Source organism: Carex rostrata, chromosome 4, assembly GCF_964058835.1.
Source record: "Carex rostrata chromosome 4, lpCarRost1.2, whole genome shotgun sequence".
NCBI lineage: Eukaryota > Viridiplantae > Streptophyta > Magnoliopsida > Poales > Cyperaceae > Carex > Carex rostrata.
In genome coordinates, this window is record NC_135921.1 from 12,972,897 (window position 1) to 13,077,800 (window position 104,904).

The 104,904-nt window shown below is 33.9% G+C and overlaps 9 protein-coding genes, 1 non-coding gene and 1 pseudogene across 17 annotated transcripts; 6 read left to right on the forward strand and 5 right to left on the reverse strand.

Moving 5' to 3' along the window:
* The first annotated feature begins 2,763 nt into the window (after positions 1-2,763).
* LOC144552757 (pathogenesis-related protein PRB1-3 pseudogene) lies at positions 2,764-3,414 on the forward strand (annotated as a pseudogene). Its single transcript, XR_013511217.1, has one exon. The product of XR_013511217.1 is annotated as a pathogenesis-related protein PRB1-3 pseudogene (transcript).
* Positions 3,415-9,982: 6,568 nt separating this feature from the next.
* Positions 9,983-10,656, reverse strand: LOC144553270 (U-box domain-containing protein 51-like). The gene is made up of 3 exons (XM_078301367.1): positions 10,467-10,656; positions 10,246-10,337; positions 9,983-10,105 (listed from the first exon to the last, which is right to left on the reverse strand). Exons 1-3 carry the CDS (start codon positions 10,654-10,656, stop codon positions 9,983-9,985), a joined length of 405 nt encoding a protein of 134 aa, XP_078157493.1.
* A 190-nt stretch (positions 10,657-10,846) lies between these two features.
* Positions 10,847-18,989, reverse strand: LOC144553271 (uncharacterized). Its single transcript, XM_078301368.1, has 6 exons — positions 18,507-18,989; positions 13,121-13,176; positions 12,710-12,762; positions 12,470-12,587; positions 12,344-12,384; positions 10,847-10,903 (listed from the first exon to the last, which is right to left on the reverse strand). The coding sequence occupies exons 1-6, from the start codon at positions 18,536-18,538 to the stop codon at positions 10,847-10,849; spliced, it is 357 nt and encodes a 118-aa protein (XP_078157494.1). The 5' UTR covers positions 18,539-18,989.
* A 280-nt stretch (positions 18,990-19,269) lies between these two features.
* On the forward strand, positions 19,270-22,586 carry LOC144553451 (lipid droplet phospholipase 1-like). Of its 2 annotated transcripts, XM_078301621.1 has the most exons (10): positions 19,270-19,603; positions 19,702-19,769; positions 19,847-19,917; positions 20,201-20,425; positions 20,855-21,018; positions 21,241-21,296; positions 21,686-21,738; positions 21,861-21,978; positions 22,067-22,164; positions 22,411-22,586. In XM_078301621.1, the coding sequence occupies exons 1-10, from the start codon at positions 19,332-19,334 to the stop codon at positions 22,480-22,482; spliced, it is 1,197 nt and encodes a 398-aa protein (XP_078157747.1). In that variant the 5' UTR covers positions 19,270-19,331; the 3' UTR covers positions 22,483-22,586. The 2 variants fall into 2 exon arrangements, with proteins under 2 accessions (XP_078157747.1, XP_078157748.1); XM_078301622.1 differs by lacking the exon at positions 22,411-22,586 and having other exon boundaries at positions 19,310-19,603; positions 21,861-21,988.
* A 979-nt stretch (positions 22,587-23,565) lies between these two features.
* Positions 23,566-27,754, forward strand: LOC144553621 (U-box domain-containing protein 52-like). 4 transcript variants are annotated; one of them, XM_078301867.1, is made up of 11 exons: positions 23,566-23,983; positions 24,111-24,202; positions 24,344-24,462; positions 24,551-24,768; positions 24,862-24,907; positions 25,155-25,422; positions 25,522-25,623; positions 25,725-26,153; positions 26,430-26,841; positions 26,932-27,223; positions 27,448-27,754. In XM_078301867.1, exons 1-11 carry the CDS (start codon positions 23,794-23,796, stop codon positions 27,452-27,454), a joined length of 2,175 nt encoding a protein of 724 aa, XP_078157993.1. In that variant the 5' UTR covers positions 23,566-23,793; the 3' UTR covers positions 27,455-27,754. The 4 variants fall into 4 exon arrangements, with proteins under 4 accessions (XP_078157993.1, XP_078157997.1, XP_078157994.1 ...); XM_078301871.1 differs by having other exon boundaries at positions 27,451-27,754; XM_078301868.1 differs by having other exon boundaries at positions 24,865-24,907.
* Positions 27,755-40,983: 13,229 nt separating this feature from the next.
* Positions 40,984-42,718, forward strand: LOC144553452 (mitogen-activated protein kinase kinase 5-like). The gene is made up of 2 exons (XM_078301623.1): positions 40,984-41,706; positions 41,805-42,718. Exons 1-2 carry the CDS (start codon positions 41,182-41,184, stop codon positions 42,306-42,308), a joined length of 1,029 nt encoding a protein of 342 aa, XP_078157749.1. The 5' UTR covers positions 40,984-41,181; the 3' UTR covers positions 42,309-42,718.
* A 7,264-nt stretch (positions 42,719-49,982) lies between these two features.
* Positions 49,983-52,427, reverse strand: LOC144553453 (zinc ion binding protein). The gene is made up of 4 exons (XM_078301625.1): positions 52,117-52,427; positions 51,808-52,003; positions 50,892-51,398; positions 49,983-50,453 (listed from the first exon to the last, which is right to left on the reverse strand). The coding sequence occupies exons 1-4, from the start codon at positions 52,269-52,271 to the stop codon at positions 50,262-50,264; spliced, it is 1,050 nt and encodes a 349-aa protein (XP_078157751.1). The 5' UTR covers positions 52,272-52,427; the 3' UTR covers positions 49,983-50,261.
* Positions 52,428-52,540: 113 nt separating this feature from the next.
* TRNAK-UUU (transfer RNA lysine (anticodon UUU)) lies at positions 52,541-52,613 on the forward strand. Its single transcript has one exon. It is a non-coding gene; the product is annotated as a tRNA-Lys (tRNA).
* Positions 52,614-56,721: 4,108 nt separating this feature from the next.
* On the forward strand, positions 56,722-69,666 carry LOC144553456 (glutamate receptor 2.7-like). The gene is made up of 5 exons (XM_078301628.1): positions 56,722-57,006; positions 66,263-67,578; positions 67,923-68,238; positions 68,550-68,959; positions 69,099-69,666. The coding sequence occupies exons 1-5, from the start codon at positions 56,871-56,873 to the stop codon at positions 69,603-69,605; spliced, it is 2,685 nt and encodes an 894-aa protein (XP_078157754.1). The 5' UTR covers positions 56,722-56,870; the 3' UTR covers positions 69,606-69,666.
* Positions 69,667-70,265: 599 nt separating this feature from the next.
* Positions 70,266-75,078, reverse strand: LOC144552847 (uncharacterized). Of its 3 annotated transcripts, none has more exons than XM_078300856.1 (7): positions 74,891-75,078; positions 74,125-74,404; positions 73,148-73,345; positions 72,745-73,049; positions 72,263-72,649; positions 71,309-71,569; positions 70,266-71,225 (listed from the first exon to the last, which is right to left on the reverse strand). In XM_078300856.1, exons 2-4 carry the CDS (start codon positions 74,320-74,322, stop codon positions 72,756-72,758), a joined length of 690 nt encoding a protein of 229 aa, XP_078156982.1. In that variant the 5' UTR covers positions 74,323-74,404; positions 74,891-75,078; the 3' UTR covers positions 70,266-71,225; positions 71,309-71,569; positions 72,263-72,649; positions 72,745-72,755. The 3 variants fall into 2 exon arrangements, with proteins under 3 accessions (XP_078156981.1, XP_078156982.1, XP_078156983.1); XM_078300855.1 differs by having other exon boundaries at positions 72,792-73,049.
* Positions 75,079-84,967: 9,889 nt separating this feature from the next.
* On the reverse strand, positions 84,968-93,927 carry LOC144553454 (glutamate receptor 2.8-like). The gene is made up of 5 exons (XM_078301626.1): positions 93,611-93,927; positions 87,454-88,769; positions 86,818-87,130; positions 85,754-86,163; positions 84,968-85,619 (listed from the first exon to the last, which is right to left on the reverse strand). Exons 1-5 carry the CDS (start codon positions 93,909-93,911, stop codon positions 85,023-85,025), a joined length of 2,937 nt encoding a protein of 978 aa, XP_078157752.1. The 5' UTR covers positions 93,912-93,927; the 3' UTR covers positions 84,968-85,022.
* Positions 93,928-104,904: the final 10,977 nt, after the last annotated feature.

Here is a 104,904-nt window from a genome sequence, read left to right on the forward strand (position 1 = left end):
TACATATGACACTGAAAGTATTAATATCTAAATACTGAAAGTATTTATATTTACGCATTAAAATATTTATTCCTATGAAGTCAACTATTTTTATTAGAGAAAAGTTGATACAAGAACGAATGTGGGGATTGTAAAAGGGAAACTATATAATTAGTGGGGATCATAAAGAAATGATACTGCTGGAATTTAAGAATAAAAATTAGTTGAGACTATAAAATTAGTGGGGAACATAATACATTATTTCTCTAAGTGTGAGTACTGTAGCACAAGTACGGTAGAGCAGGTACTGTTACTAAAATAATTATTCTATAAATATATATAAAAAAAATACAGACCTGAGAAAGAAAGAGATGAATTTTACATCCTCTTCATTACCTAAAAAGGGAATCTTTTACAATTAGTGCATCTGGACTGTTCCTTTTAATTTGGCACGAATCTCAAAGCCCAATAATATTGTCCTCTACTGTGTTAGTTCGAATATCAAACAGATTGAGATTTAATCTCAAACCATAAAATAAAGGGATCCTCTACAGTACTTGGAATAATATGAATCCGAAAGAGATGGGGGCTAACGGGTGGGACCCGCCCCCATTAATTAGATTTTTTTTTCTTTTCAGCTCATTTTAATGGTGAAATTAATTATCAACGGTTCAGATTTTAGTTAGAAACTTGATTAGAACTACATATTTGAGTAAAAATTAAAATTTAGAAACATGAAAGTAATTCGAATACTTATGGGATTTCGATTCTCTGCCTGATATAATAATATTTTCTAAATTCACGCATTGTATAAAATTTCGTATTTTTATTTACAATAATTTTTCAAAATGCAATAAATGTCACAGAAAAGTAACCTCTCCAATACTATCTTCTTTTCATTAGCATTTAGCAAACATTTTAAGAATAGAACTAGGGTGTTCGTAAGTTCACCCAGCTTCGTTGTGAACTCAACTCTAAAATCTATCAGATTAGCTTTAGATGACGAATTCAAACCAATGAAATTCTTCTACTTTACGAGTGATGCATTTTCATGCAAAAATTTTAAAATTTTAAATTAATTTTGTATAGAGTCAATTGATCAAAAGACGTTCAAAAAATAAATGCATTAAAATTAATTTATAAACCTTTTAAATTTGACCATTTAACTCTGTACAAAATTTTAAAACTTTTGCATGTAAACGCATCACTCATAAGAATGAAGGATTTCAACAGCTTAGATTTGTCGTTTGAAGTCAATCCAATAAATTTTAAAATTGAGTTCACAAAAAAGCTTGATGAACTTAGGAACACCTAGTTCTACTAAACATATTAAATATATAGTATGAATAGTATTTTTCCATCACTTCTAAACAGTCACTTTTCTATATAAATCATACGAGTAAAGCTAATATAAACTTAAGTGTACCAAGTGTACTATACACTTAACCTTAGGGCCATCAGATTCCTTTAAAAGTCGTGCTACCACGACTTTTAAAGAAATCTGACGGTCATAAATTTAAGTGTACGGTACACTTAAGTGCATATTAGCTTTACTCTAAATCATACTCTCATGCCACTTTTCTGGCACTGCTATTTTTTTTTTTTTCAAATTATCTCTTATATGACTTTCCAATGTGGCCATTTTTTCCTTAATTAAAACTAATTAAACCCTTAAAGTTAGTTTCCAGTAAGATTTTAGATAGAAAATTCATTGAATTGATACATAGATTATTTGGGAAAGGCTCCAAGTCTCCAAGTATAAATTAAGGAAATTATATACAGTTCTTGATCTTCACAAAATGTTACTTGAAACATATACATACTCATATTAATGTATTTGTGAAGAAAAAAATATAAGATAAAATTGAGTTATATATTCATTCATTACCAATATCACCCCAAAATAAAATAGTGATGTATGATAACAAATATGTTCGGCGGCAAACAAATCAAACCAAATCAAATTTACTCTAGTTTGAGTTTGAATTTGAATAAGATTTGAACCGAACTAGTTTGATTTGTTTCAAAATAAATTTCAATCGAGCGAGTTAATTGCAATTTCTTTTTTCGAATCAAAATCAATTGAATCACAAACTTCGATTTTTTTTTTGGTAGCCCTACCGCCCTTAGTTTTTTTTTTTTTAATTAGATAATTTAAATTAAGCATTGCATTAAATTTTGTCTGATCATATCATATACCTATTTGTACATATTTGAAATGAAACTTTGATTTTGCACTGAGCCACTAGCATTGCTCTAATTTGAACGGTACATGTTAATTTGACATTTGAACCTAAATAATCCGCAAACTAATTTTGAACGAACTATATTCAGTTTGAGTTTGAATAAGATTTGAACCAAACTTGTTTGATTTGTTTCAGAACAAATTTCAATCGAACGAATTAATTGTGAATTTTTTTTCGAATCAAAATCAATCGAATCGCGAACTGCAAGCTTTTTTGGCAGCCCTATGTGTGACAATAGATATGGAATCCGTATCACCCCAGGTACTTGAGGTGCAAGTGTTAAATCCGGCTCGTTCATTTCACTTGGCACGAATCTTAAATTAGATCCCTACAGTCTCAACAGACACCGAATTGAATTTGATTCGGCTGGAATTAATCTGGGTCGTCTATTTATTTCAATTACACCTCAGGTACCTGGTGAAACACGGACTAACAGATATGTTAATGCGCCTCTCTCAAAAATCCAAAATTCTTGTCACGGGACTAATAAGATTTTGGAACCTCCTTACCTGTGAAACTAAACCAGAGCTCCATGCCATCTCGTGACAACCCTCAAATCATGATCCCAATATCGCATTCTCTCCTCCTCTCAACATTTCTCCTCTTCCTCATGCCACAGTGCTATTCATCTTCACCCAACAATTATTATACACCTCAATCAACAAACCAAACAATCTACGACCTGTCAAAATTCCTCTGCTTCAGCTGCTTATCTAACGCTTTAGAATTCCTCTACACGCATAATCTGATCCGCCTTGCACACTGGCAACTCCCGCTCGTGTGGGACCCACAGCTAGAGACTTACGCCTCTTGGTGGGCCAGCCAGAGGAAATCTGACTGTCGTCTCCAGCATTCGTTCCCTGAAGGGGGTTTCCAGCTAGGCGAGAACATATATTGGGGTGGTGGATCAGATTGGCGACCAAGAGATGCGGTCTCGGCTTGGGCCAGTGAAGAGAAGGACTATTCGTACGACACTAACACGTGTCGGTCGGGTAGAGTCTGCGGACATTACACACAGATCGTGTGGAGGAGCACGAGGCGGGTCGGATGCGCTCGGGTTGTTTGTGACGATGGGAATGTGTTCATGACTTGTAACTATGACCCTCCAGGAAATGTTGTGGGGGAAAGACCATATTAGAATGTTCTAGTGTGTATTATGACTCTGTTGTGGTCATGATCATAATTATCAATATTAATTGGAAATATTATTCTCCAACCTAACATGATGAGCATAGATTTCACATTCATAATCCAAAGCTTTGAAATTATAAATGTTAATGAAATAAAAGAATACAGTATGTACCAATATATCAGTGTTAATTTTGTATATTGATAAGTGATTATATGTGCCTCAATATGTGTTTCTGTTTCTTCTATCTGTCGTGTATTAAATGTATCATATTTTAACTTTTTAAGGTGTTGATGTTGAATTGTATATTAGATATTTTTTTGTAGCGATCTAGATGATAATTATGTTAAACTTCGTCAGTATATGAATTGAATGTACAATTTTAAAACTTAAGAAAACATTATAGAGATTTAAACAAGTATTAAGATTTTGAAAGGTAATGGAACCTGCAAAGCAATTAATTGCTTGGTCAACTGAGAAAGAACATGCATGCTCCAAAAGAATGGTGGCCTTGGTATAATGAACCTCCAAACACAGAATGATGCACTGCTTGTCAAATGGATATGGATCCTCCAGACTAACGAACGAAGCATTTGGGCTCAGACAGTCCAGCTGCTCTACAATTCCTCAAGCATGGAGCAGTTGCGATCGACTAATGACACATCTTTCTTCATTAAAGATCTTCAAAGACTTGTCCCGTTCTATAATGCCTCGGTAATTCGGGATACCACTGCGGCCACTACTACTTGGAGGTGGGAGGCATCTGCATTTTTCTCAACCTCTTCAGCAAACAAAGCTCTACAAAATAGTGGAGTCACGTGCCCCTTCTACACCAGATTATGGAAGATCAAGGCCCCGTCCAAGGTCAAAGTGTTCCTCTGGGTAATGTTACAAAATAAGCTTTTGACGAGAGAGATTTTATTTAAGCGAGGTGGCATATTCATCTCGGGTTGTGCTCTATGTGGACGAGATATTATGGAGACTGCGGATCATCTCATATGGGAGTGCCCTTACGCTCAGGCCCTCTGGTGGACTTTATTTCTGTTGGTCTAGCTCGGACCCATTCCCCCCGTCGCATTAAATCACATTCAAATATGACACTTGTGGTCTCATAATACACCAAAACAGTGGGACACTGCTTGGGCAGCGGGCCTTTGGGCCTTATGGCGCGAACGAAACATAATGATATTTTTCCAACAATCCAAGCCGACATCGATACTGGCTCGAGAAACTGTTGGCGAAGTTCACCAATGGTATAAAAATTGTTGAAGACGAGATGTAAATTTATAACAGTAGACCACTGAGGTGTAAATAAATTCCACTTTTTCTTTTTGATATTTGAACTGCCTCCTTTGGCTTGTAAATATTTTTTTATCAATGAAAATCCGTAAGATAGCAAGTTGCTACCTTACCCTAAAAAAAAAAAAATTAATATTTTCAATCATACGGTTTCGGGCAATGTCTATATGAAGATGTCATTTATGTCAAGATAGAAAACGAAGAAATGTTGTTGGTGACTTTATATGTTAATGATTTAATATGTATAGACAACAATAATAAGATGATTGAGAATATCAAGAGGGTCATGATGCGAGATTTTTAGATAAACGATTTATTTTATGTCGTATTTTCTTAGTATTAAGGTGAAGCAAGTTAATAATGATATTATATATCTAACAGAGGCATAAGTGTTTATCTTGTTCGTTTAAAAATAGAAATTAAAATATTATTGGGCTTTAATATTAAATAGTTTCAGGATAATTGTTAGTATATGAGGTTCTTTTATTTCTTTCATTTAATATTTATGATATTTTAAGATGTTCAAAAGGGAAAGGCAACGATTTAATTATCAACGGATTAAATTCGATCTTATTTTTTGTGAGAGTTGTTCGTTAAATTAAAATTTGTGCGTTTGATTTAGATTCACACGACAAATTGTAATGTAAATCATTTACACACAGATTTTAATACAATTAAATAACTTCAACTATAATATTGAACCGGATTTAATTTATGCCCATCATAAAAATGATAGTTTTTCAGAAAAAAAAAACAAAAAAAAAACAACCAAATGCAAATGAATCCATCACGTTAGAATAAAGAAAATTCTAAATGTTCTACAGGCATAGAAGTAGGGGTGTAAACCATCGGATACGGATTGGATATTGGACAAACTGTATCCTTATTCGTTATAATTTTTCGAATACGGATACAAATACATATAATCTTGGATATGGATACTGATCGGATATTAAATGGATACTGATCGGATATTAAATGGATACTTATCGGATATCGGACGGATGCGAATACAAATATGAATATAATTCGAATAATTAAAAATAAATTACTAATGTACATTATAGTAAAAAATAATATCTAAATATTTTTTTTTACTTATAAATTAGATTCAGTATTTTTATAATAAGTTTCTTGGTTACAAAATATATATCATATTATCAAAACATTAGTCACTAATCATGTCATAGTGTTATATTGTTCATCATAATATATATATATATATATATATATATATACATTTTAATAAATCATTGGTATGTATATATGCAATTTAATAAAGCAATTTAAGAACGTAGAGTACATTTGTTATGGTTTAGGGGTGTAAACGGTCGGATATGGATAGTTACGGATAATTAAAATCCTTACTGTGTCTTTATTCGTTATAATTTTTCGGATACAGATATGGATAGTCTCAGATACAGATGTGGATCGGATAATTTAAGTAATTTTTTTGATACAAATCTGGATGAAATCGGATAATATCTTATCTGTTTACACCCCTAATCGAGAATCTATCCCTTCATATATTCTCTGGATTGAACCGAAGAAGAAGCATCCAGGGACGAATCCAGCATTTCTGTCAAGGTAGGGCACTAATCGGATTCAAATAGCTAATCGGGTCCAAAACTATTAACTGTTGGTCCCAAAGGCACTTAGAGGTAGGGGGGGGGGGGGGGGAGGGTGAATAGGGTCTTTTTAGATTTTTGTCTAATTAATAAAGTTCTAACATGTCTATAAGTTATTCTTGACAGAAACTAAAATAACTTTGTTCTAAACTAAAAGGTAAAGTAAATAATAGAGTTTAGAGACACTTGATACGAGGGCTATTTATGGAGTTCAGCACTAACGCCTACGTCTCCAGGGCCCGCGACCTTTGAGATGGCGTGCCTTTCTTTACCCAATGAGAAATGATTATAAGGTGGAACTGGTGAGCCCTTACAATCTTCTGAGAAGTCACACGGCCCGAACAGGAGCACTAAAGGCTCAAAGGAAGACAATCCGATTCGCGAGGATTCAAGGATTGCTAGGTGAGCACAAGACTCGAAGTAGTAATTGATTTGATCACGCATAATCACTCTAGGAGTTATTGAATTGATTGAATAAGCTAGAGATTGATTGTGCATATTGAAGTTTAAGTGCATAAGCAACAACGGCTTTCTCTAGATCTATAAATATGAAATATTGAAGTTGGGAGCGGCTAGAGTGATACTCCAAACCTTGGTATAGCTTCTATTTATAGAGAGCTAATAAAAAGGAAGTAATTGGTGCTGACCGTTGCAACGGTACAGGAGACCATTACAACAGTAGAGTAATCTGAGTGGTTTAGAGTGCAACGGTTTCGCCAACGGTAATCCTCTGGAAGGTTTAGCGTTCTATGATGCTAAATCCTATTTTATGCATCACGGGATTTACATATGATTTATTTATTTTGTTGCAATGATTCCTAGACCGTTGCAATGGTAGGCCTCACTTAGGTCAATCTCAAGCTTATTTTACCAATTTTACATATTAATTATTCTTAATCTTGAGTTAATGCTTTTGCTATCCAATGTCTTGTGCTTCATGACTACATCCTTGATGTTGTATTACAGTTCATTTATTCATCCTTGATGTGTATTTATTGAACCTTCAGTTGTCATGAATATGCACAAATCCTCAAGAAGGAAAACTGTAAAATGCAATTATGTATGTTTTGCAAATCCAGTCAAACGGATAAGTCGAGGGCTCCCAAAGCAAATATTAACTTGTCAGGTATACAATTGCAACTCAATTTCTATAACTATGTTTATTTATAAATCTGTTATAATCATAAAATCGTTTGGCACAACATTGAAATATGTTTCCTAATTTAATAAAAATTTGTTCGGCACAATTTAAAGTGGATATGTTCTTAGCCAATTAGCAAATCAAAGTCAAAACTTAGATAAAAGATTTATTGTCAGGCATTTCTTGTTCTCTTTCATTCTATTTATGAAATATAGTATCGCAGATCTAAAAAAAAATGAAATACACAGAATTAATCAAAACTCAAAAGGATTCGGTTCAAAAATTGAACTAACTCTGATTAGGAGTAGGCACTACATCGAATCAGAAGTAGATACACTAAACAATTAGTACTAAATCGAAATAAAAAATTCAAATTTCAGACAAGTGCCTACTCCAATCACTGTGTGGATCCGCCAGTGGAAGCATCTACTCCCCCACCAAACCTCTTCTACAAACTCGATACTAACTAAAATAAATAACAATATAAATATTATGCTTCTCATTTTATATCTCAAATAGAATGACTTAAAAACGAAAAGACATTAGGCATTTGAACTCTCTTCATATAAGACATATTGAGGCACAAATCGGTGAGGCGTACGCATCATTTCAAAACTATGCTCAAGATTGCTCTCTGACCCATTCGAAAGTCTTGATTGAACAAACAAAAGATATCTTTTAGATTAAGTATATAATATCTCAAAAAAATTAAGATTGCTAAATGGCAAAGGCTTTGCTAGATACTGCTATATGCTCCAAGTTGTATTCCATATAAGAACAAGCATAATTTTATATACATTATGTGTGAATTAGATAATCAACTATGAGCTAAGATGTAACAAAAGAGATGTCAACTATTTGATTTAACTGGACCAGTAATAATTACTGGATTAAAACTTACTTAATGGAGTTATCGCATGGGAGACCAGGGTCTGAAAAATTATCTGCTGTTATAATAAGATAAAAATCTGTTATTCAAGACTCAATAAAGTTAACACATTAACAATAATTCTGGTAGTGTGTGTTCACCAAAGACTAACCTTTAGAGGCCATCCATTTTGGTGGGGCGGTAGCACTGGCTGATTCGAATTTGGGCACAGTAGGATTGCCCATTTGCGGGCGCAATGGTGACACGGTGGGGGCTGCACGGATTGCAAATTTCTGATGCGAAATTTTTTCCTTCCCAATAATGTAGACAGTGCAGAAGTCAGGGGCTCCTATGGCAACGATTTGGGGCACATCTGAGCTCTTAAATATTCTGGTAAAAAGCATTCATGAAATTTACAGCAACACACAAGTATTAAAATATCAGATGGATAGGAACTAATGGGAATCAAATTTGCTACCTTAGCATTCCTTTTGGAGGGGATCCCAGTACAATTATTTCAATTGAGGCCGATTGAGCAAATACTATGAGTGCCCTTGCCACATCCATCTCATCTAATACCACATCCTTGCAATTTATCTAAACAAGACAAACGAAATTACTGATCATTTTTTGTTAGAAGTAATTTATAGATCAATAAAATGAGACTATCCTTAAAAATTTTCAATCCAAATTTCAGGTGCTTTATTAGAGAGGGAGAAAATAAAAAGGTTAAGTACATCTTGGCGGTTGCAGAAACATCGGTACGGAAGGAAGAGCTCCCTCAATTGTGCATCAGGTTGCTTATAACCAGAAGAATCCAATGGACCAGCTATATCTCACCCGATAAACCCAACAAAAAAAAAGGGCAAATCAATCATAAAACACATTGTTAATGCCTGAGCCAATCTTGAACAATAAATTATCAAGTAAACTAGAGAATTTTGACTGAGACTTACTTGAGGTACCCTTGGTATTGACATGGACGAGCACAAGTGTCTGGCCCCTTTTTAAAAGGTGTTCCGCAGCCCATTTCAAGGCACCATGACTAGTCTTGTTGTTATTATCAATTGCCACAGCCACCAGAGGATACACTGCTTCAGTCCCCGTTACTGACATCCCTGTTCCTGGATCAGAGTACTTCCTATATACCTTTTGTGTGAATTAGATAATCAACTATGAGCTAAGATGTATCAAAAGAGATGTCAACTATTTGATTTAACTGGACTATTAATTATTACTGGATTAAAACTTACTTAATTGAATTATCGCATGGGAGACCAGGCTCTGAAAAATTATCTGCTGTTATAATAAGATAAAAATATGTTATTCAAGACTCAATAAAGTTAACACATTAACAATAATTCAATATTTGTGTTCACCAAAGACTAACCTTTAGAGGCCATCCATTTTGGTGGGGCGGTAGCACCAGCTGATTCGAATTTGGGCACATAATGATTGCCCATTTGCGGGCGCAATGGTGACACGGTGGGGGCTGCACGGATTGCAAATTTCTGATGCGAAATTTTTTCCTTCCCAATAATGTAGACAGTGCAGAAGTCAGGGGCTCCTATGGCAACGATTTGGGGCACGTCTGAGCTCTTAAATATTCTGGTAAAAAGCATTCATGAAATTTACAGCAACACACAAGTATTAAAATATCAGATGGAGAGGAACTAATGGCAATCAAATTTGCTACCTTAGCATTCCTTTTGGAGGGGATCCCAGTACAATTATTTCAATTGAGGCCGATTGAGCAAATACTATGAGTGCCCTTGCCACATCCATCTCATCTAATACCACATCCTTGCAATTTATCTAAACAAGACAAACGAAATTACTGATCATTTTTTGTTAGAAGTAATTTATAGACCAATAAAATGATACTATCCTTAACAATTTTCAATCCAAATTTCAGGTTCTTTATTAGACAGGGAGAAAAAAAAAAGGTTAAGTACATCTTGGCAGTTGCAGAAACATCGGTACCGAAGGAAGAGCTCCCTCAATTGTGCATCAGGTTGCTTATAACCAGAAGAATCCAATGGACCAGCTATATATCACCCGATAAAAACCCAACAAAAAATAAGGGCAAATAAATCATAAAACACATTGTTAATGCCTGAGCCAATCTTGAACAATAAATTATCAAGTAAACTAGAGAATTTTGAGTGAGACTTACTTGAGGTACCCTTGGTATTGACATGGACAAGCACCACTGTCTGGCCCCTCTTTAAAAGGTGTTCCACAGCCCATTTCAAGGCACCATGACTTGTCTTGTTGTTATTATCAATTGCAACAGCCACCAGAGGATACACTGTTTCAGTCCCCGTTACTGACATCCCTGTTCCCGGATCAGAGTACTTCCCCATTGCCAAATTTTTTACACTCGCGCTTCAAATCAACGTCCTTTTAGTTTTTCAAAATTCTTCTTTTTTCTTTTCACTTTTTGATTTTTATATGAGAGGTCAAATATTTTGGCTTACCAATTTTTGATCGTTTTTGAGGAGAGAGCAGCATTTGTGACTGATCAATCTCTTTTCTTTATAGGAAAGTTTATATCTATTGGTTTTGGTTGTCAGGCAAATCATCTTTGTGGCCATGATCCTCATGCAGGATCTATATTTGGGGTGTTAGTTAAAAATAGATAATCTTAATCAGTTCTCTTGTGGCGTTGACATGCGTGACAATCTATGTCATCACCCGACTTCAACATTAATAATTGCTTTGCTAACATATAAACAGTTGTATATTAATTTATCTTCTTATTTTTTCTAGTTAATACATGTATTTATGGAAAAAATGATTCCAAAACAATCTAGGCTAAGGAATAAGGATGGTCTTAAATTCAGAGATGCAGAAAAAGCTGCATGGGAAATAACTGCATGAGAACCAAGCTGATCAGCTGATAGAACCTGGTCTGAAATGGATGTTTGGCAATGACAGGTTAATTACTTAAATTAAGAACCTTAACCCGTGTACCTCGTAAGTGCCTTAAAGTTTTGAAAAGTCTTTGGGTGTCGATCCAAATATTGTTGTGAAATCAGTGTTAATAGACAAAATCCATTTCAGTTATGAATTTTGTTAGAAATTCTTTTTGGTAATTTATATGGCCTCATAAAATTATGATAATTGTGGCGATTATAGTATTATTTTTAGAAAATATGATTAATGAAAACACAGAAAGAAAGAAAATATGAAGTTCACAGAGAAGAAAATAAAGAAAGCTAGTTCACAGAGAAGAAAATATGAAGTTCTTGAGTTGTATTGAATTAACTAAATAAATGCAACACGATTTTGAACTTATAAGACAACTTCTATTATTATGATTTCTTAAAATAGTTCTCTTTTACAAGTAAAACAAAAACATTATATAAGTAGATTGTTTTGTCATATACACTTAGTTCAAAACTAGGGTATCAAGCAGGGTTCAGGTCATTTTTTATCTTTTGAAGAGAGAACATGGCTCCATACCAATCGGCATTTCCATCCAAGAACAACATGCTCAGCAACCATTCCACAACAATACAACAAACCAGAGAAAACATAAAAATGAAAGCAGCATGAGATCGAAGACAATCTGTCTTTATATTGAACAAAATTAAATTGCTATACATTATAGTCAATCAACTATTGTAATTACATAATTAAGAAAGTAATCAGATCACCTAGACTACAAAGTTGTCAATCATATGAAAAATAACATCGGCTCCATCCGAGCTCCAAAAATATTTCCTCACCTGATGGAATACAAGGTATATCTATTAGTACAATTCCAATTATACTTCTAATTTGGCATAATTTTGTGAGGAAAGATTGCATTGGTGAATTAGAGATCTGCATGTTCTCCTTCTTCACAATTTTTTTTTTTGGCGTATACAAAAAGGGCTTAGGAAGCACTCTCAACGAATTTTACCATTCACAATGAAACATGTTAAAAACAGGGCTAAGCCCAATCTCCAGTTGAATGGAATTCATTGGATGGTTCTGCCAGATTTGGGCTGTTAATTTCAGATTAGACAGACTCATTCCGGACTGTCCGATTAGAAATAGACAAACCAGCTCCCAACATACTTGAGTAAGACCCCTTATCATTTTCTCTGTAAAAAAAAAAATAGCAAAATCAGTAAGTGCACCAAATGTGTGAGTATATTTTCTTTTAAAAAAAAATATACCGTGACTAACCTTCGAATTCATCAGTTTGAGTAACAACTGCATTATCAAGTTTCTCACCATTATCTAAATTTCCATTTTCGACATGTACAATATTTGGGTACTTGTCATCATATGGGCATCTCAGTTCCTTGTATAATGAAAATAAAAGTATAATTTGGTGAGAAAAATGGCAGAAAGAAATTAACGGAGAATACTATTGTTATTTCAAACAGCATAACAATTCTACTATAAAGTAACTTATAAGCATACTTTTGGCAACTCATGCAGCCGCCTAAATGACGATGTTCGCCATCCTACAATATCTTTTCACTTAGTCAAGGCTAGATACTTCATATTTGTATGTTTATAAAAATGTCAAGAGACTCAAAATCAAGATCTACTGCACAAAGCTGCCTAGATCGCTTACCATCATGAAATATCAGCTACCAGTTAGATATCACATATGTAATCTCGTGAGGATATTATACTGACAAGAATGTCTTGATTGAGGGCATTTCCTGCTGGTACTGTTACTAAACCATACAACTCGGACAAGAACTGGTACAAATGGCCCAATCCTGGAACAGGCTAAGCAACAAGTATGGCACAGTGTGATAAGATAATGAAGGTACTTTGATCATCTTATCAGTTCATTTTGTGAACAAAAACTTTATAGGATACGGTCATAACTTGAATTTGCATATGCAACACGCCTCTTGAAAGCACGCAATGCCGAACTACATTAGAAAATAAAACCACAAATTGATATTAAACAAACTGTGAGAGTTTTATGTTTCATACTAAACTTAATAGCCAACTGTGCTGCACCTTAGAAACAGGTAAATTGGAACAGAACCCTAGATTAAAGTCATGACGTAGAAAACTGTTGGATATTGTATTGATAAATATGGGTATTTAGGTAAAAGTATGAATATAATAGTTATAGGGACTAAAGTGTAAGATTGTAAAGTCTATATGTAAACAGATTCTCTGTTAATGAAATTACTGCAGTTTCTAAATACCGAAACCTTTATGGTATCAGAGCGGGAGAGTGTCGCGTGAGCTCGCCGCTGTCGTCCGCCTCTTTGTGCGTTCATCCAGAGCAAGTCCGGCGCCCCATCCACCGTAGTCGCCAGCGCGTAGTCGCTAGAGTGTAGTCGCAGCACCGTCGCCAGTGCGTCGAGCACACTGCCTCCAGATCTCGCGCCGCCGCCACCAGGTCACGCGCCGCCTCGGCCAGATCTCGCGCCAGATACGTCTCCGTGTGTCTAAACCCTAAACCCGTGTGTCTTCCTCGCTCTCTCTCTATCGGACCTGTGTCTCCGTATTTCTCTTCTCACCTGTGTTATCAAACCTTGCTCTCTCTATCTGGATTCGCCTAATTTAAGTAACTGATCGTTGCTGTTTTAAAAAAAAAAAAAAATTAAATAAAAAAAATGGCAGAAGAGAGAAGCTTCTCTAAGTCGTCTCAAGTCATCTCAATGAGATTGAATGGGGTTGAGAACTATCTGTTGTGGTCAAGACAAATGCTTATGCACTTGAAGGGTCAGAGACTAACCGGGTATGTTACCGGTACAACAAATTAAGAAACCCGTAGCTGTGGGAGAGGAGAAGATAGAGGAAAAACCTGAGTTTCAGAAGTGGGAGGCAGACGATGGGCAAGTTATGTCATGGCTGGTCAACTTAATGGAGGTTAGACTGCAAAATCAGTTTATGATGTTGAACACCGCCCGACAAGTGTGGGATCGGGCGGCCGAGATGTACTCTCTCAAAAGGGTAACCATGGGCAGATCTATCACCTCCAGTCTAAGTCAAACAGTCTGATACAGGGAGAAATGAGTGTGACTGAGTATTTCTCAGAGTTGAACAATATGTGGGAGCAAATGCATTTCTTTGATCCTTTGGCGATGAAATGCTCAGCAGATGCACTAGCCTTCACAAACTGGTTGGAGAAAAGAAGGACATTTCGTTTCCTTGCTGGCCTCAACTCTGAGTTTGAGCAGATCCGATAGAGTCTCTGACAGAGGAATCCTCTACCTGCTCTTCGTGATGCCTTTGCAGTAGCAGTTCAAGAGGAAAGCAGGAGGAAGGCAATGGTATCTTTGCCAGTGCAGGAGGGTTCGACTATGTTCAGCCTGCCACACACAGTATCCTCCCAGGGTGACAAAGTCTGTGATCACTACCATAGGAAGAATCACACTCAGGAGACTTGCTGGGATTTACACGGAAGACCAGTTAGAGGTCGAGGTCGTGATGGTGGCCATGGCAGAGAACAAGGTAGAAGTCGTGGACTAGGACGTGGTGGAGGATACCAAAAGGCGCATATGGCTGACAGCACTAGTACACCAGGTTCAGGCACTGAGGATACCAAAAGGCGCATATGGCTGACAGCACTAGAAGTTCTTGTCCGCTACCCCAGCTAGCAGTGCCTCATCTACTACTGCTCCATCTGGGGCTGACGATTACACTCTCTCCTCTCATCTTACCACTGTAGTTAGAACTGTTGGCACTGTTATAAAAGCCCTAATAGCCGAGTCTAGTCCTGATCGCTCCTGAATCGTAGACTCTAGGGCATCTAAGCATATGACCCCTGACCCTACAATGTTCAAAACCTATAAGCCTATGTCTGGGAGAGAAAAGGTACAAACAGCCAATGGCTCGCTTTGTTCGATAGAAGGAGTTGGGGATGTAACATGTACTCCAAACCTCCAGCTATCGTCGATCTTTCATGTTCCTAACTTCACCAATAACCTCCTGTCAGTTAGTCAACTGCGGGATGATCTTAATTGTGTTGTTTCTCTGTCTCCTACCCATGTTGTGTTGCAGGAGCTGAAGACAGGAAGAGTGATTGGTATTGGCAAGAGGAGTGAAGGCCTGTACCGACTCAAGTAAGGAGGGGAGTTTTTGGATCCACGAGCCTGTTTGGCAGAGACTCCAGAGTTGGAGATGATTTTGCTACATAGCCGTTTAGGGCATATATCTTTTACTGTGCTTGGAAGGTTGTATCCCAAGTTGTACTCTAAGTATAGCAAGACTAAACTAGTATGTGATGCGTTTGAGTTTGCTAAGCACACTAGAACAATGTATCCCTCTTTTGGTAATAGAAGTTTTTCTTGCTTTGATATTGTTCATTCTGATGTTTGGGGGCCCTCGAGAGTTACTGCTTTATCGGGTTCAAGGTGGCTTGTCACCTTTATTGATTGTTATAGCCGAATGACTTGGCTGTACCTGTTGAGGAGTAAAGAGGGAGTTCTGGAGTGCTTCAAGACTTTTCACAAGATGGTGGAAACCCAATTTGAGAAAAAAGTGAAAGTGTTACGCTCAGATAATGGCACAGAATACACCAACGGGGCAATGCAAGACTTCTTGCGAAATAATGGTATTATACATCAAACTACATGTGTGAATACACCTGAACAAAATGGTGTTGCAGAAAAGAAGAATAGGCACATCTTGGAAGTGACAAGGTGCCTTCTGTTTGCCATGAATGTTTCGAGGTACCTTTGGGGAAAGCAACGCAGACTGCTACATATTTGATCAACATAATGCCTTTGAGAGCGGTGGACTTCAGTACACCACTTGAAATGCTCACAGAGACCACCTCATTTAAGGTACCTCCCAAAAAGTTTGGTTGTGTGTGTTTTGTTCATAACACAACTCCAGGTATTAGTAAACTTGATGCGAAGGCCCAAAAATGTGTGTTTGTTGGGTACTCCAGTGAAAAAAATGGGTATAGATGTTATGACCCTGTGAAAAAAAGGATGTTGGAAAGCTTGGATGTGACATTCCGAGAAACAGAACCCTATTTACTCTCTCCGATGCACAATCCAATACATCTTCAGTCCTATTTCATGATCTTCTTGAGGTGGTTGTCACCCATTCCTCAGACCAAGTTGGTCAATAGGGGGAGAGTAAGGAATCTAACAACAGTATAGCCGATGATACTATGATCGGCCTGAGTCCAACTACAGAAACAGATTTGGACTCAAGCATGAACTAAAGCCTACCACCTCCTAATAGGCAGATCAACAAGGTTTACACTCGAAAACCTCACCATGAGAATGTTGAGCAACATCCGGTTCAAGACTAATACCAATTACATGCTCCTGTCGACGGCTCGCTCACACCACAGCCTTCAGGTAACTCAGAGTTACCCTTAGGTACTCCTATTTTCTCTGATCTCGATCTTCCTATTGCCTTGCGCAAAGGAGTTCGGTCAATTGTCTTGAAGCAAGGGGAAGATGCCTCAACATCGCATCCTATCTCTCACTATGTCTCATTTGAGACACTTTCCCCGACTTACAAAGCTTTTGTAACCTCCTTACACTCTAACTTTGTTCCATGTGATTGGAGGAAAGCAATGCAGGACCCAAAGTGGAAGAAGGCAATGTTCGAGGAGATGAGAGCACTAGTCAAAAATGACACATGGGATATGGTCCCTAGACCGTCCAACAAGAGCACTGTAGGATGCAAGTGGGTATACTCGACAAAATATACTCCAGAGGGAAAGGTGGACAAATTCAAGGCCAGATTGGTGGCCAAAGGCTACACACAAACATATGGTGTGGACTATGAGGAGACCTTTGCTCCAGTGGCTAAAATGAATACTGTTAGAACCCTCATCTCGTGTGCGATAAACTTCGGGTGGGATTTATGCTAGCTGGATGTTAAAAATGTCTTTCTTCATAGTGACTTAAAGGAAGAGGTATATATGGAGATCCCACCTGGGTTTGAAAATGAACAACTGAAGGGTAAAGTGTGTCGTCTAAAGCGCTCCCTGTATGGGTTGAAGCAGTCACCATGAGTCTGGTTTGACAGGTTTTCTATGGCAATGAAGAAACTAGGCTATCAGCAAAGCAGTGCCGATCACAATATGTTCATCCAAAGAAAAGGAGAGAAGATTTGCATTCTGGTTATGTATGTGGATGATATAGTGTTAACAGGTAATGATCCTATTGAGATGAAGAGGCTTAAGGCCAGCTTAGCCACAGAGTTTGAGATGAAAGACCTGGGTGAATTGCGCTACTTTCTAGGCATTGAGGTTACTCGTTCAACAAAAGGGGTAGTTCTCTCACAGCAAAAGTATGTTCTAGATCTGCTGAGAGACACTGTGATGCTTGGGTGTCGACCTGTCAATACACCCATAGACCCTAATAATAAGCTGAAGGGAGGAATAGGTGATCAAGTAGATAGAGGATAGTATCAGGGCCTAGTAGGCAGACTAATCTATTTGGAACATACTCGACCCAACATTGCATACGCTGTGAGCGTAGTGAGTAGATATATGCACGACCCTAGAGTTCCACATCATGAGGCCGTGTATTAGATCCTGAGGTATCTCAAGAGCTGTCCGGGAAAAGGTGTGCTATTCAGTAAAAATGAGCATACTAGGATTGACGTATATACAGATGCCGATTAGGTAGGGTGTTTAGATGATAGAAAGTCAACTTCAGGCTACTGTTCATTTGTTGGGGGTAATCTGATTTCCTGGCGAAGCAAGAAGCAGAATGTAGTAGCAAGGTCCACTGCAGAGGCTGAGTATAGAGCCATGGCCCAAGGCCCAAGGTGTGAGTGAAGGGTTGTGATTACGAAGATTGCTATCGGAATTGGGGTTGTTGGAGAACAAACCCATAATGTTGTACTATGACAAGGCGGCTATAAACATAGCAAACAACTCAGTACAACATGATAGAACTAAACATGTGGAGATTGACCGACATTTTATCAAGGATAAACTTGACGAGAGCATTATTGTATGCCTTTCGTTCGAACCAAGGAGCAAATTGCTGATATCTTCACAAAAGGGTTGAGTGTCACAGACTTCTCCAATGTAATAGGCAAGATGAGCATGATTAATATTTATGCATCATCTTGAGGGGGAGTGTTAGATATTGTATTGATAAATAAGGGTATTTAGGTAAAAATATGAATATAATAGTTATAGGGACTAAAGTGTAAGATTATAAAGTCTATATGTAAACAGATTCTCCGTTAATAAAATTACTGCAGTTTCTAAATACCGAAACCTTTAAAAACAATAAGAGAAATGTAGTTTAAAAATACAAACATGAATTTTAGATCGTCTTGGTCTTCGGTCATTCATACAAAAAGAGGAGGCTTGCCATCATCTCGATCTGTAAGGAAGAGATGCTTTCCGGTTCGACCGGTTATGAGATGTGCCGTCTCCACTGCCGTTCTTTCCAAAAGGGAAATCCCAAATAGAAAAGGAAGCTAGTGAAAGTTAAGGTAGAGTCAAGTCAGCCACTAGCTGCATTTTTCTTTTCTTTTTTGTTTGAATTGTATTTGTCTGAAGTTTTCTAATTTCATTAGAGTAAATAGTCCTACTTTAATCAGAATACAATTCAATTTTAAAATAAAATGGTCAAGGCGTCAAGCTTAGTGAAAGAAATTTTTTTTTAAACTAATAATTCTTTTTGTTTGAACTGTTCTACAATGTCCTGGTAAAATAATAATAATTATGCATTTCCTGCTGTTTCATTTCCTGGCTCTACTTCATCAAAGTGTTGGTACACAGTATGTACTGTTCTACTTCTTAAAGGCGTACATTAATTTTTGGCTGGAAATGTCTACAGAGAATCCACAAACTTTACCCTTTTTCGTGATTCGTCGACGCTCAACACTCGTCTAGAAATCCCGTCTCGCTTCTACAACTCGACCGATTCTCATTGAGTCCGGAATCCGTTTCCTCTGAAGTAATCTAAATTTTGCCTTTTTATAAGGACCGTCTGATCAGAATTTGGATCTGATCAGACGGTTTAGATCCAAAAACAAAAATTGAGATACTATAGGTGAAATGATTTCTTCTTATTGGCTCTTGAAATATAAAGTAAGAAGATGATTAATAAAAATTAATCAATACACGGTGCAGGCGATGCTTTGCCCAACGAGCTTGGGCACAGGCAGCTCCTTGCACCAGCCACACAAACGGGTTATGTCGGGCTTTCAAAGGAGCGAACGACGAAACATGGACTTGATCCACTGGGTGGGAGATTTGCAAAGACGCTGGTCGACATGGCGGTCCAGCTCAGCAACGTCACTTTCTACCCAGGTCGAGACGGAGTCTTCTGGCACTGGTCAGGATATGTTGAGCTTGGGTCATTTCCCCGAACACCTTGTGATCATGGTTAATGGACTGGGTGGAAGGTCAATTTTTTTGTTGATTATGTATCAAATGGTAGTTTTGGGTGCTTTTCTGTAGTGATCTACTGTGTTAATTTCTATTGTCTGTTTTGTTGTAGCAGTCCGAATGACTGGAAGTTTGCGGACGAGGAGCTTGTCAAGAGGTTTCCTGATAAAGTAGTCGTGCACCGTGAGCATGCTATGTTTTTTCTATTGATTATTACTGTTGTTTAATTACTGTATATCTGATGTTACTTTTGTAAATAGGTAGCCAATGCAATACTGCTAAGCTAACCTATGACGGAGTTGATAGAATGGGTGAGAGACTAGCTGACGAGGTAATTTTTTAGATACCTATTTCAGTATGTAATAGTACCATACTATAATTGGCGCTTACCTAGATAGGTGAAAATACCTAAATTTGATATGAGGAACCCGGTAAGTGGAGAAAATTATGCATTTTTTGTCCCCATGGATCAGGGACGAATCTACATGGAGTGAATGGGGGTCAATTGATCCCCATTCATTTTCAAAATATAACCCCAATGTGTGTTTGATTCCCATAGCTTGAAAGTCTGGCTCCGCCCTTGCCATGTATAAAGCATGAAATGTGTAATGTAGGTCAGATCAGTTGTTGAGAAGAGAAGGGGAGTGACCAAAATATCCTTTGTGGCCCATTCGCTCGGTGGATTAATCGCAAGATATGCAATAGGAATATTATATTCACACGAAACAGTATCTGACGGAAGTTTAGATGAGGAGTTGAAAGGTAGAATAGCAGGGCTAGAGCCTATCAATTTCATTACATCTGCAACACCGCATTTAGGCTCAAGAGGCCATAAACAGGTGTTTCACACTTCCCTTTACTCTTTAGCAGATTATTTACAATTCTATTACTTTTTTGTATAATTTGGTATGATAGATAGCTTAGGATTCTAGCAGAGACTAATACTGGAATATAATTGTATTTCAGTACATTGTAGAAGTAGAACAGTACATACTGTGTGCCAGCACTTTAATGAAGTAATGCCAGGAAATGAAACAGCAGGAAATGCATAATTATTATTATTTTTCAAACAAAAAGAATTATTAGTTTAAAAAAATTTCTCTTTCACTAAGCTTGACCATTTTATTTTAAAATTGAATTGTATTCGGATTAAAGTAGGACTATTTACTCTAATGAAAGTAGAAAACTTCAGACAAATACAATTCAAACAAAAAAGAAAAGAAAAATGCAGCTAGTGGCTGACTTGACTCTACCTTAACGTTTACTAGCTTCCTTTTCTATTTGGGATTTCCATTTTGGAAAGAACGGCAGTGGAGACTGCACATCTCATAATCGGTCGAACCGGAAAGCATCTCTTCCTTACAGATCAAGATGATGGCAAGCCTCCTCTTCTTGTACGAATGACGGAAGACCAAGACGATATAAAATTCATGTTTGTATTTTAAACTACATTTCTCTTAATGTTTTCTACGGTATTCTCTTTCACGACTCTAATCTAGGGTTCTGTTCCAATTTACCTGTTTCTAAGGTGCAGCGCAGTTGGCTATTAAATAAAACAGAGTTTAGTATGAAACATCCTCAAAAGAAAAAAAAATCTCTCACAGTTTGCTTGTTAATTTTTAACATCAATTTGTGGTTTTATTTTCTATTGTAGTTCGGCATTGCGTGCTTTTAAGAGGCGTGTTGCATATGCAAATTCAAGTTATGACCGTATCCTATAAAGTTTTTGTTCACAATATGAACTTTTTTTTTTTTTTTGAGAAAAACAAAATGAACTGATACAATGATCAAAGTACCTTCATTATCTTATCACACTGTGCCATACTCGTCGCTTAGCCTGTTCCAGGATTGGGCCATTCATACCAGTTCTTGTCCGAGTTGTATGGTTTAGTAACGGTACCAGTTGGAAATGCCCTCAGTCAAGACATTCTTGTCAGTATAATCCTCACGAGATTACATATGTGATATCTAACTGGTACCTGATATTGCATAATGGTAAGTGATCTAGGCAGCTATGTGCAGTAGATCTTGATTTTGAGTTTCTTGACATTTCTATAAACATACAAATATGAAGTATCTAGCCTTGACTAAGTGAAAAGATATTGTAGGATGGCGAACATCGTCATTTAGGAGGCCGCATGAGTTGCCAAAAGTATGCTTATAAGTTACTTTATAGTAGAATTGTTATGCTGTTTGAAATAACAATAGTATTCTCCTTTAATTTCTTTCTGCCATTTTTCTCACCAAATTATACTTTTGTTTTCATTGTACGAGGAACTGAGATGCCCATATGATGACAAGTACCCAAACATTGTACATGTCGAAAATGGAAATTTAGATAATGGTGAGAAACTTGATAATGCAGTTGTTACTCAAACTGATGACTTCGAAGGTTAGTCACGGTATATTTTTTTAGAAAAGAAAATATACTATCACATTTGGTGCACTTACTGATTTTGCTTTTTTTTTTTTTTATGCAGAGAAAATGATAAGGGGTCTTACTCAAGTCTGTTGGGAGCGTGTGGATGTCAGAATTAAAAAAAGCCTGCTAAAATACAATGCCCATAATACCATCCAGGCAAGTCTTGTGCTTTTTTAGATTCCATTCAACTGGAGATGGGCCGAGCCCTGTTTTTAATAGTTGCGTTCTATATGTTTCATTGAGAGTGCTTCCTAAGCCCTTTTTGTATATGCCAAAACAAAAATGTGAAGAACGAGAACATGCAGATCTCTAATTCACCAATGCAATCTTTCCTCACAAAATTATGCCAAATTAGAAGTATGATTGGAATTGTACTAATAGATATATCTTGTAATCCATCAGGTGAGGAAATATTTTTGGAACTCGGATGGAGCAGATGTTATTTTTCATATGATTGACAACTTTGTAGTCTAGGTGATCCGATTATTTCCTTAATTATGTAATTACAATAGTTGATTGACTATAATGTATAGCAATTTAATTTTGTTCAATATAAAGACAGATTGACTTCGATCTCATGCTGGTTTCATTTTTATGTTTTATCTGGTTTGTTGTATTGTTGTGAAATGGTTGCTGTGCATGTTGTTCTTGATTGGAAATGCCGATTGGTATGGAGCCATGTTCTCTCTTCAAAGATTAAAAATAATAAATGCCCTGAACCCTGCTTGATACCCTAGTTTTGAACTAAGTGTATATGACAAAACAATCTACTTTATATAATGTTTTTTGTTTTACTTGTAAAAAAAGAACTATTTAAAGAAATCATAATAATAGAAGTTGTCTTATAGATAAGTTCAAAATCGTGTTGCATTTAGTTAATTAATTCAATACAACTCAAGAACTTCATATTTTCTTCTCTGTGAAATAGCTTTCTTTGTTTTTTCTTTCTTAAAACCGTAGATTCATGGTTTTCATTAATCATATTTTCTAATTCTATAATCGCCACAATTATCATAATTTTATGAGGCCATATAAATTACCAAAAAGAATGGGTCTTAGAAATGCACACCTCTGTTTTCTAACAAAGTTCATAACTGAAATGGATTTTTGTCTATTAACACTGATTTCACACCAATATTTTGATGCTTCTAGATGAAACACATTATAAAACGTAGTTGTCGGTCGACACCCGAAGACTTTTCAAAACTTTAAGGCGCTTACGAGGCACACGGGGTAAGGTTCTTAATTTAAGTAATTAACCTGTCATTGCCAAACATCCATTTCAGACCAGGTTCTATCAGCTGATCAGCTTGGTTCTCATGCAGTTATTTTCCATGCAGCTTTTCCTGCATCTCTGGATTTAAGACCATCCTTATTCCTTAGCCTAGTTTGTTCTGGAATCATTTTTCCATAAATACATGTATTTAACTAAAAATAAGAAGAAGATAAATATACAACTGTTTAAGATTGTCACACATGTCAACGCCACAAGAGAACTGATTAAGATTATCTATTTTTAACTAACACCCCAAATATAGATCCTGCATGAGGATCATGGCCACAAAGATGATTTGCCTGACAACCAAAACCAATAGAAATAAACTTTCCTATAAAGAAAAGATATTGATCAGTCACCAATGCTGCTCTCACCTCAAAAAAGATCAAAAATTGGTAAGCCAAAATATTTGACCTCTCGTATCAAAATCAAAAAGTGAAAAGAAAAAAGAAGAATTTCGAAAAACTAAAAGGACGTTGATTTGAGGCGAGAGTGTGAAAAATTTGGCAATGGGGAAGTACTCTGATCCGGGAACAGGGATGTCAGTAACGGGGACTGAATCAGTGTATCCTCTGGTGGCTGTTGCAATTGATAATAACAACAAGACTAGTCAAGGTGCCTTGAAATGGGCTGTCGAACACCTTTTAAAGAGGGGCCAGACAGTGGTGCTTGTCCATGTCAATACCAAGGGTACCTCAAGTAAGTCTCAGTCAAAATTCTCTAGTTTACTTGATAATTTATTGTTCAAGATTGGCTCAGGCATTAACAATGTGTTTTATGATTGATTTGCTTTTTTTTTGTTGGGTTTTTATCGGGTGATATATAGCTGGTCTAGTGGATTCTTCTGGTTTTAAGCAACCTGATGCACAATTGAGGGAGCTCTTCCTTCCATATCGATGTTTCTGCACCCGCAAAGATGTACTTAACCCTTTTTTCTTTTCTCCCTCTAATAAAGATCCTGAAATTTGGATTGAAAAATTGTAAAGGATAGTCTCATTTTATTGATCTATAAATTACTTCTAACAAAAAATGATCAGTAATTTCGTTTGTGTTGTTTAGATAAATTGCAAGGATGTGGTATTAGATGAGATGGATGTGGCAAGGGCACTCATAGAATTTGCTCAATCAGCCTCAATTGAAATAATTGTACTGGGATCCCCTCCAAAAGGAATGCTAAGGTAGCAAATTTGATTCCCATTAGTCCCTCTCCATTTGATATTTTAATACTTGTGTGTTCCTGTAACTTTCATGAATGCTTTTTACCAGAAGATTTAAGAGCTCAGATGTGCCCCAAATCGTTGCCAAAGGAGCCCCCGACTTCTGCACTGTCTACATTATTGGGAAGGAAAAAGTTTCGCATCAGAAATTTGCAATCCGTGCAGCCCCCACCGTGTCACCATTGCGCCCGCAAATGGGCAATCCTTCTGTGCCCAAATTCGAATCAGCCGGTGCAACCGCCCCACCAAAATGGATGGCCTCTAAAGGTTAGTCTTTGGTGAACACAAATATTGAATTATTATTGTTAATGTGTTAACTTTATTGAGTCTTGAATAACAGATTTTTATCTTATTATAAAGCAGATAATTTTTCAGATCCTGGTCTCCCAAGCGATAACTCAATTAAGTAAGTTTTAATCCAGTAATAATTACTAGTCCAGTTAAATCAAATAGTTGACATCTCTTTGTTACATCTTAGCTCATAGTTGATTATCTAATTCACACATAATGTATATAAAATTATGCTTGTGCTTATATGGAATACAACTTGGAGCATATAGCAGTATCTAGCAAAGCCTTAGCCATTTAGCAATCTTAATTTTTTTGAGATATTATATAGTGAATCTAAAAGATATCTTTTGTTCGTTCAATAGATCACCATTCACACGGGAAAGCTCCAACTGCTCTTCAAGGAACTCATATGGTGATTTTTCAGCATTCTCAGACTCGACAGATATATCATTCATCAGCTCAGGTAGGCCGAGCGTGGATCGGTACGGATTTCAACCAAGACTTTCGAATGGGTCAGAGAGCAATCCTGAGCATAGTTTTGAGATGCGTACACCTCACCGATTCTCCAACAGTAACGAGTATTCAAACTTCTCCCAAAGTAGCAATGCTTCTTATTCATCCCAGAACATGGTAAGTCTCCATTAATTTCAATCTCCCTGAAATTCAAAAATATAATGTGATATCAATAATATTTTTACCTCTCCATCATTTGTTGCAATAATTGTATAGGACGATGTGGAATCCGAGATAAGGAGGCTGAGGATGGAGTTAAAGCAAACGATGGATATGTACAGCACAGCATGCCGAGAAGCAATTGATGCTAAACAAAAGGTATCAAAACCTCCATTCTTAACATCAATAGACCATAATGTGTATCAGCTAATTGGTATTATAAACAAAATGAATTTATTATTATTTTTTTTCAAATTCAGTTGACAGATCTAGAGAGGCGCAAGATTGAAGAGCAGCAAAAGTTATACGAGGCACGCTCACATGAAGAAACCGCAAAGCAGATGATCGAGGAAGAAAGAGCCAAAGCAAGAGCAGCAGTTGAGGCAGCCGAGAAATCAAATAGGCTCGCTGAGCTGGAGGCTAAGAAGAGGCTTAGTGCCGAGATGTTGGCACTGAAAGAGGCTGAGGAAAAGAAGAAATTTATGTTAGAATCATCGCATAACGACATCAGGTACCGCAAGTATACAATCGAGGAGATTGAGTTGGCCACTGATAAATTCAACGTAAACCGCAAAGTCGGTGAAGGTGGCTATGGTCCTGTGTTCAAGGGTTACTTGGATCATACTCTGGTGGCAATCAAAGTTCTACGTCCGGATGCTGCACAGGGGAGATCTCAGTTTCAACAAGAGGTAATGAAATTGCGGACACGAAGATCGAAACAATTCTCTAGATCTGGTTTTGAATTCTTTGAGACTAGTAGTATTGTACCAAACTGAATAATAGCATTAGTAAAAGTTGCTAGGATGATTTTCAATTGTCAAGGAATTTTTTTCTATCATTCCAAAAAAAACATGTTAGGACTAACTTGAAAAAGATAGAAAAGAAAAGGAAATTAACTCATAGAGGCTTTAATATCTTTAAAAAAATAAATAATATGACATATATTTGAATTTTATTTCTCCTAGGTGGAAGTGCTAAGCTGCATTCGCCACCCAAACATGGTTATCCTTATGGGTGCATGCCCCGAGTACGGTTGTCTTGTCTATGAGTACATGGCAAGTGGAAGCCTTGACGACCGCCTATTTTGCCGTGGAGGAACACCCACAATCCCTTGGCAGCATCGTTTTCGCATTGCTGCTGAGGTGGCAACAGGACTGCTGTTCCTGCACCAGACAAAGCCTGAGCCACTTGTGCACCGTGACCTCAAACCTGCTAACATACTTCTTGATGGCAACTTAGTAAGCAAGATATCAGATGTCGGTCTTGCACGCCTCATTCCCCCATCTGTTGCTGATGACGTCACTCAGTATCGCATGACCTCCACTGCCGGCACCTTCTGCTACATTGACCCTGAGTACCAGCAGACTGGCATGCTTGGTAATAAAACTAGACTTGAACAAATTTTCAGAAAGAAAACATGTTAGTGACATTTCTAACTTGTAGATCAATCCTCTGGTGATTGAACAGGTGTGAAGTCTGATATCTACTCTCTTGGTGTGTTGCTTCTCCAAGTTATAACCGCTCGGTCACCAATGGGCCTAACCCACAGTGTTTCTCGTGCCATTGAAAATGGCAGGTTTGCGGATGTGTTAGACCCAGAGGTGCGAGACTGGCCAGTAGAGGCGGCACAGCGTTTGGCAGAGGTAGCCTTGAGGTGTGCCGAACTAAGGAGGAAGGACCGGCCTGACCTTGCCACAGTTGTTTTGCCAGAACTTCATAAATTAAGGTTATTAGGCGAAGAGAGCTTGTGCTCCATCAGGTTAGTTTGAAAAACTGTACCTGATGCTGGCATTGATATATTCTAATTATTTGTCTTATTAATATACCTCATTATAAAAGGCATGATTAAAAATCTGGGTTCAATTGCATGTTTTATATATACTTCTAGTGCAATGAATGTTCTGTTCACTGAATAAGGGTTCCGTTCAAAGCATTTTAAAGTTACTAATTAATTTTGTTTCAATTTGTGACTCCTTTCTTTAGGAGATGAGAAGCAACCTGATATTAGGCCAAACTGAACTTGGCTCAGAAACTCACTACAGTGGCACTAAGGAGATCATCAGATGATTCATGAAATGTTTACACAAAGAACATGCCAGTAATACCACACTGCTGCTCTTCGAGTGAAATTTCCTTAGTTCCAACATATCGTTTTACTATGTAATATATAATTTTGAATGAAAACTGTACTAAGTAAACTGAGCAATGTTTTGGTATAGTTACCAGATGTGTACTGGTCTGAAGTTATTTGCAATAATAAGCCATCGAATACAAGAAGTGCTATCAGTACCGACCCATCAAACAATTTGCCTATTATTCTAATACGCAGGAATTATGTACAATATAATGACATTATTACTACGTTTAATTACAAAAATGAAGCGCAAGTAGGCGAAGTATGAATTCTTCCTACTATAATTATATACTGTATAGTCTCTCCTGGCATGGAGAGAGATGTGAACATCCACATAAACAATTCATAGCAGAGGCCAGAGGGTTTCAGATAAAGTAACTGGTACGCCTGTAATTAGGGTTTCAGATAAAGTAACTGGTACGCCTGTAATTTCTTATTTGTGGTACATGCTTTGTGGAGTTGATAAGTATGTATGTGTTCATGACCTTGTGCTATTGATAAATCAATCAATCGTGCTAAACCGATATATAAAATTTGCTTTTTGCGAGATGGCCTCGTTAGCTTCAATCCCATTTTGTATGTTAATTTGATATGTTAAAATTTACTTTCACTAGGTTAAGCAAGATAAAACAGCGAACTATACTTGAGATCATAATATTCTTCAACAATTGAAAGATTGTTTTTTATCATAACCGGATTTCCCTTTTAACAGAACCTTAAGCTATCACTATATTAGCAGTTGTCAAAATTTACCAGTATCAAAGTAATTCATCTCAAAATAACAGAACAGTCTTAGAACATCCAAACTTAACAAGCCACAAGAATATATATTGTTCTTGGAATAAAACCCTCTTAAAAAATCGATCAATTAACTAGGTTTGATAATTGTATTATCCAGGTTTGCAATATCGCGCTTGTGCAGCTGATCATCTGTGCGGGTATGCTAATTGTCAAACAACTTAAAAAAAAATCTGAGACGTCATAAAAGCTGTCAGTGCAGCGGACCTGTTCTAAGCCGGAGAGAGGAGGGATACTATGAAAACAGAGAACTTTACATCCTAAATTTTGTGTTATCAGTTAGAAGATCTGATGCAGGAAATACGGAGATGGAAGTACTTTGATATATGCAATTGTTTAAAATTAATTTTATCTGTATTTTATTTTTATCCGTAAGTGTTAGACTTAATTTTATTTTATTTTTATCTGTTAAAATTAACAGATAACGACGTATATGGCATAAATACAGAATAATAATTTCTATAATTTAATCCAAAAATATAGCAACCGAATAATATATTATCTTAAACACATTAATACATTATGTACATAAAGATAATATCGTAAATATACAAAAATTATAATTATTAGTCTTATTAATTTTGAAATAATATTAATTAATAATTAATAAAATTATATAAACTATAGCATATATCCATCACATTATAAATTACTAATAAATAAAACTATACAAAAAGTTATATATAAACCAATCAAACATAGTAATATATTGTTTAGTTAAATGTATGGATATAGGAATTTGTATAAATCAATTACCGATGGGAATAATGAATGTGAAATAGCTAAACTGTTACACATTTTGTAATGAATACGAAAAATTAATCAATATAAAATATTGTTACCGATGCAATAATGAATATTTATTATTTTTTTATCTTTGATAAAAGGCATTTAGCCCGTTTCATTAAAAAAACCAAGTCTGCATTACAATCAAACATCCAAACTAACAAAGCAAAAGTTCAAAGTACTACATCCAAAATAACAACCAACATCTAAAACCATGTTCTTTGATCAGCATAGTAGCTGAGACATAGAACAAAATGCAACAAAATATTTAGTGTAAGGTTGATGCTAAATAACAGAAAGCGGGCATTTAGTTAGTGCTGCTAGATGCATCGTCATCATCCTCTTCAAGGGGCTGATACAACACCATTTGGGTGTCTTCTGGATCCCAGATCCTCAGTGGGATTTCTTCAATAGAATTCGGCATCCAGCATAGAATTAGAACTCCCTTGATTGTCTTTTGATCGATCGTATAATTGATCTAAAAGATTTCTTATTAGTGTGTTGAAAGCAAGATTCACTTCTCAATTTCCATAAAGTCTAACAAAATACACTAAAGACTACTAGAAAAGCAATCTGAGAGTGTTTGTTTAAGCTTCTGTCATGGTATTTCAAAAAAAAAAAAGAGTGTTTGTTTAAAGTAAAAAAGAATTCAATGATATCTGCAATAGAATGCCATTTAAGGAAATGTCTTTGGCTGAGGCCCATCCAGAACCAAAGATGTTGTGCTAATTGACAGTTCAAGAACAAATGGTTCACTGTTTCATCATCAGGACAGAATTGGCAAGTTCTACTACCTGATCATCCTTTGGTTCTAAGTCTATCTTTGGTCAGAATTTTGTTATTACCAAGTAATTAACCATATGGAAATTTTAATCTTATGAGGAAGGGGTAAATGCCACCATAACAAAGGTCTGGGGAGTTGAATGTCATCAAAATTGAGCAACCTGTACAAATATTTAACTGAGAAATTACCAAAAGATTCCCATCTCCTGAATATTTTGTCATATTGTGAGTAAATGAGATGGTACTAATTGTATGGAAAATGTGTGTCCATTCCTCAAGCATAAAGGAATCTTAACTGTCTTTTGAACTCAAACCCAACCCCCTTATGTTTGTATAACCTCTTGAATGCTAATATTGGGATTGCAACAAATTAAAAACAATTCAGGATGTAGGGTAGCTAGAGAATGGGGTTGATTATTCCACACCTTTATTCAGAATTCAAATTGGATTGAATGCCAGGCTGGTATATCTACATTGACCTAGATTAGATAGAGAATTCACATGATTGGGTTGAATGCCAGGCTGGTAGGTCTACATTGACCTAGATTTTCTAATTTGATAATTTCTTTCCAAAACACAGAGTGTTGTATAGGAGTGGAATAATGAATATGAAAAATTGTAATAATTTTTTTTTCTTATCTATATTTTAACTAATAAGCTAGCGAACAAAATCTTACACATATCTAACTTAATAAAAAGCATTTTATTGACACCTCTAAAATTTCGGTGCTCTTAGATTTTAATAAAGAATAATATATATATATATATATATATAGAGAGAGATAGTAAAGCTACCATACATTGCAATGCATAGGCATTTTTGTACATTGAACTATAAAGTATCGGATTCAAAGTCTAAATAACAGATCCAATCCGTTCATCTTATTCTCCATATTAATATGTGTTTGGAGACTAAATTTTATATTTTTTTTGGAAATTTTTTACTATTTTTGTAGATTTATTGAAAATCGCTGTTTTTTATGGTCCAGATTTGTCTGAAAAACAATGATTTTCAATAAATCTAAAAAATAGTAAAAAAATTTCAAAAAATGTAAAATTTGGTCTCTTAACACATATTAATATGGAGAATAAGATGAACTGTTTGGATCGGTTATAGGAACTTTAAATATGGTGATTTATAGTCCAATGTACAAAAATGCCTATGCATTGCAATATATGGTAACCTTACTATATATATATATATATAAGAGAGAGAGAGAGAGAGAGATGGGCTATGGTGCATTGCAATGCATAGGCATCATTGTGCATTGGACCATAAATCACTGATTCAAAGTCCAAATGACCGATCCAAACCGTTCATCTTGTTCTCCATATTAATATGTACTTGGAGACCAAATTTTACATTTTTTGGAATTTTTTTATTATTTATTAAGCCACTTTGAAAATCTGAAAATCCGGGTGAACAGTAAAAAAAAAGTAAAATTTTCTGGACCACCGGATCGGCGATTTTTAAAGTGGCTTAATAAATAGTAAAAAAAATTCCAAAAAATGTAAAATTTGGTCTCCAAGTACATATTAATATAGAGAACAAGAGGACGGTTTGGTTCGGTCATTTGGACTTTGAATCGGTGATTTATGGTCCAATGCATAAGGATGCCTATGCATAAGGATGCCTATGCATTGCAATGCACCATAGCCCATCTCTCTCTATATATATAGAGAGAGAGGAGGGATCCAATTACCCCCATTTTTGGTGACACTGGATTACACCCTATATTTTCAAAGTCCAAATAGTCGATCCAAACTATTTAATATGATGAATATGTTAAAATGTACTTGCAAATTAAATTTTATATTTTTCATAAATTTTGTACTATTTGTTAAGATGAGTACAAAAATTAAATGGTCTGAAAACAACGATTTTGTAAAATACTTAATAAATAGTAAAAAAAATTCAAAAAAATATAAAATTTGACCTGCAAGCATATTTTAATATATCCATCATGTTGAACGGTTTAGATCGATTGTTTGGAATTCAAAAACTTTGAAAATAGAGTGTAATTCGGTGTCACCAAAAAAGGATGTAATTGGATCCCTCCTCATATATATATATATATGAGATGGGCTACGGTGAGTTGCGAAGTAAAGCGACTATTTTACTTCACGCTCATATTTTGCGATTTTAAAGTTCAAAACGTCAATCCGAACCGTTCATCTGTTCTCCATATTGAAATGTGCTTGGAGACCAAATTTTACAATTTTTGGAATTTTTTTACTATTTATTAAGCAATTTTGAAAGTCGCTGATCTGATGGTCCAGAAAATTTTACTGTTTTTCACTGTTCACAGCAAAACAGCAATTTTCAAAAATACTTAATAAATAGTAAAAAAAATCCAAAAAATATAAAATTTGGTCTCCAAGCACATTTCAATATGGATTAAATATCTAACGGTTCAGATCAGTCGTTTGGACTTTCAAAATAAAAATACGGCGTGAAGTAGAAACGCATTTTACTTCGCAACTCACCATAGCCCATCTCTCTATATATATATATATATATATATATATATATACTAGTATCATACCCGTGCGTTGCAACGGGAACATATTATAAGAAAAAAAAATATCAATGAAAATAATAATTATCTACAATTAAGACACATGTTAATAGAAAATTTATATGATTCTGTATTTTTAATAAATCGTAAACTCTGATAACAATTTGATGATGTGATGATTCTTTATTTTTAAGTACCAATGATATCAAATAATAGCTCGATTCGAATCTAATATCAAATATCATACAACAATTCAATATCGACATATAATGATATCAAAAAACATAAATAAAAAGTATTATCGTGTGTATGTATAGGATATATATATATACACACACATATTATAAGAGAAATATATATTCACACACACGTTCCAATTTATATTTTTCTTCTTCTTTGTTTCTAATTTAGAATATACACATACACACACACATTGATATATTATATATTGGAAATATATTCTAAATTGCCCACAACAATATGTATAGAAACAAAGAAAGAGAAAGAAGAAAATAAAAAAAAAAATAGTTTCTATTGTGATCCATATAGAAACGAATAAGAAATAAGGAAACAAAGAAATAAAAAAAATGGAATGTAGAGTCTTCTTAATTGAAGAGGAGAAATATGGAAACAAAGAAATAAGAAAATAGATAAATATATCGCTAAATTTCATATTTGTTCAATTTTAATTGTAGCGTATTGTGTGGCAACACATGTAGTGAGTATGTTTTTAACTAAATTTAGACTTTTATACATAAATCAGATGTATTTAATCAAAAGAAGATAAATTATGTAATTGGAGGGCTGAGATCAAATCCGAAGTTTCATCTTTCAATCGTAGCCGTTGGCGGATCGGACACCCAACGTGCTTTAATAATAGAATGGAGATAGAGAGAGAGAGAGAGAGAGAGAGAGATGGGCTATGGTACATTGCAATGTATAGCATTTTTTGTACATCGACTATAAATCACGTGATTCAAAATCCATATAACCGATTCAAACTATTTATCTTGTTGTCCATATTAATATGTGTTTGGAGACCAAATTTTACATTTTTTTGGAATTTTTTTACTATTTTTTTAGATTTATTGAAAATCGTTGTTTTTTATGGTCCAGATTTGTCTAAAAACAGCGATTTCCAATAAATCTAAAAAAATAGTAAACAAATTCCAAAAAAAATGTAAAATTTGGTCTCCAAACACATATTAATATGGACAACAGATGAACGGTTTGGATTGGTTATTTGGACTTTGAATCACGTAATTTATAGTCCAATGTACAAAGATGGCTATACATTGCAATGTACCGTAGCCCATCTCATATATATATATATATATATAGAGTACGGCTAACGCGCTTCCTCTAGCATATGGGCCGAAATGCTTCCGGTGGAAATTTGAAATTTCAAAATCCAAAAAGTCGATCTGAACCGTTCATCTTCTTCTCCATATTAATATCTGCTTGGAGACCAAAGTTTACATTTTTCTGAAATTTTTTACTATTTATTAAGCCACTTTGAAAATCGCTGATCCAATGGTTTTACTGTTTTGTTAAGCCACCGTTGGATCAGCGATTTTCAAAGTGGCTTAATAAATAGTAAAAAAATTCAGAAAAATGTAAAATTTGGTCTCCAAGCAGATATTAATATGGAGAAGGAGATGAACGGTTCAGATCGACTTTTTGGATTTTGAAATTTCAAATTTCCACCGGAAGCATTTCGGCCCATATGCTAGAGGAAGCGCGTTAGCCGTACTCTATATATATATATATATATATATAGGCTGTGGCTAATTTGCTGCCGGCAGCATTTCTGCCGACGGTGCTGCCACTGTTTTTTCTATTTTTTGTTGTTCAAACGACAAATCTAAACCGTTAGATGTTTAATCTATATTATAATCTACTTGGAGACCAAATTTTACATTTTTTGGAATTTGTTTACTATATATTAAGCTGGTTTGAAAACCGCTGATTTCAATGCTGCAGAAATTTACTAAAATCAGCGGTTTTCAAACCAGCTTAATATATAGTAAAAAAATTCAAAAAAATGTAAAATTTGGTCTCCAAGTAGATTATAATATAGATTAAACATCTAACGGTTTGGATTTGTTGTTTGGACATCACACGGCTAAATATAGCCCCGGCAGCACCTCTGCCGAAATGCTGCCAGCAGCAATTTAGACAGACCCTATATATATATATATATATATAGAGTATGGCTAACGCGCTTCCTCTAGCATATGGGACGAAATGCTTCCGGTGGAAATTTGAAATTTCAAAATTCAAAAAGTCGATCTGAATCGTTCATCTCCTTCTCCATATTAATATCTGCTTGGAGACCAAATTTTACATTTTTCTGAAATTTTTTACTATTTATTAAGCCACATTGAAAATCGCTGATCCAACGGTGGCTTAACAAAACAGTAAAACCATTGGATCAGCGATTTTCAAAGTGGCTTAATAAATAGTAAAAAATTTCAGAAAAATGTAAAATTTGGTCTCCAAGCAGATATTAATATGGAGAAGAAGATGAACGGTTCAGATCGACTTTTTGGATTTTGAAATTTTAAATTTCCACCGGAAGCATTTCGGCTCATATGCTAGAGGAAGCGCGTTAGCCGTACTCTATATATATATATATATATATATGTATATGTATGTATGTATATATGTATGTGAGGAGGGATCCAATTACATCATTTTTTTGTGACACCGAATTACACTCTCAATTTTCAAAGTTCAAATAGCCGACCCAAATCGATTCAAACCGATCCAAACCGTTCAACATAATATATATATTAAAATGTGCTTGCATATCAAATTTTACATTTTTTGGAATTTTTATTATTTATTAAGTATTTAACAAAATCACTATATTCAGATTATTGAATTTTTGTACCCATTTTAATAAATAGTAAAAAATTAAAAAAAAAAATGTAAAATTTGATCTGCAAGCATATTTTAACATATCCATCATGTTAAACGGTTTGGATCGACTGTTTGAACTTGAAAATATAGAGTGTAATTCGGTGTCACCAAAAAATGGTGTAATTGGATCCCTCCTATGTATATATATATATATTTTGCAAGAAGCCCGTAGGCAAAAAGAATAATAATTTCGCTTGTCCGGAGAAAATCATCTGCATTTCGTCTAATACACGATTCACCTTTTTTTCTGCTAAAGAAAACGAATATACACATTTTAAAATAATTTATGTATGAATTTTAAGGTTAAAAAGGGATGAAACTTGTACTGAATAAAGGCTAAATTTGATTTTGCTATAATTAGCATGTCAACATTGACTTGCGAGTTGCGAAAGGAAAAGGAAATTTTGAGTAGGTGGACTAGTTAGTTCAACTTGGTCCTGTGAAAACCGAGTTGAATTTCTGAATCATTTAATCGATGTGTTGAAGAATTCTTGAAGAAGCGGGTCCCAGAGAAAAGGAATATATTAGCCATTAGGTGTCTCTTTCAATTTCTTTCAACTTTCAACTTTGGTTGTTTATTGATGCCCAAAATCCCCGTTGGTACAAAAGGTACATATTCATTTAGATTGGAGAGATGGAATGAATTAATGTCATATAATTTTATTTTATGAGGAGGCTAATAATAAATTCTGCAAAAAATAAAAAATTATATAATTTTTTAATAAAACTTTTTATGTAATTTTATTTTAGCCTCCTTATCCTCTCTATCTCTTTTCGTCTTAACCGAAGTTCTAAATAGCGCGCTATAGTATTTTCGGATCAAAAAGCTAAAGCACTATAGCGCACTATTTCGTGCTATAGCGATGCTATATCAGCATAGCGTTATTTTTTAGCTGTTCCACTATGACGTGATAAACGCTATTTAAACATTTGATTCCATCTAATGCATTGGAACCTGTATAGACTTGAATGCGGAAATCTAATTGGTTGTTCATATATATAATATTCTTGATATTTAATGTGAATTTGATTGGGGAGGCATCACTAATTTGATATAATTTTTGGAAGCGTCTAATTATCCACAGTCTTTTATCCACCATTTGTCCACAGCTTTGACTTGCGCGAATACTGTAAAATTACTTCTACATGCTGTATAATTATACAATATATCACATAAAATATATCAGTTAATCACAAAACATCCAGCAACTATTTGAAGTGGTCCCATGATAGTTAGAAAAAGATTGCAACTTGCACAACATCACAAAATAAATGTACTTTCAAACTGTACTTTCAGAAATTACAGTTATAGGAAGTTATTGGCAGTTAGAGTTAGTTATTAGCGGTTATTAGAGTTAGAGTTAATTATTACCATCCGCACTGGGTTGAATCTTGTATACTGTAAAATTGAATCTTGTATACAGTAAATTTCCAATTGAATCTTGTATACTGTAAAATTGGATCTTCTACACAGTAAAATTTACAATTGAATCTTGTATACTGTAAAATTGAATCAACAGAACTGTAAAATTAAATCTTGTATACAGTAGAATTTTCAATTGAATCTTGCATACTGTAAAATTGAATCTTTTATACTGTAAAATTTTCAAATAATACTGTAAATTTTCAATTGAATCTTGTATACTGTAAAATTTTCACATAATACTGTAAATTTTCAATTGAATCTTGTATACTGTAAAATTTCTAAAACTAAACCATAAAATAATACCATCTATACTGTAAGATAAAATGTAACAAATGCTACATTTCAGTTTAAACTACAACCTACAAAGAATCATGTATACTGTAAAATTGCAAAATATAAACCATAAAATAATACCATGTATACTCTAAAATGACTAAATCTATACATACATCCATCATCACACAAAAAATCTGTTCACCACAAAACAACATATGTTCACCACAAACAACATTTGTTCAACACAAGATAAAAATATTCACCGCAACATTCAGAATAGCAACAAAAAAACTATGGACAAATAACTTTTATATTAAAAACCTCTTGTGTTCATTGTTCGGATGAGTAAGAAGCCTCTTTATCATCTATTTCCTTCAGATTTTCACAAGATGAAAACTGTAAAATTACAAGATGAATACTGTAAAATTTCAAGATAAATACTGTAAAATTAACAAATCAATACTCCATATCGCCTTTCTATCATCTTTTTTCTCCAGATTTTCACAAGATGAATACTGTAAAATGACAAGATGAATACTGTAAAATTAACGAGGCAATACTATAAAATTAACAGATCAATACTCCATATCGCCTCTCTATCATCTCTTTCTTCCAGATTTCTACAAGATGAATACTGTAAAATGACAAGATGAATACTGTAAATTTAACAAGGCAATACTGTAAAATTAACAGATTAATACTCCATATCGCCTCTCTATCATCTATTTCCTCCAGATTTTCACAAGATGAATATTGTAAAATGACAAGATGAATACTGTAAAATTAACGGGGCAATACAGTAAAATTAACATATCAATACTCCATATCTCATCCCTATCATCTCTTTCCTCCAGATTTCATTTGAAATGCTAGATCTGTTACTGCATACAACGAAAACAACAAATTCAACAGAAATAACTTACTAGATTTGAATTTTGCCGTGCTCTTCAACAAAAACACCTTCTATTCGATCGCGCTCCACGATTGAAGGTTCCATTGCGATCATGTATAAAAAACGAGATCGAGTCAGTAATCTCAATTAAAATCGACATTGCAAAGGAAAAATGAATCAGAGAAGGTAAATACAAAAAAACAACAATTACGATTTCGTTGCCGTCGCGGCCGATCCAGATTATTTTTCCGATCCGATCCGATCAAAGATGAAAAATGTCATAAGCAAATTATATAAGAAAAAAAAAGTTACAAATTGAAGAAAGCGGACAAATTGAAAATTCGGAGCAAATATTAGTTTTCTTCACCCATCCAAATCGATTTCTTGAAAATTAAAGTCAAGAAGAACTTCTTAGGAGGAAGAGCGAGCAGCTGATCTCACTTTGACTACGATTCGATCTCTCTCAGACTTCATAAAAGGGGACTGACTCTTCCACTGCTACATGAACAATAAAGCATCGGTCGAATAAATCAATCGGACCAATCCTTTTTTGAGTAAAGAATAAGAGATCGGAGAAAAAAGTTACCGATTGAAGAAAGCGACAAATTGAAAAATCGAAATTTAAGATATCGGAGAAGAAATCACCTCAAAAATTTGTATCTGCTTTACGGAGAAGAAATCGCCTCAGAAGATATCGGAGAAGAAATCCTTTTTCAGATATCGATCGATTTTTAGATTCAGAAATTTTTATCTCCGTAAAGCAAAAAAGTAATATCGGAAAGAAATCGCCTCAGAAAGGAAACAAGTTGATCGAAGAAGAAATATTTTGAAAATGAGATTCACAAAAGGGAATAGAGGCACGGAAGGAAGGTTAAATAGGCGGAGTAAGTGGTTAGAAGTGGAGACTGGTGTCCGTTAAAATTAGTTAAACACGGGGTGGATAGCGCTGTGGACAAATGGTGGACAGAAGACTGTGGACAAAAACCTTTTCTCATAATTTTTTTCAAACTTTTTGCGCGAAAAATCATTCCTCATGTATGTACGTTTGGTGATTATCGTTGCTAACTACGATTGATTTTTATTCAATATTTTATTTTATTTATACTTTTACTAATTTGCATATCAAAATTTATTCATGAGTCTAGTTAGTATAATATCAGTGTCATTTCAACTTATATAACACCAACTCCAAAATCTATCGAATCGACTTCAAACGATAAATCCAAACCGTTTAAACCGATCAACTTCATTAGTTGTGCGTTTACATGCAAAATTTAAAATTTTCAAATTTATTTAGTATCAAGTCAAACGGTCAAATGTGTGAGTTTTTAAGTTAATTTTAATACATTCAATTTTCAACATTTTTACCGCTTGATTTGATACTAAAATAACTCGAAAATATAAAAAATTTACATGTAAATGCATCACTCATAAAGTAAATCGGTTTGAACGGTTTAAATTAGTCGTTTCAAATCTATTCAATCAATTTTGAAGTTAATGTCATATAACACTAATATCATACTAGCCAGACTCTTTATTCATGACTAGATTTGTCTAATATCAGTTGTAATTAATATGGGAATGGAGATATTAAAAGTCATATTTACTTGGTAATTATGACAAGTTGACAACTAACAAAATATATAGTTTTTAATTGGAAAGTAAATTTTAATATATTCTTCATATAATTGAGATGAATCGATCGGTTACCGACAAGTTTTGCTAATCTGTTAACTTATGTATATCGAAATTAAATTGATTATTTTTAAGTTTTTACTCATTCAGTTTCTCTTATAAAATGTTAAATAGGTACTTAGAATTCATTTGTTATAATTTCACTTTGTAATGGTGAAAACTAGTTCAAATTTCGAATTGCCATTCATACATTTTACGTTTAAACTCTCTAATTTAAATTTTCTAATTTTACCTCTTATATATATAACTGTTTTTATAAGTTTTACGGTTTTGAAGCCCACAGCCTACAATATAAAGAAAGTTCTTTTTTTTTGTAATTAAACCGAATCCTCTTTAATTACTTTTTTAAATACATCTTTCGGTAAATATATCGCTTTTTATAGTTCCGTGAATATATGATTCTTGAATCTTTGTCCAATTAGAAACTTATTCTTACGTCTAGATACCCATATCACATAAAGTAGTTCATATCAACCAAATAAATTCAATTGGAATGATCACATAGAATATTAATATTCTGTCTTGGTCGGTATACCCTCTATATTTATTCGTTTGTATGAATGTACAACTTGAAAAAATAATAATAACCAAATTAATAAACCTAAAACAATGCAGACGAATAATTAAGGGTATGTTTTGAACTTTTAAATAAATGTGATTATATTTATATTATGATGTTTAATCTTGACTTGGTAAATAGTAATACTAAATAGAGAGGTCGACTAAAATCTAACTTTTGATCCACGCTGTGAACTTTTTCAGAGGATGGACTTGGTACGGGATTCGTCGATACGAATTGGTCAGAGGCTCAGAGCTCAGAGTTTAAACGTAACGGAACGGAACGGAACGGAACGGAACGGAACGGAACGGAACGGAACGGAACGGAACGGAACGGAACGGAACGGAACGGAACGGAACGGAACGGAACGGAACGGAACGGAACGGAACGGAACGGAACTATATATGTTGAATCAGTCAGAGGCTCAGAGCCCATAATTTAACCCTACAAAATGGCCCAATTTAATCTTACAATTTACAATACTGGACCTTCTAGACCTGTTCATCCCCAACCAAGATCAAATCACAAAATTCTCCACCCCCAAGATCAAACAATACGGCGATCCGATGATCGCTCGGATCCGTCCATTTGCATTAAGATTCGTGCGAACTTGGAATCTTAAAGCTGTATGCATGCGGATCGCAATTCGCAGCAGTCTAAACTCTAAAATCCCCTAATCGCTTTATTTATTTATTCATTCTTTCCCTTCTCTCTCTCATTACTCATTAGTCTCGTATAAAAAACTATGTCCGCTCACTTTCATTAACCACTCCTTTTTCTTTCTTCTCTCTCTGTCTCTTCTCTATCTACCCCACCCCGATTCCCACTCATCATTTCCAAATTTCACAACCATCAATACCACTGACCTTCCCAAAAAAAATCCCATAAAAGAAAAGAAAAGAAAAGCAAGAACCACAACCAATCATGAGACCCGGCGCCAACAGTACAGCTCCAGGCAACTTCCGACCCGGTCAACCCGCTACACCTAACCGTGCCCGACGTCGGCCGGATTTAACCCTCCCCCTCCCCGAACGCGACCTCACCTCTATCGCTGTCCCTCTACCTCTCCCTCCTCCTCCCTCCACCGCTCCCTCTACCACCACCACCACCACCACTGGCCCGATCGTCACACCTCCAATCTCTGACCTGGAGCGCTTGCGCCGCATCGGTAGCGGTACCGGAGGCACCGTCTGGCTTGTGCGCCAGCGCTCCACCAACCGGATCTATGCCTTGAAGGTGATTTATGGCAACCATGAAGAAACTGTTCGACGGCAGATAGCCCGTGAGATCGAGATCCTTCACACCTCGGATAACCCCTTTGTGGTGCAGTGCCACGGCATGTATGTCCAAGGTGGTGAGATCCAGATCCTTTTAGAATACATGGATGGTGGGTCCCTCGAGGGTCGCCGCATCCCCAATGAAGCCTCCCTCTCTGATGTGGCTCGCCAGGTACAATTTCAAATCTTTTTCTTCTATTTAGTTATCTGTATGTTGTTCTTTTATTAGATATAGTGCCTAAAATCGGATTATGGATTTATTCTCATCAGGTACTAGGAGGATTGGCCTATCTGCACCGGCGTCACATAGTGCACCGTGACATCAAGCCGTCGAATCTGTTGATCAATTCAGAGAGGCGGGTGAAGATAGCGGATTTTGGAGTCGGGCGGATCCTAGCACAGACCATGGACCCATGTAATTCGGCAGTGGGGACAATAGCCTACATGAGCCCAGAGAGGATCAACACGGATCTGAACCATGGGAGATATGATGGGTATGCGGGTGATATTTGGAGTTTCGGCTTGAGCATCCTTGAGTTCTACCTGGGGAGGTTCCCCATTGGAGAGAACTTGGGAAAGCAAGGAGATTGGGCTTCACTGATGTGTGCGATTTGCTACTCGGACCCGCCTCAGGTTCCTATCAGTGCTTCAGCTGAGTTTAGGGATTTTATTAGAATGTGCTTACAAAGAGACCCGGCGAGAAGGCTTACCGCCCCACAACTCCTTCAGCATCCGTTTATCATGCAGCATGCCGGGATGCCGCCTCCGTCATAGGAGCGGATTGAAGAATGATCAGGGTTGTTGTTGCAAATTTGAGGAGTGAGCAAAGAGATGGATGTGTGTTCTCCTTTTCTTCTTATTTAAATTGGCCTTTTTTTAAAACTTCTTATCTTTTTCTTTATTTTTCATGGGATTATATTGGTGGTCTTAATTAAACCTTTTAAATTGGTTTATCTCAAGCTAGCATGAATGATAAGAGGTGGAAATAGAGATAATATCAGGCCTATTAATCTTATTTTTTATTATTGTTTCTTTTTTCATGTAATGCTCTTTCTTTGAGGTGGATGTAGATTACAAGTGCAAATCAATTGCTTAAATTCGGATATTTCCCCATTAATGTGGCATCTGTTTTGTTTTTAGTTGGCAGTAAAAATAATGAGGGAATGATGGGCTTAAAAGTTAAATCCTTTGTTTGTTTTTTGTATCTTCTTTTCTTGCTATCATAATCTCTGGTCTTTTTAAACTTTCTTTTTACGGGTTCATTGATTTGGGTGTTTTGGTCTTTCAAATCTGTGTCTTTGTAAGCCGATTTGGACATTTTTGCTTGAATACACAGTACCTTTAGAAAGAGAAAGAGAAAGAGACTAGAGATAGAAAGAAGAGAATCCAAGCCACCATTAATGGGATGCATGTGATGTAAACGTAGAATTGTACAAAGTGATCTCTGCAACTGCAATTGCAGAGCTCTGTGGTGTGAAAGTAAGAAAGAGAAAAAAAAAAAAAAAAAAGTCTCCTCTGGCCTCTGGGGAATAAATGGTACGCTAAAGAGAAATTTAGGAGATGACATGTCAGTGGTGGCCTATTTAAAGACATGCATGCGTGATGAATTTTTTTTTTTTTTTTTGAAACACTCTAGCAGAGGCTGCCAGATGCGTGATGAATTGTTGTGGGGTGTTTTGGAGAAATGCAATTGAATCATCCCTGAAAAAGGAGAGAGTGGGGTTGTGGTGCTGCTATTGTTGGCAATTTTGTTGACAAGTTTTCTGAGCCCTTTATAAGGGATAGGGATTAGAGATGATATAATTTGGATCTATTTAACCTTGTAAAGAGAGAAATGTCTGATCTAATTTATTGATGGATGTTGTGCAAGTGCAACCAATAATAAGAAATTTATTTGGAGTTTTAGGGTCCCCACCAAGGGATTGTATTCTCATTCTAGTAATTCTTTACCAAAAAGAAGATATTAAAGAGAGAGAGAGAAGCTTTGTTAATCTTATTATTGTCTCTTACTTTAAGTGGTTTCTGCTATCTTAGGAAGGTTCCTGTAGATCTCTGAGCATTGACAGTTTTAGCTCTTTTATCCTAACCTATCTTATATAGCACTAAATTGAGAATAGTGCATGTCTGCAAGAGAATAGTGTTGTTATTTTGTTTTTTGATGCAATCCAAAAGCCTCTTTTACACTATTTTGTTAATTCAATATTTTGTATGAACGACGAATTAGTATTATTTTTTTAGAGTTTTTCGAATTATATAATTCAAATTTTTAATTTGCTCGTGAGAATTTAGATCGTTCGAGACAAATTTTAAATTGTCCGCTTCCTACTAATTAATTAATATGCATCGTTGATTTTCAATTTAATCCGGATTGTTAATGGACTGTTTGAATTATAAACTCAAAATTTGAATTACTTCCGAGGAACTCATTATGTGTGAATGGGCTATTTTTCCCCCAATTATTATATACCGATGCGATGGATTTTAAATAAAAGTATTATAATACACCTATTTAATCATACATCTTTCTTTTATTTTTCATGATCCATACTATGCCATTTAGAATATATATATATATATATATATATATATATAGAGAGAGAGAGAGAGAGAGAGAGAGAGTGGCTAATATCAAAACGTTTGCACCAACCCTCCGTGCAACCGAGTCAGTTTCCGGTTTGTAAAGTCCAAATGATAAATCTAAACCGTTAGATGTGTTCTCCATATTAAAATGTGCTTGGAGACCAAATTTTACATTTTTTGGAATTTTTTTACTATTTATTAAGCCACTTTGAAAATCGCTGATCCAACGGTGGCTTCTGATTTTACTGTTCCAAACAGCCACCGTTGGATCAGCGATTTTCAAAGTGGCTTAATAAATAGTAAAAAAATTCCAAAAAAATGTAAAATTTGGTCTCCAAGCACATTTTAATATGGAGAACACATCTAACGGTTTAGATTTATCATTTGGACTTTAAAAACCGGAAACTGACTCGGTTGCACGGAGGGTTGGTGCAAACGTTTTGATATTAGCCACTCTCTCTCTCTCTCTATATATATATATATATATATATATATATATATTCTAAATGGCATAGTATGGATCATGAAAAATAAAAGAAAGATGTATAGTATAGTATCAATCTGAACCACTCAATATAATCTTCATATAAATATATACTTGTAAATCAAATTTTACATTTTAAATCACTTTTGTTATATTTTAAAAAAGATTAAAAAAATCATTACTTTTGAATGGCTCAAATCTTTAGATCAGGTGATTTTTTACCTATCTAAAAAGATAGAAAAATATTTCTAAAAATAATATTTTGATATATTTTTCATGTAAATATTATATTGTACAATTTAGATTATATGTTTGAATTTTAAAAATAAGAATATAAATTCATAGTACATAACTCTAGGTAGCATTGCAAATTACCATAACCACACTCTAAAATCTTACTTTCTATTTTTTTTAAGAATATCATATATACCACTCAAAAAACTATAAAATTACGTATTTACCATCACAAATTTTATAATTATGTATTTATCATCCTAAATTCTAATAACTCGCATATTAACTCAATTAGCATTGAAATCTCCTCATCTCTCCCACCCTATAAACTATAAAATTACAACTTTTCCTCTCCTCGTCACTCGCATATTAACTATAAAATTGCAACTTTTCCTCTCCTCGTCTCTTCCACCTATTTAGCATTGAAACCTCTCCTCATCTATCGTGCCATCTCTAACATTTATGTCTTTCCCTTTCCAACATCAATCCAATTTTTGTCAGTTGTTATGGAATACATAGATAAAAAAAAAACATTAAAATCTAGAAAGGAACTCGTGAGGAAGAAAGGTCTAAATGGGAGGTTGGAATAGATATATAGATATATAGATATATAATGAAGAGAAAGAGGATAATAAGAATATGCATGTCTAGATGAAAAGAGAGTGTACATGACAAATGTGATTAGTTTTAACTAAATTCTTGATTAATTATAGTTTTCAGAATTTTAGACATAATTAATTTAAATTTTGAACATAATATATATAGATTATATTGGATAAATATGTAATTATAAATTTTATGATAATAAATACAATAATTTTTAAGTAGTATACATGAAATTCTCCTCTCTCTTTTCCGGAAATGCCTTTAAGCTAAAAAATGTAATCTTACTTTTTTGACTTGCGGGCCAATCATCATATTAAAAAGGAAATTTCATCTCCAATCAAAATGATCAAAATGGACGCCAAACAGGAAAAACCGTGGAAATAACGAGGAAACAGTAACAGCCAGATCAGACTCCTCTCCTGTTATTAAAACTGGAGGCTCCTCTTAGTATGAAATTTCTCCCAGCGCTGCAACTGCAAGAGAGTCAAGGGCAGATTTAGAATTTTTTTTTTTTTTTAGAAATTATAAATAAGAAAATAAATTTTATTAAACTAATTTGATTGTTTTGTTTTTTACAAAAATTATAAGAACTGAGATGTCATTTCGGTCTCCTTTTTTTTAGGACCGTAATAGCAATTCGGTCCGAGTTGTTTTCACAGATTTTAAAAAACAAATATGTTGAAAAATTGTGAAAATATCACGGACCGAATTGCCTTTTCGGTCCTAAAAAAACAAAAAAGAATTTCGGACTGAAATGGCATTTCAGTTATTATGATTTTTGTAAAAAGAAAAAGTAATCATGTTGGTTTCATTAATTTTTTTTTTTAAATAATGGTTTATAAAACACATTTCGGATGCAGGGGGGCTGTAAATTTAAAATTATCAGTTTTATATTTGAGGAGGGTTCAAATGTTTTTATTTTTTTGTGTCTTTCACCATGTTTTTATTTTTAAAATGTTAATAATTCAAAATTTAAATCATAAATGTCAAAATGAAACCGTTAGATGTGATCTATGTTATTTTCTCTATGTGCTCATAAAAAATTATCACATTTCGGTTTTGCTTATATGCGAATCCATAAGTTGAAAAATCAACATCTAGAAATTATCATTATTAGTACATTTTTCAAACTCTTGATGACAACCAAAACAAAATTGAAATGTCATAATTTTTTACACGTGCATAGATAAAATATCCAACAGTTTTATTTTAACTTTTAAGTTTTAAGAGTTATTAAAGTTTTAAAAAATGAAGGCATTTGAACCCTCCTCTATATATTTATATTTTATATTTTTTTCATTAGTAATTTTAGTTTTTAGAACTTTTTATAAAATAATATTAGATTATAGTAACTTATTTTGTTTCATGAGTTTCTAGCTCTCTTCGGAGAGACGCATATTCATTTTTTGAAAATATCATCTAAAATATACTGGAGATGTACCAAGATCTTTTAATAAAAAAAGAAGTCGTCATCATGTATGTGCCGGGTTTTAACTTATTTTATAATTATATGCTCATCTATTTGAGTTTGCATTATCAATATTATTACGAGGATTCATCCAGAAACAATAATTTTGTATCTATTTAAAGAAATATTTTAATAAGAAAAATTAATCAAAATAAAAAATTTGGTCTTCAGGCACATTTTAATATGAAAATCATCTTAATCGGTTAAGATTAGGGGTGTCAACGGGTACGGTAAGGATCGGGTGGAAGCATTTTCATACCCGTACCCATCACAAATTATCTTTACCCGTATCCTACCCTTACCCGTTACAAATTGTCTTACCCGTACCCTACCCTTACCCGTTGTAGTTGTCGGATAGCGAAATGGTAGCGGGTAAATAACGGTTAATACTTGTATAATAATTATTTTTATTATTTATTAAATAAAACACATTTATTTGTCGCATATACAATCACATTACTAATATGAAAATTAATTCCAACTAAATTATTTTTTTTATCAAAACACAAATATCTTTGTTCTTTAATAAAGAGAAAAAAAAAATCAGGCATGCAAATAAAAACAAGATGGTTAATTGTTCAAGTGTTTTAATGATGAATTATGTTTAACACAGTTACATAAATGGTCAGTTGTTCAAGTTAGAAAATTTAATAAATTTTATTTTTCAAGATCAAGAGTAGTTGCCAGTTAAACTGTTGGAGATTGATAATAATTCAATACTCATTAAGATATATAATATATATAATTATATATATATAATTAGCCGATCGAATAACGGGTATGAAATAGGCTTTATCCGTACTCTTACCTGTTTTGATAACGGAAAAAAAAATATTTATCCGTACCCAATAAGTTTACGAAAAAAAAATCTTACCCATACCCGTCTTATCGAATACGGTACGAGTCGGATAAACGGATAAAAGGATGCCATTGACACCCCTAGTTAAGAACTTTTGAACTTTAAATAAATAAATATATATATATATATATAAGACACGATGAGATGTACAATACTTGAAACATTTGAACCCTCATCTATTATTATATATGCAATGTTCAATAATTAGTAATCTATTATGTCCATTGCATGTGATTCTTTAAGCTTGCAACCTTTGTGTTAAGGGTAGGAATGCTTCAAAGAAAGCTGTGTTTGTCAAGAGAAGAGAGGAATGTTTAATTCAATATTGGTGCACCTTGACTTGTTCCACCTAATTAAGAGCTCCAATCTCTAAGTCAATATATGTTGACTTAAAATTTTCCATTATTATTCTCTTATTAAATGGGAAAAGGTCACAGACTTTTAATGAGGTCCCTCCCTAGCTACCCAAAGTCCCATACCAACCACCGATGTTCTGATGTTCATACGAGTCCGGATTATCTGCGTTACCTCACCGTTTGAGTTTAAATGTGGACAATTTGATCAGAATTCGCATGAATCCGGTTCAAGATTGTAATGCATGGTCCAACAATAATTGATCATCAGGCCTAACAATTCAAAATATTTTCTAGTGAGATTTTTTCGAAATAACACCATATATGTTACTTCATTGTTGTTTCACAGAATGTGAATTTATCAAAACTTTAATTCTACTACCCGCACCAGCAGTGAAAAATCATCAGCTGATCGCCAAAAAATAAAATAAAGAGAGAGGAAAACCAGGACATTTTATATAGATGCTTTAATCATAGGATAAAGCAAACCCGCAACATAAGTTGCCACAGCATGACTATATATTCATTTGGAAACCAAATCGTCTGCCCCCCGGGGGGCAGAAAATTCCTGCCCCCAAAGTCACTGCGGGGTGGGACCGGTTACTGTTTAGGGTTTAACTATTGTTACTGTTTTTAAATGGGGCCCCACCCGCAGAGACTCTGGGAGCAAGAATTTTCTGCCCCCCGGAGGGCAAACGATTCGGTCTCATTCATTTGGACTCCCTTGATTACAGGTCAGATGCTGATGCAGCATCAGTCACATAAGGTTGCGTCATGAAAATATGCTAATGCTATAGTAGCCAGGAACCTGCTTGGAGTTTGCCTCATCACTACGGCATATTTATTTTATTTTTTGTATGGTTTCTACTACGGCATTTTGAACTCCAATAGTTTTTCAGTGTATTGACAGTTTTGGAAGGTTCTCGCCAAATAGCCACGATAGAGCTTTCAAGCGCCTAATAAAACCGAGGTTAATGATTTTTGATTGAAGCTCTGGCTTTGCAACCATTGCAAACCACGGATTGGTCTGTAATATAAATTTATATTTTCGTTTTTGAAGTTAAAACAATTAGTTTTGAACAAATATACTTCAAAATCAAATTTTTATATTATTTAGATTTTTTTATTATATTTCTAGACAAGTAAAAAATTTAGACAACCTGAAAATAGTGATTATCTGCCTATCTAAAAAATAGTGAATTTTTTAAATAAATATAAGATTTGATCTTTTAGTTCCTTTTAACACAAAGATCATGTTGAACGGTTCAGATCTATTTAAATTAAAAAAATAAAGATATGAATAACCATAGAGATGATGTTGAACGGTTCAGATCTATTTAAATTAAGAAAAATAAAGATATGATGAATCCATAGATCCGCATTTACAAAGAACCATAACCTCACTCGTGTTTTTTGTTTTTTTTTTTTTGTTTCTTTTCTATCAAAGTTGGCTTAATTTGATGTATAATAAATGGGTGATTTTGGACTTGTAGGTAGCTTTTCTTATGTCTTTTTAATCCGCTAATAATATGTAAACATGTTTGGACATAAACACATGTTTCCTTTTTCACATTCTAAAAGAAGCTTATCCACCTTTTTATCAGCTTTCTATGCATAATTTATCATCAATAAAAGTAAAACTTAACCTAAAGGGGTTTGATGTTTGTACTGTGGTGCAGATTCAATGTATATCAGCAAAATCAACACAACTATTACAACAAAAATTAGCTCAAGCATTGGATAATCTTTTACTGTGCATTTTGTTAACCACAGGATACTTCAGAGCAATATCAACATCTAAACTCTATCGTGCATATAACAAACATAAATGAAAATAAGAAAAGGCAAGTGGGAGAGACTATGGTAACAAGGAAATAAAAATAAATCCATTCAAATACTTCTTTTGTGAAATACAAACCCAAACATGTCACTGTTTCAACCTAGGATTATATTCCAGGACAACCATACTAACAATAAGAGAATATGCATTTTCACTGTTTTGTTTTACCAGACCATACTACCACCCACCAAGCCTCTATATTACATAAGCAAAAATTGAGGAGAGATCATAACCATGAACCAAAAAAAAAAAAAAAGAGTTAGGTCGGGGAAGAGCTTTACAAAATTCACCCACCATTCACATTTAAGTATCATAGGAGGGACCTGATGCAGAAACGGGAGGCCCATAGGAGTATCTCCATTGAGCACATGCCGAGCATTTTTCTAACTTGTTATCGTTTACTAAAGTGCAAAATTTACATGACCATGTTTTGAACTTCATTTCTGTTGGTTTTGGTCTCACTGTCCCACAAGCTTCACAAGTTAGCACCAAAGGCTGTCCAAAATTGAAAAAATGGAAAAGAAGATAGAGCCTTAGATTTAGTTAAATATTAGTATCAGATACTATGCTATATTAAACAAGGTATACTAATCAATACGGAATTGTTTTCATACAATTGTGATGGCCTAGCATGCTTGATCAAACGGACTTCCATATACATGCAATGAGTCACATCATTTGAGGAGAGTTGTTAAAAAAGAAACTTTCCGAAGTGTATGTATACAACAAACAATAATAGGACGGCATTATTCAGTCAAATCTGATGATATATAAATTTAGTGTATCAATGCAAATGACTATTTAAATAAGGTCAAAAGGAATCATATAGTGATGGAACAATACCATGCTGGATCAAATTCATATGACAGTCCCAGAATTTGGCAATGACAGGTCAAATGAAGTACAATAAAACAAAGAAAAATTAGTAATTACTTGATTCAATAGAGTGCAAGCACCACATTCCCACAAAATAGCAATGTCATCTTCAGAATCCATTTGCAAATTAGAAGATGAAGAACCAAAGGTCGACGACTGGGGGCCACTCTCCAAAATCTCATCTATTCCTCTCTTCTTAGAATTGGTGGCATTACTACTACTATAACTACTAGAGCCTGCACCGCCTCCTCTTACTGGATCCGGATTTGAATTTTCACCAAGCACAGACCCGCACCACAAATCATCATACATTCTCCTTTCTGCTGCCATTGCAGCCGCCTGGATTGGGCTGAGTGCAGTCATGATGTCATCATTACCTCCCAACCGTCTTGGGCCAGTAGGTAACAGAGCACCTGTACGGGCTCGCTTTTCAGCTGCAGCCAATGCAGTTTGCCGAAGAGACGGTAAGGGAGGTTGACGGGTGTACCCACCAAGGCGCCTACCAGGTCCATCAAATCCCTGGCCAGACCCGGTTATGCCCTTGGAAAGAAGTTCTTCGCATTCCTACATTAATTAAATTACAGGATAATATACAAATAAGAATATAATCAATACAAAAATATTTACAACTTACAAGCTACTAATATTAACATTGTAACTTAATTGAAGCACTAATTAGGTAGCAAGTACAAGCGTACAACAACATGCCCTTGTTGAAATCCTGACAATCAGAAATATATTTTCGACAATCAACATGCACCTTATAGGAATAGTCAATTGCTGCTGCAAATTTCATTGGTTTAGCATCGAAACCCCAATTCATTAACTAATGTCATTTAAACAAAACAAATTTATAAATGTAAATATGATAAAGAAAAAGGAATTTGGTTGTAATTCAGCATTCGGCAGTAACGTCCAGTACATACAATCATCAAACCAGTACAGTTCCCTCAAATAAGGCTACAAATAGTACCTTGCGAAGTTCATCCCAAAGCTTGTAAAATTGCGCATTATGCGGTCCATGCGCAATGTGGCAGAGCTCGTGTAGCATCGTGTCAAGCACCTGGTCAAACGGGAAGAAGTCCCATTCCCTGTTATGCCTCCTCAACCTCAGCTTAACCTCTACACCTCCACCTACATTCAGACCAAGCAGAGCTGGGTTCCCAGGACTCAATACACACAAAAAAAGAAAATTGATTTAAGCACTACCCTTTTGTTGAAAATTGTACCAAAATCGAATATTGTAAATTGAGATTTTTCGAAAAGAAGGACGTGCAATTACTAGAATTCGGAAAGGCGCTTGACACGCCACTTGCGGCGGCGCATGATCGGCTGGACCTGTTTGGCGATTTTTTCGAGCATGGCGCGCGCCTCTTCCTCGCCTGGCTTCTTCAGCGCTTTTACCTCCCACACCTTGTGCAAATCGCCCAATTCCATGGCGAGTCGTGACAAAGAAAAGTGCGATTCGGGAATTGGGTGCGGTTAAAAAAGAGGGGAGGCTTGCGGAGAAAGCTTTGAATAGGAGCGGGAAGGGAAGCGAATTTCGGCTGGAGAGCATTGATTATGTGATAATCGGTATTACGAATTTGGGATGGTGACATGGTGTATTGGTGTTGCAATCGAATCAGTCGAGTTGGTTCCTTCACTTGAAAGAAACGAATTTTTTTAGTGTTTTATATTGGTTAAAAATATTCACTTAACATGTAGCCGTCCTAGCTCAGCTGGTAGAGCGCACGGCTTTTAACCGTGTGGTCGTGGGTTCGATTCCCACGGACGGCGCATTGTTTTTTTTTGTTTTTTGTTTTTTGTTTTTTTGTTTTTTTGTTTTTTTTTTATTTAATGGAACAATTACTTTTCTGAATCTATTAAATTTTTATATAGAAAACTACAAAACTTCATATATTTTAAAACTAAATGAATATACTTAGACTAAAACTTTTAAGTCTACTTTAACCTGATAAATTAAACCAAAAGGAAGGAAGAATCACTTTGATAAATTAAAATTTCTGACAATAATTTTTTTAAAAGTTTCAAATAAAATTCAAATTAACAAAGAACTTAATTTAAAAGCTCATTCCTGCTATTTGGCTTCCATATAATCTGGTACCAGTAGAAAGCCTATACGTACCAGTATACTTTTGAGAGCTCCTTTATCCCTGAAATGAAGTATCCTGTTCCTTCTTCTCACTTGTATTCAACAAGATTCAGTTACATCGTAAAAATATAACTGAGGATCTAAATCTCTATGCCATTCTGTTTTCCCCTAGTTTCCCACTGTTTCACCATCTTATACAAAACTAATTATAAAAACATTGAAAATGTGTGCTGGTTCATTCTACCAGGAGTATCCATTATTGTCCTTGAACATTGTTCAGCCATGGAGCAATTCAGAAAAAAACCATCTAGTGGTGGTTTAGATAAGAGAACAAGTGTTTACCAGCGACAGTCTGTCTGAGGAAAAGGTGCAAGCATGGATGTCATTTGTCTTTACAAACTGCAGTGCCTAATTTTTAAGAAAAAAGCTAATAGAAAATCAACTGAACAGCCTGGATGACATCTACCTCATTCAGAGAACTGAGAGGAGCAGACAATTCTGTCTCCAGAAAGATCTCAAAGAAATATTATTATGACATTTTCTTGAGACAAAGTCAAGAAAATATTGAAACAACCTTTGTTTACTCGAGAATTAGACGCGTTAACATCATAATTGAGGGGTGAAGAAACAATAAATTTCTTCTAATTCTAGTGCAATTCTAAATTTCAAGCCACCTCTAGAATTAAATAACTGGAAGAGTGACTTCTTCTCCACCTCTTTTATTCCAAGTTCATGTCAATTTTATTAGGCTGACATAGAAGCTCCATTCCATTCAATTTTACTGTTCTATATTACAACCGAATAATCCTTATATTAACATCTAATTCCATTTCCTCTCAAGTTGAGAAAAAGAAAAAGAGAATAGAAGCAAGAAAAAACATGAAGAGGAAATTAAGTTTACTATCCTTTAAATTTAGGAGAGAACAAATTAAAATATATATATATATATATATATTCCTTTGCTCCTTTCATGTCCATTCACCTCTCTCCCTTCCCTTTGAAGCACCCGCCTCTATTTTATTAAAAAAAAAAAAAAACACATCCCTAAAAAATGACAAGTTGAGAACGGAATATCCCATTTCTTCAATAAAAAAAAACCCTCTCCTAAGTAGTGCAATGGATAACTTTGCAACTCCACAAATAAATATATAATTGAGGAAAAAACATTTTAAAATTGGTTATAAATTGTTAATGCTATCCATTTTAGTGGGTCCGGGTTGCTTAAAATAACATAAATTTGAGTTTGGATTCGGACTACCGGATCAGAATCCGAAGTAAAATTCACATGACTCTTTTAATATTCATGCAGATTATGGTTCAGATTCAATGTTTGAGTTTGTGCGTCTTTGACGCATACGTAGGTTAGTATCACCGATTTCACTCATAGAAATCAGTATTACAAAGATATGGTACCAACTAGCTGGTACCAGTTTCCATGTTCTTTACATTTACAAAAATCTAAACCATTACCAGTACTTGCTAAAGACCCTAAAATACCAGAAAAACCATTACCAGTCTACATCAAAACAACCAGAGTTTGACACAAAAACTAAAATTTATACTATGCAATTAAATGTCTGATAACATCTTCAACCTGTAATTAAGTCTATTCCAAACATTTGATCCATATCCTCCTGCTCTCCATCCAATGTTTCTACAAGGGATACCAATTTCTTTGTATCATAAGGACATATTTTTCCTCTACTTTTACATCAAAATGAAGCTAATGATATATATAGAGACAGAGAGACTAATGTGCATTCATACGCATATGACCCGATATGTATACGGTCCAAATTTAAAATTTTAAAATTCAAAACGTCGATCCGAACCATTCATCTTGTTCTCCATATTAATATGTGCTTGGAGACCAAATTTTACATTTTTCTAAATTTTTTTACTATTTATTAAGCCACTTTGAAAATTGCTGATCCAACGGAGGCTGCTGATTTTACTGTTTTGTTAAGCCACCGTTGGATCAACAATTTTCAAAGTGGCTTAATAAATAATAAAAAAATTCAGAAAAATGTAAATTTGGTCATCAAGCACATATTAATATGGAGAACAAGATGAACGGCTCGGATTTTCATGCATTACTTGTATGAAAAATTGTCATTTTTTTTTTTTTTGTAGCTAAGGATTGTATAGGAATTATTGTTGTATTTCTAAAGAATAACTTTTTTTTATCTAACCATACAGTTCATAGTACTGCCCCTTTTTATATTCAATCAATGGTTTATTAAGGTTCTATATGCCTATATTTCCCACAATTGTTTATCAGATTTACAACTAAACCCACATACTATTTAAGAATAACTAATATGTCTACAGTTTTAGTTTTTTCATTTGAAAAATACTTTTTAAGTAAACAAATATACATAAAAAGTCAGAAGCATACTAAAAATACCCTTTTCTAACTATGTCAAAGTAGCACTTGAATAAAAATAAAGAAGGATTAGAAAGTCTAAAAGAGAGGCGAATATATATATACACAGCATAAATTCTGCTGGCTCTGATCAATGATTAGAGGATATATTATCAGAAAATAGCACGAACATAAACGCAACAACTTACCAGTCAAAGTCAATGAAACTAAACAAATAATTTTTAACATAATATTCACTGTTTATACATTAAATAAAGCGAATGAAGCTATGGTGCTTTACAATGTACACCTATCAAGTGTGTATTCATATAATCAGAGGCGAACCCACGTGATTCTGGGGGAGGCAGTCGCCTCCTCTGGATTTTGAGTTTTAGTGGTAATTTATCAGTTTCGATCGACTTTATCTCTCTGAAATTCTTTTTGTTCCCTTTTGGATGTTTGATTTGTAATTCATATTAAATTTAGTATAAAAATCAAAATAAATTTCTTGAATTATAATTGGTAATTAGAATTATAAGTCAAGACTTCAAAAATTACACGTCAGAGCATTGGAAAATATAAGTGAAAGCATTGTTTTTTTTATCAAGTATCAAATTAGATAATGAATTTAAATCAAATTAGTTATTTAAACCCGATTTGATAATTTTTACTCTTGATTGGATTTGCCCCTGATACAACAATCATTGGACGTGCTTTGATTTTCATGCATTGCGCGTCTTGATACAAAACCGACACCGATTGAATTAAAAAACACTAGTAGGCAGTGGCGGATCCAAGATTTTCATCAGAGGGGGGCAAAAAAATATCGAATTGGGTTTAAATAGTTTATCGGATTTAAACCCATTAACTAATTGGGTACTCGATAAAAATTAATGTTTTGACTTATATTTTCTAATACCCTGACTTATAATTTTTGATCCTATAACTTATAATTAATATTACCAATCATAATTCAATAAATTTATTTTGATTTTAATACTAAATCTAACCCGAATTATAAATCAAACATCCAGAGGGAGGCAAAAAAATTTCCAAGGAGAGACAAATCGGTATCAATAAATCACCACTAAGTAGATGTACATTGCAAAGCACTATAGCCTCGAATTTGCATCCTCTGAGATATCTCATATTTTGCGAGACTTTTTGGAAAATTCCAACTGTTGCAATATGTTCTGCGCGAATCTCAAAGCTCAAATAATACTGGCCCCCTACGTCACCCCGAATAGGCACCTGACACGTCGGTCACGCAAAATATGAGATATCTCAGATGATAGCCTCACTCTATATAAACCAACAATCTGTTTCTTTCTCCAATATAAGGAAAATCTATTGCTTCCTCCACCAATCAAAACCCATATATTTCCCAGGAATTTGAACCTGCTCTTGTCTAATGGAAAGAACAAAACACAAACACCTTGCATGCATTTCTTCATCTCTTTTCTCCTACTTCTTCCTCCTCTTTGTTTTGTTAATTTCCCACCATTTTTCAGTTTCATGTGCTCAGAATGCCACGCAAAGGACAGTTCATGTGGGAGTGGTGCTTGATTTGGGCTCCATGGCTGGGAAGAGAAGCAAAACGAGCATATCAATGGCGCTTGAGGATTTCTACACAATTAATGGGAATTTCTCCACCAAAATTAAGTTTGAGTTTAGAGATTCCATGAATGATGTCGTTTTAGCTGCTTCAGCAGGTTAGTTTTATAATTCAGAGTTTCAGAGTTTCAGACTAATGAAAGTTTGGATTTTATATTCCTTTCTCATCTTATAAGAAAAAATTGTTCTGATTTTACTTTCTAGCAATGCAATAGAAGTGATTATTCATTATTGGCAATGAGATAACCCAAAACAAATTTTATGGTTTTTATACAAATAGGTGGCCAGGTTTTCCATTTAAAAAAAAAAGTAATTAATAGCACAAGTTCAATGAGATTAACACCAATACCATACTAATCACTTGTTGGTTTGTTGCTAATAAGAAACAGAAAAGTTTGGAAGCTACTTTTATCGGTGTCATAATCATCGAAGGAGTTGGCTACGATGCTACACGTAGCATAGAGGACCTCTATGTAACAGCTCAATATTTGTTCAAAATTCTAACGGTCGATCTAAATTGTTCAACATGATCTCCTTATAAATATGTACTTGAAAACAAAATTTTACATTTTTTAGAATCTTTTTACTATTTTTTTAGATAGGTAGAAAATCACTTTATCTGAATGGTACATAATTTTTCAGATCAAGTGTTTTTTTACTTATCTAAAAGAATAGTAAAAAAATTCTAAAAAATATAAAATTTGGTTTGCAAGTACATATTCATATGGAGATCATGTTGAACGGCTCGGATCGACCGTTATGATTTTGAAAACTCAAATATTGAGCCGTTGCACAGAGGTCCTCTATGCTACTCGTAGTATATTAGCATTTTCCATCATTGAATACTGAATAGAATCGGCTCAACACCTTTTTGCTATTACTTTTTTTTTTTTGTTTTTGATCTCCTTGCTACTAATTTTTTCAGAAGTTTCTGGATCATTCATGAACAATAATTTTGTACTTATCTACAAAAATAATATATAAAATTTGGTCTCTAAACATATTTTAGTATAGAGATTATGTTAACTGGTTCGGAATTACTGTTTGAAATTTGAAAACAAAGATAAGAATGTGCGACATAATTGAAACATAAAAACAATGGGACATTTTAACCCATAGCAGTTTTAAAAATAATGATTTTCTACCTATCAAAAAAATAGTAATTATTTTTCAAAAAAAAAATATAAATTTGGTCTTCAAACACATTTTAATATAGAAATCATGTTGAGCAGTTTGAACGAAATGTATGAATTTTAAAAATAGAGATAAGATCATAAAAATGTGAGGCATAATTTGAGCACAAAAATAATAAAACATTTTATGTTTGGATGCAGCGAGAATAGAGAGAATAGCGAGAACAGCGCTATTCTCATCCATCCAAACGTACTCAGGAACAGCAAGAATAGCGCTGTTCTCGCTGTTCTCGCTATTCCTACAAAAACATGGAATAGCAAATGAACTCTCTCAAAGCCTCAATCCCTACAGTAGCTATTCTAAATGTTCAATCCAAACAACTTCTGAATAGCTTTGAGTTAGCGCTATTCTTAAATAGTAGTTGTTCTCTCTATTTTTAATTTACTATTCTCAACAGTAGCTATTCTCGCTATTCTCTAGTGCATCCAAACGCATTAAATGGAACATTTTTGGGAGGTGATACGTTATAAATTACCATTCTCATCTGTAATACATAGTCTTAATTAGAATATGATATATTGACAAAAAAAAAAAATTGACAATTGTGATGAGAGTAGGGTTAAAATGATATATTATTGTTGTATTTCAATCATGCATGTTTCACAATTTTATCTTAGTTTTCAAAGTTTGAATAGCTAATTTGAACCGCTCAACATGACAATCTTCATATTATAATGTGCTTGGAGACCAAATTTCTATTATTTTAGATAGGTATCATTGGTTTTAGATTATGTTGAGTGGTGTGAATCAACTGTTTGAATTTTGAAAACATAAACAAGAATGTGAGGGTATGAATGAGGTATAAAAACAATGTAATATTTTAACCTAACTATTGTGATAAATGATAAAATTATCAAAGTTAAGAAAGTAAAATTGCACATTTAATTTTTTATAGTTTAGATAGATTATCTATTAAGTTTGGTGCAATTTAGAGTTTGATTCATAAGGTGTTTCAGAATCTAATAGTTTAGATTTATCAGATCAATGACTAATTAATGATTTTCACATTATATAAAGTAAATTTGTTACATAACACATTTAAAAATATAGTAAATGAATTTTGATTACTGTTTCATAAATTGTAATAGTTACTAGTATATCATTTCCAATCTTTATTTAGGCCCCAATTGGTAAGCTAAGGTGTTAAAATAATCCATTCAAGATATGGACATATTTTAAATTATTAAGGTTATAAAATAGTAATTCTAATAATTTCCTGAAAGATTTCCCGTCTTTATCTGGAAAAATAAATAAAAGATAGCCAACTTGATAACTGTCAAGCGACCTGAATATATATATGCTTTTATTTTAGAATAAGAATAAAGATATTGTCCCCCTAGAAGTAGTTCCCTAACAGTCCCCCCGGCCCAACTTATCCTAACTAACAAAAATAGTTATTAATGATTGACATTAATTAATCCGGGTGCACCGTCGAGATCCGGCGAGGAGAGCGTGGTGCACCGTCGAGATCCGGCGAGGAGAGAGTGGTGCACCGTCAAGATTCGGCTGGGAGAGCGTGGTGCACCAATGGAGGGGGTCCATGCTAGCCCAGCGAAGGTTGTCAAAGTAGAACATATGAATACTTTATTAGTTAGATATGAATATTTCATTTGTTAGATATGCATATTTCATGTTAGATATGAATATTTCTTGGAAGAGGTGGGGTGAGAGAGATGAATCTGACTTTGAATTTTGAATTGTATAAATTATTTATAACATGTATGAATACTTCGTAATCGTCAGTATGAATACTTCTTTAGTTATATATCAATACTATATAGATTCACTGTAGTGGTCCCCAATCTTGGCAAATGTCGCTTTCAGACGGTTGCGGTCCCCAATCCAGGCTGTCACAAGACGCCAGCGGTCCCCCTGGTCGTTACTGGTTCCCAAGATTAATGGTCCCCTCCAGTTTTGACCTTTATTGATAATAAGTATAAATATTATAAATTCGTAGGTATGAATACTATATGTTTTGACTATTAATAAAATCGCGTTAACCTTGCTCTTTGGTGGCAATTAGCACGTGCACGTCAGTTAGTGGTCCCTCGTTGTACTTTTTTTTGTCTTTTTGCGCGGGGGACATATAGGGGACTGAATGGGGGGTACTGTTAGTCATTCCCTTAGAATAATTATACTAATCCCCCACTCCTGTCTCCCATTTATCCCCGCACACTCTCTCTCCAAATTAACTTCCTTAACTGCCTTTTATCCCCCCATTAATTCTGCTAAGAATTTTCATTTATCCCCGCATTAATTACTGTGAATTAATAACAATCCCCACATTAATTATACTGTCATTTTATTAACAATCCCCGCATTAATTATGTTGTCCTCTAATAACAATCCCCGCATTAATTATATTTTCCTTTAATAACAATCCCCGCTAACAATTATTTATATGTTTATTGATATTCAAGAAAATATTTATCATTGTTCTGACAAGTATTTATCTTTATGTCTAAGAAGTATTTATCATTGTCCTTAACATGTTAATACTTTGATTTGATTAAACATTACTTATTGATAAATATTTTATGTTACATGGATAAATACTTTGACAAGTTCAAGAAAATATTTATCATTGTTCTGACAAGTATTTACCATTATATCTGAGAAATATTTATCATTGTCACAGACATTTTACTGTAAGTTGCAATTATGTCTGAGATGTATTTATCCATGTAACATAAATTATTTATCCATGTAACATAAAGTATTTATCATTATGTCTGAGAAATATTTTAATGTAAGTATTTATCCATGTAACATAAAGTATTTGTCATTATGTCTGAAAAATATTTATTATTGATGTTTTACTGAAAGTTGCAATTATGTCTGAGAAGTTTTTATCCATGTAATATAAAATTTTTATCCATGTAGCATAAAATATTTATCATTATGTCTGGGAAGTATTTATCATTGAGTGAGGGGATTGTTTATTTAATAGCCCCTAGTTGTGCGGGGACAATCTAAAAAAAAAAAAAAATTTGTGCGGGTATAACTGACAAGTATTTATGAGGAGATTGTTTATTTAATGGTCCCCAGTTGTGCGGGGACAATTGATGGATTGATTTGTTTAGTCATAAATAGAGATCATTGCATAGGGATTAATACTTTGCAAATCCAGGATAAATACTTTGATACTTCAAGTTAAATACTAATAGTTTCTGCGGAGTATTAATGATTGAGCAGTCCCCCGTGACTTTTTTGCAGGGTTGAGACTGCGGGGATTGTTATCAGGATCCTTTATTTTATTGGCTGCGCGCCGCTTGCCAAATAAGCAACTGCCAACGGGTCGGTCGAATTTCAATGGATAATATCTAGGGGTGAAAACGAAGCTGGATTATCCGGCAGATATCCGCTCTGTATCCATATATAATTTGAATCCGGATTAAACTTAATCCGGCAGATATCCGCTCTGTATCCGTATATAATTCGAATCCGGATTAAACAGATTCAAATAATTTCGGATACGGATCTGGATAATTTTTAAAAGGGTGCAATAGTATCCGGATACAGATACGAATTCGGATAGAAATCCATAAATAGATATCCGGATTCAGATAGAAATCCATAAACGGATCGGATATCCGCATGTATCCGAATTGGTGCTTTAAAATTTAAAGTATTTAAACATATTCAAAACCCATTAAAGAAATTTCGAACCCGAATCCATAACCCATTATTTGAATCAGATCCAAATCCAGAACTCATTTCTTGAGTCCCAGACTTGTCCAGTTCAAATATCAGTCTCCACAACTTGTTTTATAAGGATTCCAGTGCATTGAAAATTCTCTTTTAGGGCCTGTTCGGCCGACAAATGAGAATGGGCGCGGGCACGGGATTTGAACTGAAAAACACAGTTCCCGTGGGAAAAAAAAAATTCAGTTCAACTGAATTTTTTTTTTCCCACGTGAATAGTGATCTGGCCGAACAGGCCCTTAAAGTTGTAGGATAAATGATTACAAACCGGAATTTCATGAGTTGGCTGTTGAGATGTTAGGCGCTGGACACTGGACTGCTGTTTGGCCCATTACTTTATTTTGCCGAAATTTTCCAGCTTAGCCTCAGTTTCACACGTGAATGAAATTATTGCGGTTAGCTGTAGCGATATTATAATGCCTAGCCGACCATTGATTGGGTTGTGGATTGGGGGGGGGGGGGGGGGGGGGGGGGGGGGGGGTTTACATCTGGAATAAACAAATGAAGAGAGTTTAAACAAACATAAGCCATCCAATTATTATTATTCACCCCTACTCACTGTCAAACATCTTTTGTCCAAATTCCACACCACGTGTGCATTTTTTATTGGACATGAGCCTTTTGAATATATTTTCTTGTTTGTACTCTATGCCACGTATAGGCATTATTCATTTTTTTTTTATATTTAAGTTTTATTAATTAATAATTTCATATTTATATCTAAAATTTCATATAACTCAATTATCTGACCATTATTCATTTTATATCCGTATTCGAATTCATATTCGTGAACTATCCGTTCCGTATCTGTATCCGTTTAAGGCGGATTTGGTTTTGAATTTTGATATTCGTTTGCTATATGTATACGTATTCGTATCCGCTCATTATTCGACGGATGCGGATATGGTATCAGCATTATCCGCTCCATATCCGCTCCGTTTTCACCCCTAATAATATCCGATCTGTATTTGAATATGGATCGAAAAATTAGATATAGATATCTGATTTTCGAATAATTATGTATAGAGGCGGAGTTAGACTTTCAAAATATGAAGGTTAAATTTGAAAGAATAAGTTATATAAAATTTTTGTATTACAAATAGGAGGAGGGTTCAAATGCACCCAAATTTTTGTGCACCCAAATGCACCATATCTTTCAAATTCTTTTTCTCCGTTTTCAAAGTCCAAATAGTCAATCTGAACCGTTAGATGCGATCTACATATTAAGATGTGCTTGGAGACCAAATTTTACATTTTTTGGAATTTTTTTACTATTTATTAAGCCACTTTGAAAATCGCTGATTTTACATTTTCTGGACCATTGGATCAGCGATTTTCAAAGTGGCTTAATAAATAGTAAAAAATTCAAAAAAAATGTAAAATTTGGTCTCCAAGCACATCTTAATATGTAGATTGCATCTAACGGTTCGGATTGACTATTCGGACTTTGAAAATGGAGAAAAATGATAGGGTGCATTTGGGTGCACAAAAATTTGGGTGCATTTGAACCCTCCTCTACAAATAGATATCAATTTTATGGTAACAATAGCATTTTACAGTAAAATATATATAAAAACGTGTATAATTACAATTTTTTTGAAAATTAATGAGGAATTGACCCTAAGTTCTTAGTATATTTGTCTCTGTCTGTGTGGATATATGTACTGATATGATTTTACGTTTCAATTATATGTATCTAAAAAAATTATACATATCTCAATTAAAAATAGATATCTAACATATATTTTAATATATATTATGAAAGAATTATATTATTCACTATTATAATTAGATAAATATTATAAACTTTAATAATTTTACAATATTTTTATATTATTTTAATAAATATTCGATTCAATTCGTATTTATATTCAGATCATTGAATCGTATTTATATTCAGATCCGTCTGATGTCCACTCTATATTTGTGTATAAAAATAGAACAAAACTACAATATATATATATAGAGGTGGGCTACGGTGAGTTGCGAAGTAAAACGCGTTTCTACTTCACGCCGTATTTTTATTTTGAAAGTCCAAACGATCGATCCGAACCGTTAGATGTTTAATCCATATTGAAATGTGCTTGGAGACCAAATTTTACATTTTTTGGATTTTTTTTTGCTATTTATTAAGCATTTTTGAAAATTGCTGTTTTGCTGTGAACAGTAAAAAAACAGTAAAATTTGCTGGACCATCAGATCAGCGACTTTCAAAATTGCTTAATAAATAGTAAACAAATTCCAAAAAATGTAAAATTTGGTCTCCAAGCACATTTCAATATGGAGAACAAGATGAACGGTTCGGATCGACGTTTTGAACTTTAAAATCGCAAAATATGAGAGTGAAGTAAAATAGTCACTTTACTTCGCAACTCACCGTAGCCTAGCTCTATATATATATATATATATAGAGTGTGACTAATATGCATTCGGTAGCACTTCGGCCGAAGGGCTACCGATTCATTTTTCAATTTTTAAAGTCCAAATGATCGATCCAAACCGTTAGATGTCATCTCCATATTAAAATGTGCTTGGAGACCAAATTTTACATTTTTTGGAATTTTTTTACTATTTATTAAGCCACTTTGAAAATTGCTGATCCAACGGTAGCTTCTGATTTTTACTGTTTGGTAAGCCACCGTTGGATCAACGATTTTCAAAGTGGCTTAATAAATAGTAAAAAAATTACAAAAAATGTAAAATTTGGTCTCCAAGCACATTTTAATATGGAGATGACATCTAACGGTTTGGATCAATCATTTGGACTTTAAAAATCGGAAAATGAATCGGTAGCACTTCGGCGGAAGTGCTACCGAATGCATATTAGTCACACTCTATATATATATATATATATATATGGCACGGCTAATTTGCTATCGGCAGCATTTCTGCCGGCGGTGCTGCCGCCGTTTTTTTTATTTTCTGATGTCCAAACAACAAATTCAAACCGTTAGATGTTTAATCTATACTATAATCTACTTGGAGACCAAATTTTACATTTTTTTGGAATTTTTTTTACTATTTATTAAGCTGGTTTGAAAACTGCTGATTTCAGTAAATTTCTGCAGCATTGAAATCAGCGGTTTTCAAACCAGCTTAATAAATAGTAAAAAAATTTCAAAAAATGTAAAATTTGGTCTCCGACTAGATTATAGTATAGATTAAACATCTAACGGTTTGAATTTGTTATTTGGACATTAAAAAAAAAAAAAACGGCGGCAGCACCGCCGATAGAAATGATGTCGGCAGCAATTTAGGAGTGCCCTATATATATATATATAAATATGATTTTAGCACTATCCGCTCCGTATCCGTTCTGTTTTCATCCCTGACCAGATACTATTATTTTTAAACTTTGACAATTTCATTTTCAACTTTTGGCATGTCAAACTTCTTCCTCTTATACGGACCCAAGAAAAGCGATTATATTACCATGATTTATTTATTTATATTTTATAAAATAATGTTTGCTAATAATGACCTAAACATAAAAATAAATAATATGTTGGAGTTCTAAATAGCGCACTGTAACAGTACTATAGTATTGTTATAGTGTTTTTGGATTATAAAAGCTATGATGTTATTGGTGTTATTGCATGTTATAGCACGCTATAACGGTATAATATTAATATAGCGCTATTTTTTTAGCTGTTTCGTTATAACACGATAAACACTATATAATCTTTGATTTCATATTATAAGTTGTAATTGTTTTATAAAAAATCAACAATAGAACTGGTTGAATTATTGATTTAATCAGTGAATTGTTGACTCGAAATTTTATTAGGTCAAGGCCTGGTCTAATTTGAATTAACATTGAGACAGATACTTGGCATAAATACCACACATAAATAAAATAATTGCTTTCACCATGTCTAAAATATAAGAGTAGGGTCAAATATCTCATATTTTTTATGCTATATTCGTGCCTCATATTTTTATTTCCGTTTTTAAAATCCAAACATTCCATTTGAATCTCTAACATGATCTTTATATTAAAATGTATTTAAAAACCAAATTTTATATTAATGGGAAATCGGTCTTAGATAGATACAAAAATCGTCGTCTTTTTAGAAATTTTATGAAGAAAAAAATATTCACGCAATTAATATAATTATACTATGATACAAAGAAAACTCTAATCAAAATTAGAGAATAATGTAAAAAATGCATGCTTATCCCCAGCTGAGATAAAAAAAAGGAGACATTATTTTTCCGAAAAAGACAAAGCGAAATAAAAATAAAATAAAGAAAGAGATACTTTATAACACAAATTTTGTCAAAAATATTAAACAAGACCAGATAGGTGAGGAGTATCACATTTAACACCCTTGTAAGTACAGGGACTGAAAAATCTTCTGAGAAATTAAACACTGTACTTTTTTCAAGAAATTGAACTTGCTACTAGTGATGATTCAAACTATTTCACACTAAACTACAAAGTTTGTTTTTCAGCTGTGTATCTCCTGAAAAATTCCCAAGCTGAAGCCATAATGGGCCCACTGACCTCAACTGAAACCGAGTTTGTAGCCTACATGTGCAACCGATCTCAAGTTCCTCTCCTCTCTTTCTCAGCAACCAGCCCTGCTATCTCTCCATCACATCTCCCATTTTTCGTCCGTGCCAACCTCAATGACTCTTCCCAATCCATACCGATTGCTGCCTTCATCCAAAATTTCGGGTGGCATGAGGTAGTTCCTATTTATGAAGACTCTGACTATGGATCTAGCATCATACCATCTCTAACTGACGCTCTCTTCTCGGTTGACACAACGATCCCTTACCGTCTAGTCATACCAACTGAGGTAACTGATGATCGTATCGATAGCGAGTTGTACCACCTCATGACACTACAAACACGTGTATTTGTGGTGCACATGCTTCCAGCACTGGCTTCTCAGTTCTTTCATCGTGTACAAGTAGTTGGCATGATGTCTGAAGGATATGTCTGGATTGTAACAGATAGTGTTGGTGATGTCCTTGAGACATTTGATCCGTATATACAAAATGCCATGGAGGGGGTGATCGCATTTAGACCGTATTTTCATTTGTCAGATAAGGTCAAAAGTTTCAATGCGCGGTTCAGAGAACGGTTCCGGCAAGATAACCCGGGAACTGAGGTGGCAGACCCAAACATTTATCAGCTCTGGGCATATGATTCTGTGTGGGCTATGGCTATGGCCGTTGAAAATGCAAAATTAACAAATTCAACTTTTGTTATACCTTCAAGCAATGACACCACCACAGATTTAAGTACCCTAGGGGTTTCAGAAATTGGACCTAAGCTTCTCAGTGCAATACTTGGCACCACATTTGATGGCTTGGCAGGGAAATTTAGACTTGTCGATGGGCAGCTTCAGTTGTTGGCATTTGAGATTGTTAATGTGGTAGGAAAAAGCGCACGAAGTGTTGGGTTTTGGACCTCTGACAAAGGAATAACACGTGAAATAGATTCCAATAAAGACAGCAGCAATGCCAATAATTTGAAAAGTATAATATGGCCCGGAGATTTAACTGTGGCACCAAAAGGTTGGATTTTGCCAACCAATGGTAAAATTCTACGAATAGCTATACCAGCAAAGGGAGGGTTCAGTGTATTTGTCAATGTTTCTGGACCTGTCAAAAAAAATATGCCTACCTCCGCGGTTACAGGTTATTGCATTGATGTCTTCAATGCAGCATTGAGCAAACTACCATATGCCGTACCGTACGAGTTTTATCCCCTGCACGTTAATTCCTATAACGATCTGGTCTACCAGGTTTATCTGAAGGTAACAATTTAACTAGAATATAAACTTTTTTGTCTTAGCCTTCTTTAGAAGGGTAAAGTCCGGCATCCAATCTTGTTTTGAGCTTAATTCCAATACCTTAATTCTCCCTAGCTACTCTTTATACCCCTAACGAAATTCTCTACATTTCTACTTCGGTTTGCGCTTTGCCAGATTTGAACCTGTTCCTTACAGGAAAACGGTAGTGACGTCAGTGACAGTCCATGCTGGAAACCTTATTCATTTAAGTGATTTAACTTAGTATTCAGGCCCAATACCAACTATTATTTAGTTCTATTAAGATAAATTCCATGTTCCTAATTTTGAATATTGTTTGCTTGTAATAGAATTATGATGCATTAGTGGGAGATGTAACAATTAGAGCCAACAGGACGAACTATGTGGACTTCACAATGCCATACACAGAATCTGGTGTTTCAATGATTGTACCTCTTAGTTCAGACTCGAGTCAGAGCATGTGGATCTTCTTGCAACCGCTCCCGGCACAACTCTGGTTTACTAGCTTCGCATTCTTTGTCTTCACAGGACTCGTTGTGGGGGTAATTGAACACCGTATCAATGAGGAACTTAGAGGAAAAACACTATTGCAGGAGATTGGCCTCGTCTATTACTTTGCCTTCTCAACTCTCGTTTTTGCCCACAGTATGTGTAACATTCCATTGGTTGATTTGTACACTGTATACCAATTGATTTCATTAATATTTACAAACAAGCATTACAATGTGGGACTCTGGTACAGTAAAAATCCTTAATTTATTAGTGGTAGAAGCCTCCTTACAATTGGACCAAAAGAAGTAAAAAAGTTCTGTTGCAAACAGCAACCCACAAGTCTAATTTTTGTGTAGTTTCTCCATTCTCTGAAGTCAGAATCTAGTGCCAGGTGAAATTGTTTAGATACAGCTTACTTTTCCAATAACAATATCAAGAAATCTAATCTGTTCATGTTGTTTCAGAGGAAAAGTTGCACAGCAGCCTATCAAGGTTTGTGGTCATCATTTGGGTCTTTGTGGTACTTATATTGACGTCAAGCTACACAGCCAGTCTCACATCTATGCTGACAGTGAAGCAACTTCTGCCTTCAGTGACAGATGTCAATCAGCTGTTAAAACAAGGTGATTACGTAGGATACCAAGATGGCTCATTTGTGAAGGATTTATTGCTGAAGCTAGGGTTTGAAGCTGGAAAATTGAAAAACCTAAGCACTGCTGATGAATACGCTGATGCATTGGCCAAAGGATCTTCTAATGGAGGGGTTGCTGCTATTTTCGATGAGATCCCTTATATTAAAGTTTTTCTTTCTCAATATTGTGGCAACAACTATATTATGACTGGCCCGACATACAAAACTGACGGCTTTAGTTTCGTAAGTCACTTACACTTTTACTCATATTTTACTTTACTTTATTTTACCCCTTTACATAAAATTTAAATTTCCAGCAAGTTATACAACTGTGAAAACAAATAGCTCATATATGATATCTTGTTGTTATACTGAGAAACAGGTTTTCCCAAGAGGTTCTCCCCTGCTGCAAGACTTGTCCAGGGCAGTGTTGAGCGTGACAGAGGGAGATGAGATGACCCTAATAGAAAGAAAATGGCTGGGGGACTCCAATACCTGTACCAGATCGAGTACCAGTCTTAGCTCCTCCAGCCTTGACATACGCTGCTTTGCTGGCCTTTTCATAATCACCGGCATTGTATCAAGTCTCATGCTTTTGTTGTACATTGGATTGTTTTTGTATGAAGAAAGAGAAATGATGAGGACTAAGACAAGGGGTAAAACTCCATGGGCGATAATATGTGAATGGTTTTGGCATTACTACAAAGTAGAAGAGAATTCCCAAACTTCCACCGAAGATCCGCAAGGAGGTCAAGAAGTTAGGCCAGGGCTGGCAGGTTCAAGCAGTCCTACTAATAGTTCAGACTCACACCGAGGAGAAATGCCACCATCCACAAGCAATAGAGATACTGAGGAGATCTTAGAGGTGGAAGAGTATCCGCAAGGGTAAAAACTGACTATTCACGTGTGTATACCGACAGAAAGGTGTTTTTTTTTTTTTTCTATTAGCAACAGTAACATCCGCTAGGGCATACAGACAGTATCCCTCACGGATACTCTTCCATTCTTGTATGAGCATGACTTAATTTGTGTGGTTTTCTTTCTGTTTCTTTTATATTTATCCTTTCTTTTCAAGTTTCTTCATTGGAACCCAAGTTAATTTGTTCTTCCATTTTCTATTTGATTAAAACCATGCACATAGTTGATTGTCAGATGGCATGCTGATAAATGATAATGGATATTTAAGAAGTTTAATTGATCTAAGTAGATAATCAGAAGTCAAGAATTGTATGTGGAATTGAGCATATTTAGTCATTGTAAAAAGTCACTCGCAGCAAATGAACTAATTATGAGATCATAAACAACGTCCCTAGTTCCGAGCAAAATCAAATGTAATTGTTAGAAAGCAGTCAAATTAAAAATAATAAAACAGTCTCAAGACCTCCAAAACTAATTAGATATTCGAAAGATCATGAAGTATAAAAATCCATATATAGAACCTAAGATGCAGATATGCAAAAACATAAGCAAATAACTATTTGCACAGTACACTTTTATGAATCAATTATAATGCAAAAATTCTGAAAAAACTCCAATTGAGAAACTATAATACTGAGAGAAAGCTTGCGAATTTGATCTTAGAGTGTAATAATATTACAAGTTACTTTCAATGAAGCAAATATGACTTGACCAACCAAGACCAAAAAAAAAAAAAAATGGAATGCCGATAATGACATTTATGTCTTTATTTGTAGGTATGCGCACAAATACTACAAGAATGAATTTCCTAATGAGCTTGTTGGTTTCATGGATCTCCCGAAAACATGTGCCATAAATTTGAGGGGTGATGATCATGAGTTCACGACCGACAATTTGTCGATAAATATATAAGAAAATCATTGAAAGAAAACAGGGACAAAAAAATGATATTCATACCGTATCATCAGGAGTTAGTTATCTCTCTCTATTTATATAATTTCTTCAATAGAGAGAGAGATTAACTCCTGATGATACGGTATGAATATAATTTTCTTGTTCCGATTTTCTTTCAATGTTTTCCATATGTATTTATCGACAAATTGTCGGTCGTATTCATCACCCCTCAAATTTATGACACATGTTTTTGTGGGATCCATGAAACCAACAAACTCATTAGGAAATTCATCCTTATAGTATTTGTGCACTGCAAATAAGGGCAGAAATGCCATTATTAGTAAATTTGAATTACAAGTAGTAAATTTTTGCACTATTACAATTATTAACTCGCATCATGAAGAACTGAATAATTGGTCCAGTGAGCATTGTCTTTGGTGTAATCAAAGACTTCAAATCATCTGCATGAACAGATATGGGGTCCTCGCTATGGAAAAGGTCAAGTGGCAGATCGATGTCAAGTGGCAGATCGATGTCAAATGCATTGCCTACTTGCTTCACAAACCGACCACGTAGATTCTTGAAGTTCGGACCCAGCTTGTCAAAATTTATCCCCTGAAACCCCTTGATCTCCTTCAAACCCATCACTGTGAACTGACTTCCCACTTGTAGGAACTTGTAAATCTTTGCATGGTTCCTGCAATTAGAAAATGAAAATCAAGGATAACTCTAGTAGTTACGGAATTGTAAACTAAAGAATTTGTAATTAAACGTTTTTACCTCATCTAAAGATATCATATCCTTAGGCTATGCCGTGAAACTAGAACGGGCTAAGCGAAGAGTAACCACCTCGTCATTTGGTACAGGTATTGGGGTCTCATCTTCACCCGCGACATAAACATCCACCATTACTCTCGCATAGCCGGGCGGTACAGGTCTACCATGAATAACTGTGCCTTCTAGTGATGCATATATTGTCCCTACAGCCACTTGAATCTTTTGTCCATCCCGAACCAAATGGAGTTTGCATTTGCGCTCTTCCTTTAAAGGAATAAAGGAATAATATATTACAAAACTTGTAATTGTTTTACAATTTGTTCATTTTTGGAGCTTGATTCTGGACAATCTAATACATGGAATTTTTGGTATTTTATATGGTTTTACAGAGGGGAATTCAATCTATGACTTTTCCAAATTTTATGAATTTTGAAGATTTATTTCTGGGCTTAATGCTTTTGCAAAGTCAGAGGTGAGTGTCTGAATAGCTTGAGCTGTGCAGTTCCACTTTTGAAGGCATGATCTTTAAAAAATTCATTATGAGAGATCTGCTGAACCAATTTTAATGTTCTTCATATGGAAATTCTCAAGAAATCATGTTCTACATACTGGTAAAGTTTCATGAATTTTGAGGGGTTCTAGCTATGTCAAACAAAGAATTGAAGGCAGGGGTAAAACTGGAACAGCAAGGGTATTTTTCCTGTTTTTCATATTTCAAAAGCCGAACTTTGAAAAATCATAGAAAATGCATAGAAAATGCTAAAAATGAAAATTTTGTCTCTAAAATGATTGGTTTAAAGTTCTCTGTTTGACTGTTCATTTGGTTTTTGATTTAGACTTCTAGTCAGCCTGCACTAGCTGATCAGTTAAGTGCTTTTGAGCACTTAGTCTGTACCAGTTGTAGCTCCTAAACTTCTAATTGATGCAATCTCCAAAATTCTATGTTAACAATTTTACCTCAATGAAATCGAGAAAATGTGTTGGTTGCACTGACGGGCAGCTGCTCTGGCTCTGAACATCAGCTCCAGTGCTACTTGCTACTGGATTCTCCGTGTTCATTTGTTGGCCCATCAACATTGCCATTTTGCTCTCCATCATCTCCATAAAAGGTTTCATTCTCTCCTCTACCTCTCTCTCTATTCTTTGTTCAATATTCGCCTCAAACTCCGAAGAAGTGTGCCTCTTCCTTTTTCCGCAACTAGCATGAGCTTTCTTTATACCCATAAGAGATCCAACACCTCTCACCCTCCCCGAATGTTCTGGATTTGGTAGCGACTTTCCTAGAATATCATCGTATCAATCGATGGTCAACATGCCTTCCTTGAAAGCCTCTTCTTGTTCTTCCTGATATGATTAAACCAATGACAATATGTTATAACATAATTAATTAAATTTTAATTTAAATTTAAGACACCTTCAACCATGTACTAGATGCTCACAATTGTCTTGATTATTTCTTTTGTTTCGGGTAAGGATGAACATATACCCCATCATCCAACACCTTCTCTCTTGCGAGTTTCCATGAGACGTGCCTATGTTGAACCGACATCTGGATAATCTGTTCTCCCGACAAATGACTAGTTGACCCACACGAGGATAAATCACTTTGTGTCCCCTGTTTAGCAGTCTTCTTCAAAGTTTCTTTCAGTCTCTTCTGGAATTTCTCACCCTTATAACCTCTGGATCCCAAGAAATGTGAATACAAGTTTTTGGATTGTTTCGCCTTCCCTTGTCTACTTTGTTTCTATAATTTCAACAAGAAAATAATTGGCATTAACAAATCACTTGGAATTCTGGATAGTCAAAAGAAATTAGGTAGTTGGCATGAAGAAATTAAGAAACCTGGAATTCTTCTGACTGGTGATACTCGATGAAGGCAGCCCAATCATGAGGTTCAATGGATTTATATTCATCAAAGGGAGTCTTACCCTCCTTAACGAAATCATTATTCAGAGTACTTCTGAACCTTCTAAAAAAAACAGCTACCTCACTAGTGATCTCCTTCTCCAAACCTTCGTTCTCAAGTAAATTCCAACCGAGCTGCGAAAGAAAGCACAAGTAGTTTGGAATTAGTTAATATGCTGCATGTGTATGAGCATTGTTCTTCAGTGCCTTAAATTTTTTTTTTTAAGAAAAGTTGAGGATCAAGCTCTCAAATTTCATTTATGGTGACACAAGATGTCTAGATTACATTTTATTTTTAATTGCAAAACATAAGCCTAATAAAAGAAATGAGAAACTAAAGAAAGAAAAAAACTTATAAAAAACATACAAAAGGAAATAAGCTGTCAAAGTAAATAAAAAAACTAAAAGGTGTTTTCTCCAAATTGTTCTCATTGAAGCTATCTGACATCTGTTTTTATCAGAAATTCTGAATAGGACCAGCTGCTAATCTCTTGAAAAGTTATGTTTTGACAAAAAATTTTGAAAAAATGGTTCTATACCAGTGACTAATTTTTTGTAAGTAGTGTTAATTGGATCTAATTTTTTGCTATAGTACAACAAAATTAAATTAAATTATTCACTGGTACAGTACCTTCTTTTCATGATTTACTGTGGCACCACTGATGGCTTTCTGTTCTACACAAATTAACAGCTTTCCAAAATATAACACCAATTTAAATCAATCCCTTGTATGTTATCAAAATAAGTGAACTCAAATAACAGAAAATAATTAACCAACTCAAAAAGCCTTGATCAAGAAAGACCCTTACTATGCCTGAAATACCCTTCAAAATGTCTAATGAGATATCATTCTTCTTAATTTCACAAACAGACCCTCATATTTCTACATAAGTAAGTAGGTTAATGTTATTTACCTTGATGTCTTGCCAAACAGTTTCCTTTATATGCTTTGGTACGTCAGGCCACTCTTGGTAGTGTATAGGAATGTGGGCTCTCACTGAAGTCCCAAGTTGCGTCCGAAAACTTGTTGTTTTGTCATTTATAATAGCCCTCCCAAGTGTATCAAATTTCACCTCCTTATTGGACTGATTAATCACACTTTTAATATTCATATGACCTCATCCTTTTTTTTTGGTCAAAGCAGACTCACTATCACCACCACCACTGGACATGATAAGAATTGCAGTGACTTCCCTGAATGGCAAACCAAGCATATATTAATTATTGTAAATGGTTAAATTGAAAATGCAACAAACTAATATTGACAGAGGATTTACAGACCAAGTGACCATAGAGACACTTCAAATTTTATTGTTACAGACCAAGTGACTCTGAACATATGTATAAAGCATGGTACTAGGCTGAAAATGACTCATCAGTCATTTCTTCAGTAGAAGGTTGCTTGAACTAATCAAGGAGAAATCATCAGCCATGTTTGCCCTACAGAACCTCAAAATTATGAAGGATGCTAACTATTGTGCAGAAAATTTTGCCATTTCTGGCCAAGTACAAGGTTAAACCCTTTCTCACTTTAAATCCCGTGCAGAGTTCACTTTTCAAGCTAAGACAAAGATTTGTATTAATTTCACTTTCCAATGAAAACAAAGAGGTACAAATTTGCATCACAGTAGTTAAACAAATTTTTTCGAACTAAAATTTTTTCAGAAGCCAAAATTTTACCTGTCGCAAGCACACAAGAGAGAGAGAGACCAAAGGTTTTGATACACGGAGGGAGGGCTGAGCAGCGGGACTTATGCGGAGTGCTAAGCGGCGGGAGGGATGAGCGGGGGGAGAGAGAGTGATGTGCGGCGGGAGAGAGAGTGATGAGCGCCTCTAGGGTTTTTAGGCGCGCTTTGATATGCGGAGGGGGAAGCGTATCTTCTGCGGAGCCAATCTCTGTGCGGAGCTTTTAATCTGGTCTTTTTAATCTGATCTGTTCGTTTCGGATCGGACGGATCAGATCAGATCTTGCCTGATTTGAAAAAAAATATATATATATTTTCAAAATTTGCAAGATCTGATCTAATCCGAAATGAACAGACTATATTAAAAGCTCTGCAGAGATTGGCTCCGCAGAGGATACGCTTTCATACGGAGGGAGGGATGGGAAGCGTATCCTCTGCAGAGTCGTCAGCTGCGGAGTTGTGCGGAGTTTGTAATCTGGTTCGTTCGTTTTTTATTAGACGGACCAGATCAGATATATGTAGTTATTAGTTTAAATTTTGAGATTTTTTTCAATTTGAGCAAGATCTGATTTGGTTTGTCCGATAAAAAACGAACGGACCAGATTAAAAGCTCCGTAGCTTACGACTCCGCAAAGGATACACTTCCGAAAAGGATGAGCGACGGGACTGAAAATGAAAATGGTGCACGATATTTTTTAGCTTTAGTATCGGCTATATAAAACAACGAATATAAATTTCGGCTTTAGAATCGGTTATAAAAAAACAACCGATACAGTTTTAGTTTAATTAATAAGTTATTTTTTTAATTATTGATTAAAAAACTATTTTTAATAGAATAAATTATAAAAATACTTACAACACGAAATTAAAATGAAATAAGTCATAAAATAGATTAAAGTTTAATTTTAAAATTCAGTAATTCAAAAAGATACATACACATATATATAAAATTAAAGTTTAATTTTAATGCAGATATGAAAAATAGATTAAAGTTTAATTTTTAAATCAATATATAGAACCTAAGATGCAGATATGAAAAATCATAAGCAAATATCAATTATAATGCAAAAAAATTCTCAAAAAACTCCAATTGAGAAACTATAGTTCTGAGAGAAAGCTTGCGAATTTGATCTTAGAGCGTAATAATATTAAAGTTATTTTCAATGAAGCAAATATGACTTGAACAACCAAGACGAAAAAAACACTAAAACACCGATAATCATCACATTGAAAAAAAAAAAAGGAACTGTTCCAAATATGACTTGTAATTTCTAATATTTTAACTTATAATTCTAAATACCAATTATAATTTAAAGAAATTTATTTTGATTTTAACATTAAATTTAACTCGAATTACAAATCAAACATTCAGAAGGGTAAAAAAATTTCTAGGAGAGAGACAAAACCGAACAGTAATAGATAACCACTAAAACTCAAAATTCAAGGAGGAGAAGGAACTCTCCCCATTACATGCTGGGTCTGCCCCTGCTTAACAGAGAGAACTGAGAAGAGCTAGCAAGACTAGTGGACTTGAGAGTTGAGAGAGAGCGATGTGTGCGTTAGAGAGCGACTTGGAGTCCGAGACAGAGAGATCGATTTATTTATTTTTTAAAAAACCATCACTAAACAATAAAAAAAATTCCTATACTATAATTTTTTTTTACAAAAACCATCACCACTGAAGATAATTCTCGATATAAAATCTGAAAACCGAACATTATCTTTAGTATTAAATACTTGCACAATTACAAACCGTTCTAATTTAAAAGCATACCGAAGACCATTTTCGATTTTCTTATTTGTCAAACCGAAGACCATCTCCAATTTTGCTTATTTATTCATTTATTTTTGTTTTTTCCATACCAAACACAATCTTTGGTTTTGTTTATTTTATTATTTATTTTGCTTTTTATCATACCGAGACAATTTTCTCCTACTTCCACAAACCGAATTCGGTTTTGTTTTATTTGGTTTTTTTATTTAATATTCAATCCAATTAATATTATTATTATATAACAAGAGGAGTTTGATGTTCAGTTTCAATCTTTTGGATTTTCTATGGCGTTATAACAATGGAGGAGGTCAAAATGGGTTCAAATTCAATACCGATTATGGAGTCCGGTTTTCAAAATTCAATACCGAGGATCATCTTGGGCGGTGGTGATGATTTTCGTAAAAAAAATTCTAATTAAGTTGGTTTCAGAACTTTTAGGGCGTGTTCGATGTCACGGGATTACGGAATGGGAATGGAAATAGAAATGGAAATTCACTTTTGAAAAAGTGGGAACCCATGGGTACGGAATGCACGGGATTAATTATGGGAATATGAGAAAATGAGTGTTTGTTTGTATCATGGGATTAATTATGGGAAATCTTTATTTATTTTAAAATATGTATATTTATTTAATTGTTTTAGTTTAGTTTAGTTATAAATGATTTTTTATTTAATTATTGTTTTTGAATAGTATAGCGTTCTGTTCTGTATTGATTTTAATCAATTAAGTTAAAGTTAGCTTAATATAAAAAAATAATTAAATATAAAATTACAATGAAAAAAAATTATTGTGCCACCATCCATTTATTTAGACCAATAATATATTGTAAATTTAATATTTTAATGGATTGTAAATTGTAATATTTGGTAAACATAATTTTTTAAAATTATATTAATGAAATTAAATAAAATTGATTAAATAATAATATTAAAAAGATGAACCATTTCTAATGAAAAATATTACTAGAATGGTACAAATAAAATAAGAAAATATTTATAAATAAATTAAAAATAAGAAAACAACAATTAAAAACACTTACAAAAAATAAACATTTAAAAACATTTACAAAAAATAAACATTTATAAACAAACAGACAAGCATTTAAATAGTGAATATCCAAAAAAACTGTCATCACAAATAAGTAAAGAGAAAAAGAAGACTACTTTATATTTATAAATCTCTTTCAAAATCATAATTGATAATTAAAAAAAAAACAAAGGTGAATTCAAGAGTAGATCATGTTTAGTGACAGACACTCCAATTAATTTAAGAAATAACAAAGAGGAACGAGAAGAATACAAAGGATAGAAAATTTAACTAAACTAGAATGTATTTTCGTTTGATCTTAATTGAGAACTAATAAAATGTGCTGAAAAGAAACATTTACTTTATAAAATAACAAGAAAATTGTTATTTTATTTGTATGGAATTGAATTTGTTAAAATGGACTTTATGAAGAAATTGAACAAAAGTGGGCTGCTAAATAAGTATTTATATTGTTATAATTAAGAATAAAATAGCATCCCAATTTAATTTGTTAACAAAAAAAAAGTGTTTTTGTTGTCCGGATTTTAAGGTCATCACTTAGTCCCACAATTGAAATTTAATTGAAGGAGAAGTATTTATATATTGGCCTTTGATTGTTAAGACACGACGGAGGAAAGAGAAGATAGAAATATATAATTAAAAATTCAATAGTTGGGAGATAAGAGGAGGTGACTCCGATAGAGTGTGATTGGAAAAAAAAAAATGAAGTCTGAGAAGATGTTTTTTTTCCCATCAAATTGAACTGACACAGGTCCCGAGACAGGAATTAAAATGGGTAGAAATAGGAACAAACCTAACATCCGAACGGTGATTTGGATTGTCTTCCCAATTAGTTAGAAATCTCACTAATCCCAACTTTTTCCCAGTCATCCGAACACACCCTTAGGCCCTGTTCGGCTGCACAGTGGGAATGGGAATAGGAACGGAAATAGAAAAAGTTTGAACTGAAATTTACTGTTCACGTGGGAAAAAAAAATTTACTCAGACTGAATTTTTTTTTTCCCACGTGAACAGTAAATTTCAGTTCAAACTTTTTCTATTCCCGTTCCTATTCTCATTCCCACTGTGCAGCCAAATATGGCCTTAATGATTTGGTGATGGTTTTTAAAAAAAATTCAGAGAGATTGGGCTTGAGGCTTCTTCAATCTTCAGTCTGAAAACCAGGACGATTTGAAAAACGAATTTGCGTTCGCTGAGAGAAATGAAATTGTTGTGCACTATAAGTCTCTAATATTGACTTGGAAAACTACTTGTGGCAGTTGTTTCTCGCTGATCACACAATTGACAATTGTCTGTTTACCATTGGGACATGCAAGTCAAGCCGTATCATGAGACGAGAATGCCAAAGCTTACTAGCATGTACACAATAAAGATCTCCTTAAAAGACCAATACACCATTTTAGACATAATCCTGAACAACTCAAATATGTTTTATTATATATTTAAATGTGTTATGTATCAAATTTACTATAATGATCTTATAAATCTAAATATTAAATTTTGCACTTCTGAATTCAGCTAGAAACAGGACTAAACCATATGGCAAAATTAGTGCCTACTCTTCAAAAAAATGAACAAAAAGAAGAAGAAGAAGAGGAGGACCATATGATATAAAACCAACCTGCCGAAGCAGCTACAACGACATCATTCATGGAATCCCTAAACTCAAACTTGATTTTGGTGGAGAAATTCCCATTAATCGTGTAGAAATCCTCACGCGCCATTGATATGCTCGTGTTGCTTCTCTTCCCAGCCATGGAGCCCAAATCAAGCATCACTCCCACACTAACTATCCTTTGCGTTGCATTCTGAGCACAGCTTGCAACTGAAAATTGGTGCGAAATTAACAAAACAAAGAGGAGAAAAGACATGAAGGAATGCACGCAAGGTGTGTGCGTTTTGTTTGCACTTTCCGTTAGACGAGCAGCAGATTCAAATACCTGGAGAATATATGGGTTTTGAATGGTGAAGGAAGCAATAGATTTTTCTTGCCTCGGAAAAGAGAACAAAGTGTGTGGGTTTATTTATTGGGGTAGAACAATTCCAACGGTATAACAACGTAGCAAGTTTGATTCAGTCGGAAGTTTTTTGAATGGTTCCAATCCAGGTGCATGTGTTGCAGAGTAGAAAAGAATTTAGCAATTTATGAAGCTAGATTTCTCATGTATATCTTTCATTAAAGCTGCTCTCCTTTTTGCCAATGGAGCGGCATTCGTTGTGACGACGACTCTAAGCCTAGTCATTTTCTGAATTTAATTTTAAAATTTATTAAATTCAATTCAAATGAGAAGCTAAATTAATTATTAAAGCTATCTTATCAACGATGTGTTTATATACAAAATTTTGAATTAATTTTATATAGAGTTGAACTGAAAAAAATATTCAAAAAATAAATGCATTAAAATAAATTTGTAATTCTCCTAATTTTGATCGTTTAACTTTTTTACAAAATTAAATCTAAAATATAATTTTTTTTCTCATGTAGATGCATCAATAGTAAGTAGATCGGTTTCAACGATTTGAATTCATTATTTAAAACAAATCCGATAAATTTTTAGAGTTAATTATGATATTTAATTTATACTTGAGTTAAGCCTTTACTCTCTTTTTTCCTGCAAGTTTGGTTGAAGTTATGATTATGATTAATCTAAATATCATAATTAAAAATATAAAAGATAATATATATAATGAGTAAAGCTAGGGTGTGATGTGCTCACCAACCTACTCCAAAAGTCTGTCGGATTGGCTTCAAATAACAAATCAAATCCGTTGAAATTCATTTTTATGAGTGATGTATGTACATGCAAAATTTTAAAAGTTTGAAATCCGTTTAGTACAAGGTAAAGTGGTCAAAAGATTACATAAAACAACTTATAAAATAACTTAAAAGTTTCAAAAAAATTTACCGCTTGACTTTTTACTAAATTAAATCTAAAATCTAAAATTTTCTCATGTAGACGCCTCAATAGTAAGGTAGATCGGTTTCAACGGTTTGAATTTGTTGTTTGAAACCAATCCGATAAATTTTAGAGTTAATTATGGCATTTAATTTATAATTGAATCAAAGTCTCTACTTTTTTTTTGGTACAAGTTTGGTTTAAGTTATGATTATGATTAATCTAAATATCATAAATAAAATAATAAAAGATAGAGTAAAGATTTTAGTCCCCGCTGATTAGTCCCCCTAACAACCTATTGTCATTAATATGCAAAGTCAACTGTGTTTGACTCCTCTCTCTTCCGATCAACAAAAAAGCAAAATCATATTCACGCTCTTCACGGCCTCCGCCTCTTCTCTTTCTCGGCGTGGTGCACCGTCGAGATCCGATGAGGAGAGCGTGGTGCATCGTCGATATCCGACGAGGAGAGCATGGTGCACTGTCGAGATCCGACGAGGAGAGAGTGGTGCACCGTCAAGATTCGGTGGGGAGAGCGTGGTGCACCATTGGAGGGGGTCCATGCTAGCCCAGCGAAGGTTGTCACAGTGGAACATATGAATACTTTATTAGTTAGATATGAATACTTCATTTGTTAGATATGCATACTTCATGTTAGATATGAATACTTTTTGGAAGATGTGAGGTGAGAGAGATGGATCTGACTTTTGAATTTTGAATTGTATAAATTACTTCGAACATGTATGAATACTTCATTTGTTAGATATGAATACTTCGTTTGTTAGATATGCATTCATGTTATTAGATATGAATATTTCTTAGAAGAGGTGTTCAAGAAGAAGGGTCTGACTTTGAATTGTATAAATTATTTCAAACATGTATGAATACTTCATTAGTTAGATATGAATATTTCTTAGAAGAGGTGTTCAAGAAGAAGGGTCTGACTTTGAATTTTGAATTGTATAAATTATTTCAAACATGTATGAATACTTCGTAATCGTCAGTATGAATACTTCATTTGTTTAGATATGAATACTTCTTTAGTTAGATATGAATAATATATAGATTCGCTGTAGTGGTCCCCAATCTTGACAAATGTCTTTTTCAGATGGTTGCGATCCCCAATCCAGGCTGTCACAAGACGTCAGCGGTCCCCTTGGTCGTTACTGGTCCCCTCCAGCTTGTGTTTACATATGACGAATGGTTTTGATAATAAGTATGAATACTATACATTCGTAGGTATGAATACTATACGTTTTGACTATTAACTCAGAGTATAAATACCCCCATATCAGATGTTGGAGTCAGTTAGTGGTTCCCTATCGAAAGTTGTTTGTCTTTTAGTGCGGGGACGTTTAGGGGACTGATATGGGGGTACTGTTAGTCATTCCCTAAAAGATAATATATATAATGAGTAAAGCTAGGATGTGATGTGCTCAACAGGAGATGTTGGTGAGCACAACTCTAAAAGTCTATCGAATTAGTTTCAAATGACAAATCAAAACAGTTGAAATCCATCTTCATCAGTTTTCATCAGTGATGCATGTACATGCAAAATTTTAAAAGTTTGGAATTCGTTTAGTACTAAATAAAGCGGTCAAAAGAATACATAAAACAACTTATAAAATAACTTAAAAGTTTTATTTTTTTTACCGCTTGACTTTGTACTAAATGAACTCAAAACTTTTAAAATTTTACAAGTACATCATTCATGAAGTAGATAGAATTTAACGGTTTTGATTCATCATTTGAAGACAACCTAATAGACTTTTAGAGTTGTACTCACTAAATTCTTTTGATTAGCAAATTACACTGTAGCTTTGCTCATATATAATAGACATATTGTATTTTAGATTTTTGAAAATTACCGTATCACCATATCAGATACAATGTGATAGGGGTGATTAATGAGCGAGCATGAGCGAGTTAGGGTATGCTCATGCTCGCTCATTAATTAAATGAGCGAGTTGTTAATGAGCGAGTTTAAATGAGCGGATAAATGAGCGAGTTGTAAATGAGCGAGCTTTTAATGAGCGAGTTATGAGCGGCTCACGAGTTATGACTTATGACTCATAACAAAATTATATAGTATGCCCACGCATTACAAAATTTGTTAAAAGTCATCATAATAAAATCCAACAAATTGTCATAATTCATTTAAATGAGCGAGTTGTTATGACTATTATTTGTTTTGGACTTTTGGCGGAGGTTTTGGTTCTGCCGATTTACAAAAAAAAATGAATATGAAACTATGAATATTAGTATATTACAAAGGATTAAATGTTGCATTGTACTCATTATATTACACATAATTAAATATGAAACTATGCTCACTATCTATCAATCTTAATGAGGCAAGGTTGATGTTATACAAAATTACATAGGATTAAATGTGGCAGGGATTAGGTGTGGCAAATTCTTAATGAGCGAGTTATGAGCGAGTTGGGTCATGCTCATGCTCGCTCATTAAGTAAATGAGCGAGTTGTTAATGAGCGAGTTTAAATGAGCGGATAAATGAGCGAGTTTAGATGAGCTTTTAATGAGCGAGTTATGAGCGGCTCACGAGTTATGAGCGATTTACTCACCCCTACAATGTGATACAATATCGAACAAAGTTTTCTATTAATATCTTTATTTATGAAAGTGATGAAGAAGATTTGGGACAAATTTCCGGTTAATGGTTTCCCAGACTCAAAACAGTACATCCGGTTAACCATTAACCGGAAAGTTATATATATTTTTTTAAATAACATATCCGGTTAATAGTTAACCGGACTTGTATTTTTTTTTTAAGTTGTGTTTTTTTTAAATAGAAATTTTTTAATTTTTTTTTGTATTGAAATATTAGAAATGTTGAATATATTTCTTTAAAAATAGATGGATTACAATATAATTTGATTTATTAGAAAGACTGCAACAAATAACCCGGATCAATATTTTTCAGGCCGGATTTTTCGCGGCTGCAAGAAAAATTAATATATTTCTTTATGTGTTATTGGAAAAAAATAAAAATGCTTAGATTCTGAGTTATTGATCCCGGTTCAAAAGTCACTTCTATGTAATTCATAAAATATTGTTATCCTTCTAGGACATTTAATTTATAAAAAGTTGTATCTATTTTAATAATTATTTTTTAATAACAATAATTAAATAACTTAAAGTTTTTATTTTTTTTTCAAAAATAGATATAACTTTTCATAAATTAAATGTCCTAGAAGGATCACAATATTTCCTGGATTACATAGAAGTGACTTTTGAACCGGGATCCATAACTCAAAATCTAAGCATTTTTATTTTTTTTCCAATAACACATAAAGAAATATATTAATTTTTCTTACAGTCGCGAAAAATCCGGCCTGAAAAATATTGATCCGAGTTATTTGTTGTAGTCTTTCTAATAAATCAAATTATATTGTATTTCATCTATTTTTAAAGAAATATATTCAACATTTCTAATATTTCAATACAAAAAATAGAGAGGACACATTCAATGATCATCAGTGGCATAGTCAGGATTTGAGTCAGTGGTAGAAAAAATTATTAACAATTCAATTCTCATCAAAATATTAAAGTACAAATTCAAAAAAATTCAAAGTAGGACAATAACCCAATAAAAAAATGAGTTTATAAAAAAAAATTCAAAATTGAAATCTTTGTTGAAATTCCAAATTTAATATTATTGCACTCTAAAAAAGAAAATCGCAAGCTTTCTCTCAGTATTATAGCTTCTCAATTGGTGAGAGAGACTCTTTTCACAATGACTACAGTACAAGTACTTTAGTCCTCATTGGGGTTTCACCCTCAAGATTCATGATTTTGAACAATTTGAAGAACCAATAGAATGCACTAAATATCTCAATTCAACACACAATTCTTGATCAAATTTTGATTAATCTACATTGATTAGTTGAGATTCTTACATATTCATTTTCAGCATGCTATCTGTCAATTAACTATGTACATGTTTTTAATCAAATTCATATGAAAGAACAAATTTGGCTTCAGATGAAGAAACTAAGAAAAAAAAGGATAAGGGTAAATTTCGCTGTAGGTCACTAAACTTTGTTATTTGTCACGAATTGATCACTCAAGTTTGATTTGTCCCTTTTAAGTCACTCAACTTTGTTATTTGTCCCAATCAAGTCTCTCTATACTTTTCCATCCAAAATTTTAACGGAATATTTCTATTCCGTCCAAAAAAATAACGGAATATACTCATTTCATCTAAAATATTAACGGAATTAGTATATTTCATCCAAAATACTAACGGAATTAGCATATTCCGTTAAAATTTTGGATGAAAAAAATAGAGAAACTTGATTAGAACAAATAACAAAGTTTAGTGACCTACAGCGAAATTTACCCAAAGGATAAATATAAAAGGAAAGAAAGTGGCACAAAGTCATGTCATCCCTCTAAAGAATGACCTGTCAGCTCGATCTCCTCAGTTGGCCCTCCATTGCTAATGCTACAACTCTCAATCTCAGGCGGTGGCGTTGCCTCTCCCTGGGCAAAATCAAAACTAGTCTCGGACAATTGGTTTGAACTATTACCAGGACTGCTTGAACCCACAAACCTAGTTTGCCTCACAGCTCCGTCTCGACTTCCTTCTTGTGATCTCGGAGATCTAACATATTCCTTGAAAGTTGGGGACTTTAATTTCTGATCGAATTGGTCGTAATGCTGAAACCATGCTTGTATTTTCTCCCATGGAGTTTGATCAATTGTTGTCAAATTCTTGAGTGTTTCTCTTTCTTTATACAAAAACATGCCAATGTAAATCAAAAGCATGAGGCCTGATACACTGCCAGTGATTATGAAAAGGCCAGCAAAGCTGCGGAAGCCGAGGCTGGAAGAGGAAGAGCTGACACTGGTACTCGAGCTGGTACACGTATCGGAGTCCCCCAGCCATTTTCTTTCTATTAGGGTCATCTCATCTCCCTCTGTCACGCTCAGCACTGCCCTGGACAAGTCTTGCAGTAGGGGAGCACCTCTTGGGAAAACCTGTTTCTCAGTATAACAACAAGATATCAATATCATATATCAGCTATTTGTCTTCACAGTTGTATGACTTGCTGGAAATTTTAATTTTATGTAAAAAAAGTAAAATAAAATGTGTAAAAGTGTAAGTGACTTACGAAACCAAAGCCGTCAGTTTTGTATGTTGGGCCAGCCATAACATAGTTGTTGCTGCAATATTGCGAAAGAAAAACTTTAACATAAGGGATCTCATCGAAAATAGCGGCAACCCCTCCATTAGCAGATCCTTTGGCCAAGGCATCCGCGTAATCATCAGCGGTGCTTAGGTTTTTCAATTTTCCATCTTCAAACCCTAGCTTCAGCAATAAATCCTTCACAAATGAGCCATCTTGGTATCCTACATAATCACCTTGTTTTAAGAGCTGATTTACATCTGTCACTGAAGGCTGAAGTTGCTGCACTGTCAGCATCGACGTCAGACTGGCTGTGTAGCTTGACGTCAGTATAAGTACCACAAAAACCCAGATGATGACCAAAAACCTTGATAGGTTGCTCTCCAACTTCTCCTCTTAAGAAAAACAAAGTTAGATTTCTTAATATTGATATTGGAAAAGTAAGATGTAATAAAACAATTTCGACTAGCAGTAGATTCTGAGAATGAAACAACTATACATGACTGGGACTCATGTGATGTTGTTCGCGAATGAAAGAGGTGAATCTACTGTCAAGACAGAGGGTGCTTAGCCACTTTCATGATTTAAAAATTTTCAATCACGTATATTGAAATTTAATTGAACTAGTTTTTGTCTTTTAAAGTGTTAAATGGTTCAGCCCCCTCATCATTAAAATCCTAAGTGTGTGCCTCTAGCTTGGTGGTAACAATTCCACTTTATGGGTATGGAGACTTGGGTTCAAATTCCAACTACCACACTTTGTGTATTTTACATTCAGCCCTCCCAATCGAAATTTTCTAGTTCCGCCCATGGCAACAGAGACAACTAGTCTATATTATTTCCCTTGTTTATGTGTTGGTTTCTGATTTTTCTTTTGACATTCTACTTTTTTACTTTTTTTGGTCCAATTTCAGGGAGGTTTCTACCACCAATATAGTAAGAGTTTTTACAGCACCAATGTTTCACATTGTAATGCTTGTTTCCAGATATTAAAAAAAAAATCAATTGGCATACAGTCTATAGATCAAGCAATGGAATGTTACACATACTGTGGGCAAATACGAGAGTTGAAAAGGCAAAGTAATAGATGAGGCCAAACTGCTGCCATGGTGTTCCCCTAAATTCCTTGTTGATGCGGTGTTCGATTACCCACACAACAAATCCTGTGAAGACAAAGAATGCCATGCTCGTAAGCCAGAGTTCTCTCGTGAGCGGTTGCAAGAAGATCCACATGCTCTGACTCGAGTCTGAACTAAGAGGTACAATCATTGAAACACCAGATTCCGTGTATGGCATTGTGAAGTCCACATAGTTCGTCCTGTTAGCTCTTATCGTTACATCTCCCACTAATGCGTCATAATTCTGTTAGAATAAACAATATTCAAAATTAGAAACATGGATCTATCGTAATAAATTAAATAATACTTTGGCATTGGAACTGAATACTAATTTATTTTAGTTAAATGAATAAGGTTTCCAGCATGGGGTCACTATAGGAAAATGGTTCAAATCCTGCAAAGCACAAACTGAGCTGAGAATTTTAGAGAATTTCATTAGGGGTGTAGAGAATAGCTAGGGAGAATTAAGATATACGAATAAAGAGGAATTATGACATTTCGGATGCCGGACTTTCCCACTCTAAAGAAGGCTAAGATAAAAAGTTTATATTCTAGTTAAATTGTTACCTTCAGATAAACCTGGTAGACCAGATCGTTATAAGAATTAACGTCTAGGGGATAAAACTCGTATGGTACGGCATATGGTAGCTTGCTCAATGCTGCATTGAAGATATCAATGCAATAACCTGTAACCTCTGAGGTAGGCACATTTTTTTTTACAGGTCCAGAGACATTGACAAACACACTGAACCCTACCTTTGCCGGTACAGCTATTCGTAGAACTTTACCATTTGTTGGCAAAATCCAACCTTTAGGTGCCATAGTTAAATCTCCTGGCCATATTATGCTTTTCAAATTATTGGCATTGTTGCTGCCTTTATTGGAGTCCATTTCAGGAGTTATTCCTTTGTCTGGGGTCCAAAACCCAACACTTCGTGCGCTTTTTCCTACCACATTAACAATCTCAAATGCCGACAGCTCAAGCTGCCCGTCAACAAGGCTAAAATTCCCTGCCAAGCCACCAAATGTGGTGCCAAGTATTGCACTGAGAAGGATAGGCCCAGTTTCTGAAACCCCTATGGAACTCAAATCTGAGGTGGTGTCATTGCTTGAAGGTATAACAAAAGTTGAATTTGTTACTTTCGAATTTTCGACTGCCATAGCCATAGCCCACACAGCATCATATGCCCAGAGCTGATAAATGTTTGGATCTGCCACCTCAGTTCCCGGGTTATCTTGCCGGAACTGTTCTCTGAACCGTGCATTGAAACTTTTGACCTTATCTGACAAATCAAAATACGGTCTAAATGCGACCACCCCCTCCATGGAATTTTGTATATACGGATCAAATGTCTCAAGGACATCACCAACACTATCTGTTACAATCCAGACATACCCTTCAGACATCATGCCAACTACTTGTACACGCTGAAAGAACCGAGAAGCCAGTGCTGGAAGCATGTGCACCACAAATACACGGGTTTGCAGTGTCATGAGGTGGTACAACTCGCTATCGATACGATCATCAGTTGCCTCAGTTGGTATGACCAGACGGTAAGGGATCTTTGTGTCAACCGAGAGGAGAGCATCAGTGAGAGATGGTATAATGCCAGATCCATATTCAGATTCTTCATAAATAGGGACTGCCTCACGCCATCCGAAATTTTGTATGAAGGCAGCAATTGGTATGGATTGGGAAGAGTCATTGAGGTTGGCACGGACGAAAAATGGAAGATGTGATGGAGAGATGGCAGGGCTGGTTGCTGAGAAGGAGAGGAGAGGAACTTCAGATCGGTTGCACATGTAGGCTACAAACTCGGTTTCGGTTGATGTCAGTGGACCCATTATGGCTTCGACTTGTGAATTCTTCAAAAGATCCACAGCTGAAAAAAAAAACTTGACAGTTTAGTGTGAAATAACTTGAATCATTACTTGAAGAAAGTAAATATTTTTAAAATTTTCTAGAAGAATTTTCCGTCCCTGTTCTATCTGGTCTAGTTCAATATTTTAACAGAATTAGATTTACAAATTATCTCTTTCTTTATTCTTTATTTATATATCAAAGTTGAGTTTGAACTAAAATCGAGCTATTGAGTTTATGCTAATTTAAATTCGAATTTGGAGCTCTAAACAATCTCAATTATTAATAGCTTTGTATTTAGAAAATTATTTCATTACAGTAATAAGTTTTGTTGAAATATTTGTATACAACTGTTTCTGAAAATAAAATGTAAGAATATAGAATTGTTATAGTTCATATTTATTAGTACATATTTTCTTACTAAAGTTTGAAGTTTTTCTAAAAAAAAACATATCTTGGTTAGTCTTGTTTGATCATACAATCAAAATTAATTAGGACCTGTTCGTTTGTCACGGGATTACACGGAATTGGATTTGATGGAGACGGGAATCTACTTTTGAAAAAATGGGAACCCGTGGTTATGGGTATGTAAGGGATTAATTATGGGAATGTGTTCAAATGGGTATTCGGTTCTATTGTGGAATTAGTTGTGAAAATTTTTATTTTCTTTCTAAAATGATTAATATTATAGAATTATTTTTATTTATAAAATTATTAATAATATAATTAAATAAAATAAGAAAAATTGATACAAATAAATTAAGAAAATATTTATAAAAATAAAAACTAACATATTAATAATTTTGAAATAATATATATTTAATTTTTTTACATACTACTACGGACAAGACACGAAGTATTTAAAATTTAAAATTATTAGCTAAAACCAATTTAATATTAATAATTATGATAAAATAGCTTAATTATGCTAAGAAGTAACTAATTTTATTGATTGTGATAAGCTGTGTCCATTGGGGAAAAAAAAATGAGCTTTGACTCAATTTGTCTTTTCCCATAAGAATAGTGTTATTAGAAGAGAAAAAAAAAAAACCTCTTGGGATGAATTGCGAACTCAAATAAGAAAATACCATGCTGCCGAACGCATATGGAAACAAAAACTCATATTTTACTTTTTTCTATCAAAACCAGGCAACCGAACGGGGCTTTATTGAATTTCTTTCATAAAATGTTGACGAATTGCTGACATTTTTAAAAATACCCAAAAAAAAATATTAAAAATAATCAGAGTCCGCCCAAATTTTTTAAAATGCCCAAATCCCCAATATTTTCAGTGGTCCGAAATTTTTATTCCGAACCACATATTTCCCAGGCGGTCCGAGATTTTTTATTTATTTTTTATTCCGAACCGCCTAATTTATCGGCGGTCCGAGATTTTTTTTTGTTTTTTTTTTTTACAAATCAAATTTGCATCTCTGGTTAACATAGCAAAACACTTTCAAAAATCGTGAAAATTGATCGACATACAGTCTTGACATAGTAGAACAGGACTGTGAAGTTTCATACAAAATCTCTTAACAGGTCGTGAGTTATTGGCTCTCAAAAATTGTCCAAACTGCTGAATATTTCATTCTGAGCGGATAACTCACGACCTGTTCGGAGATTTTGTATGAAACTTCATAGTCCTGTTCTAGGATGTCAAGAATGCATGTCGGTCAATTTTCATGATTTTTGAAGGTGTTTTGTTATGTTAACCAGATGTGCAAAGTTGGGCTCAGAATGAAATATTCAGCAGTTCGGGCAATTTTTGAGAGCCGATAACTCACGACTTGTTCGGAGATTTTGTATGAAACTTCACAGTCATGTTCTACGATGTCAAGACTGCATGTCGGTCAATTTTCACGATTTTTGAAGGTGTTTTGCTATGTTAACCAGATGTGCAAAGTTGGGCTCAAAATGAAATATTCAGCAGTTCGGGCAATTTTTGAGAGCCGATAACTAACGACCTGTTCGGATATTTTGTATGAAACTTCACAGTCCTGTTCTACGATGTCAAGACTGCATGTCGGTCAGTTTTCACAATTTTTGAAGGTGTTTTGTCATGTTAACCAGATGTGCAAATTTGCTTTGCAAAAAAAAAAAAAAAAATTTCTCGGACCGCCGATAAATTAGGAGGTTCGGAATAAAAAATAAATAAAATAAAAAAAATCTCAGACCGCCTGGGAAATAGGTGATTTGGAATAAAAATTCCGGACCGCCGAAAATATAGGCGGTTTGGGCATTTTTAAAAATTTGGGCGGACTCTGGTTATTTTTAATAATTTTTTTTTTTGGTATTTTTAAAAATGTCGGACGAATTGGAACATTGCTCTTTTATTTATGACCTTAAAAGCTTAAATCGTAAAATAACTAATTTCGTTAGTTTTTACTTTTTAGTTATCAATATTTTAATTTTATAATAAATTTGAATTAAGATTTATACTTAAAAGTAAGCAAAATTATATTATATGAATGACTAAATATTCAAAATCGAATGATATAATAATATATTCGTCCCACAAATTAAATAATATATTAATGCAATTTGGAGCTCGAAATTCCTCAATAGTCTAATTAAACTAGAGGTGGCAAAAAAATTCGTAGCTCGTGGCTTGATCGTGACTTGTACATGACTCGTTCGTTAACAGTTCGCTCGTTATTGGACTGAACTGTTAACGAGTCAGCTCGCTACTAGCTCGATTTAGAATTAACGAGTTCAAGCCGGAGTTTAGCCTACTCGTTAGCTTGCGAGTTATCTCAACTCAGCTAGGTATTAATTTTATACTGTTTAGCTCGATTCAAAAAATTTGTAAAATTTATTTTCTTCTTAAAACAAGATCCAGTCTCAGTAAGCCAGCTCGTAACGATTTCAATCTAAAATTTCATCTTGAATTCCTAAAATCAGCTCACTTGTAACTCGGACGAGCCACCTCATAAGTCATAACAAGTTCAAGATGAATCCCAATTCTTCATGAGCCAGCTCGTTACCACTCCTAAATTAAACTAAGCAAACTGGGTATAAATACAAATAAAATATTCTTACGGTATAGCATTATGGTGACGATATTTATTATTTTTATATCAGAATCAGCGTAGCGTTGCAACGGTATGAATGTGGTTACTGGTTAGAGGTGGGAAAGCATGCGTGAAATTCAAGCCAAAGTCTCTATATTTTGACTTGACGGACAGCTTAATTAACAGCTAGCATTGACTTAGAAAAAAATACTAGTGGCGGTCGTTTCTCGCTCATCCCACAATTCTCTTCTCTGTTCACCGTTGGGACAAGTCTAAGCCGCATGGCCGGTTGCTTGTGAATTCAAATTAGGTGAAATGTTAAATCGGAATCATTTAACTTTAATTAATTATTAAAAGTAAATTTTCTTATATTTTCAATAGGCTTCCAAAAAAAACTTAAGATCTGTGAACACATGAATTTAGATTGAATAATTTGTGTTAAAAACAATGTTCTAATAGAAATTATCACGTCATTGCGGAAAGACTAAAAAACAGTTAACTATATATAGTGCTGAAAACAGCTGAGAAGTCTGAGAATAATTAAAAATATTTTGAAATGCAGATAAAAGTAAAATATAAATTTAAAAAAGTTAACTTTAATTTTAATCAGATCACATGTTTAGCAAATAAATATGCTGCCATAGCAGGAATACAGAACCTACCAGGCTACTATACACTATACAGCTGAATGACACGCAACCGAATTGGCGCTAATTCAAGAGAGAGATTAGCGGACACGCACGATTTTATAAATATAAATCAATCATGTTAATATAATATAATATAATCACTTGTTTCTTGGGGTCAGTATAAGACGAAGAATTTTGAAAATAATATCTGGTCAACGACATGCATGCTAAGAAATCGACCCATATAAGTATTTGAAATGTCAACCTCCTAAACTCAACCGACCAGTTGGCAGTTGCTTGTTTAACAAACCGCGCTCAGCCTCAGCCTCAGCCTCAGCCAATAAAAATAAAGCATATTCATCATTTTTTTTTACTTTTTGAAATTAGAAAATCAAATTATTAGATATAAAGATGGATTTTTTATTTCTTTTTTGATAAATGGATGTGACCGAATCATTGGTACAGTCACTAATTTTTGGATTTTTTGTGGCAAAAATATCGGCAACTCCTGAAAACTATAGACTGAACCATTGGTTTTGTTCCAGAAAAAATTGTGATAGGACCGAATCATTAGTTTGATCTCATTTATGCGATGAAAAAAATATAATAAAATATCTTGTTTTTGGTAATTTGATATTTTTTAAGTTTCTAAAAATTTAAAAACTGCATATTCATGACACATGACATTTGTCAAGTTGGTTATTTTTTAATTTCTTTTTCCAGATAAAGACAGAAAAAAATCTTCAAGAAAAATATTAGAGTTACTATTTTGTAACCTTTAATGAATAATGAATTATTATATGTCTCTATCTTGTGAACTAATAGACTGCTTGCAAGAAGCAAATGTCAACTCAATTTCTATGGATGGATTTATCTATTTTTTCTCTGGTTTTTTATTTTACTTTTATTTTAACACCTTAGCATTACTAATTGGGGCCTAAATAAAGATTGGAAAGGATATAATAGTAATTATGACAATTTATGAAACAGTAATCTGCTAAAAACAAGACTAAACCATATGGCAAAATAAGTGGGTAAAGATTTTAACAGAGATATTTTGGCTTCATCAGCGCAAGAGCAATTTGTATTATATAGTTCTTGAGCTGTATGAAGCCGAAACTGCTCTGTTAAAATATTTATACAAATTAGTGCCTACTAAGACTAAATGATATAAAAAAAAAATTCAATCTTCCATCACCATTAGTCTGAATTATAAAACTAACCTGCTGAAGCAGCTGAAACGACATCATTCATGGAATCCCTAAACTCAAACTCGATTTTGGTGGAGAAATTCCCGTTAATTGTGTAGAAATCCTCGAGCGCCATTGATATGCTCGTTTTGCTTCTCTTCCCAGCCATGGAGCCCAAATCAAGCACCACTCCCACACGAACTGTCCTTTGCGTGGCATTCTGAGCATTTGCAACTGAAAATTGGCGCGAAATTAACAAAGCGAAGAGGAAAAAGAAGTGGGGGAAAAGAGAAGAAGGAATGCACGCAAGGTGTTTGTGTTTTGCGCTTTCCATTAGATGAGACTTGAGAGCAACAGATTCATTCAAGTATCTGGGGAATATATGGGTTTTGAGTTGTGGAGGAAGCGATGGATTTTTCTTATTTGTGCTTTGAGATTCGTGCAGAACGTATTTATTTATTGTATAAGTGAGTATTAAGTTAATAATTATTTGTTTAGTCTCATTGACTTAGACTCGGTCAATTGTTGCTACGTGTAGGGCTGGGCAAAAAAGCTCGAACTCGTAACTCGCTCATTTACAGCTCGTTTAACTTGGCTCATTTACAGCTCAGTTCATTTACAACTCGAGTTGGCCAACTCGTTTAATAAATGAGCCGAGTTCGAGTTGGTCCCAACTCGCTCATTTATAACTCGAGTTGCAAATTATTGGTCACAATAAATTTTAAAATAATCAAATCCGAATCTCTAGACTGTTATTTGTGCTTTGAGATTTGTGCAAAATATGTTTGAACTTGTGTTGTAATACTATCACTGGTTAAACTAGTTGTGAGCCAACTCGAGTTGATAACGAGCTGAGTTTGAACTTGTGTTGTAATATTATCACTGGTTAAACGAGTTATAAACGAGTTGTGTGCCAACTCGAGTTGATAACGAGCCGAGTTCGAGTTGGGGATAACTCGCTCAAACTCGGCTCATTTACAGCCCTAGCTACGTGCTACTTTCCTGATAATTAATCTTCTGAAATCTCATCATTGATCCTAGCCTGTAGAATCTAGGGTCCGGATCTCCTAAAAGTAACTCAACTTTTGAGTTTTGGATCAAGACCATCTAATTTGAATCCGTCGCTCAAAATCACATTGAGATTCGGATTCATTGCTCGAAATGTGGATTATCATGAATTTAAATCGAACGATTCATATCTATAATTAAACTTTTGGGTTACTTCACTGGATCCTAGCTCGTAGAATCTATGCTACGTACTTATATAATATTGTAGTCATCTCTCTCTCTCCTACCCTTTCTAATCCTCTTTATTTTTGTTTTATTTAAGTGCGGATTCAAATATGCTCTTTTTTTAAAGAGAAAAGGAGTATCTCATATTATTCTATGAATTGTTTAAAATTCATCACATGACTTCAATTATATATAAATTGTTTAAATATATTAGATTGATATAAAAGAAAGAAATAATTAAAGCTATGGGATAGATTTTGAATGATTCACATGAAAAAAAAGAGTGCTCCTTTTTTATGAAAAGAAGCATATTTGGATCTTTCAAGTTCTAATATACTTCTAACTTTTATGTATATTTTATATATAAAATATTTTTCAAATTGTAAAAAAATTAAATTATAGGTATATTAGTTATCTTTTAAGTATGTTTATTAAATTAGGGTCAATTTAAAAAAAATTATTAAATTATTTATAATATTAATTGTAGAGTTTTTAATGATCTATGGTTAATAATTAATTTAAATTGAGGTACGCTCTGTCTAAATAATAAAAAGTAATTTTTAATATAAATAATATTTTTTAAAATATAAGTGAATGCACATTAAAATTTGGAAGTACGCTAATATTAAAATATGTAATTTTTTAGTAGCTTTACAAAAAAAAATGCAATTTTTCGCGTGACTTCTTCGTCACTTCAGTTATGTTCATTTTTCATTTTCTTATTTTCAGTGTGAATATGTTGAGATATGCCTGAAATCATTTGCAAAAAATAATAGGGTATTTAAAACCTGTATAAACAAGAGAGTGAATTACTTATTCTCTCAGTTTTTTTTTCCACTCTACAATATGTGCCTACTGTCAGAAAAGGAAATTAATTTTATATATTGTTATAAATCAAACTGATGTGATTTTAGGGATGAAAATGGGTCGGATAATATCCGACCGTATTCGAAAATTAGATACAAATATCCGATATCTGAATTTCCGTGCAGATACAAATACAGATATGATTTTGAATTTTAATTATCCGTATACGAATAATAGATATATACCATATAGTTTAATATATATTATAAAAATATTTATCTATATCTTTACGGATATCATATATCAGATATCTGATCTGTATCTGTATTCAAAAAATAAAAACATATACGGATATAGTTTTACCACTATTCGATCCGTATCCAATCCGTGTGCACCTTTATGTGATTTACAAATAAATAAAATTAAAAAGAAGCCATCGAAAAAACTAAATAAAACATGTCTTTTTTGTTGACAAAAATGAGCTTAGCATTTTAATTATAAAAAAAAACCACAAAACCAATATATCACATAGGGCCTCAGCAAAAGTTTTGACCATTCCTGCTTTCCGTGTTTCATCATATCGCAATACTGCAAAAGTTTTGATCATTATTAATTTTCGTCTTTTTTTTTTTTTTTATCTTGATAATAGCTGTCAAGTATAATTTTTATTAATTAAAACGTAAAATACATCCATCATTGATTTTCGTCTTCTACTAATTTATATTTCACCATTTAAAAAATTTTACATGAAATATGTGTTGCGTAACTGTACTGCTTTTCGTGTTGCGAGTAGAGAGTTAACTAATTGGGAGTTTCAACACAGAAGGTCACACAGACACATGCATAGTTGTATCTGAGAAAGCAAACAAACAACACTAATATTGTGTGACGGGAGAAAACGTGTGGGGCCCATCATTAATAAGTGGGAGATGTGTGTTGACTATTTAACAGGGGACAGATGGGGATATGAGATGGGGGACAGACATATTTTCCCTTTTGTTTTTTCTTTGCTTCCTTTCTCTTTTCTTCTCAACGTGAGAGGAAATGAAATTAGATATTTATATAAGAATTTATTTGGTTGTAATAAAATAGTAAATTGAATCAATTGGAGCTTCTATGTCAGACTAATAAAACTGACACGAAAAATAAAAGAGGTGTAAAAAAATCACTTTTACATTTATTTAATTCTAAAATTGAAAGAGATTTATTTTTAACACTCCTCAATTATGATGTGGCAACTATTTGAGAAAGGGGAGGTAGCACAATTGGCTAGGAAAAAGTCTTAGAGTTGTTGTACCCAAAGATCGAGAGTTCGATTCCCTCTCACGATTTCGCAACTTCTGCGAAGATTTAAAAAAATTATGATGTGGCAACTATTTAATTTGATTTTTTTTTCTCAATTTCTTGTCTTGCACGCTTCAAATTAAAGGAGGAAAAAAAAAAACCTCCATTCAAATAAAAATATTAATGGTGTTATTTTGACTTCACACAACACACTAATTGTATACTTTCTAAATTTGATTCTATCAATACACTGTGTGAAATTAAATTAGCATTGTCAATATAGCTTTACCTCTACCTTTAATTTGACCTAATATTCGACGACCAATCAAGAAATTTGTGAAATAAAAGGCTATACGAATAATGGAGAAGATTCTCTCTCAAAAGAGATTCATTTTATACTCATTTGCTCTTCCATTTCTCTTTGGGTTTCTATGTGTGGCGTTGCATGTCGGAGAAGTAATTTGAACCAAAGCTGTAAAAAACGGTCGTTTAGCTTAACTAATCAGTCAATTAGTCGTTGACAGTGACCAAACTGTTACGAATTATCCGTTTTTCATTTATACTGTTAATTAGTTGGTTTTTTTTATTATTTTTTTTCTGTATTTTTTCATTATATCGCCTTGTTTTATATGAGTTTTTTCAAATGAAAATTTCATAAAATTTTATTAATTAACAATAAAGTTAAGTTAAAATAAATTTATTTGATAAGTTTGATGAGTTAAATTATTCATTTTTAATAATTAAAAATATATGAAAATGCAAAATTATTCGTAAAATTCTAGAATTGACTGCGTACCGATTAGTAACTTGGTACCCATCCGTCTGACGAGCTGCTTTCAACGACTATTAAATTTTTCCAATGTTGAGTTAATTTTGTTTTTGCTATTTTCTATCAGTTTACTTTTGCCAACTTCATCATAATTTTTATTTTTGTTGTAGTTATAGCTTGAACCATTAGTTTTTTCTAGTATAAATTATTATTTAATTATTTTTCTATCAATCTACAACTTGTATCATTAATTTGGTAAGTGCCGACTTTTTTGTCGACCTTCTTTTAAAAAAAGGAACGGTTACACTTTTTCTGCGTCTAATTTTCGAGTAAACAAATGTGTCAAAATATTACCTTGACTTAATTGGTCTCAAGAAAAAGTCATAAAATAATTTTGTGAGGTGATATGCATAGTACCATAGACTCACTCGTAAACAAATGTGTCAAAATATTACCTTGACTTAATTGGTCTTAAGAAAAAGTCAGAAAATAATTTTGTGAGGTGATATGCATAGTACCATAGACTCACTCGTAAACAAATGTGTCAAAATATTATCTTGACTTAATTGGTCTCAAGAAAAAGTCAGAAAATAATTTTGTGAGGTTTTTCTAGGGACAGAATTGTCCAGCGAGAGATCTCTGAATGAGGTATAGGTGTCATATATAGGGGGGAGTTTTCATTGTATTCAGTCAGGTATTGCACTGGATCTGAATTCCCTCAGAAATAGGTTTTTTTTTTTTTTTTTTGGGAGGGTGAAGCTTGGTTGCTGCAGAGGACTGGTGCGGACAATCCACAATTGCTTTAAGATTAGTGTGCGCTAGATCAGCATGAATCTTGAAGCAAACATGCAATAATCTTATTGTGATGCGCGCGGATCGGACGGTAGAAGAACCCTTCATATTTGAATTTGAGTTCGATGGAGCGTTTTAAACTTTTAATGAAGGGTAAAATAAATATTTTATAAATTTAGAATAAGTTTTAATATAAAAAACAATAAAATAGATAAATATGTAAGCTTTTGAAGTTTAGAGGGAGAAATACGTAATTTCAAAATTTAGAGAGGAAAATACATAATTTTAAAGTTTTTGAGGGGTATACGTGAAATTCCCCCCTTATTGAAAAAATCTGAGTGTACCAAATCCTGTAATAAAGAAAATGAAAAAAATAAAAAACATTCCGGAAACGCTCATGGAACTCAGAAATCTAGCAAACGTAATCTGATTATTTTAAGTTATATTTCCTCTCAGATAAATGTAACTCTTTACTCTTTATTCTCGTACTTGTAAGAATTTAATTAGGAGGGTCGTTGATCCCTTGAATTAATGATGCTGTTGTGTTGTTGTCATAGAGAAATCACACAAATTGATTCAACAATAAAAATATATATTCAGGCACTTGCTGTGGAGGTTAAAATGAGAAAATGAGATATCAGGAAGCCACATTAATTCAAGGGAAAATTTCCAGATTTAGGGTTTAGGGTTTAGGGTTGTTGATCCGGTACGACTTCTTCCTTTTTAATGTTGACTGAGGGAAATGTTTATTTTTCATCATGGCCATGCAAGATTTTTTTTTTATTGCTGTATGACTGTATCTATCATTAGTTTACTTCTCTCACATTATTTTAAAAAAATTCTTACTTGACATAGTTGATATAAAAATGGTGAACCAACTGATATGATAAAGTTGTGAGGTTCTACGTACTATTGGGATGTGTATCTTCTGTAGTACTGTACGGTGGGGCTCACTATTTTATGAGTTTATTAACTCAAAAACAGTGCTTATTCGGAGTATAGTGCAGGGATCAGTATTATTTGTGCTTTGAGATTCGTGCAAATAAAAAAAAAACCGGTTCGAATCATCTTACTGATCTACAAAACAGTGTCTCTATAGTAATACAGGGGGTACGAATTTCTTACTATTCGTTCTCAAAGGTAAGAGAAAATGAAATAAATGATAGATGTTATATATATTGTGGAAACAGATCGATATAATTAATATGCTAGTATATTAAGATGTTACTTTTAGGGAAAATCCACGATAAGAGCTTTTATTCTGGTTTATATATATTCTTTTGTTTTATTATGAAGGATTATATGAATAAGCACTTAAGCATAGTGAAAAAAATGTAACGTGATTAGCATATCGTGACTTGATCACGTTATATCACGGTACATGATTAAAATTTAATTTCATGTTATATGATGTGACGTGACTAAAATAATGAAATACAGTCAGTTATGATGTAATCAAACGTGACTAGTTATGTTTAATTATTATTTTCAAGTTTTAAATTATTTTAAAAAAAATACTAAAAAATTAGAAACTATTACAAAATAAATTACAATAAAGAATTAATATTAAAAAAAATTAGTAATGTAACATAACTGGGTCAGTTTGTGTAATGTGACGTGATTAAAATGATAAAAGACAGTCACATCACGTGAATGAACACGTCACATAAGTCACGTGTAATGTGACATACTTGTGATGAAGCTGATAATAATGTGACTAATTTTTATCAAACAATCTTTTCCTTTCTCATAGCCATAACCTTATGTTTTTCATTAATGTTATATGTATGTCTTAATTATTATTTGTATGTACAGAAAACTCCAAAAAAGTACAAATAGAGGCATCGGTGCAGATGAATGGTCTGAGTGAATTGAATGGTTCGACTTAAATTCTCTAAAAACCAGTGTTTTAAATAGCGCGCTATAGCGCCGCTATAGCGTTTTCCGACCAAAAAAGCTATGGCGCTATGCCCAAATAGCGCCGCTATAGCGCGCTATTCCGCGCTATAGCGCCGCTATTTGAGCATAGCGCAATTTTTTTAACCCGTACGCTATTTCGCGATAAACGCTATTTAAACCATTGCTAAAAACAATGCCTTAAAAAAAGAAGGAACAATGCACAGTCACAGCTACCTCCAAATACAAGCACATATCAGATTTAAGCAACATAATAATTCTCTTTTATCTTTCTCAAAACAGAGCTTGCTGTAATTTGTTATCCTTACGGTTGTCACTTTTTTTTTTTTCTGCTTTATTGTTTAAAATATCATTTCAAATCAGCTCTGCATTATTTTCATCAATAATTCTTTTTACTAGGCTGGTCAGTGATATAATAGTTGATTCAGTACTGGCATTGGGTTCTGGTACATGAGCATCTAACTAATTTTCAATGGTAACTGTAACTAAATTTCATATGGGCTTCATGCTATTGATGATTTGCTTGCTTCTACTAAAGTGGGGTTATGCGACATAGGTTAGTGCCATGTATTTATATTCTTCTACGATAATATGCATATTATGGAGCGGCTCGTGCTATATTCTTATATCTTAGTTTGTGAAGTTTAAATAGTTAATTTGAACTGTTCAACAAGATATTTATATATAAATATACTTGCAGATCAAATTTTACATTTTTTTTAGAACTTTTACTATTTTTAGATAGATAAAAATTAGTTGATTCAAAAAATTTAGACCATTCAAAAGCGATGATTTTTGCCTACCTAAAAAGAATTCTAAAAAAATATAACATTTGATCTACAAGTACATTTTGATATGGTTCAGACTAACTGTTTAAACGTTGCAAATAAAAATATGGATCCATAGCATTGGTCGATCCATAATATGCGTATTATCATAGCCTCACTCTTATTCTATTAAATTTATAAGTTCTATGTTAATTTCATACACAAGGTATCAATTAATTTATTGTTCTGGGTTCCCAGCTTAAATCCGCTCTTCCATTGTAAGTATTTCAAATAGTCAACCTAAACCCTAAACCCTAAACCCTAAACCTCCATTGTACAAAGGTAGACCTAGCTTTCATTTCCGAAACGAGGTGCGGGATCAAGAAAGCGGAAGCAAGAATTAAAAATCTATCTTTGTGCAATTATAAAATAGTTCCATCCGAGGGACTCTCGGGGGGGCTATGGTTACTATGGTCAGATGAGGTGCAAGTAAAGGTAATAGATTCTTGTAAAAACTGGATAGCTGCTGAAATTTCTCAACAAGGGGAAGTGACTTGGACTCTGGTAGGGGTCTATGGTGACCCGGCTAGAACCTCAAACCCGGCTATTTGGTTGCATTTGGAGCAATTTCAGAAAGATCAAGAAGGGCAGATTTGTTACGTTGGGGATTTTAATGCCATTGCTTCAGCCTCTGAAAAATCAGGGGGAAACCAAAAATTCTCAGCAGCAAATATATCCTTCAGAAATTGGACTAATTCGGTAGGCCTCATTGACTTGGGCCATTCTGGGCCTGCTTTCACTTGGTGCAATAAAAAATCTGGTCTAGCAAATGTGGCTGAAAGGTTGGACCGGGCCTTGGCTTCTCTTAATTGGACCCTTCAATACCCGAATGCATCTGTGTATCATCTTCCAAGATTTAGCAGTGATCACTCACCAATCCTAATTCGACAAAGACCCCCACCGAGAAAGCTAAAACCCAAATTCAGAACAGAAAATTGGTGGATGTTGGAGCCGGGTTTTGATAAGGTTTGTGAAAGGGCTGCCCTGAAGGGGAGTGGGGACTGGGAGTCGATCACTGACTAGACTAGTCGATATCGAAGGTATCGGTCTGCCTAATCTGTTTCTGAGGGAAGGAACCGAATCTCCTGCCCCCCGGGGTGCAGGAAATTCCTGTCCCCAGAGTCACTGCGGGGTGAGACCAGTTACTGTTAAAGGGTTTAATTACTGTTACTATTTTTAAATTTGAGCCCATCCGCAGTGACTCTGGGGGCAGACGATTCGGTCCCCTGAGGAAATTCAGATCCAGTGCAATCCTTGACTGAGTACAATACTTGACTTTGTACAATGAAAACTGAACCGTCAGTTTTATGTTGGCATGAATGTCAAAACGCCTTCAATATATGATATGTTTAGTTGTAAAATAAGAATAGTTAGAATAATTAAATTAAGAGTAGCTGTTGTTTATCTTAATTATTAAAATAGTTAAATCTCAAAATCTTTAAAAATAATCTATTATAATAAGACAAAAAAGTTGAATTCCCTGTTCTAATTATTTTAATCCAACCAAACACCGAATAGACTATTCTGAATAACCTAACTTAAGAATAGCCTATTATCAACTTAACCAAACATACTCGTGATGAATAGAGAATTGTGGTTTTTCTGACTTTTTCTTGACTTTTTCTTGAGACCAATTAAGTCAAGATCATATTTGAACACATTTGTTTACTCTTAAAATTAGAGCAGAAAAATGTAATCATTTCTGTTTTAAAAGGAGGTCGACAAAAAAAGTCGGCAATAACCAAATTAATGATACAAGTTGTAGATTGATGGAAAAATAATTAAATAATAATTTATACTAGAAAAAACTAATTGTCTAACTACAACAAAAATAAAAATTATGATGAAGTTGGCACCAGTAAACTGATAGAAAATAACAAAAAACAAAATTAACTCAACGTTGCAAAAATTTAATAGTCGTTGAAAGCAATGTTGTAATAGCTCGTCAGACGGATGGGGTACTGTCAAATAATTAATTAGTATGCGGTTAATTACATAATTTTGTGAATAATTGTGTGTTTTCATTTGATATTATGTGCATATACTTTTAATTATTAAAAATAAATAATTTAACTCATCAAACTAATCAAATAAATTTATTTTAACTTAATTTCGTTGTTAATTAATGAAATTTTATGAAATTTTCATTTGAAAAAACTCATACAAGACGAAGTACAGTACATATAACAAAAAAATACAGAGAAAAAATAATAATGATAATGACCAACTAATTGACAGCGTAAACAGAAAATAGACAATTCGTAATGGTTTGGTCACTACTCACTACTAACGACTAATTAACCTCTCCTAATTAGCAGTGCAATGAATAATTTTGCATTATCAGAACAAACATTTTAAAATTGATGTTAGATTGTTGAGGCTATCCTTTTTAGTGGTTCCGGATCTCTTAAAGTAACATCAAATTTGAGTTTGAAATCAGACCGTTCGATTAGAATCCGAACAAATTAAGTTCAACGTATGATTTAATTGTGTGGATTTTGATCAAACGGTTCAGATTCAAACTTAATATTTATGATATTTAGGAGATTCGAATTCCATTTTAGTGAGGTAACTCAGAGAACGAAAATTCCACATATTCACACTGAAAATAAGAAAATGAAAAATGAACATAACTGAAGTGACAAAGAAGTTACGCGAAAAATTGCAATTTTTTGTAAAGCTACTAAAAAATTACATATTTTAATTTTAGCGTACTTAAATTTTTTAAAAATGTGCATTCACTTATATTTAAAAAAATATTATTTATATTAAAAAATACTTTTTTATTATTTAGACAGAGCGTACCTTAATTTAAATTAATTATTAACCATAAATCAATAAAACCTCTAGAATTAATATTATAAATAATTTAATAAAAGACTATTTTTTTAAAATTGACCCTAATTTAATAAACATACTATTTAGGGATAACCAATATACCTACAAAAAAAATTACAATTTGAAAAATATTTTATATATAAAATATACATAAAAGTTAGAAGTATACTAGGAATACCGTTTTTATTTATACAATGTCAAAGTAGCACTTGAAGGATACAAATTTGCTTCTTTTATTAAAAAAAAGAGCTTTTTTCTTTTCTTTTATCTGAATCGATCAAAATCTATCACATGGTTTCAATTACTTCTTCCTTTTATATCATTCTAATATATTGAAACGATTTAGATGTAATTGAAGTTGTGTGATGAATTTTGAACGATTCAGATGGAAGAAAATGAGAGTACTCATTTTCCCGAGATTTTTAAAAATACCCAAAAAAAATATTATTTTATTAAAAATAACCAGATTCCAGCCAGATTTTTAAAAATACCCAGACTGCAGAAAAAATCCGTGCCCCGAATTTTTTTTTTTTTTTAGAGTTTTGAGAAAGAAAATATCCATGGTTTGGTTTTTTTTTATAATATATGTATATGTATATGTGTATGTGTGTGTATATATATATGTATATATAATATAATATATGTATAATATATGTATATGTATATGTATATGTATATGTATATGTATATGTATATGTATATGTATATGTATATGTATATGTATATGTATATGTATATGTATATGTATATGTATATGTATATGTATATGTGTGTGTATATATATATATATGTATATATAGAGTACGGCTAACGCGCTTCCTCTAGCATATGGGCCGAAATGCTTCCGGTGGAAATTTGAA

What these genes read in the sequence shown, in the direction of transcription:
- LOC144553270 (XM_078301367.1), bottom strand. Translation starts at nt 10,656, where the DNA reads ATGGGGAAGTACTCTGATCCGGGAACAGGGATGTCAGTAACGGGGACT. An exon ending in CAATACCAAGGGTACCTCAA is followed by an intron (nt 10,338 to 10,466) that starts GTAAGTCTCACT and finishes GGTGATATATAG; the next exon opens with CTGGTCCATTGGATTCTTCT. An exon ending in GTTTCTGCAACTGCCAAGAT is followed by an intron (nt 10,106 to 10,245) that starts GTACTTAACCTT and finishes TGTCTTGTTTAG; the next exon opens with ATAAATTGCAAGGATGTGGT.
- LOC144553271 (XM_078301368.1), bottom strand. Translation starts at nt 18,538, where the DNA reads ATGACCGAAGACCAAGACGATCTAAAATTCAT. An exon ending in CAAGACGATCTAAAATTCAT is followed by an intron (nt 13,177 to 18,506) that starts GTTTGTATTTTT and finishes TTTCTAATGTAG; the next exon opens with TTCGGCATTGCGTGCTTTCA. An exon ending in CTCAAGTATGTTGGGAGCTG is followed by an intron (nt 10,904 to 12,343) that starts GTTTGTCTATTT and finishes CCCCAAATATAG; the next exon opens with ATCCTGCATGAGGATCATGG.
- LOC144553451 (XM_078301621.1), top strand. Translation starts at nt 19,332, where the DNA reads ATGCTTTGCCCAACGAGCTTGGGCACAGGCAGCTCCTTGCACCAGCCA. An exon ending in CAAGACGATATAAAATTCAT is followed by an intron (nt 21,019 to 21,240) that starts GTTTGTATTTTA and finishes TTTCTATTGTAG; the next exon opens with TTCGGCATTGCGTGCTTTTA. An exon ending in TCAAACTGATGACTTCGAAG is followed by an intron (nt 21,979 to 22,066) that starts GTTAGTCACGGT and finishes TTTTTTATGCAG; the next exon opens with AGAAAATGATAAGGGGTCTT.
- LOC144553621 (XM_078301867.1), top strand. Translation starts at nt 23,794, where the DNA reads ATGGGGAAGTACTCTGATCCGGGAACAGGGATGTCAGTAACGGGGACT. An exon ending in CAATACCAAGGGTACCTCAA is followed by an intron (nt 23,984 to 24,110) that starts GTAAGTCTCAGT and finishes GGTGATATATAG; the next exon opens with CTGGTCTAGTGGATTCTTCT. An exon ending in CCAGCAGACTGGCATGCTTG is followed by an intron (nt 26,842 to 26,931) that starts GTAATAAAACTA and finishes GTGATTGAACAG; the next exon opens with GTGTGAAGTCTGATATCTAC.
- LOC144553452 (XM_078301623.1), top strand. Translation starts at nt 41,182, where the DNA reads ATGAGACCCGGCGCCAACAGTACAGCTCCAGGCAACTTCCGACCCGGT. An exon ending in TCTCTGATGTGGCTCGCCAG is followed by an intron (nt 41,707 to 41,804) that starts GTACAATTTCAA and finishes TATTCTCATCAG; the next exon opens with GTACTAGGAGGATTGGCCTA.
- LOC144553453 (XM_078301625.1), bottom strand. Translation starts at nt 52,271, where the DNA reads ATGGAATTGGGCGATTTGCACAAGGTGTGGGAGGTAAAAGCGCTGAAG. An exon ending in AAGCGCCTTTCCGAATTCTA is followed by an intron (nt 52,004 to 52,116) that starts GTAATTGCACGT and finishes GTGTGTATTGAG; the next exon opens with TCCTGGGAACCCAGCTCTGC. An exon ending in TTTGGGATGAACTTCGCAAG is followed by an intron (nt 51,399 to 51,807) that starts GTACTATTTGTA and finishes TAATTAATGTAG; the next exon opens with GAATGCGAAGAACTTCTTTC.
- LOC144553456 (XM_078301628.1), top strand. Translation starts at nt 56,871, where the DNA reads ATGGCTGGGAAGAGAAGCAAAACGAGCATATCAATGGCGCTTGAGGAT. An exon ending in AACTCTCGTTTTTGCCCACA is followed by an intron (nt 68,239 to 68,549) that starts GTATGTGTAACA and finishes ATGTTGTTTCAG; the next exon opens with AGGAAAAGTTGCACAGCAGC. An exon ending in AAACTGACGGCTTTAGTTTC is followed by an intron (nt 68,960 to 69,098) that starts GTAAGTCACTTA and finishes ACTGAGAAACAG; the next exon opens with GTTTTCCCAAGAGGTTCTCC.
- LOC144552847 (XM_078300855.1), bottom strand. Translation starts at nt 74,322, where the DNA reads ATGAATATTAAAAGTGTGATTAATCAGTCCAATAAGGAGGTGAAATTT. An exon ending in ACCAGTCAGAAGAATTCCAG is followed by an intron (nt 73,050 to 73,147) that starts GTTTCTTAATTT and finishes TTGAAATTATAG; the next exon opens with AAACAAAGTAGACAAGGGAA. An exon ending in AGAAGGTGTTGGATGATGGG is followed by an intron (nt 72,650 to 72,791) that starts GTATATGTTCAT and finishes TAATCATATCAG; the next exon opens with GAAGAACAAGAAGAGGCTTT.
- LOC144553454 (XM_078301626.1), bottom strand. Translation starts at nt 93,911, where the DNA reads ATGGAAAGCGCAAAACACAAACACCTTGCGTGCATTCCTTCTTCTCTT. An exon ending in TCTACCAGGTTTATCTGAAG is followed by an intron (nt 87,131 to 87,453) that starts GTAACAATTTAA and finishes TTATTCTAACAG; the next exon opens with AATTATGACGCATTAGTGGG. An exon ending in AAACTGACGGCTTTGGTTTC is followed by an intron (nt 85,620 to 85,753) that starts GTAAGTCACTTA and finishes ACTGAGAAACAG; the next exon opens with GTTTTCCCAAGAGGTGCTCC.